At 32.5% G+C, this 144179-nt stretch overlaps 2 protein-coding genes across 2 annotated transcripts in view; one reads left to right on the top strand and one right to left on the bottom strand.

Moving 5' to 3' along the window:
• LOC127738207 (uncharacterized) overlaps window positions 1–1845 on the bottom strand; it is a 2022-nt gene extending 177 nt beyond the window's left edge. The window contains exons 1-2 of the mRNA XM_052249376.1: window positions 1249–1845; window positions 1–689 (exon numbers count right to left, since the gene is read on the bottom strand). The exon at window positions 1–689 is cut by the window's left edge and continues 177 nt beyond it. Of these exons, the coding sequence (XP_052105336.1) occupies window positions 175–689; window positions 1249–1333 (600 nt within the window). The 5' untranslated portion in view covers window positions 1334–1845 and the 3' untranslated portion in view covers window positions 1–174. The remainder of the gene's footprint in view (window positions 690–1248) is intronic.
• An 81677-nt stretch (window positions 1846–83522) lies between these two features.
• Window positions 83523–131275, top strand: LOC127738201 (uncharacterized). Its single transcript, XM_052249356.1, has 3 exons — window positions 83523–84037; window positions 128636–128861; window positions 130590–131275. The coding sequence occupies exons 1-3, from the start codon at window positions 83796–83798 to the stop codon at window positions 130719–130721; spliced, it is 600 nt and encodes a 199-aa protein (XP_052105316.1). The 5' UTR covers window positions 83523–83795; the 3' UTR covers window positions 130722–131275.
• Window positions 131276–144179: the final 12904 nt, after the last annotated feature.

Here is a 144179-nt window from a genome sequence, read left to right as displayed (position 1 = left end):
GCTGTCAATAATAATCCAAGTCGTAGGAAACTTTAATTTGAAGTTGGATGGCGAAAAATGCCTGACTAAACCACTAGATGGCCAAGTGTTAGCCTCACACCACTGTTTAGGCATAAAAACAATCCATGTATCACAACATTCTTAACACTAGATTCAATCTAGAATCTAGAAAGTTCAAAGTTGGTTGTATAATGCCTCAATTTCATCAAAGTCATAAAAAAACTGATTTTCAACTGACACCCTATCAATTTGAAAATATATGTATCTCAAACAATGTGCTGTTGGACAAAGTGTGGTCAAAACAAATAAAAATTTAGTATACAACTCTAAACCGGTATAAAAATGCATGGCTGTGTCACGTGTCTTCATTTCAAAATTCTCTGCTGAAAACATAGACATTGATAGTGTTTGAGTAATTCCATCTTGGAAGCTCAACATTAGCTCGGCAGTTGGTGGTGGACAGTCATAAATCCTTTCTGCAGTATGAATGACTTCTTCAGGAAAACCAACTTTACAATCAAAACTTTCCTCTAGATTTCTACTACAATATTCATCAAGTTTAGTTCTTTTGTTTTCACAGGAAACTGCCCTGATTTTTCTTTTTGCGGACGATTCAGTCTCTTGCTTGGTCCAGGAAAATAGGCTGGGAATGGCAGTAGACTTAAGTCTCTGTATGGTGGGTTTGCGCCCTGAAAAAGGTTATAAAACATTAGTTTTTTGATAATTAAATGAACTTCCATTAGCAATGTATACTTTGTATTACCTGGCGAAATATTAACTAGATTTATTCATTACAATCTGGATAAAACTATGTTTGCCTGATTCAATGTATGTTATGTAAATCCAATGAGAGACTTATGCAACAAACGTACATTGTCTGTACCTAAATAACTATAATATAGATGAAAGCATGTCACTGTTTTGTTCCTGTTAACATTGTCATTGATATTTTTCAAGAAAGTCTATGAGGCATAGCTTATGCATTCCTGTCATTACTACATTAGCATAATTACTGCTAAAATAATTCTCAGTATGATATACCTCTTGTAAGAAATCATTATAATTGTAGCAATCACCAAAAAATCTCACACAGATCACATTGAATCGTAATCCAAAAAATTATGACGTCTTGAATTAACCACCCCCTTTTATTCTAAAACAATAATTGCGGTTGTAAACATACTTTGGTTTATTCGCATGGCGATTACATATATAACTATATATTTCAAAAAGAAAATAGAGTTTTACCATGAATAGTTTCCTGCACGTAGTCTTTTTCAGTAAAATGTGCCTTGCAAACAACAGCTGATTGAGATGGACTCCACGATTTCATCGTGTTCTCGTCCAATCTGCGTTTGGGCCATGGCGTTGATCCAACTTTTCCTTCTTTTTAAGTCATTTGGAAATGCATGTCCTCCTCTTAAATGACATCCAGGTACACAACAACAAGTACTTGGCATCGTTAATTAAAAATGTAACTGAAATAGTTGCACAGTGCAGAAACCGGAAGTTGAGGTACAGGATCGGCTACCACGGCGCCACCTATTCAGGAACGATAATTTGCTACTTTATATAACTGCGAAATAACAATAACGTTAGACGGGTTCACGTGCATAGACAGAAATGCGCTTTAAATTGTATAATATAATTAATGTTCAGTCGACTCTTAATTATTATATCAACGACTGAAATGATTTATAAACATCTAGATTGCAGATAACACTCGAAATTAACCCGAGCTCTTTCCACACGGAATTCAAATAATTCTAGTTTGTCAATCGGTTGACTGCTTATAATGCAAAATACAAATATATCAAAAGTTTTTAAAACTAACAAAACACAATGATCGTTTCTCTATTTGTAAATGAAATGAAACAAAAAACATTTTATATCACAATAAGAAGAGGAGAGAATTCAACATTTCCGGATCTACTTGGAGCCTAATGACCCCCCACGTAGATAAGTTGGATATCGCGGAAGGAAGGATTAACCCGGCAACTAGAAAGGCATTAAAGCACTGCCTTTAAAAATGAGGTCAAGGACAATGGACATATGACAGATGGAAACTTCATAACATAAGGCATCTATATACAAAGTATGAAGCATCCAGGTCTTCCACCTTCTGAAATATTAAGCTTTTAAGTAATTAGTTAATGCTGCCCCCGGATCACTATCCCTATGTGTTGCTTTCTGCAACAGAAGTCGCAGGCGAGACAAAAACCTTTATCCAAATGGTAAAAATGAAGCAGTTTGCTTATACATAGTGTATAATTATAGATAAAATATGGGTTCTTACCAGTTCTATTCTGTTTTCTGTTTTGGGATTTATCTCTTTTCACCCCTTTTTTCTTCATTCTCTAAAAAAAAAATTTGAAAAACTAGATAAACATGCTGTTATGATCAGGAATTTTGTAAGTTAAATATTTGAATTTTTCAGGGGTTCAGTATACATCCTGTTCTCTTCTATTGCTTTAAAACTTTTAAACTATTAGCTTTGGTTTCAGAGATATAACCCAAAATCTACATTTTACCCCCATGTTCTATTTTTAGCCATGGTGGCCATGTTGGTTGGTAGGCTGGGTCGTCGGATACATTTTTTAAACTAGATACCCCAATAATGATTGTGGCCAAGATTGGTTAAATTTGGCCCAGTAGTTTCTGAGTAGAAGATTTTTGTAAAAGTTAACGGATGACGACGAGGGACGCCAAGTGATGAGAAAAGCTCACTTGGCCCATTAGGCCAGGTGAGATAAAAATGAACAGAATTTCAATTTCCCTGCGTTGCACATATCTTATCTATCCAAGGGCAATAATCTAAAAAAATATATTCTTAAGGTTCTTGAAAACTTTTTATATATATCTTAAAGAAATGAAGTCATGAGAGACCTTACAATGTAATTTTCCATATAAAATATATTTCCAAGGGACATATATCTATCTAAAATAGTTGATCAGCACTGGTTTTCAAATTTGTCCCAGTCATTGCTGATATAAACCTTTGATAAAAATTCAAAAAATAAAAGAATGTGTCTGAGGACACAAATGCCCCTGCTCAAGCTTTGCAATTTCCCCAAGTTGGAAAAGGGGCATAACTCTAGACCTGTAAAAGCCTCACAACTCAAATTCAGACTCTGTTTACGTTTTGTAGTTCTTAGCATTGTTTATGAGTTTCATAAAATTTGGATGAGTTTGGAAATGAAAAAAATTGGAATTTTCCAAGTTTATATAAAGGGGCACAAGTCTAAAACGGTAAGTGATATACATGTACTGCCTAAATTCAGACTCTGTCTGCAAGTTTTGGTTCTTAGCATTGTGTATCAGTTTCATAAGATTTGTTTTGGTTTTTAGCATGGTGTACTAGTTTCACAAGATTTGCATAAGGCAAACTTAAGGTAGAGTGCGGAAAAGAAAATGGGACGGTTCAGGGTAACACTTAATGCCCCTGTTGCCTACAGCAGGGGCATAAAAATCTGACAAAAATTGTACACAAGTTGCTAACAACTTGTACAATGCAATTTTTCATATAAAGAATATTTCCAAAGGGGCATAACTCTTTTTTTTTAAAGTTGATACATGCCAAAACTTGTCCGAAACATTGTCAATATACACTTTTGATCTAAATTTGATAAAAATCTGGCAAGTATTTCTATGTCCACTATTGTGCAGGGGACAATCTATTGGAGAAAATGTACATCAGTTAAAATTCAATATTGGAAAGAGATGGTTAAACAAGAGCATGCATTTGTTTATGTCTTAAGTTTTATTGTAAATCACTAATATGGGGTAAAAATCAGAACATGATTTGCATATTAATGCAAGTACAAAAATGTCCATAAATGACACTACTTACTCTAGTTCTGTCGTAAAAGTAACTTTTAGTATGACTACTGACCACATAACAGTCACTTTACTTAATGAACTGAATATGAACTTCACATGCCAAAAAAATTCAAACATTATTCTAGGATACTTGTTTATTTTTAATTGTTTTATTTTGGATAGGTGGAAAGGATATATTAGCGAAAGGTGTATAAAAATGTGAGATCAAATAAAAAATCGTAAATACTTACTTGTAATAACTTTACTTTGGACATGTTCAAAACATCAACATGTGGTATTTAATTGTCATTGTCACTAAGTTTAGCAGCTGACTATGACATCACCATGGCAAAAGCTACATACACTGAAAACTTAAGATGGTCAAAACATGATAAGAGGGGGATACCTGCCTAATGATGACTTTCACTTGTCCAAACAGGTTGCGAGTTCGAATCCCGCACTTGGCAGGTGCGCTTGACTCGACTCCAATCTTCATTTTCTAGGAATGTCAGTTTTCCTACTGAAGGTCTTGGTTCTCTAAGGGTACTCCGGCTTCCTCCACCAATACAAACTGATTGCCACGAAATAGCACAATAGTGCTGAAAGTGGCATTAAACTTCAATGGATCTCAAATATTGTTACTGGTATACAAGTAATAATTTGATTCTTTTATGTTGACAATGCACATTTTCATAGTACTTTTCAAAAGTAAATATTAAAATTCACTCTTTACAAAGAACGTCAAAATAACAAATTCACCATATTGCCGGCCCCGGTAAAATAGCCATTGCTTTAGAAATACATGAAATATATGCTATTTTACCGCCTTAATTTAGATATTTTGATCAAAGCCTACAAAATAGCATATTTTCTGCCTAATAAAAATTATTTCATATGGTTATGTTTATATCATGATCTTTTATTCTACAAATTTAGTAGTGATTCTAAAGAAAGATAAAGAGGCTGATCCAGGCAGACTACTATATTAACACCGCCCCCCCAAAAAAAACCCACTTTGTTTGAGGGAAAATGGGGGGGGGGGGGGGGGGTTTACAACAAGATTCTAAGGTGTGAACGTACATTCAGTGGGCGGCCAAATCAGATAATTGATCCGGACAACCGAATTCCAAAAGGGATCAATAAGGTTTTACGAATCCATATCTACTATTTTTGAAGTTCAAATAATTATGACGTGTAGAAACGCAATTTTTTATTTTTGTTCTTACGCCTTCCTACGACGTTGAAGGAAGGCGTCCAAAATAAAAAAAAATATCACAAAGCAGTACAAAAAGTCGTAATTATTTGGACTACTATTTTTGTATACCAATTCTCAAACATCACTAACAGAACCATTGACAATTTTGTTTTTCTTTCACTTCATCGGCTGTTCAAATATAATTTCATAAGAAGAGGTTCGAATGAGCTGTGATAACTAACCCTGTCTGAGCCTGTCGTAATGATGTGTTGATATTAGATTAAGGCGGGAAATTCCCACGTGTTGCTGATGAGGAAAAAATATTCACATTCTGTGTACACATACATGAGTGAACACGGTAGGTTTGCGACCGGTCTCAAGACTTAGTCATAGTTTTGGATGACATGAATAAACGCAAAATTAAATTTATTGAAAGTTGTCTCATTTGTTCCAATGAAATGCTTTCAGGCTTGACACATTTAAAATATATCTTTTTTTTTTCAGCTCATGTCAGTTATTCCAAATTTAATGGCATTTCAGTACTGTGTAAAGCATTGGCGATTGACCATTACAGATGGATTTCCACTGATTACTTGTATTATACAAATGCGCATCTCACTGAATTTTCAAAATGTCAAAGTTATCATCATATCACTCGGGTATTTGTTGTAAAATATTATATTATACAGATTTAATGAGAGTTTCACCTAAAAGGGTTAAAACCCATTTTTTTATTCATTATTTTACGCGAAACCCGAGGTATTAATTAAAGGAGGTCCAATTCCTTGACATGCATATGGAAATGCATATTCGGTTTCAGTTGCTTTGACTCTTTTTATGGTATTAAGGGACTGGCAGTCATTTGTAACCCGAGGGGTGGGCGGGGGGAAAATAAGGGGGCCTTGCAAATATTGGGGCAAGGAAAGGGGGTGTCCAATTTTTTAATACTTCAGAAAGGGGGCAATGAAAAATTTTGTTGACTAACACCCACCTCTTCCCCATACAATAAAAAGTATAATTTTTTGGCACAAAAGACATCAATTTTTTTTTTCGACTCGCTCCGCTCGGCTCAAATTTTAAGATTCAATTCCTAAATTTCAACTTCTTCCAAGAATGTATTTTTATCTAAGGTTAATTTACTAACTTCTTTAATAAAGGATATATATGAACACTGCGCTGAAATTGAATGAATTAAAGGTGTGGTAAATGTTCATGATACCATAACAGGCATATTCCTTTGACCTCTTCTGACGGTGTGATAATACATTCACAACTTGATCGCTATGCCCGTGTCTGCAGTTGGTTTTAGATTTCAATGAACATAATTCATGTATTACTGGTAAATTAAAAGGCACCCCTTATTAATTAAAACCTTAACCAATTTCTTTCATATATATAAAGATTTGGTCCGAAAGTTTAGCTGCACCTGTAGAATTCTTATTACATACGGGATATTCCATCCTAATTTTACGGTGATGTTGTTTATAAAGCTCGTAAATTTAGACACATTCCATGTAAACTAATTAATCCTTTGAGTAAACTTATTCTTAAAGCCATATTATCAATGTAACATAGTAGTTAAATCTTTTGAAAATTATTTTATAGGACTATAATCATTGTTTTTGTTTTGAAAAATTAAAACATAACTTACTATATGTTGCTTTATATGTACAGTTATAATAACTTATGATTTTACATCCTGTAGATACTGTTTACTTATTTTTTGGCATTGCACAAGGTTGTACGTTTCTCAGACTGTTTATAACGTCTTTACACTAAATCTGTTGGATGTGTAATGGTTGATACTTTAGTCTGGGAAAATATGATTTATTAGTTGTTATTGACATTGAACTAGCTTTCAGTAACTGCTAGTACTGTTTTTTTGGTGCTTTGTGTCTTTTGTTTTAGTGCATCTTACCGATCTTTTGAGTTGTAAATTGCAACTGAATTTTACAGTTTGTTTGTTTGTTGTGCTGTAACACCGCTGTCCCAGGTTAAGGGAGGGTTGAGCGCTCACAAACATGTTTAACCCTGTCACATTCTTTATGTGCCTGTCCCAAGTCAGGAACCTGTAGTACAGTGGTTGTCGTTGGTTCATGTCTGTCATATTTGTTTTAGTAAATTGTTTTGTTATAAATTAGGCCGTTGGTTTCTCAATTGAATTGTTTCATATTTTTCATGTCGGGGCCTTTAATAGCCGACCATACGGTATGGGGTTTTCTCATTGTTGAAGACCGTACGGTTGCCTATAATTGCTTACATTCACTTCATTTGAACGTTGATGGATAGTTGTCTCATTGGCAATCATACCTGTCATACATGCATTTGTTTTTCGTAAAATTGTTTTGTTAGAAATTAGGCCGTTAGTTTTCTCGTTTGAATTGTTTAACATTTTTCATGTCGGCCTATTTATAGCTGACAGTTTTTCTCATCGTTGAGGCCGTATGGAGGCCTATAATTGCTTACCCCTCTTCATTTTAACTCTGTTGAAGGCTGTACGGTGGCCTATAACTACTTCTACCACTTTATTTTAACTCTGTTGGATAGCTGTCTCATTGGCAATTATACCACATCTCCTCATTTTATATATATCCAAATAAAGTTCCTTGAAGTCACAATAAACTCATCATAGATACAAGGATTGAAATTGTGCACACCAGACGCGCATTTCGTCTACAAAAGACTCATCAATGACGGTCGAATAAAAAAAGTTAAGGCCAAATAAAGTACGAAATTGAAGAGCATTGAGGACCCAAAATTCTTAAAGTTTTGCCAAATACATCTTTCATCTTACTTTGAAAGGGGGTCTTGAAATTATTTTCTTTCTTCAAGGTGGGGACATGAACAAAATCAGAGAAATTCCACTGTTTCCTCCCATCCAATCAATGAAATAAAATGACCAGTCTCTAAGCAAATGGTTTTTATAGACAATAACTGCTTAGTCAAGTGTCTTTAAATATCAGTTGTATTTGTACGAGGCTAAGAAACAGGTGTAATGCGAGCTTGAGCGAGCTTTTACTCCTATTTCGAGCCGAGTACAAATACAGCTGATATTTAGACACTAAACATTTATTGTCTTTATCCTGCAATTAATTTTGTACATTGTTTTTGCTTTTTTTTTTTTTTATCTTTAATTGTTTTTGCTTTGAAAGACAGAAAAACTCACATCTATTGCATTTATTTTCGATTTTCGAATATATTAGTTTTTGTTTATTTTTACCTTTGAGGCCCGTGTAGTAATATTTAAAAACAAAATCACACAATCAGCTGATGACCAGTACGCCGAAAAAAATCTCGCATAGTCAACAATAATACATCGCTCAAAGTTAATAATTATTTATTATAACAAAACTACTAATTTCAACAGTACATGAAAAGGCGAAAAGGTGAAAAGGCGAAATCGCAAAAAACGCAAAAACGCGAAATTTGAAAGAAAAAATATTTCGCGTTTTCGCGTTTTCGACTTCGCGATTTCGCGTTTTCGTCCTATAGAATATGAAAGCAGAAAACGCAAAATGGCCTTAACCGGCCACCATAAAAAAATATAAATAAGAAGACGTGGTACGAGTGCCATTGAGACAAATCTTCATCCAAGTCACAATGCAAAGTTAACAATTATAGGTCAAAGTAGGGCCTTCAACATGTAGCCTTGGCTCACAGCGAATAGCAAGCTATAAAGGGCCACACAATTACTAGTGTAAAACAATTCAAACAGGAAAACCAACGGTCTAATCTATATAAAAAAAAGAAAAACGAGAAACACCTATGAACCACACCAACAAACGACAATCACTGAAAAAAAGACTCCTTACTTATGACAGATGCATAAAAATGCAGTGGGTTTAAACGTTTTAACAGGCGCCAACCTTCACCCTAACCTGAGACAGTAGCGTAACATTACAACATAAAAAGACACACTATGAAATACCAATTGAAATGGTTTAACTCGATCAAAAAGACATTTAAACAAAAACATGTAAACATACACTGAACGAATAAGTTTGATCTATGATACAATATAAATACAATATTAAAACGTAGGTGCTTATATAACATAGACGTTACAGGTAGTAATAAAAAAGATGTAGGAAGAGTGTCAATAAGACAACTCTTACCTGCATGGGTCAAAACGGCGTTAAGGTTCATGTGGACCCTTTGGCTAAAATGGCTGCGTTTTCACCTCAAAATTTACTCTGAGCACAGACAAACCTGTGCATCTGGAAAATTTTTAAGTTATAATTACAAATAAAGGGAAAACTGTTAAAGTAAATAAAATGATACACAACGTCAGCACATAGAATCTATAACTCAAAACCAATTTGTATTATTTGTGAATAAGACACTGTATATTTATCTAATTAGGTCTTAAAGTACTCTCCAATGACTTTTTTGAGAGAAAAAGACGAGACGTTCTTTAGCAAAACCCTGTTTAATTAATTTTTTTGCTCAGACACCGATGGCGTGTTACAAAGCCTATGTAAGAGCTGCATGCTCTTGAATATCGTATGAGTTGATACACGGTTAAAGTTGTAATATTGCTGCTAAGGTGAGGGAAATCGTCTCGTTTGTCATAGTTTCCGGTACTGGTATGACTGTTGTAGTCAAACTCGAGGTATATGTCTATAAATGAGACGGAGGAACTGTATCTGTGGTATGATATTGAACGTAAGAAAGAAATCGATAATAATGTGTCTCTCTGCATCGATTTCGAAAACATCCAGACTTTTCTACAATATTGACACATCGGAAAATATATAATCCCTTAAGAGTTTATGAATCCTCATTTAGTCTCATACTTAGAACAACATTACAAACCACGAACAAATTTATTTCAGACAATGGCCATTTTTGCCGGCGTCGGCAAAATAAAAAATATGATATTTTGCCGGCACCAATTTTTTGTATACTGCTAAATGTTGTGCATTATCAATATAAAAGAATTGAAATATTATCATTATTTCAGTTTGATATGAATACCATACATAGTACACAAAATACACACAACATTTTAAAGACATTGTCAAGCAAAAAAAAACATATTGAAACTGTAAAAAGAAATCACAATGAAAACGACAAATTGTGCCATTATAGACATGAGCTTCACATTACAGTATGTTCCTTAAAGTCCGCATCCTCATCACACATTTTGCAAATGTACATCGGATTCTTTTGTTTTTCCAAGTGACATTTTGGACAGATCGCCAGTCTCAGTATTTCTTTAATAGATCAAGGTTGACTAAATGATCCATACAATCTGAGGAGAAAAGTTCTGGTTTATTCTCAACAAGATCTTCTGTGATCAAGAAATCTCCCCTTACAGCTTTAGCATCAATCTCACTCCCTACAAATCATTTAAGCAAGAGTCTCTTGTCCCTTTGAACAATTCTTTTGCAAGGGTTAACACTTTACTTTCTTCTGCGCAAACGTTTTTTTTTTTTGGTAATCCAATTAGTTTTTTTTTTCATTCTGTTGGGCCTTCTACGATTTTTGATTGCTGATGAAAGTAAGATATAAAAATAAGGAAATGTTCAAATACATTTTTGTAAAAAACAATTATAGGCAACTGTACGGCCTTCAACAATGAGAAAAACCCATACCGCATAGTCGGCTATAAAAGGCCCCGACATGAAAAATATGAAACAATCCAATTGAGAAAACTAACGGCCTAATTTATAACAAAACAATTAACGAATAACAAATATAACAGACATGAACCAACGACAACCACTGAACTACAGGCTCCTGACTTGGGACAAAGAATGTGGCGGGGTTAATTATTGTGTTATACTTTTTTGCTCACCCATATACAACTTCTATTCACAACTAAATGGTTAAATTAACTTTTCCTAAACTTTCAAATATTCTTCAGTATCAGTTGACATCGTACTAAATCATGATATATTGTTTTTAATATCTAAAGGTTTTCTAATTGAAGAATGGAGTTTACCATTTTTTTGTAGCTTATTAAACGGCAGATATGACCATAGGTTTAGTTGAGCCAGATTCTGAACTTGCATCCATAAATCTTGAATACTGGTCAACCCTCAAGGACAGCATCAATAGATGTGTCCATTTTCGATTTCAAAACTTTTAAAACATAAGAGTTGAAATATAAGAATTAAATACGTCAAGAAGCGAATTGTTGAATCCGATTTGATTACGTACGTACATATTCGATTTTGATACACGCGTGATTAAAACAGCTTAATTGATAAGTCTAGGCAAAACGGTTTTCTTTTAGAAACCGTGTAATTATAAAACGTCCTAAAAGACATCCGAATAACGAATCTCACGGTGTAATCTAATAAACAACGAGACCATCAAATGATGCAAATGAAAAATCATGACATTTTTAATTCAATTTTGCAATTCTTATTAGTTGCAAACACGAAAAGTAGTAAAGTTCAGTTTTGCTGTATAAATGGATAGAAGATGATTTCAGATAACAAGAGAATATTTAGATGGCCTAGACTTTAGTACTTTGTAATGATTACCACTGCATTTAGTTACGTAACAGACTACGCTGTTGCAACTTTTAATGTCATATATAAATCAGTAATTACATAACGTTGTTCAATGCTGATATACACTGAGAATTGTATATGAACCGATAGATTAAAATTGTCCGTATTTACTTTAAGATATCGGAGTTGATAGTGCTCTACATATTGTCTGTATAATGTAAAGAACTAAACTATTGGTTGTCATTATTACATACAGAGACGCCACTGGTGAATGTCGAAATATAAAACAAACCGCGGTACAGTGACTTGGCTGAATTTACGCGAAAAAAAAAACAATTTGAAAGGCTGCACACCAGGATTGTAAGAAGTCTATAATCTTGCATACCCTGTCTGAAACCTGGCAATGTATAATGTGAGCCTTTCAAAGGGGTAAACGCATAAAAAGTGAAATGTAAGCGTGAATACACGATGAACGGAAAATAAAACTCACCAAAGATTCCAGGCCTATAATTTGGTATGCCAGATGCGCGTTTCGACTACATAAGACTCATCATTTGCGCTAGAACCAAAACAGTGTTTTATATTTTCAATAACAGTTGGAAAAGAACATAACACTTCTTCAAGTTTACATGAATCATGTTGATTTGGCATGGTGTTGATGGTCGGACAAAATTAAAGATTTGTCGTTCTTTGTACGATAAATATTACTATTCTAAGTTTTCGTAACTCGTCCTGTGTTATGTTTGTTGATTGTTGTTTTGTATATTCATGTTCGCTCCTGTTTACTGTACTTTTATGTGTCAACATCTGAAGCGTAAGATAAGGTCTTTATCAACACGTCTCGAGATCTAAAGCGTAAGATAAAGTCTATTACAACACATGTCGACATCTAAATCGTAAGATCAGGTCGAATACAACACATGTCGACATCTAAATCGAAAGATCAGGTCGAATACAACACGTGTCGACATCTATTGGATAAAATAAAATAAGGTCGACATCTAAGGCGTAAGATAGTGTATAATACAACACGTGTCGACATGTATTGAGTAAGATAAGGTCATAAACAACAAGTGTCGACATTTATTGAGAGAGATAAGATCTTATACAACACGAGTAGGTATCTTTTGAGTAAGATTATGTCTTTTACAGCATGTGTCGAAATCTATTGAGTATGATAAGTAAGGTCTTATAAAACACACGTCGACATATATTGAGTAAGATAAGGTCATAAACAACAAGTGTCGACATTTATTGAGAGAGATAAGATCTTATACAACACGTGTCGACATCTATTGAATAAGATAAGGTCTTATACAACGTGTGTCGACATCTATTGAGAAAGATAAGGTCTTGTACAACACGTGTCGAAATCTATCGAGTAAGATAAGGTCTATGGCAACACGTGTCGACATATTAAGTGTAAGATTAAGTCTTATACAATACGTTTCAACATCGATAGAGCAAGATCAGGTTTTATACAACACGTGTCGACATCGTTTTTGAAAGATAAGGTCTTATACGACATCTGTCGACATCTATTGTGTAAAATAAGGTTTTATACAACACGTGACGATATCTAAAGTTTAGATAAAGTCTAACACATTACGTGTCGACATCTTTAGAGTGAGATAAGGTCTTATACAACGAGTGTCGACATCTATTGAGTAAGATAAGGTCTTGTACAACATGTGTCGAAATCTATTGAGTAAGATAAAGGTCTATTACAACATGTGTCGACATGTTAAGCGTAAGATGAAGTGTTTTACAATACGTGTCAACATCTAAAGAGTAAGATCAGGTCATATACAACATGTGTCGACATCTAAAGCGTACGACAGTGTATAATACAACATGTGTCGAGTCTATTAATAAGGTTTTATACAACACGTGACGACATCTGATTAAGATTAGGTCATAAACAACAAGTGTCGACATTTATTGAGGAAGATAAGGTCTTATTCAACATGTGTCGACATCTTACGCTTCGACATATATTGAGTAAGATTAGGTCATAAACAACAAGTGTCGACATTTATTGAGGGAGATAAGGTCTTATTCATCATGTATCGACATCTATTGAGTAAGATAAGGTCTAATAATACACGTGTCGACATCTATTGAGTAAGACGAGGTTTTATACAACACGTGACGACATCTGAAGTTAAGATAAAGTCTAACACATTATGTGTCGACATCTTTAGAGTAAGATAGGGTTTTAAACAACATATGTCGACATCTATTGAGAAAGATAAGGTCTATTACAACATGTGTCGAAATTAATTGAGTAAGATAAGGTCTTTTACTACATGTGTCGAAATCTATTGAGTAAGATAAAGTTCTATTACAACACGTGTCGACATCTTAAGCGTAAGATGAAGTGTTTTACTATACGTGATACGTGTCAACATCTAAAGAGTAAGATCAGGTCTTATACAACATGTGTCGACATCTAAAGCGTATGATATTGTATAATACAACACTTGTCGACTCTATTGATAAGGTTTTATACAACACGTGACGACATCTGAAGTTAAGATAAAGTCTTACACATTGCGTGTCGACATCTTTAGAGTAAGATAGGGTTTTAAACAACATATGTTGAAATCTATTGAGTAAGATAAGGTTTTATACAACGAGTGTCGACATCTATTGAGTAAGATAAGGTCTTGTACAACATGTGTCGAAATCTATTGAGTAAGATGAAGTTCTATTACAACACGTGTCGACATCTTAAGCGTAAGATGAAGTGTTTTACTATACGTGATACGTGTCAACATCTAAAGAGTAAGATCAGGTCTTATACAACATGTGTCGACATCTAAAGCGTATGATATTGTGTAATACAACACTTGTCGACTCTATTGATTAGGTTTTATACAACTCGTGACGACATCTGAAGTTAAGATAAAGTCTAACACATTACGTGTCGACATCTTTAGAGTAAGATAAGGTTTTATACAACATATGTCGAAATCTATTGAGTAAGATAAGGTTTTATACAACGAGTGTCGACATCTATTGAGTAAGAAAAGGTCTTGTACAACATGTGTCCAAATCTATTGAGTAAGATACAGTTCTATTACAACACGTGTCGACATCTTAAGCGTAAGAGGAAGTGTTTTACAATACGTGTCAACATCTAAAGAGTAAGTTCAGGTCATATACAACATGTGTCGACATCTTAAGCGTACGACAGTGTATAATACAACACGTGTCGACATCTATTGAGTAAGATAAGGTCATATACAACACGAGTCGATATATATTGAGTGAGGTAAGGTCTTGTACAACATGTGTTGACATCTATTGACTAAGATAAGGTCATTTACAACAGGTGTCGACATTTATTTACTAAGATAAGGTCTTATACAACATGTGTCGACATCTTTTGAGTAAGATAAGGTCTTATAATACACGTGTCGACATCTATTGAGTAAGATTATGTCATAAACAACAAGTGTCGACATTTATTGAGGGACATAAGGTCTTATACAACATGTGTCGACATCTATTGAGTCAGATAAGGTCTAATAATACACGTGTCGACATCGTTTTTGTAAGGTTAGGTCTTATACAACATGTGTTGACATCTCTTGAGTAAGATAATGTCATTTACAACAGGTGTCGACATTTATTTACTAAGATAAGGTCTTATACAACATGTGTCGACATCTATTGAGTAAGATAAGGTCTTATAATACACGTGTCGACATCCATTGAGTAAGATAAGGTCTTATACAACATGTCTCGACATTTGTAAAGTAATATAAGGTCTTATACAACACGTGTCGGCATCTATTGAGAAAGATTATTTCTTTTACAGCATGTGTCGACATCTATTGAGTATGATAAAGTCTTATACAACACGCTTCGACATATATTGAGTAAAATTAGGTCATAAACAACAAGTGTCGACATTTAATGAGGGAGATAAGGTCTTATTCAACATGTGTCCACATCTTTTGAGTAAGATAAGGTCTAATAATATACGTGTCGACATCGTTTTTGTAAGATAAGGTCTTATACAACATCTGTCGACATCTATTGATTAAGATAAAGTTTTATACAACACGTGACGACATCTGAAGTTAAGATAAAGTCTAACACATTACGTGTCGACATCTTTAGAGTAAGATAATGTCTTATACAACGAGTGTCAACATCTATTGAGTAAGATAAGGTTTTATACAACATTAGTCGAAATCTATTGAGTAAGATAAGGTTCATTATACAACGAGTGCCGACATCTATTGAGTAAGATAAGGTCTTGTACAACATGTGTCGAAATCTATTGAGTAAGATAAAGTTCTATTACAACACGTGTCGACATCTTAAGCGTAAGAGGAAGTGTTTTACAAAACGTGTCAACATCTAAAGATGAATCAGGTCATATACAACATGTATCGACATCTAAAGCATACGACAGTGTATAATACAACACGTGTCGACATCTATTGAGTAAGATAAGGTCATATACAACACGAGTCGATATATATTGAGTGAGGTAAGGTCTTGTACAACATGTGTTGACATCTCTTGACTAAGATAAGGTCATTTACAACAGGTGTCGACATTTATTTACTAAGATAAGGTCTTATACAACATCTGTCGACATCTATTGAGAAAAATAAGGTTTTATACAACACGTGACGACATCTGAAGTTAAGATAAAGTCTAACATATTACGTGTCGACATCTTTAGAGTAAGATAAGGTCTTATACAACGAGTGTCGACATCAATTGAGAAAGATAAGGTCTTGTACAACATATGTCGAAATTTACTGAGTAAGATAATGTCTTTTACAACACGTGTCGACATCTTAAGCGTTACATTAAGTCTTATACAATACGTGTCAACATCTAAAGAGTAAGATCAGGTCTTATACAACATGTGTCGACATCTAAAGCGTATGATAGTGTATAATACAACACTTGTCGACTCTATTGATTAGGTTTTATACAACACGTGACGACATGTGAAGTTAAGATAAAATCTGACACATAACGTGTCGACATCTTTAGACTAAGATAAGGTTTTATACAACATAAGTCGAAATCTATTGAGTAAGATAAGGTTTTTTATACAACGAGTGTCGACATCTACTGAGTAAGATAAGGTCTTGTACAACATGTGTCGAAATCTATTGTGTAAGATAAAGTTCTATTACAACACGTGTCGACATCTTAAGCGTAAGAGGAAGTGTTTTACAATACGTGTCAACATCTAAAGAGTAAGATCAGGTCATATACAACATGTGTCGACATCTAAAGCGTACGACAGTGTATAATACAACACGTGTCGACATCTATTGGGTTAGATAAGGTCATATACAACACGAGTCGATATATATTGAGTGAGGTAAGGTCTTGTACAACATGTGTTGACATCTTTTGACTAAGATAAGGTCATTTACAACAGGTGTCGACATTTATTTACTAAAATAAGGTCTTATACAACATGTGTCGACATCTTTTGAGTAAGATCAGGCCTTATTATACACGTGTCGACATCTATTGAGTAAGATTATGTCATAAACAACAAGTGTCGACATTTATTGAGGGACATAAGGTCTTATACAACATGTGTCGACATCTATTGAGTCAGATAAGGTCTAATAATACATGTGTCGACATCGTTTTTGTAAGATAAGGTCTTATACAACATCTGTCGACATCTATTGAGTAAGATAAGGTTTTATACAACACTTGACGACATCTGAAGTTAAGATAAAGTCTAACACATAACGTGTCGATATCTTAAGAGTAAGATAAGGTCTTTACAACGAGTGTCGACATCTATTGGAAAAGATAAGGTCTTTTACAACATGTGTCGAAATTTATTGAGTAAGATAAGGTCTTTTACAACACGTGTCGACATCTATTGAGGAAGATAAGGTTGTATAAAAGACGTGACGACATCTGAAGTTAAGATAAAGTCTAACACATTACGTGTCGACACCTTTAGAGTAAGATAATGTTTTTTATACAACGATTGTCGACATCTATTGAGTAAGATAAGTTCTATTACAACATGTGTCGAAATCTATTGAGTAAGATAAGGTCTTTTACAACACGTGTCGACATCTTAAGCGTTCGTTAAGTCTTATACAATACGTGTCAACATTCAAAGAGTAAGATCAGGTCTTATACATCACGTGTCGACATCTTAAGCGTTACATTAAGTCTTATACAATACGTGTCAACATCTAAAGAGTAAGATCAGGTCTTATACAACACGTGTCGACATCTAAAGCGTATGATAGTGTATAATACAACACTTGTCGACTCTATTGATAAGGTTTTATACAACACGTGACGACATCTGATGTTAAGATAAAGTCTTACACATAACGTGTCGACATCTTTAGAGTAAGATAAGATTTTATGCAACATATGTCGAAATCTTTTGAGTAAGATAAGGTTTTATACAACGAGTGTCGACATTTTTTGAGTAAGATAAGGTCTTGTACAACATGTGTCAAAATCTATTGAGTAAGATAAAGTTCTATTACAACACGTGTCGACATCTTAAGCGTAAGATGACGTGTTTTACAATACGTGTCAACATCTAAAGAGTAAGATCAGGTCTTATACAACATGTGTCGACATCTAAAGCGTATGATATTGTATAATACAACACTTGTCGACTCTATTGATAAGGTTTTATACAACACGTGACGACATCTGAAGTTAAGATAAAGTCTAACACATTACGTGTCGACATCTTAAGACTAAGATAAGGTTTTATACATTATACGTCGAAATCTATTGAGTAAGATAAGGTTTTATACAACGAGTGTGGACATCTATTGAGTAAGATAAGGTCTTGTACAACATGTGTCGAAATCTATTGAGTAAGATACAGTTCTATTACAACACGTGTCGACATCTTAAGTGTAAGATGAAGTGTTTTACAATACGTGTCAACATCTAAAGAGTAAGATCAGGTCATATACAACATGTGTCGACATCTAAAGCGTACGACAGTGTATAATACAACACGTGTCGACATCTATTGAGTAAGATAAGGTCTTATACAACACGTGTTGACATATATTGAGTGAGATAAGGTCTTATACAACATGTGTCGACATCTTTGAACAAGATAAGGTTTAATACGACACTTGTCGACATCTAATGAGTAAGATAAGGTATTATACAACATGTGTCGACATCTATTGATCAAGACTAGGTTTTATACAACATGTGTCAACATCTATTTTGTAACATAAGGTATAATACAATACTTGTCGACATCTTTTGAGTAAGACAAGGTCTTGTATACAACAAGTGTCGACTCTGTTAAGTGAGATAAGATAAGATCTTATACAACATTTGTCAATATCTATTTTGTAAGATAAGGTCTTATACAATATTTGTCGACATTTTAAGCGTGTGAAAGTGTGTCGACATCTGAAGCGTAAGATGAGGTATAATATTACAAATGTTAACATCTATTGAGTAAGTTAAGGTCTTATACAATATGCATCGACATCTAAAAAGTAAGATAAGGTCTTATACACACTAGTCGGCATCTAAAGTGTAAGATAAGGTCTGAAACGACACTTGTCGACATCTAAAGCGTAAGATGTGGTATTTAATAACATGTGTTGTGATCTAAAGCTTAAGATAAAGTTTTATACAATACGTATCGACATCTAAAGGGTAAGATAAGGTCTTATACAACACGTGTTGACATCTAAAGCGTAAGATAACTTAAAGGTCTAATACAACACGTATTGACATCTTAAGAGCAAGATATGGTCTTATTAAACATGGGTTGATACCATATGTTAAAGCTCTTAATTGTTCCGAGTTTTGAAGCGTTGTGAATACTTTTAACATAGATCCAAGTATCCAAAGATATTTTGGTTAACATTAAAAATCATTTAAAAACAAAAAACTAAGACACAAATGAAGAAAATCCTTGACGAGGTTCCTGAATATGGACATTAACATGTGGGTAGCTTTTATTTAGACTGCTTTTAGAGTTCCCTTTTGATCAACGAATAACAGAGGGTGCATATATATAGAAAACGATCAATAAAAAGGATAAGACAAGGCTTTTATCTACGGCAAAACACAGATAACAGCAAATTTACAAAATAAACCAATATCGTATCCTAAAAAAGTTAACACTTACTGAAAACAAGTCATAAAAGTACTAAATCTGCTGATAAGAAATGTTGCTGTCTTGTTATCCCTCATTTTTTTATTATATTAAAACGGATGCAATGACTGTTTAATCATGAGAAAATACACGACGACTTAATGAAAACAGCTGGTTATATGCATTCTTTACAAAATGTTTATTCTATTAGAATATTTATATACCAAATGTTCAAATGACTACTTAAATTACTTAATTTTGTTAATAGCGCTTGAAATCTAATTAGAATCCAATTAAACTACTCTACTGTTGTTCATGCAACGATATTCAGAACATGAAAATTCATTTTAATGGACATAATTCAATTGTAAATTTCAAATGTGATTTAACAGTTAAACAAGTGCCAATAATTACCGTAATTACAATATCGTAATTAAAATTAATGAAGGTGGATGCTGTAACAAAGCCTGCAGTTATTTAAGTATATCTATAACCCTTCTGAATTGTTTAATGCAGAAATATAACAAAAAGTGTCGCGTTATTTTCCAGTAACTGCAAAGAATATGATCTGGATCAATAACATACTAACTATAAACTGTAATGAATAAGAAAATAAGAAATCCAAAAATGAAAAAAAAAATCTTGTGATAAGCAGAGACATATAAACAAACAGTAATTTTGCTATGCATGCGGTATCTGTTTACTTGTAATGATTCAAATCCGGGAATCTTTTACAGTGACTCAAGTATTTTGTGTCGCTGACTGAATGCAAATAAGTATTAATAAGTTAACTTAAAAAAGGTGAAAGTCAATAAAACCTGACAATATCAAACATTAGACCATATCAATCAACGGAAGGAATAGAAAAACACCTGCCATATTCCGGAATTGGTAAGGCATTTGTTTAAAAACAAATAGTGGGTTAAACCTGGTTTTATAGCTAGCTAAACATCCCACTTGTATGACAGTTGTTTTCCTTGTCACTATCAAAGGTCCCTTACTCCCTCAGGCAAAGCTGACTTCAGGTTGGTTTGGCTGATATTTCATAGGTTCCTTTTACACATGTAGTTCGATATGTTTTCAAGAATTCATAGATTCTTGGTTTTCAAATTCATGATTTTGAGCGTTTCTAATGACGGTTAATCCAGAAAAGCGCTTCGGACGCACCAAATTTATAAAGTGTTACTTCATAGTCAAACTATGCAAAGGTCAATGTGCGAACTCTTATAGTTCATGAATAACAAATGAGTAGTAATGTACAAAACACTCCTTTATTAACTATGACTGTTTCAATATTCTACTATTATAATGATAAGATGACATTATACAAAAAATGAAGCAATTTCCTATTTCTTACCTCAGTGATTAGTTAAACAAGCTTTACGGTATAACAAAAATCCTTTCGATTTATGATAGGCATAAAAAAATAACTGCATTCTCTTGAAATTTGAGAAACCCTAAGAAATCGTGTTCAAGAACGCTTATACAGTGACCCACACCGGGTACCCGATCCACAAACCGCGTAGGGATCCAAATCCCGAGGAGCAATGTTACACGAGACTGCACAACGGTGGGTAAATTAAATCTGCATAATCCTCCGTAGGAATCGGATCAAGATTTCACTCACGAATTGCACGAAACAAAGTGTAACTGATTCGGATCCCTGTAAAGAGAACCCTAAAGATAAGCAATGGCAAAGTCTTTGACTTGCTGAGTGACACCCCAAAATAATTCTGATAAAAAGCAAAAACGGTTCACAATGGCATTATATGGTTTAGACTCTGAGAATTTTTTCCAGAAATTTCCAAAAATGAATTTAGGAGAAGTTTCGGATATAAAATAGGTACACCTAAGATAAATCACTGGCAAAGTTCATTGGATCAAGAGCTAATTGTGAAGATTTTGAGGAATTACCCTGAAATTCTGACTAGTGGTTTATAAGAGGATGAAACAGATTTGCATTGTAGTGTTCGGATATGACAAAGTCCATTTCAGGTCAAAGTAAACCATAAAAAACGTTTGAATAAAAAAATGAAATAGAGGTGCAAAGGTACATCACGTGTATAAAGTTAAGAAAGTAGAACGGATGGACGGATTCTCCTATCAGTATATACTACTTGTTTCAGAAAGCAGAAGTATAACTAGTATTGGAGTCTAAGGATATGGTATAGAATTGCTCATTTAAATCTCGAGTAGCCGTGCTTTATGATTGTCGCTTTAAAAGAATTATTATGACAGTTTAATTTCCCGTGCAGTAAATATGTAAAAAAAATGACTTATAATGTCATTATTTTCAAAATTTTGTCAAATAATAACCGAAAACTATTAAATTATGATTCATATGGTACTGTAATTGAATTGCCGAATGTTTATAACATAAGAAATGATGCCATTAATGACGAAACTCAAGCTGGAATTAAAATAAAATGTCATTATGAAACAATGAATTTCTTAGATAAATTTATTTTTGAAAGAAACTCTAACGATTGCCGACATTCAATTTGTGCAGAAATGAATTACTGTAATAATTTCAAGTACTCATTTTGTTTCTCAAATACAATTTTTGTTGTCATTTTTCTCAATAAGATTTTTTGGGATAATATGGTTTTTTAGATGGCGAATTATGTATTATATGTTACTAAAATAATTTCATTGTGTACGTTAATGGTTGGATTAAAAACATAGAATTTGAGTAGCAAAGATCAGTTTTGATCAAAATTGGGATAAATAAATGACAATGATACATTTCGCTTCGTATTATCCATCTTTTTTTAATCGCAATGACGGTTCACAACATTATGCTACGATATTTAAATGATCAAAAGTCGACAGCTCAAAATTAAAATGTTAGATTCATCAATGCACTACCATTTTTATGTATTATTTTTCTTTTTTTGTTTTGGAAGTCTTTCTTCTATTTGAAGTACAATATTTTACTAAAAGTTTATCCAATCTTTAATTCTAATGAATGATGTGACAAGAAATAGACGAAGCGAAATGTCACGACTTGAAAGTTATACGTCAATTACAGTTAAAAGTGCTCTTTTTATATCCTTAAATTAAAGATTTCATTTAAAGTGACTTTGTTCTGCGTCATTTGAGTTAAGTAAAACAGATGGTATAACATAACGACACGAAAGCAGGACAATCTTGTGTTAATGAAAATTGATCAGCCATAGTGTAACGCTATGGAAACTGTTACTTTAATTTCACTGGTTCAATCTTTAATTTTTAACAGGTCTAATTTTGTCAGAAAATTTTCTCTAATTCTAAGTTAAATTATTCATTAAAATGCGACAATCCATTAGTTCAATTATCTTTTGAACAGCAAAATTACATGTCAAGTAAAAAAGAAAGTGAAAGAAAGACAGACAGAAGAAAGAGAGATACTTTTAATTAGAGAACAGAAAGGGAACGAACTATCAACTACGCCGCTAAGAAAACATATAAACGTCAAACATCTGGCATACTATTCAATAAGACCCAAAGGATTGACTGACTAGGGTATAGAAATATGGTCATACTTAGCCTGGACTTCTCCCACCCGGCAGTAAATCCCGTACTAAAGTAGATATCCGTTTGGTTGTGCTGTATGTATAAATACGCAGCTACCTCTTGTAGGAATGGGGACTTTAGATCAGATGTTTCGTGTAGGGTGAGTGCCACGCTTTCAGTGCGTTTAAGAACCCTTGCAACAACGCTCTAAGAGGTCCATTAATGGACTGTCGCAAATTAATACCAATATTCAAAATACCCTTATTTTCTAGTTGCAGTCCAAATTTCCCGCCCTCCATTCCCGATAACCCACAAAACACAGACAGTACCCTGGCCAACAGAAATTATAAATGAAATCCATTAAATAAACATAATTCCAACCATAAATATATGTGAAGGTGTTTAGCAACCAACTAACAAAAAGATACATGTATATAAAAGAAATTCTAAAGAGTCGACTTCTTTAGTACTCTATGATATCAATTGCAACACATGTCTCAGGATTTTACATACATTTATCGTCATCTGATATAACATTAAGACGATGTGGTATGATTGCTAATGAGACTGTTTTGTATTCCATCAATTATCTTTGCTTTATAACTTACCAATTATTTTATAGATATTGTTATTTTATTCAAACAATGTTAAGAGAGCATATAAATGTCTACGGAAGGCGGTTTTGTAAAGGAATATGGTCTGCTAACCATCTGCCATATTCCATAAATTCACTCTTAAGTAACTCCATTTGTTATATTATATATTATGTCTGCATGCATTACTGAAACGGAAAGTTCCATTTTGATTCTATACAAAAATACGTATTATACGTAAGCCATTAAGAAAAAGGCAATTTCTCTTAATAAGTTTTGTCTGACCATCACATATAGATATATATCAAACTGTGATATGTTGACCAAGCTGTCATCCTTGTTTAATGTAACACTCACAAAGATAATGTGTGTTAGAATATTCGGTATTAATTTTCCCTTAAAGGATGGACTTTCAACAACTGCGTGTAGTCTTATAGATAGGAACTTTGTGTTTCCTGTGTTTTTCATGTGTTTTTTTTTGCTGTTGCTAAGTTTTAATCTGATTTGCAACCTGTTTTTACAGTTTGTTCTTATACATGTTGTGTTGTTACACCACAGTCCAAGGTTAGAGGGGGGATGAGTTCTCACAAACAAGTTGAACCCTGCCACTCTATGTATACGCATGTCCCAAGCCAGGAACTTGTAATCTAATAATTTTCATTGATAACAGTCTATCATATTTGTTTGTGGTTCATTTTACATCGCGATGACCTTGAGGTCATTCCGATGTATTGCTATCGCCTAGATTTCCATTATGTCACTTGCATTGCACTATTATTAGAATAGTAGAATAGAATGATATACAAATGGATGCAAATCATCTATATATGTAACTGTTATTTTAATATAATATATAACAACAAATCAGTGTATACTGATTTGTATCACTACAATATAATAGTTATTACGTTGAAGTTGAATTTCCTGTCATTTATTCATCATCCACGCACGAACTTGTCTCAGAAAAAAATATATCTCTGTACATTAACCTCAGTTTCAGGTAAAGAGATATGTTGTTTTTTTCTGAGACAAGTGCTTTTGACCATCCTCAAGAACTTGTGGTCATCCGATGTTCAGTACTTCAGTACTTTTGATTATATTTTACAATTTGTCTTACCTTGGCCTTTTATAGCTCACTATACGGTTTGGATTTTGATTATATTTTAAGGTCGTTCGTTGACCTGTTACTGTTCAACATTTCTCCTTTAGTCAATAGACATCTGTCTCATTGGTAACCATACAATCTCCTTATCTTCATATAAATAGAGAAACATTTTACTAAAAATGAAAAAAAAGTTTTGTGTGCAACATTTTGTCGACTGTTATTTATAATTTTGACTTTTACTACTGACCACGGTGGTGTTTGTCTGTTTTTGACTCGTCAGTTATAATTGCCTTCTGTATGTCTTCTTTTTTATTTTATTTTTCTAAAGAGAGCAAGTCGTAGATGAGTATGTCTCTGCAATCTCTACAATTATATAACATAAATTTGCAAATGAGCAACACTTTAATAGCTGTTTTACTTGGCTTCTTAAATTACACACGAACGTCCATAAATGAAAAAAGGGAAAAAAGGATCACATGCATAATGGTATAGTATTATTTTCCCAAAATTTAATGCAAATCAAGTATGATTTTAAATTGACCGGTCTTAAATTGCCCCTAACATGACTCAGATCACATGTCTCTCAAAAATCAACTCCAATTTCACATTTCACCTTTCCTTTGCACTATCAACCATGCAAAGAGACGAAGTAACTAAAAAAATCTGTTCAATAAGGTGAATGCATTAGTATCGTATCAAGAAGATAGAAAAATCAGTTAAACCTGCATAAGAACCTAAATGTTATCCACCTTCAAAACAATTATTGACAGCACCTAAAGTTGTCGCACCTAATGAAAGACATAAAAACCTTGATGATGTATAATTTCTGTCCATACGAGGTTGTAAAATTCAGGGACTGTGGCACAATAGTCACTCCTTGTCTAGGATAGTTGAGTACAAAAACAAATAATTGCAAAAGACCAATCATTGGTTGGTATGGACTTAACTCATCAGGAAAACGTAAAACAAAATTAATACAAGAGCTAATGCATCACTAGTGCACTAGGATTTTTGAGGTTTTTTTTATCCAAACATTTTAATTAAAATACAGTGACAGGGCAACACAAATTGCACATATAGAAATGCCAAACGTGTGGACTTATAAGTCGAAACATACAGCAAGTACACTTAAAATTCATATTGACCTACCAAAAATCTTCAAGAAAAATACGTTAAGCCACTTACACAGTTTAAATAAAAAAAAGTTTTTTATCAAAAGTAAAGAGAATGTAGATGTCGACCTAGAATTTTGACTGTTTTCGAAGAAAAAAATACATAAATTCGCATGCGATTTCTGTGTCAGTATTAAAACGCAATGTTGACTACTAAAGACTTAGTCCATTATTATAAGTAAAATACGGGAAAATGAAAAATACAAACCTTTTCAGTTGCTATTTTATGATCACGAAGAATCTTCGGTCAGAGTTTTGCAACATTCCATGACCGAGTTATTGTCGAAAAAAATTATTTTTATTCAGACTATATGAAAATGTTAATAAACAGCTTCTGTTCAATTTCAATAAAATTCAATAAAGGTGTGACAAAATAATTGATGTTTAAAGAACTTTACCCTTAGACTGTATCTACAAAAGTATAACAAAAATACCGGTCTTCAAGGCAAATTCGAAAAGAAGAAGTCCATAAAAACTGACATAATCAAACCCTATCAATCAACGTAAATTTTTTTACTGCAAAATGAAGTTCATTTATGAGTTAAAGACGGAAATTTAAAAGAAGAACAATTTGCTCCAGAGTATATCTATTGATCACGAAGAGGCTTCAGTCCAAGTTTCATAAATTTTATGAAGTTTACATAAAAAATTGCAGCCTAAACATGTTAATCTTTGACTGTATCTAGATGTCAATTAATATAAACAAACAACAAACAAACAAACAATTTAAGTCAATAAAGTAGTTACATACGGATAAATAAAATAAAAAAAAATAAAATTTTTGCTCTTGATACTATCTTTTGATTATGGAGAAGCTTTTGTTTTAGTTTCGTAAAATTCCATGAAGGTTTGACAAAGTTATTGATGTTTTGAATGTCCTTATTAGTTTCTTCCGCATCTGTAAAAAAAAACTTAAATCACAGACTGAACCTAGATGCAAACGACGGAAACGGAACATCGCCATGGCCAGCTTCCGTGACTTTCATGAAAAAAAATCTCAGACACATATAATATGTAGGGATGGTGCATTGTGCAATTTAGCCAATTAAGTCTCGAAAATACCGGAAACCTTCCAATAAAGAATAGATTGTAAGATTGTATAAACTTGCCTACCGTGTCCGTTTTTTCCTGTAAAAAAAGAAAATGCACAACGATTACAGAAACATGCAAAAGGGAAAATATCATTCCCTTATCATAAAAGTCTAAATTTTTATGCATACAATTTGAATAAATGAAAATGGATGTGATTCTTATAAGCTATTGTTAGTGAAGTGACTGACAAGTTTGATCTGAAATCGATCACATTTTGATTAAAGCCCAAGTAGGTATATAATAACAAGCCTTGTTTGACCTTTAGAGCAAGTATTTAAGCTGACGAACTTTCAGACTTATTAATTCACAGATGTCATTGACAAATCGTTGAATTATTTCCCTAATTTTTGTTCTAACAATGCATTCATTGGATTAGTTATGAAATTTCCGTTATGTAATACAATTACTCTGCAACATGATACTTGTACAAAGGAAACGAATGGCTCCATTGCACCAATCTCTTGTTAATGTTCTTTTAATTATTTCTTTTCCTTTGACCATAAAAATCGATGGAACGTTATTTTAACAGATGCAAAATTTATCCTGTGTTAAGAATACCGACTTGGAACTTTATAGCAATAATTGGATGAAAATGTTGTCCTTTTCAATCCAGCTGCTTAACGGTTAGACTCTTCTTTTTGCTACTTTCTGTGATCACACGAAAATAACAACAAAAAGGAAGTTCAAAGGGTCAATAAACAAAGTTAGATAGATAATTCTACACCAAAAAAGAAAAAAACCAAGCGTGGCTGATGAAGGTTATTCCAGAAAAAAGTGCCTCGGACGAACGAGATTTATAAATTGTTATTTTTATTTATTAGCAAGATTCCAATTCTGTCAGTCAAAGTTGACATTGGCAACATCTGGCTATTCTTTTAGTTCCGTTTTGGTCATATAGTTCCTAACGTTTTGATCATATAGTTCCTAACGTTTTGATCATATAGTTCCTAACGTTTTGATCATATAGTTCCTTACGTTTTGGTCATATAGTTCCTAACGTTTTGATCATATAGTTCCTAACGTTTTGGTCATATAGTTCCTAATGTTTTGATCATATAGTTCCTAACGTTTTGGTCATATAGTTCCTAACGTTTTGATCATATAGTTCCTAACGTTTTGGTCATATAGTTCCTAACGTTTTGATCATATAGTTCCTAACGTTTTGGTCATATAGTTCCTAACATTTCTACCTATTTATACATCCCTGGCTTTCAAATGTTTAGGTTTGAGCGTTTCTGATGAAGGTTATTTAAAAAAAAAAAAAAAAAACAACAACAACAAAAAACAAAAAACAAAACAAAAAAACGCTTCGAACGCACGGATTTTATAAAGTGTTATTTTCATTTGCTAGCATTGGTTCGATACCAGTGCTGGTGTACTGTTTGTTCCTGATGGTATCACCAGCTCAGTAGTCAGTACTTCGATACTGAAATGATTAATAACAACTATTCTAAAATTACCCGCTGATGAATTAAGAAATTATTAAAAAACTAAGGTTCCTTCTCTCTCTGGCAAAGTTGACCATAGCTGAATTTGGCTATTCTTTATAAGTCCATTTTGGTCATAAAGCTCCTAACGTTTCTTCGTATTTATACACCCCTGGCTTTCATATTTAAGGTTTGAGTGTTCGTGATGTGTAAACTGGGTGCAGACTCACACTTCACAGTTCGGATTTTTATTCATTTTGTGAGTAATTTAGCATTGTTTAAACTTAGATAAATTCTTGAAAATATCTGTTTAATCCTGTAATAAATGAAGATGTGGGGTATACGTACACGATACAGCACCTATACGACACAATAAGAAAAGGTCATCTAGAGAACAACATAGTCTTTAACAATAGACGGGTGTCTATACAATCAAGATGTATCTGAAGGCATTGTATACCAGATTTTCAATCGCCTCCAGTCTAAAATAAGTAATAAAAAATGAACACTATAAATTTAAATTCTCTCCATATCTGTGGGGTTTGATAATGCTTGGGTCTTACAATACTTCATTTGTTCATCTTTGATTCATGTTTGGTCAACTTTTATGTAGTTTAATCATACCTCTCATGCAAAGAATGGTTAGATGATAGCATAATGCACGTATCGACATTTACTATTTTGCATAGATTTTAACTGCATACCTCTGAACCGTGAGAATAAATGGAATATCTTTGATTAACAATGCACTATAAATTGTCTTTATTCCAACATGTCTGTCTTAATTATTTAATACTGTATATAAAACCAACTCTCCTTGCATTGTTGTAAAATTTCTTAAACGTGCAATGAGTGTGGCTTTCACCCTTTACAAGGCGTAGGGGTTAACGTCCCCATTACGACCGGACATGACTGCGTATTTACACACAGCCAAAGAGACGACCAACTTCAGCAAAGGTTTAACAGCTGGACAGGAGAATTCCTTGGATGACAATATGCATATTTCTATGCCCCAATCAACCCTTGGAGTTAGGCTGGAATAAATGAAAGCATTTACATACGGATTTATTACCGACGCCATAATGTTTCAATCGAACTTAGAAAGTCTGCTTTATCCGGTTGATTTGTAAATCAAAGTAAAACGATTGTTTCGGTCACGAAACCGCACAGTAAAACCTGATATACCGATTATGATATTTTTCTGATATATATATATATATATATATATATATAGGTATTGTGAAATATAAGCCGCTCGCCGCAATATGAAGCATTTTACCTAGTTCGCCGGGCATACAATTCAAGAAAACTACATATTGTGACTCGAACATGATATTAAAAATGCACAAATCTTTATAATCGGTTCGTTTGTTCAGTAAACAGCCACACAAGCCTTTCAATAGTGATAGTGATGTTACAGTAAATTCGTAATTTTGTTGATTTTCATGGTATTAATACGAATATTCTTAAAAGGAAAAGTGGATTATACGCCAAAAGGACAGCAACCCAACGACACCAAAAAAACGTAAAAGACATTTTATGGCTAATATGCCTTCTTCATCAACAGGATAGTGTCATACCCAATTTCATTATAACGGAACTATAAACAACTGTCATACAAGTGGGAGGTTTAGCTAAGTACTATAAAACCAGTTTAACCCATTTTCTTTGGAAAATACCTGTACTAAGTCAGGAATATGGCAGATGTTTTTCATTTGTTCCGTTGATTGATAGCGTTTGATTATGTCAGTTTTATGGACTTTCCTTTTTGAATTTGCCTTGGAGTTCGGTAATTTTGTTATACTTTTTTATATCGCCCCGGGTTTGCATAAGATATGAATTTTAACCTTACCTCAACACAAAATCCTTGAATGACAAAAAAATAAGCTATAATACTAAACTATGACAACAACACCACCAATGAAGTTCCTGACTTGAAATACTGAGTAGTATAATGACGTTTTTAATACTTTTGCTTTTAACTGTTGATTTTTTATCTCTCGTTTCGAAATCAACTGTATTGGTAAACAGTCATTAGCAATTATCTACTTTCCCTATTACATTAAGTTCTTAAGTTCAGGACATCCCGACATAAATATTTCGAAAAATATACTTCAAACGCTTCTTAGGACTGTGCTATTTCCGCTATAGCACATGGCTGTAGCAGACCATAATTAAGAGGACGATCTTTAATGGCCAAGTTATTGTGGTAATAATTAGTCATTACAATTTAATTGAAGAAGTGCCATTTGGCGTTGACTTGTTTGATAACAAAAATCAACGAGGGGAAATGAGTTAATTGCTTAGTCCTTTACACCAAATTAGATTGATCAGATTCAGAACTGAAATGAAAATGAAATCAAGATCAACAATACTCTAGAGGATAGAACATCTCCAAAGATGAAAGCTAGATTTTAACAAATTATGTCACGTTATTTGCACAAACGCTTGCAAAGTTACCAAAGACAAGAAAGTTTGAAAAAATTGTTAACAAGATTACAGGTTGATAAAATTTCTAAAAGTACAGCAATAAAGATAATTCTTCGATTCCCAACATTAAAATCATGCATCAATTAGTTCTGATTATCCAAGTATATTCAATCGACGCCAAGATTTTCATGCTTAAATAGATTTTAGTTTTGCGTTTACCAATTACAAATCTCATGGCAACAATTCAAATGAAGTTGAAAATTTCATTTTGTTTTATGGTAAATCAATCCACGACCCACCAACCAAGTGACATCTAATACAGTCTTACATATTCCTACAGACAAGAAAAAAAACATAGGTTTATTATCATGTAGGAACTTTGCTGGTTGTAAACATCTTCTTATCTGTATATGTGCTTTGATAATTGTACAATCTTTTAAGACTAATATCCCAATCCTCGGCCTATAGATTCTATTAAATATCCATTTTTATGAAGTACCAGACGATAAAGCAAGAATACATTGTGATTGTTGGTATCAAACAGCCTGCATCAATAAGGGTAACAACACTTATGATATACTATCAAAATCAAACATTTTCGAGATTTGAAAAATGTTGCTCATCAATACATCTTCTCGTAGCTGGCCTGTAAAAACATTATTGCCTAACCATAATACTATGACACATTATTCAACAATGAATTGCTTACAACAGGAACATCAATATGCACATCAAATCTTATAAAGGATAAACAAAATAAACATTAGAAAAATGTTACCAAAACACAAAAGTTTATTGAAAAAGAGAGGCGAAAGATACCAATGGGACATTCAAACTCATAAGTCGAAAATAAACTGACAAAGCCATGGCTAAAAAAGAAAAAGACAAACAGACAAACAATAGTACACAAAACTAAAGACAGAGCAATACTAACCCCACCAAAAACTGAGGGTGTTCTCAGGTGCTCCGGAAGGGTATGCAGATCCTGCTCCACATATTGAGTGGAGTTAGCGAACATGAAGTTGTCTGAGAAGGATCACAGGTTAATACTAAATATCAGCGACCTATAAGTAATAAAATCCAACTATTGAAGACGGCTAACAAACCTGAATTGAAGAACCATATGCCTGAATTTTCAAACACCTTCTTTTAAAAGAAAACAACAAATGTACATATACAGTCATACAATGGAATTTGTATAAAGAAAATTTGTTAGAAAGACTTCAATAACCATGTACCATCTAGGACCACAACATCAAGACAGTTAATCATGGATCAATGCTGATATCAAACGTCAATCCAAGAACAAACACAATTTTTACCTTTTTGAAAAGGAACGGTGTGCTTCGCAATACCATAAATAACGTCAAGATGAAGAACGAATCTTGAATACCTGTACTGTAATTTCATTTCTTATCGTCAGTATTCAATGTCTTCTCCTGTTCCGTACATGCTCACAATTCTGTATCTTATTCTAGCCAATGGAACCATAGACACATCATTAGGCAACCAACCATTACCGATATTGGTGGAGTAATAATTTCAAGATGGCGTGAATATCAAATGAAACGTATAGGTTTGCACCGTGATGCGCAATAAAGATTACAACCAAGCTAAACAATAAAAATAAAAACCCAGATGATTGGGAATATTACAAAAGCTATCAAACCCAAATCCCAATTTTGATGTCGGAAAGCATACAATAGCTACGTCAGCAGTATGGTAAACATCGACATTACAAAAAAAAACCCCAAAAAACAACTTTTCTAGTCATTTTTCAAAAGCAAGCGAGGTGATGCCTTCGGTGTAGTATCACTTACTAAGGATGGAATAACACGTAGTGACAGTAAATAAAGCAAACAACATTAAAAGATTAATTCACTTCTGTCTTCACACATTGAGATTCAACGAACATATCAGCGCTTCACTCAACAACACATAAAAAGTGCACATGAAAAAGTACCTGATTTTTCTATACTTCAAAAAGGGGGTAGTCAAGCTTCTGTTGTCTTGAATCAACACAAACCCTCGGGGCCTGACGAAATAGCTGGTCTACTCTTAAAGGAACTTGCCAACGAGAAATAGTTCTTGAGTTTCTCTTGTTTCTTGTTGTCATTGAGTGTATCTTCAACTGCAGATAATTGGCTTTAACAAATGCAAAAAGAAACTACAAACAGATCTAGATACTCTGCAAAGATGGGGAACATCGGGCTTATGAAATTCAATACTAATAAATATAAGGTCATCAAAATCACAAACAAGAGATCACATATACATTTCGATTACAGCATCCATGGTAATACACTTAAAATGTAAAAGGCACAAGTGAAAATAACCTTCAGCAACAACCAATCATGGACCAAGTATATTGACAATAGCTCGTCGTAGACAACTCCCAACTGTGCTTTTCTTTGCAGAGATATCAGTAGCTGTAGTAAGAAGGCGAAAAACAAATGCTACGCTACCTTGGTCAGCCCAAATGTAGAATATGCAGCAACACATGGGACCCACACACCAAACAGATCATATACAAACTTGAACAGGTTCACCAAAGATCAGTTTGGTTCATAAATGGGGAGTTTCCAATAAGGTCCCAGAGCTCAAATTGCCGAAACTACAATGAAGACGAATCATCGTGAAAGCTGCTATGATGTACAGGATTGTGAGCCACCTAGATGCCATTCAATCGTAACAATACTTATCCCAGTGAAAGAATACCACAACTATAATCCACGGGATGAGATTCATCACTTTTCACTAAAGGATCAAGAAACACCAGTTTTGCATCTTCCTATCAGCTATCGGAATTTATAATACCCTACCTGATACCCTAGATCCCTTGTAATCACTCTTGAGGCATTTTAGGTTCAGACTTAAAGAAGATGCAGACGGCCTAGATTTTTTTATTGTAAATACAGATCCTTTTAGTGTAATATAGTCGTTAGTTACCCTTGTCGTCACATATGTACGTAGAAACTTCGAGAATACTCAGATATCATCGGAATGTTCAAACTAATTGGATAAAGACGAAGACATCAAGTGCAAAGCAAATATTTTGTTTTTATATAATTAATACGTAAGGGTATTATATAATTGATTTCATCTAACGATATTGTTACTTGAATGCAGTGAACTTGCTAATGTAATATTTCATCATCAATGTATTTCAGTTCCAAATATAACACCTTAAAATGGCATAAAAACAAGAATTTTATACAGACAATTTTTAGTTACCATTATATTTATGTAACGTGAGTTCTGTAAGTTTAAAGAAAAACGAATCCAAACATTTGACAATTTCAGTTTCAGAAACTAACTTATCCGGAAAGACTTCCATTTAAACTCCCCTCTGTTGATGAAATAAGCATAGGCATACATTAAAGGGGAGTTCACAAGGAAGTCTTATCCAGGCCTTAACATCGCTTCTGATGGCAAAACAAATATTCCAACCACACCTTTCTACAAAACTGTACATCGAAGCACATGTGGAACCAACAGGATTTTATTTGCTTCAAAAAGACAATTCACTTCTGAAAGAAGTTTAATTTAATAGTTTGGGAATTGAATCCCTATATGATCATCTATATATAAGAACCGAAATCATGGTTTAGACCAAACACTATTGAAAAACGATTATCTGTGAATAAGATTGCAATAATTGTAAAAATGGAGAATAGCAAAGAAGTACTCACTGATGATATCTTGGATATCATGACAACTTTTTAGTTTTACATTTCAATTTCATCGCATGGCCTTTGTTTTTCTTTTACTCATTCGGCATAGTCTCGAATCTAACCGGGTTATTTCGATTTTCTTCTGTTTTGCGCAAAGATTATCGAAAAATTCTGAAATTTGTAGAATTATACAAGAATTCAGTACAAAATTTGGTGGTTTGTAAAACTTCGGGATGTATACAAAAGTGGGAAATCACATAAGAACAATGTGTTAAGTTTAATTGTCTTATTTTCGAAAAGAAATTGATATCATTAAATACGGAAATTTAAAAAAAAAACAAATAAAGAAGTATAATTTCTAAAACAGAAATCACCAGTGACTGACACAGTTGACTATAAGACCTGTTTATAAGAATGTATTCATGAAGTGATTTTCCAATCCGGACACTGGATTTAAGTTCATGTCAGTTGCGAAGAACTGACTTCCGGTCAAAGCAAAATGACGATTAAAAAAAACTCAAAGGTATACTTTTCAAAGATATTTCTTAAAAATTTAAAATTATTGAAGAAAAATATCCATAAACCAGTTCATAACTTTTATTAAAAAAAGAAGTAAGCAAACTAGCAATTATAACAGGAAGGAATGGCAACACTACGAACAAAGTAAAATGCAATAATCATCAAATTGAAATATAACACATACCAGCTAAATGTTAAGTTAAAATAGGCTTTGATCCAGCTTCAAGTAATCGGGTGTACTCTTAGATATCTACTCTATGTCTGTTTTTTAGTTGTTTTTTGCGCTTCATTCCAATCTGATGAGTCAATTCCTTTCCAACTTATTTACTGTGAGTTCATGTGTTGTGCTATTGCACCACTAACAGTTAAGAGAGGGTCGAGCCTTATCAAATATTTCTAACCTTGCCACATTATTTATGTGCCTGACCCATATCGGAAGCCTGTAATTCAGAGATTTTTGTTTGGTTATTGTCTGTCATATTTGTTTTCGTATACATCATGGTGTTTAGCTCATGTTTCAGGCCTTCCAGTGACCTTTATATGTTGTTTACATCCTCGTCTTCTGTGGATAGTTGTCTCATTGGAAATCATACCACATCGCATTATTTTACCGTTCTAAAAATTGGGTAGTTCAGGTTTTTTGAAAGCTAAGCAGCTATATGACCGAAGTGGAAATCTAGACAGATGATTGGTTGTATAAGATTATAATTTTTATTGGGGAACAAGGTTTGAATTCTAGCTACAAAAAATAGACATATCCATTGCCATCTGTGACACATGCTTCATGACCTTTGATATATCTTGATATTTTTTGTCAGTAAGGGATCAAACTCACGACCTTCCGCACTGTAGGCTAGCACGCTTCTATAAGACCACTGATGCGACCCAAATCAATCAGAGTCGAGAATACATTTTTACAGAGACCATCAAATGCTAGTGAGCATTGTAGTTTCGGACGCATTAAATTTATAACGTATTGTTTTCATTTTTTTTTGTAATGTTTTTTTTTTTTGTAATGACATCCATCATCAAGATTTAGCATACAGTTTTGTGTTTCAAACTTTCTTTCACCGTCTATTATAAAATATGATCAGTGTATGTAGTATTATGAATAAATTGTTTTTCAACGCAGACTGTTCGGTATCTTCTGTCCTGTGAAACAGCTGATAGAGATTTGCAAAACGTTAAGCCGACATTATTCATGTAACTGTTCAATTATGTTCCCTGTCAGAAACTGAAATACCTCATTTATGATTTACATACCAACCATATGGTGTTTATGTTTTTTGTTAACTTTCCAAACGTTTTGTAAATTGGTACAAATGTTAACAGTAGAATATAACGTGAATCGTTCATCAGGAACGTCTTGGTCATGAGGCCTTAATCACCAAATGTTTATTGCAATAGTGACTTACAATAATACCTTCAAATCGGGCGTACCTGATGGTAGAAACACGCGTTATGTGCAAGAATATCGGTGATTATTTTAATATAAATTTTTAGTGCCTCTGATTTGGAACAGGTGCTTGTTTGACCACGAGTTCCCAAGGGTACCATCCATCTAATAGCAATTTCTTCTGAACTAGCAGTTCTTATAGGATACTTTTTGTATATAATTTTCAAGCGCAAAAGTATAAAAATGTACCACAACTGAAGTGTCAGATACAGATAGAAAGATTTAACCCTTAGACAGTAGTTGTTCTCAGTAGGCCCGTTTGCCTATTATGTTCTCAAATGTTCAGTATAACTTTTGCTTTCACGCTTTGGTCTCGAGAGTCTCAAGAGTACTGATGAAAGAATTCAAGAAAAACGTATGTTTGGCTCGAATATCAGTATATATTTTTGTTATCCATCGAACCGACGCCGTTGGAAATAGTATCGGTTATAGTTTTCGTCCAAAACACTTTATGAAGATTCTCCTCTGCTATGAGAGGGATCATTTGCCCAAAGGCCTTGATGATTGTTTGTTATAACGTGTAGTTAGTCGTATCATACAATCTCAATCGCAGAGCTCATATGCATTCCGTTCCATACTACGAAACACTACACAAATATGATATATTAATTAAGTAAAGCGGAGCATGTAAGGAACGAATATGAACTCTGCACCGGAGACTGCATACCATATCGCTATTTGGATTTGATAATTTTGGCCTATAGTATATGTTATATAGATACAATGGATAAGCGTGGATTCTTGAAAAAGAAACCATGATCCCGGAGGGCGAATGGTTTGTTTTTCATGAATCTACGCTTATCTATTGTATCTATAACTTAAACTATTGTGTTAATTTCTTTTCAAAATTAAAGCCTTTTCTTAATTAGAAGGTATTATTGTAAGTGAGTTTAAATAACCATGTTATCATGTCCAACGATGCATTGATAAATCTCAGATCACAATTAATTGGTTAACAAAATACAAATATAACACTTCTACCTTTACAGATCTTTATATTACCAGGTATATGAATATTATCTGTTTATACAAAATAAGACCTTTTCGAAATTATTTCTAATAAAATTCAAAATGGAAATAGGGAACGTGTCAAAGAGACAACAACCCGACCAAAAAGCATATATAAAGTATATATAATAAGTATGTTATCGAAATTTTTCTAGCACTCTAGGCACATCATGATTTTCTCGCATAGGAATTTGCGAACAAACCTTTGTAAAATTATGTAGTAAACCAGATGAAATCAAACTATATTTATAAAACAAAAATTGACAAATAGAATGTTATCATTTTTGTTTCAAACATGTGAAATAGCCAATAATAATATAAAAAAAACCGGTAAAACTCGCTATTATTACAAAAATATCCACTATAACATGCAAATTTAGAAAAAAAACAGGATAACTTAAGAATTGGAACAAAAAAGAGAATACAGGGATTCGAACCTAAACCGACAAAACCCTATCTTTAACTCATTAATTTTAACCATGCTATCCTCGCGGCTACCAACTCATACTATACGACTGCCTATTTTGTCTATATAAAGGTACAAGCCCTGTGTGTCCGATGAACCGATGTATATCAGATGTTCATTTAAATATATAAAATAGACATCTATAGTGTAACCCATTGTAGCCGAGAGGTTTCGTCGATCTGTTGATGTCAGTCACACATAACAGATTTCAAGGAAGGGTTCGATTCCCAGTGAAGGCATATAAAAATTTCAAAAATTAAAGGTAAGTTTTTAAATTAATTCCATTAGTGAACAGAAATCAGTAAATTAGCCAATTCAAACTTAATGAAATTAGGCACACAAAGGAAACAATTGAATATAATTTGGTGAGTCAATTTCAGCGGCAGATTTAGGAAGCGTTGATTCTAGAAAAAGAATCCACGGTAAATGAATAGGCTGACGTCACCACAATGGTTTAATGTGAATGCTTATCTACCGGGAACCAAATGAAAATTATGTTCGAAAGTTCAAATAATTGCTACGGCTATTTATCCGCATGTGACATTTTTTAAGGGAGCTTTGGGACGACGTAGACTATCTTGGGCCTATTGAAGCATCATGCCAATTTGTGAATTTCAATCATATGAGAACATGTGCCTTGATGTTTGTCATCAAGTTATGTATAATTGGCAATTGTTATATCGCAATGTTGATTAAGTGTTATACAATAGTTCACAAAAAGGCACCATTTCTTAGGGTATTTAAAAAAGCTGTAAACTGGGATGATAATGAAATGTGCGAAGTCTACTCTGATCATGATAGCGATGTATATAAGGAACAGGCTTTATTTCGCTACTGCGCAGCAAGTTCGTTAATTTTGAAAACGTTTTGCATCATTCAAGTATTAAAGTAAAGCTTATAAAGCCAATTAAAGTGTGAAAATGTTTCTACGATTTATTAGTTCTGTATACTGTTTGAGTTACATGTGGAAATAAATGCGTTTTACGGATTTGTCTCGATTCTTCAGATTTAAATTAATTTCATTTGAAGATTACACATTATTGGGTTTCTCGGAAAAATGGATCGTTCACTTAATGGCCATGGTGTTTGAAAGATAACATTTTTGATTCGATAAATCATACATATAAAATTATGCTGAACCTATAGGTTCTCAAATCGACATTATCAAAACAGCAATTTCTTTTGATATAAGTTATTAAATGATAAAAGGTAAACAACCATTTAAATAAATTGGTCAATTGCTTAGACAACTTTGAAAGGAACTTCCAGTATACTTGATGTTGTCCATTCTTTTACATGTTTGCGGGAATTCTGTGTATAATAAACGATATTATATAAATGTTACAGTGTTATCGCGTAAATTATGTAAGTGCATAGATTTGTTTTATTTATTGCATGAAATAATAGGAAACATCAGTGCAGATGCTTGACTTCATTATTAATGTATGACCATAAAGAATTCCACCTGTCGTCTATTAACTGCCGAAGAAGACCATAAAAAGCGAAATGTCATAGTTTGTCCTCTGAAATTTATATACTGTATCAGGCAAATATCCAATTGAAGTAAGAAACATAGAACTTGGTGTCGCTTTATTGTTTTCATCTGTTTCCATGTCATTCAAAGTTTTAAGCAGTGTAACGGGATTATTTTCATACTTTATTAATCACTTTCGGACTATTGGTCTGGGATCGTACAATCCATTTTATTCTTGTCTCGTATAATATTATTTTGTCAACATAGTCACCCAGATATAAATGTCTCTTGTACATTTCGCCACCTAAATCCAGTAGTCATTAAATGTAAAGACTTTTTAATTTTCACATCTTTAATATTCATATAACATGTATAATATAGAGTAAATGATCACAAATATAATCTCTGGATAATAGTTCGTACTATTCGATATTTGTCGACGAAACTGACCAGTCTTATCTGTCGTTTATTTTACTCAAACCTTGTTTTATGGTTATATGAATATTTTCATTAACTTATTTATGTAGTTGCAATTCTACAGTGCTTCCCATGTACCATATAAAATGCCAAATTAAAAAGATGAAAGATTGTTAAACTGATTTAAGTATTGACCATCAACTCTTTGATGTAATTGACCACGCCACATCAGTCTCAAAATCATAAATCCACACATTTTGGAAAATGTGTATAACTTTATATCTTTTAGTTGCATCCTCTTGATTCCTTTGACAAAAGTCTACGGAAAATTAATTACTATTAAATGCATTAACTTGCATGTTTGCCTCAGGTAATACTACTTTGAAATAAAATAATAATCCTGGAAAAATAAGTAATAGTTTTATCGTGAAGGAGTAAGTTGGATACATCTTTTACATTCAGGCTATATTTAGTCTACTGTTTATCCTTAAATGATATAATATTATATTCGGAATCGGTACTTTCTGTATCCGATTAACAAGTGTAAAAATAAACAAAAAAATAAGTATTATCTTCCTCCAGAATCTACTATAACTAATGAGGAGTTTTTGTGTGTCACTTCTCCATTCATCCACTACTACAACTGATCAGTGTGACTCTGTGTAAAGGAGCTAGCATGTATAGACGTTTTGCTTCATAGAGTTTAATATTTAGTTTGGATTATCTAGTGAATAGTTTGGGAAAGAAACTAATTTCCAAATGTCCATCCCTGTCATCCGATTCGGATTTGTGTCAATACTTGAGTTACCCATAGGGAGTCGACCGAGATGAAAGTCAGGAATTTCCACTGCTACTGGAAAATGAGGGTATGATGGATAGGAATGATGGATAGAGACAAACATGTTTCCTTGTAACACACCTTTTCTAGAATACTCATAGAGTTCTTTGATATGCAGAGAGCGTGGCAATTCTCCCAATGTCAAGTATCTTAAATATCTAATTCCGACTGGACATGTCGCACAGCTTATCGGATATGGTTGCCGATCCTACACCACTTGTCTCTAAAATGAACCAATAATAAAAGCTTTAATTGATCTTCTCATTGTAATAGAAATGATCATAAGTCTTGGATTCAATATACAGACTATAAACCAAATTAGTTAAGCATTAGCATAGACTGAACAGACTCATTTTTTTTATGCTGACTACTTCAACACGTATGCATGCAAGATTCTAGAAGCAAAATTTAGTGTACCTTTTATCATCGTCTGAAAAGCATAGAATTAAACAATTGTTATTATCTCATGTGTTTAGTAGCATAAAACATTGATTAGTAGAATAAGACGACCTCAGTTTGCATGGATGCTTACTTCATTAGTAGATGTACGTGTTATCAAGAAAGTTAAGTCGATGTTATTCGTGTAGCTTTAGATAAAACACTTTTGAAAACGCGAAATAATTAAAATATAAATTTCTCTCTAAATAGAAATAAAAAGATGTGGTATGAGTGCCAATGAGACAACTCTCCATCCAAGTCACAATATGTAAAATACTTGTTTTGAATGGCGAAAACGGTTAATTCATGGCAATATCGCATTATATGTTAAATTCTGCTATTGCAGACATTCGTTGCTCTTATATCTTCACCTAAAAAATGTGATAGTCGTTTCGTGTCAATACAATACATTGTACCTTATCGTGGCTTCCGAATCAAATAGCATATCTCTAATTGTATTTAAGATCACACTGATTTCCGGAAGTTCACAGTAAAAAAATAAGAAAACAAAACAAAAAACAGGAAAAGTGTACCCTCCTATTTCGTTTTCAGATTTTTTTTAACTTCCAACAAGTCTTCTTCAATTATCCTATTTAACATTCGTTTTATATTAAAATTGACCTAATATTTTGCTTAAAGTTGCAGCCAGCCTATACGCATAAATGTATCTAAATGTATCTTATTTCAAATATATACGATTTTCTTGTGTGCTCTTCATAACCAGGCCCCGAATAAGCAGTAATACCACTGAACCGTAAATATTGGTCAATCGAAAGTGATCACAACGTTATCCAAGTTCCGTAACTCAAAGTTTTGATGACCGGAAAGACCATAACCGGCCACAATTTAAGAAAGTATGGTTTCAATACTTTTTTCTTTACTATTTACCCTTTTTTTAAATTACTGTATAGCAATGATCCATCACTTGCTGATCGAATATGACATCTCCCTAATGATAGGCGATTGTATATATATTTCCTGAACTGTTTTCAATTTGTTTCTACATATATCAAGTAAAACGAGTGATGTCTAGACTTGTTGTGGGCTTCATGTGGCTCCTGTATTGTTCTTATCGATGGTTGCTACCACTCCTAAGGTAAATGTACGTACTACACCGGTTTACTTACAAGTGAGTAGTCAGTATGGTTATTTGCCCTCATTTGACTGTTGACTCATTTTACGGGATCTTCAGTAGAAACGGTCTGTCTGATGAAGTTCACAACCTTAAATACTTTTCATTGTCTATGGATGAAGCGTTCGTGGCAGGAAATGCTTAAACTGTCGACGCACAAAGTCTAACTACGTTTCAAATATTTTTTTTAATATTCACTCCATATGTTATACCTGGACTTTCACTCTATATTTGGTTGTTTTTACCTGGACTCTCACTCTATATTTGTTTGTTTTATACCTGGACTTATATTTATTTTACTCCATATTTGTCTGTTTTGACCTGGACTGGTGTTTATCTACACTCTAAATTCATGTGGCAGGAGATGTCGACGTACGAAGTCTAACTACTTTTCAAGTATTTTGTTTTAATTTTCACTCTATATTTGTTTGTTTTAAAGCTACATTTATGTTTATTTTGGTTCATTCTGGCTATTCCTACATTTTGAATTTCATAGGTAAAATAGTAAAATTTTATGTAGGAGTTCCCAGAATTTTTATGTAAACAATGGGATTATGTAGGATTATGTTGTAACAACACTAAACTAATGATTCAAGGTAAATCCAGGTAATTAGTAAATTTTGAGTTACACTAAACAAAGCACCGAAAAGTACACTAAATTGACATTAAACATAGCACTCACACAGTAATACATTGCACTTAATTGAACATACAAGATAATACAAAGTCTTAATCAATGTGCAGGAGATGAGAAGCAGCATCTCCATACTGGCATAAGTTCATCATTCTGTAACCTTGTTTTCAGTGTTTGCAGTCTGTCATCTATTTCCCTGTATTTTATCTTTCTTGGAATATGTTTCCCGCCGGCTCTGTATTGGATAAGTGTGAGAGCATGGAAGGCTTCTTCTTGTCTCAACAACTTGATCATGCTGAAGATGTTTGGGTGAGGTGCCTTTACTAACTTCTTTAGTTTACTATGTCAACCTTCTAAATGATTTGTTGTTCTAGGACCTTCTGTTGCGTAGTGATTCCATAGGCTTTGGTTGTTTTCTACCCAGTAGCTGGTTACATAGTCTGTAAAGTTAAGGGTTGGTGTGTTAGTATCTACATCATCGATGTCCTCCAGTGAGTTAAACCATGGAAGTATTATATTGACTTATAATACTTCCATGGTTAAACCAAACATCTGCAACTGTATTTGGTGGTAAAAGTGGCAGAACTGCAGCTCTTCGAACAAGTTGGTGAATGTCGCCTTTTTCCAGACTTTTAAATGCTTTTACTACTTTTTGTTTTTAATAATTTGATTTTCCAGAATACTTAATGCTTTTACTTCCTTTTCTTTCAAAATAATATTATTTTCTAGAAATTGCATAATATTAGAAACACTTAATTTTAATACTTGATGCATGTTTTCAACAAAAAAAACCCATTTTTTACTTATAAATAATAATTTTTATTTAATCTCTTCAGGTAAATTTACATTTGACCCAATTAGACACTAATGACTAAAACAACATATCTTGCAATAACAACATCTATTGTGCTTCCACTAATCTCCCATGTAGGAATAGCCAGAATAGTAAATTAAAAAATATAGGAATAGCCAGAAGACACCGTTTGTTTTCACTTCATATTTGTCTGCTTTTTACCCGAAATAATGATTGTTTTCTCTTCATATTTGTCTGTTTTATACCTGGACGTTTATTTTCACTTCTTTTTTGTCTGTTTAATAAATGGACTGATGTTTATCTTCACTAAAAATTTGACTGTTTTATACCTGAAATTATGTTTATTTTCATTCCATATTTGTCTGTTTTACACTTGGACTGATGTTCATTTTCACTCCATTTTTGTCTATTTTATACCTGGACTTATGTTTATTTTCACTCCATATTTGTCTACTTTATACCTGGACTTATGTTCATTTTCACTCCATATTTGTCTATTTTATATCTGGACTGATGTTTATTTTCACTTCATATTTGTCTCGTTTATACCTGGAATTATGTTTATTTTCACTCCATATATGTCTGTTTTATACCTGGACTGATGTTTATTTTCACTTTAAATTTTACTGTTATACACATGGACTGTTGTTAATTTTCACTCCAAATTTGTCTTTTGTTTACCTGGACTTACGTTTATTTTCACTCCATAGTTTTCTGTTTTATATATCATGGACTTATGTTCATTTTCAAGATAGGAACATGGAATATGCGATCTATGATTTTCCAGGAAAAGCACAAACCATTGCAAATGAGATGAAAGCATATGAAATAGGTATATTAGGAATAGCAGAAGCAAGATGGAATGATGCAGGACAAAACTATCACCAGGAGAAGTGATTATATACACTGGACACATGGAGGAGAACGCCCAACATTCTGAAGGAGTTGCCATTATGCTATCAAAAGAAGCTCAGAAAACATTAATTGGATGGGAACTAAAAAGTGCCAGAATCATCATGGCAAAATTCAAGACCACACTTAAAAGAATATTATTAAATATCATCCAATGCTATACTCCTACAAATAGACCATGTCTGCATCTCCAAGTAGTTTACAAGATGTCCGAGTTAAAAGAAGAGCAGACGCTGCCTCTTGATCATCACCTTATTGTGGCAAAAGTAAAACTGAAGTTAAAGAAACACCAAAACAAAACATCAACAGGTAAACGATTTAACACATCAATGTTGGCCAACAAAACAAAGAAATCAGAATTCCAAGTAGAATTAAAAAATCGCTTCTCAACATTTCAGAATGAAAAAAACAGGAAATAGTTACAATAGAAGATCACTGGCAAGAGATTAAAGAAGCTTTCACGACAGCATGCGAAACATCAGTTGTTTTGAAAAATAGGAAACCTTAGGAATGGATATCGCTAGAAACACTTGTAATAGTGGAAGAAAGGAAAAATATGAAAAATATCCTGATCAACAGTAAAACAAGATCAGCAAAACAAACAGCCTCAAGAGCGTACCCTATAGCTAACAAGGATGTCAGGAACAGTTCAAGGAAAGATAAGAGGGTCATTGTAGACAAACTAACAGCAGAAGCGAAAGAAGCAGCCAGAGCAAACAACATCAAAGCTCTGTATGACAACATAAAAATGTAACCGGGAAATATCAGAAAGGATGTAGACCGGTAAAAAGCAGAGGAGGGAAAACACTTAACACACATGAGGAGCAAATGAAACGATGGGTTGAGCATTTCAAGAAAGTACTTAAACAAGAGCCACCGGTAAATCAAGATGACATTCCACCCTCTGAATAGCTTTTAGCAGTTGACTGTAAAAGACCATCTAAAGGAGAAATTAAGAAAGCCGTAAAAATGCTGAACAACACAGCTCCAGGTCCTGACAACATACCTGCAGAAGCAGAAGGAGAGGTCCCTCTAGAATAGAAATAGGGACACATGGTGAAGCTTCCAAAGAAGAGCAATTTGAATATTTGTAACAACTGTAGAGGAATAATGATACTATCAGTTCCAGGGAGAGTTTTAAATAGATTTAAGAACCACAAATTAATTAATTTTTTAAAAAAGATTTCCGGACTCTTAACAACAAAATTGATATATTTAAACTTACCTGTGTACGTTATTTTATTCAACGCCATTTTGTCCCAGGTTAGAGTTGTCTTTTTGACATTGTTTTACATCCCGTTTTTTTAATTAATATTGTATTTATATTGTGTCATAGATCAAATATATTCGTTCAGTGTATGTTTACTTAAGCTTGTTTTTGTTAATATGTCTTTTTGATCGAGTTAAGCCATTTCAATTGATATTTTATAGTGTGTCTTTCTATGTTGTAATGTTACACTACTGTTTCAGGTTAGGGTGAAGATTGGCGCCTGTTAAAACGTTTAAACCCGCTGCATTTGTTTGCACCTGTCCTAAATCAGGAGCCTGTTGTTCAGTGGTTGTCGTTTGTTGATGTGGTTCATAAGTGTTTCTCGTTACTCGTTTTTTTTATATAGATTATACCGTTAGTTTTCCTGTTTGAGTTGTTTTACATTAATCATTGTGGGGCCCTTTATAGCTTGCTGTTCAGTGTGAGCCAAGGCTCCGTGTTGAAGGCCGTACTTTGGCCTATAATTGTTTACTTTTTACACATTGTGACTTGGATAGACAGTTGTCTCATTGGCACTCATACCACATCTTCTTATTTCTGTTGTGTTAAATCGACACAAAAATGTAATAGACGATAAGCTTCGTGACAACCAAGCTGGATTTAGACAAAACAAACCATGTGCAGACCAAATAGCAGCTTTACGCATCATCCTTCTCGAACAACCACAAGAGTTCAATTCATCGCTCTATTCTATTTTTGTAGAGTTTGCCAAAGCCTTTGCCAGCTTAGATAGATGTGTTATGGCAGTTGATGAGATACTATGGCATTCCAGAAAAATTTATTACCATCATCAGAAACACCTACACAGGAATGCAGAGCAAGATCATCCATGAAGGTCAACTAACAGAGGCCTTTGATATAACAACTGGGATAAGACAAGGCTGTCTCCTTTCAGCTGTCATCCTGGATCATTAATCAAGCCACAACCGGCAGAAGAAACGGTAACCAATGGACCATGTTCACCCAGCTGAATGACATAGACTTTGCCGATCACATTGCCTTGTTGTCCCACAACCACAAACAAATACAGTACAAACTAGCACAGGTTGAAAGGAGAGCTGCAGAAACAGGCTTATCTATCAACTACAACAAGTTTTAAAGTCAAACACAAGGACCCTAGCATGTCTGATGCTTAACACCCAAGCCTTAGAAGAAGTGGATTCCTTTACATATCTTGGAAGAGTAGTGACAATCTTGGTGGCTCAGATAAAGATGTAAAAACCAGAATTGGTAAAGGTAGAACTGCATTTAATATGATGGGAACAATTTGGAAAGCAAGTAACATTACTCTAAAGACCAAAGTACGCTTGTTTAATTCCAATGTAAAAACCATACTCTTATATGGAGATGAGACTTGGAAAACAACAAAAAACCTGCTTCAAAAACTCCAAGTCTTCATCAACAACTGTCTCAGGCGCATCCTTAACATCAAATGGCCTGGGAAGATATCAAACCAAGATAAGTAGGAAAAGACCAAGCAATCCCCAGTTGATGAAGAGTTGAAAAAGAGAAAGTGGGGATGGATAGGGCACACACTGATGAAGCCAAATAACAGCATTACAAGGCAAGCCTTACAGTGGAACCCATAAGGAAAGCGTGGCAGGGGCAGACCAAGATGCACCTGAAGACGAAACGTTGCAGCCGAGATGGAGAAAGTAGGGTACAAGTGGCATGATCTGGAGAGGCTGACAAAAAACAGAACAAGGTGGAGGAATATCGTTGGTGGCCTATGCTCCACCAAGGGGCTACAGGATTAAGCAATCAAGTATGTTCATTTTCACTCCATGTTTGTTTGTTCTATAGCTGGACGTTTATTTTCACTTCGTATTGGTCTGTTTTATACCAGAACTGGTGTTTATCTTCACTCTAATTTTTACTGTTTATACCTGCAATTATGTTAATTTTCACTCCATATATGTCTGTTTTACACCTGAACTGATGTTTATTTTCACTCTAAATTTGACTGTTTTAAACCTAGACTTATGTTCATTTTTACTCAATATTTTTGATTGTTTCATACCTGGACGTACGAGTTTCTTTTACTGTACATCAGTAAAGTACCTCTATTCTTAACTTTATCTTAACGAAATTCAAAGTTTTAAACTCTTTAATGATAATTTCAAGACGTCAATACTATCTAATGTTGTCCAGGGTTATATATTATTAATTACAAAGATGTTACAAAAAAAAAAAAAATCAGACAAATAGAAAGCACACGAAGAAGGACTATTTTTTTTTATAAAAACAAACTGAAAGAATAGGTGAGTAATATAAAACAAGAATGTGTCCATAGTACACGGATGCCCCACTCGCACTATCATATTCTATGTTTAGTGGATCATAAAATTGGGTTAAAATTAGAAAGATCAAATCATAGGGAACATGTGTACTAAGTTTCATGTTGATTGGACTTCAACTTCATCAAAAACTACCTTTCCCAAAAACTTTAACCGAAAACTTTAACCTGAAGCGGGACAGACGGACGGACGAACGAACGGACGCACAGATTGAAAAACATAATGGCCCTAGGTGGGGCATAAAATATGTCGCAATTAACTATACAAACCATGATAAAACAAAAACTCGAAATATAATTTATGACATGTCTAACCTATTTAACTAAATAGACTTAAAATGTTTCGTAATAATACCATTGCGTCTTGAATAATAAAAAAAACGATATCAGTTCGATTAATTACAGTCTGAAATACGACAAAAATGTTGTTTTTCCTGTATTGATGTTCTTCACGTCGGCATTGCACAAGATTGTATTATTCTTCATTATTCATGATGTTACTGTATGAAGAAAATCTGGAAGTATATCGTTCTATGATAGATTGTTGAATAGCACGATTCTATATTGCCAGATATTCTAATACTGTTATATGATACCGATTACTAGCATATAGATTTGATGTCTATTGTACATTCTTCTGTGCATCTTTGTTGTTCCACTGATCAACATTAAAAAGGGCCTGAATGACAGCTATAAAAATAGTCTAATCCTACCACATGTTTATGATCTTGTCCTTTATCAATTAATGTGTTGATGGCAGATCTTAATCCTACCACATGTTTATGTTCTTGTTCTTTATCAATTACTGTGTTGATGGCAGATCTTAATCCTACCACATGTTTATGTTCTTGTCCTTTATCAATTAATGTGTTGATGGCAGATCTTAATCCTACCACATGTTGATGTTCTTGTCCTTTATCAATTAATGTGTTGATGGCAGATCTTAATCCTACCACATGTTTATGTTCTTGTTCTTTATCAATTACTGTGTTGATGGCAGATCTAAATGCTACCACATGTTTATGTTCTTGTTCTTTATCAATTAATGTGTTGATGGCAGATCTTAATCCTACCACATGTTTATGTTCTTGTCCTTTATCAATTAATGTGTTGATGGCAGATCTTAATCCTACCACATGTTTCTCTTCTTGTTCTTTATCAATTACTGTGTTGATGGCAGATCTAAATGCTACCACATGTTTATGTTCTTGTTCTTTATCAATTAATGTGTTGATGGCAGATCTTAATCCTACCACATGTTTATGTTCTTGTCCTTTATCAATTAATGTGTTGATGGCAGATCTTAAGCAGTCTCCTTTACATTTATTTACAACTTATGTATCAATAAAGGGAGATGTGGGGTATACGTAATTGAGACAGCAACTAAACCAAAAAAAAATAACTAAAAAATAGCATCTACCATTAGACCCAATTCTCAAATAAGAAAAAAACATGTATGACATACTATAATTACTGACGGGGTTCCAGATCTTGGACAGGCATGTGAAAATGTGGTTATGAAACTAGTGTTTTTAGGTCTCTACTTTTCTTCCTTGTAAATCTCGACCAGTAGATAACTTAAACGTACCCAAGTGAAAAGGTATAAAAACCAATCACAAAACAAATAACAAATAATACCGGATTAAAGAATGCTTGCACTTACTGAAAGCAAGCTAAAGTACTTAACTCTCTGATTAAAATCTTGTCGTCCTAAATCTAATTGATATCGATTTCTGTACTTCATAGAACTTTTCGTATCGTGCAATTGGGACTGTCTACACATTTTTCTGTAGTTTGAAGACAGCTTGGCCTGTTGACCTCTACACTCCTGTCTTGTGTTGTTTCGGTGCTGTCTCGTAACGTATACACATAATAATAACAGACATCTCTTGTGCTTATATACCATCTTGAGCAGTAGTGACAATCACAACAATAACCACAAACAAATTACAGCAGCTACAATAACTGCATAGGGACCAACACAAGAACGAAACAAGAACCAATTATACCATTTTAGGAGGTAAAACAGAGGCTCCTGACTTAGGACAGGCGCAAATATGCGGCGGGGTTAAACATGTTTTGTGAGATCTCAACCCTCCCCCTATACCTCTAGCCAATGTAGAATAAAGAAACACATAGCAATACGCACAGTAAAACTCAGTTCAAAAGAAGTCCGAGTCCGATGTCCGAATATTTAACAAAAGAAACTAAGCAAAATGACAATGATACATAAATGAACAATGGACTACTAGCAGTTACTGACATGCCAGCTCCAGGCCTCAATTGAACTGATTAAAAGATTATAACTTCATCATATGAAAATCAAGTACAATCCCTCCCGTTAGGGGTTTAGTATCATACCATCATAAAATATATGAGAAGAACATAACCCGTACCATGCCAACAACTGGTTTTAGAATAAATGTGTTTATTTCCGATACAAAAACCCTATGAGTGAATCAATATTAATACCAAAATATGCAATCCTTAATGACTTGACAACAGTATCGTAACTATATCCTTTCCGAATAAGTCTGTCTAAAGGTTTGGTTAGCTTTTGAGGTGAATGCCGACATTTTTGTGGTTTGTAAAGAATATTACCATAAAATACTGGATGTGAAATACCTGAACGTATAAGATGTCTGCATGCTGATTTAGTAAATGTTTTGACCAGTTTGTGATATCGAAAACCCTGGTGTAATAACTTTTCATTAATGCAGAGATTTCTTTCGTTGAAATCAAATACTTTGTTACATACTCGAGCGAATCGAACAAGTTGAGATATATAAACACCATAAGATGGCGTCAAGGGAACGTCACCATCTAAAAATGGATAATTCACAATAGGAAATGAAAAATCATCTCTTTTATCATAAATTTTGGTATTAAGCTTCCCGTTAAAGATATATATATATATATATATATATATATATATATATATAAAGAATATTTGCCATGTGTTGCAGAACCATTATGGCACAATTTGTAACTAAACGGCATATTTATACTACTGGGATTATTTTTGGCATCTGATGGCAATGTTTAATGTTATCGATAACCTTCAAATGTAGTTGGACTTACACTTCGTATGTTCATGTCGCACGAAGCGTAATCATTTAAACCACTTTGCCCTCAGAGATAATAATGTGAATTTCATGACTATACAAATGCAAACCTGAGCTCAAGATATACCATAAATCATTTCTATATTGATAGTTTTACCAATCCCCCGGGTACAATTAACACGGATTATCTTTGATAATGAACAAAGTTTCATCATTAAGAGCTATCTGTAATATCACAGAAAAGCACTTAATACTAAAGAGAAAAGAGATTAAATATCGTTGTTGAAATTTCATGGGATTTAGCAAGTGATTAGGTATTTTTAGAGGTCTTTATTTCTAAGCCAAATATCGTTGATTGTATGCACTATAATGTATCTATTAAAGTTTGTTTTTCTTCTAATGTAGAAGTTTATTTCATGATACAAATTACGAGAAACGTTTCGTTCATTCATTATTTTTGATTTTGATTGCAGGTTGCTTTAAATCAAAATACAAAACACAATCCAAAAAATTAAATATTGAGCAACAGGAACCCCACTAAAACCTGGGGTGAACTGGGGTGCTCTGGAAGGGTCAATAGACTCTGCTTATCTATTGTCGTGCTACAACGCTTGTTAAAATTTGATGATAAATCATAACTGGCTGTAAGGCTTCACAAAAGAGAGTTTTGCAAAATGCCTCTTATACCTAACCCTGAAAATTAATAATTTGGAATCGCAATATAGCGCTGGAAGAACAAATAAAATGAATGTATTCACAACTATTGGTAATAATGTTAGAAAAGTATGGAATTCAGAAGTAGAGCCGCAATTGGTTTTTTTTGCATTGACTCTAGCCAATATGCAAAATCCTTTGCGATTGGCTTCTCGGAGATTAGTATCTTTGTGATTTTACTTTTTTCCAAAGTAATTTTCAGCCACATCGTCATCGTAACCACAAACCCGTCCTCTTTTCTTCGATTTTGACCTCATCATATGAGACTTATTAGATTTGTACTTATATCAGCAACACGGCTGGTGACACATGTGGAGAGGAGCAGGAACTGCTTACCCATCTTGAGCACATGCGTTAACTCCCCTTCCTTCTGTTTTTTGGTGGAGTTCGTGTTTCTCAGTCTTTGATATTCGATGTACTGTTTTGTGGATTAGTTCGTGTATTCATTGTTTTTCGCTTATTGCCATTGCGCTGTCAGTTTTTCTTCGACTTTTGAGTTTTGAATGTCCGTTTAATATCTTCTGTCTCTTTTTTGTCAAGTCTTCAAATACGGAATTAAAAGTTGAATGCCAAACTTTATTTCACCGTGACGGTTTTAACACGAATACGTATTTTCTCTTAAATAGTATATTTAAATTCATTCTTTATTTTCATGTAAACTCTGCTAAATAAGTTTGCGACAAATACAAAAACCTTGGCATGAAATATATTTCAAGAAATCTTGTAAATAAATCAAACATAAGTTCATGTTTAAAGTATATGCTATTGTTTACATGTAATTATTTAATAGATCAATACAATCTGGTTAAAATTTTGTATAGGTTAAAAAGAACTATTTCTTAAGTTTTTATTAATTTTTTCAATCTAATATATAAAAAAAAACCAGAAAATTGGTATTTGCTGTAAGCATATTAGCTTTTGGAGTAACATTCTTTTGAAATATTTTCATTGTACAAGATAAATTCATTTTACAGATTAGAATAATGAATGTTCATTCAAATTTTATTAACAAGAAAGAATTCTTGAAACATGCAGCCTTTCCTGTAATAAGTCACTTTGACAACTTGTTTTCTTACAACATTTTTTGATCACTATGAATTAATCCCCCACAATCGGAATAAATTACTATTATAATGTTCTCATATTAAATCCAGAAAAGCGCTTCGGACGCATGAAATTTATATCGTGTTGCTTTCATTTTTTACTGCCAATAGCCAGAAGTAGGATATAATTCACTCGAAAAATACCTGACAATATTATCGCATTGAAATTCATATTGCAAAAACTAAACTTGATATAAGTATTCCCCGTATTGGATTTAATTTCTATGTTTTGACCAGCCTTCTGAATTTCTAATATTTCTTTTAGTTTATTGGCTTCGGTTAATTCGTAGTGTAAACATTAACATTGCTTCGGTCTAGATGTAGGTTTTATTCACTATCCTTTAGTCATTTAATAACATACAAACAAGCTTATTCAACAACGAATTAGGATTTAATCATAGCCTTTATTGAGATAGCAGTCGTTAATTAAGTTTATATTTCGGTTAATATTTTCCGTCTGTTTATATAAAATACATAAGTAATATGGACAGAACCCAATGTTAATGTTTACACTACGAATTAACAAAAAAATACTGAAGCTTCCATTTGTCAAGACATATTTTCTGAATTTCATGGTAGATTCATTATGGTTTCTAAACAATGCACCTAAAAAGTATCAAGAGCTATGATTATCACTACAGGTCTGATTTCCAAAGAATAAGATTATAAACTTTTTAGATGCTATTCGTATAAACATTCATCATTCATAATAAATCACGACAGAATAGAGAACATTTCGGAAAAAAGTATAGAGCTCATCTGAATACGCCTGTTATTGATTTTACCAATCGTCTTTGTCGTGATTTTCATTGGCTATGGACAACAATGTTTTACGCATGAAACAAGTTGAGCACTTTACATGGGGTTGGGAAAGCACACATGTTCCCATTGATCAAATAAATCATCGGGAGTTAGTACACGAACTTTTGAGACAAGTCCTGATCCAATAATGTGGTTCCTTAAGAATTATCTTGCTTTTAGTTTGGAGAAGCCATTCCGATGTATTGCAGTATTTTACTACATTTTTTAGTATAAGTGGACAAAAATAGGCAAAATGAACACAATGGGATTGTATAACGCTGACTGTGACCACCAGCAACAATGAAAACAAAAACCAACACCATATAAAGATTTTGAAAAATCACGTTTTAACAGGGATATTGTTGTAATATGTTCATATTGTTGTAATATGTTCATGTCAGTTTATAAAAAAATATATCATGTTTTGTTATAGATCACAACTGTTAAACTTACAACATTTTAAAGTATTATCAAAAAAGCTAATGAACTAAATCATAACATAAACATGCTAGCCTGAAAAAAATGTTATCGACACATTTTGATTTTTCCTTCACGTACACAGGTATACATATAATGACGGACTTTGTTTAAAATAGTCTTGCTATTCACATATAAGTGTGATAAATAGAACTTGTGTCTTTGGACCCGATGATCTCGTTGCACTTAACAATTCAAATCGATTACGAACGGGTAACTTTTATTTAAACAAGATCCGATATTCAATTGCTTCCATATGGTGATGGTTGTCCGCTTAATAATAATTGCACCTATTATGCCTAGTATTTATCAATATAAGCCGACATACATTGTAAAAGAAAATTATTCTATAGCTATGATTTTATGGTTTTCAGCTTACTGAAAACACTGACAAGAAATTTCAAAACAGTGAACATATCTTTACAGAACTGTTTCGCTTATGTTCAGTACGATTAATATCAAAGCCTTAGTAAGTTCAGATTAAGCATATTTTTTATTTTCATATTTCTTGTTTGTTTACACTTACATTCTGCTAGTATGTAAACTATAGACATTTTGAGTCAAACAAGAATTTTCATAATTATTTATGAATGTTTGTTTATTCTACATTGGCTAGAGGTATAGGGAGAGGGTTGAGATTTCACAACATGTTTAACCCCGCCTCATTTTTGCGCCAGTCCCAAGTCAGGAGACTTTGGCTTTTGTTAGTCTTGTATGTTTTTTTAATTTTACTTTATTTATATGTTTCGGAGTTTAGTGTGACGTCAATTTTCACTGAACTAGTACACAGTTTTGTTTAGGGGCCAGCTGAAGCCCGCCTCCGGTAGCGGGATTTTCTCGCTGCGTTGAAGATCCATTGGTGGCCTTGGGCTGTTTTCTGCTCTTTGGTCGGGTTGTTGTCTCTTTGACACATTCCCCATTTCCATTCTCAATTTTATATTGTTAAAAGTAAAGTTATGTATATTTCATAACAGGAAATCCGGGATTCATCAAACTAATTAGTAAAATTTCAAGATGCATACGATAAAAACTACTGGAAATGTAAATTTCAAAATCTAAATGATCTAGAATAAATAAAATTCTAACAAAGGAATTTATAAAAAAACTTTTAGTAGAAACCATATAATTTCAACCGTCATCAAGTCTGCCTTAATATCTCTTTTGGGAAGACATAAAACTCTAGTCAATAGAAAATCTAATTAACAAAACACTTAAGAAAAATTGTTCAATTTGAAAAACTAACAATTTAAAATCAATTATTCCTTCTCCAACTGAAATCAAGGTTTAACGATAATCTACAAAATACATTTAATTGATCATTTTTTTATAATTGAATACGAAATAACATACAGCATTTGATTAGAAAAAAATAAATCGTTGGTTTTCTGTATATTAAGAGGTACAGTTTCAGGCAATTTTGATTTTGTAATTACTTGATAGTCGCAAAACAGTTTTACTTATATTTAAATCAAACTCTCACCTATCAATTTGTTCCAGTTTAATTTGTGATATACAGCTGTTTCTGATTTATTGGTCTTATCAAATTTCATTGCTTTTGAAAAAAAAGGGACATGTTGCAGTATTGAATTAAAAAAAAAGATGGAACAAAAATCTCCAGTCAACATTTGTAAAAATCATTCACATCATTTAAGGGAGCCATGATAGTATAGTTGGATATAAAACTAACAGTGGTAGCTTCCCCAGTAATCTTTGTGTAGTAGTTTGCTATCTAGACCACGTGTTATTCTTTTTTCTCTTTGTCTTTGTTTGTGCATCTGTTTTTTTTTGGAGGAGTCGGGTTTATGGTGGTCGAATAGGCATTTTGCGCCGTCAGTAGTTTGGTGATTCCAGTTATCTTTTTAATGTGTCATTAAATAAAAAGTAGTTCTTTATCTATGCGCAGAAATCGTATTTGAAATAATATAAATACAAAGTATAAATAAAACATTCTGCTCAAGAAGTATACATAAATTGGAAGCTCCGGTTATCAGATACGCGCTTTCTACACCGCATGTTTAGAGTTTTTGCAAAAACTTTTATAAAGGGTCTATTCTGAAATAATCTTTTTTTTCCCTTCATGTTTATATTGTTTTCAAATGATTTTAATTTCTCGTTTTCTGACCTAATAACTGGTTTATGTTATTAAATGGTTAACATTATGTAATAAATCATCAAAAAGTAAAATAACAAAAATACCGAACCCCAAGGAAAATTCAAATCGGAAAGTCCCTTATAAAAAAAAAACCAAAAGCTTAAACACATCAAACGAATGGAAAACAACTGTCATATTTCTGACTTGGTACAGGCATTTCCTTATGTGGAAAATAGTGGATTAAACCTGGTTTGATAGCTAGCTAAACCTCTCACTTGTATGGCGAATATACCAGGCTTATAATTTGGTAAAATAGACCATGTAACTTCCAATAGAACTTTTTAGATGAAAATTTATGAAAGTGGAAGGACGCTAACTATTATCCTTCTTAATGCAAGTTTCTTTTCGTTTTTCTGGTAATTTTATGTATGAAGATTGTCTCATAAAGAAACAAGTCGGTTAGTCGAGGAACACATTTGATTACCATACTACAGCGTGATTATGACTTTTATCAATAAGTCTATTAAACCAAAATAAAAGATAATATAATTGTTTGCTTTTTAAAATATGACCGTTGAAAACTCTTTTTAAATTTATTTTTATTATTATTTTTCTGTAGGTGCAATACATATCTTAAAAGATAAGAATAGAAAACAATTTAGAGATTAATACATGGTATAGATATCATTCTGCCTTTACAATAAAGAACCCTTGGTTCAAAGTCTTCCTATTAAGCAACAACCCTCTATTAAAGAAATCTTGACAGGAATCCCAAGCCATAGAATATGTTTCAAATACTCAATATGCAGTTGTTGTTGGGCCGTTTCTAATCAGAAATGGAAAATTATCTGCTATATGTCTTTTGGTTAAATTTGTTAAATATAAGTGATCCTAATCTTTGAGCGATCTCAAAATTTATTAAAACATTATTCCTTACCAATTGGAACTTGAGTTTGACTATCGTCAAGTGTATAAAAACTTCTAGTACATTCCGTTGGTTTTTTATATAATAAATGGTATCTTGAAGACTGTTTGCAAAAAAACCCAAAGAAGATCATGACCAAAAAAAAACCCAAAACAAATAAGGTGGAGAAATGCAGTCAACATCATGGCAAAAAAGCAAAGACAAACAGGAGAGGTGGAAGATACCAAAGATTTCAGACAGGTGCTCCGAAAGGATTAGCAGATCATGCTCCATATGTGGAACCTGGCACTATGTAAGTACAATTTTGGTGATAAGTCTAATTCAAAGATGTCACACACATACGAGGAAAAGAGGACGGGATTATGGTTACGACAGGTGGAATATATCCGTCGTCATCTGTGAAACAGATATGTCAAAAGGGGATTAAACCTTCTCGTGATAGTGTCCGTAAAATTTTAGAAGGGATGTGACTTCAACTTTACCACTTGGAATCCGTGGTTTGATAGCTATTGTAAGCTGTAGTTCTATATGAAGGATGTTGCTACATAGAAATGGAAGGTTCACAATTTGGAAGCCGAAATGATCTCTTTTTTCGTAAAGTTTTGTTCTTAACTGACCCTCGTTGTCAATTTCAAAATGTAAGTCAAGATATAATGAAGACATAACTGTATCTGTTGTATCCTTTATTTCAAGTTCGATAGAATAGATGCATTCAACATAGTCACTTAACTTGGACTTATTTAATGAGATGACATCATCTATATAGCGGAACGTGAAGTTGAAGGATAATGTTAGCTTCTTTTCATTCGTCCTGAAAGCTGCTGTATGAAGTCTGCATCATACGAATAAAGGAACAAGTCGGCACATTCAGGTATATAACATGTGCCATACAATAGCTGATTGAAAAGTAACTCTTTTGTAACCCTACAATATTCCTAATTAATTCACCACCGGTATTTGTAAATCGCCTAACCCATATGTACTAATTTGAATTTTTTAAAATTTTAAAAAAATCAATTGTACACAATTTGTTACGGGAGACGCGCAATTCGTCTACACATATATCATCAGAAAATCATAAAAATTAATGCATCAATGATATTGCATGTCAACATTGAAGTGCTGATAACTGAGATAGTGAAGTAATCAGGGACGAAGCGTTCACCAGCAATAAAATCGACCAAGTAGTTGTATAACTCATCAAATATGCCACGCTTAAAATACAACAGTTCATTAAACACTACACACAAAAATACAGATAAAGTAATACTAGGCGGTGAACTCTAGTACTCTGAAGAATGAGCAGTTCCTGCTCCATTAGTGAAATAGTGATCCGTTGATGATTTATATCGGGTTATAATGCATGTTACGGCTCACTTAATAAGGCATCAGAGAAAACAGGAAAACTAACAATAAAACAAAATTAATTTCATTTTTATAAATATGTAAAAAATTAACTCATTGTCAGGAATGATAACAAAATCCAAAAATTATATATACTGTAACGTTTGATTCAAGTCTCTGCGGAAGGATTTTTTAATCCAAGTATTTCCAATGGAAACAGAAATGAACTTTCTAAAATTCTAATTCTAATTCAAGATAATCTTGAAAGTTCATATATGATGAAAAAATATAATTCTAGAAACATCTTTTTTTCAGGATTTTTACACCATACAATCATACTATTTTTGCCAATAAGATTTGGTCAAGCTTGACATTATGTGACAAAATTACCATAGACAAAAACAATTCGTACTTTATTTTGCTTTTTTATTTGTTTTGATTCGATCGTCACTAATGAGTTTTTTGTAGACAAACGCGCGTTTGGCGTACAAATAAACTCATCATAGATATATGTACCAGGATTAAAACTGTGTACGCCAGACGCGCGTTTGATAAATGACTTTCCGTTCTGAAAGTTCGGTATTTTTGTTATTTTACTTTCCTCATCTACAAAAGACTCATCATTGACGCTCGAATCAAAGATAGGTTATGTAATATCCTTTTAGATTATGAAAAGAAAAAATGGTTTTACTGAACTTGTTTTCTTGCTACAAGTAAAAAATGAAAATGTCTTTACATTCCTTTATAAATGTGTTACTATAGGAGCTATCTCCTCATATATGGCTGGGTTGAACATTGAATCAAACAAACACAAATATTTGGTACTTGTAAGAACAGTCTGCATAATATAATAAATAAATTAAATTTATTTATTCAAATAAATAATATTATACATAACTTACATTCTGTCTCATAATTTGTTGTTTAAGCAAAGACGTAGACCGATTGTGTACTGCTATTTTACAATCCAAGATGGCGTTACATAGTAAATCTACCTTAGAAAAAAACACCAAGATGAACACAGGTTATTGATGTGACACTCTTCATGATGCTCATGACTGTTAAAAAGTCTGTGATGAGCCACAGTCGATTGTGTCATAAATATAGACAACAGTCGAAAAGTTTTAATATTACTGAAAAACTGTCACGAACGATTGTATACATATGATAGACACTGCTGGTTGAATGTACCTCATCACAAACTTTCTGAAGGCCATCTTTTATTGTAGAAAGAGTAGTGGTAAGAACTTTCGAACGTGTTTTGTAGAATGGCAATACATCGTTCACTATAAGGATTTTTGTTAAGTTTAAGTTTCCAGTATAAAAACGGCAGATTTCATTGTCCTTTTATGTAAATAACAAATGCTAGAATGACGGATTTGTGAATTTAAGAGGCTAAGAAGTTTTTAAAGGCCTTTGTCTGGCAACTCTCTAAGTTGTTCATTACTAACGAAGCCAAGATCTCCAGTATAAACATGGCTAGTGGGACTATAGTTGTATGGGGGCGGTGAACAAGATCAATCGGTAGGTTTGGATTTTACATCCTTGAGGGTAAAGTCCTCTAATACCATCTTGTGGTTAAAATTTGTGGATGCAATAGGTTTGACGTAGGTAGGTATAAATAGGTGTAGTTTTATTTTTTGAAATAATCAGCTTTGTTTTCTGTTGATACAAACTATTGATAATATTGATAGCACTCAACCCCTCATTAGCGAATACGTCTAAATTAAATCAACTACGTTTTTCTCATCTTCGGAAGTAGTTCTCAGTTTGAATATCCTGTGGATAGTAATGTCCTTTAATTATTGCTACCAATCTGTACTAAGGAGACTTTGAATCAATAACAGAAGTGTTTTGGGCCTCTGGAAAAAGAAAATTTACTTTGATTATGGTATGGAAAACAGTTTAGTTTGAATAAAGTGAATTCCCAATGGTTAATGATCAAAAGGGGAACAAACCATCCATAGACATGATGTGAACTGCAGGTGGTTTATATATCCGACGACCGTGACTCCTTCTGCATCGAACAAATAAGTTCAATAATTACAATTTGTTGATATCACTACACTGGGGACTAAAGAAGACACCTACATCAATTTTGTCGTTGCATCCGTAAGGTATCGCTATTCCAATTTCTAGAATCCAGAAATTTTCTCTTTGTAAGCCATATTGTATACTCAATATAGGGTCATTTTTTAATGATTTATTTTCTGTATAATCCTGACTTTCATAGAAACAATATTATCAGGATCATGAACTTAAACCGGTGATCGTTCTTTCTTTCGTTAAGTCTTTGTCGTGTATCACCGACATAAATCATTCCACAAAATGTACATTCAATACCGTATACAATATTTAAAAACTGTACAATCCAGATCAAATGATTACGTGTATTGAAATAGTTGGCGGTCAATCAAATTTGAAAAGAGGTATAAGTAATAAGTATACAACAGTTTTACATTTATAACGAATACATTTAGAAGTGAAAAAAAAAATGTTGCAAGTTGTCATTAATATCTAATTTATCTCATTCTGAAAGTTGTACAGTTCAGAGACCAATATACAAACTCGATTTTTGTAGTACAAAGAGGAATCTAAAGACGGAACAAAGGTCGTTTTCATGACCTCTTTTAAGGTAATCGTAGGGACACCTATTTCATTAGGAGTTGCTGGGTCCTTGGCGGCATCCGATAAATACCTTTTATCCTTGGCAATGTGTCATCAAGTATATTGGTTCTTTTTCTACTATTTAACATGCAGTTAAGGTACCGAGCTGATGGAATCCTCGGGGACAGTACTGTATACCAGCAGAGATGCCGACTCGGTGGTGATAAATATAGACAACAGTAGTTTACCGATGTTCAAATCTGGTAAATTCCATAAAAGATGAACTGATGAGTTGATAAGGTCTTATGGCATAGACAATTGTTTCAAAAGACAGTTTTCCCGCACTGATTAGATATTTGGTATAAATTCATATCATCACGATCATAAGAAGTTACAGATCCAGTTTGACCTTCGATCCGGATGAATGATATTTGCGGTGCGGCATTTTTACATGTATATAGAAACATTGAATGCAAATATCAGTTTTCCGAAGTTTATGCAAAGCCTGAAGCAATTAATTCTATATTTAGTATAAACTTTAAGTTATTTCACATGAAAAATACATATTAAAATTTTGAGTATTGTTCTGGATGGGTATTTTTATGTTTTTGACATAAAAAGTGGTAGGAAAATATCAGTGTTTTGAGAGCCTCAAGGATTAGGTTGAGTTGCGATTGTTGAAAATATCACATTGCATAAATATATCTTATGATCCAATTTTGATAAGATGAAAAGTTCCAACCATGTCATATATAACAACGCTTTTCCATTCCGAAATAAAAACTCTCCTAGCCTCCGCCATTGGATGCTTGTCTCATATGTGTAAATCTCTTCAATTGTTCCTGCCAGTTGGGGTATTGTATTGCAATAACATCAGAATGATTTCTTGTCGTAAAGAACAATTCACCAATAGCTTTCTTCTCAGCAAAATTTTTCTTTGGTGAGGTTCGTGTTGCTCATTCTTTAGTTTTCTATGTTGTGTTTTGTATACTATTGGTTGTCTTGTTGTTTTTAGGTGTTTGACCTAGGCATTATCAGTTCGTTTTCGACTTATGAGTTCCGTTACTGATTCTCGCTCTGTTTTGTATAGATTAGTTGCAATAATCATGGACATTGCTAACCATAGACTATTCAAACCAGTATCGACTACATACAAAAATGAGGAAAAACGTAATTTTTTTTAAGGTAGAATTCGCCAATAAAGGTTTAGATGCTGTAAATATTAGCAATATTTTCCATCAGAAATATGTACAAAAAACTATACCTGATTACTTCAAAAATAAAGCTACACCTGTTATTTCTTATACTTACACCAAGTCTATTGCATCCAAGATTTTCAACCACAAGAGAGTTTTGGAGGCCTTTAACCTCAAAGATGTGAAATCCTAGCCTCCGGATTGCTCATGTGCATCGTCACAATACAAGTATAGTCCAGCTGGTCATGTTATTACTGGTGACCTTGGCATCGTTACCAATGAACAACTAAGAGAGTTGTTAGCCAAGGGACCAAAATATAGAATTCCCCAGCCCATCAACTGGAAAAAGAATTTCAAGTTACTGATGGATGCAGTTGAGGACTATGCAAGAAAATGGGCAAAGCGCGAACCAGACGAACCAAAACTGGACACTTTGTCTGAATGGATCAAAGCTATTCGATCATGCATTCAGAAGCGCATTCAAAAACTACGATGCAATATGAGCACAAGAGTTACTAACCCTTTCAAATATCAGGATGTTGTGGATGCTTTATCCTCTTTGCATGACAAATATGTCGTTGTTCCAGCAGATAAAGCCTCCAATAATATTGTCTTCATATGTAAAAACCATTATTTGCAATGTCTCACAACAGAGCTTGGAATAAATAGAACTACTGGTAACCCTACATATTCTTTAACATCATTTACCAAGGACGAAATTTTACAAAATCACAAATCTGTCCTTCTTTCTTTTGGTATCAACATCACAGAAAACGAAGAAAATTTATCATCATTATACTGGATACCAAAACTACACAAAACTCCATATAAAGAACGATACATAGCTGGGTCATCAAAATGTTCGACTAAACATCTTTCTAAAGTACTGACTACTTTTCTTTCTACAGTTAAAGATGGGTTTCAAAAATATTGTGATGAGATATATTCTACCAGTGGTGTTAACCAGATGTGCATTCTCAAAAATTCGAAAGATCTACTGCTTAATCTTCGATCACAATCTTTGCAATTTTGCAGCAACATAAAGACTTTTGATTTTTCTACGCTTTACACTACTATTCCCCATGCTCAGTTGAAAGATCGACTTCACCATCTCATTAAACAGAGCTTTTTCTATAAAAATGGGAATCGTAGATACAAATTTCTTGTTTTGGGTTACAATAATTCATATTTTGTGAAAAACCACACTGAATCTACCATAAAATATACTGAAGATGATATTATCAAAATGCTGGACTTTTTGATCGACAATATATTTGTTGAGTTTGGAGGCTTTATATTTCAACAGACAGTCGGTATTCCAATGGGAACTAATTGTGCACCCCTACTGGCCGATTTGTTTTTGTACTCGTATGAAGCAGAATTCATTCAGAACCTTCTAAAAGACAAAAAGAAAAAGCACCTTGCGAAATTCTTTAATTTTACTTTCCGATATATTGATGATGTTCTATCATTGAATAACCCATATTTCAGCCAATACTTACATCTCATATATCCCAGTGAACTTGAAATTAAGGATACTACTGATACTAGAAGGACTGCTTCATACCTTGATCTTTTCCTCAATATTGACACAGATGGACGACTTCACACGAAAATCTATGATAAACGGGACGATTTCAACTTCCCAATTATCAATTTCCCATTTCTCAGCAGTAACATACCCTCTGCCCCTTCGTATGGTGTTTACATATCTCAACTGATACGTTATTCTCGTGCATGTTCACACTATACGGACTTCATATACAGGAGTGTGCTCCTTGCGCAGAAACTGCTCCAACAAAGTTATGAGGAGGACAGATTAAAAATGACACTCCGTAAATTTTACGGACACCATCACGAATTGGTTGATCCATACGATGTGTCTTTGTCCAAACTAACTAAGGACATTTTTACCACGTGTTAGATTGTGGTTTGTCATTACGTCGTCTTTGCTGAGTGTGAAACCGCATTGCTATAAGACGTGTCACGGTACTTTTCTATCCCAAATTCTATTTAATTTTGATGTTATATTTGTTATTCTCGTCGGATTTTGTCAAATGTCTTAACGTCTTTTCTGTTATATTCGTGTGTTATGGTAAAGATAATTAATCACCCCCTTCATTTATTAGATTTTAGTTTGGTTCAACGAAATTTATACGATTTATTTGGTTTACAGTTTGATTTAGAAGAAACACCGACATAGCTAGCTAATACAATTAATTATCTAATTACTACCACAATTTGATATTAATAAGTATTGTAATTTTCATTGTTATTAATAAATGTAATATCAGTATTACAAATCTAATCTTGAATCAATCCTAATCCTATCTTATTTTTGGGAAATATTTTTACAAATTCAAATGTGACGTCACTTTGTGTGTTTTTTTAGAATTTCAAATGTGACGTTACTTTGTGCGTTGAGGCTTTGGCTAACTCGGCTGTGTATTTTTATGTGCTGGATTAAGTTGTTTTATGTAATGTATCCGTTTTTATTCTGTAGTTAGTCCCCACTTCGGTTTTATCATGTATATCTATTATATAGTCATTTTATAAAATTTACTGTTTGCAAACTTATAAATTATTCTAAATAATAAGGATGTTCTTGTCCCAGGCAGAAAACCCTGGCCGTGTTAGGCGCAACTTTTTTGGAAGTTTTGGTCCTCGGTGCTCTTCAGCTTTGTACTTGTTTTGGCTTTCAAACTTTTTTCATCTGAGCGTCACTGGTTGGTCTTGTGTGGACGAGACGCACGTCTGGCGTATTGAATTTTAAGCCTAGTACCTTTTGTTAGCTATTATTCGTGTGTTTGTTTGTCCTATATGTTCTCACATTTATTTGTATTGTGGTCCTGTCATATGATGTTGTCGTTTTGGTGTTGTGTTTGACGTTGCCATAAAAGCGGGAGGTTTGGCATGCCACAAAACCAGGTTCAACCCACCATTTTTTTTTCTTAAAATGTCCTGTACCAAGTCAGGAAAATGGCCATTGTTATATTATAGTTCGTTTCTGTGTGTGTTACATTTTAATGTTGTGTTTTTGTTGTGTCGTTGTTCTCCTCTTATATTTGATGCGTTTCCCTCAGTTTTAGTTTGTAACCCGGATTTGTTTTTATCTCTATCGGTTTATGAGTTTCGAACAGCGGTATACTACTGTTGCCTTTATTTAAATATAAACTAGATGCTTTCAAAAATAATCTCATCGCCAATTTATAGATTCAAATTGTTATGAAGGAGAACTAACTTTCTGTGGTATCCTTTTTTTCAATTCGAGTACATAGAAATATAATCATCATTAGTTTGTACCATTTATATTGATGTTAATGAATTTGAATTAAAACTTTATATTATCGTTGTTGTACTTGTCTTATTAAATTGACTAATCACACAACATGTGGTCTAAACGGAACCTATGTGTAGTAAAACTGCACATATTGAAGGTGTGACTTTCCTGTCAGCATTTGAGATGAAGCATCGCCGATATTGACTGCCAAAAAAATATTGATGTAAAGGAACAGCTAGATTATTCTTGATGTAACGTCTATATCCATATGTACTGGAATATTTGTTGGTTTCGTAACCCAGTGGAATGTTTTAGTTGGGAAAGGTAGTTCCGTTTATTGCTTGTTTTATCAAAAATATAAGCTGTTTGAAGGCAAAAGCAGCTTTCTTATTTTTGGATAGTCTCGTCTTCTTACTTTTTAATTTGCATTTCGGTCAGGTCAGGAAGTATATAACTTATACTATAACTTCTTTAGGCATCTCGATCTATATATATTTTTGTGATCCTACAACACTTAAAATGTTACATGATTATTCCTTGTGCAGCAGTAAAACCGGTAAGAGTCCGTTTTGGCTATACGTATACGTATAATCGGAATAGGGACAATATATCGTATGTATTTATAGATATACTCGCTTCACAATAAAAAATCTTTGAAATAATTTTGAATAGACCGTAGTGACATTTAACAATACTAATTTTATTCATTCATTGCTTTTTTGGCATTACACTAAAGAATTCCCACCCAACATTGATACAAATTAGAATAAAAAAAAAATGGGTCTATGAATATACATGCTACATCAATCTTTACAGACCAAAATACCGCTTAGCACCTGCCTTACTACCTCCATGACAAATATGTTGTTTGTCCCGCAGATTAAGCCCAAAACACCGTCGTTTTTGTGTTTAAATCACATTACATAAACTGCTTGTTAAAGGAATTAGATATTGACAATTCACTTGGAAACTCAACTTTAACCCCACGTCACTACCTAAAGAGGAAATTATGAATAATCATAGGTCTGTTCTATGTTCTTTTGGAATTTCAACCAAAGATAAAGAACTAGATTTTCCTTCACTGTATATGGATACCCAAAATGCAAAATGTACTAGTGTCCTTACAAACAACGTTATATTGCTTGGTCTTCCAAGTACTCCACGAAATCTCTTTCTAAATTATTAACATCAATATTTTCAGCAAACAAAGCCAGGCTTCAGACTTATTGTTAAACTACCTACTCTAGGGGCGGATTGAATCAGATTTGGATACTTAAAAAGTAAGAAGAATTGTCAGCGTACACACAATCTAAGTATCTTTCTTCATGCAATAGTATTACACATTTGACTTTTCTACCCTTTGCACAAGTATTCAACACTCCAAAATAAAAGACGAATTGAAAAAATTGGTCTTCCTTTGTTTCGTAAACAAAAAAATTGGCCAACATATATATAACTATCTTGTTTTTGGGAGGAATAAATCGTACTTTGTTAAAATATCGATCTGATTCAAACAAAATTTGTTCTGAAAATGACATTATCAACGTGCTTGATATCTTGATTGAAAACATATTTGTTACGTTTGGAGGACGCGTTTCTTAATAAAAATTGGCATTCCTATGGGAACCAAATGTGTTCCTTTTCTTTCCGACTTGTTCTTTTATTTATATGAGACATACTTCTTACAGAAGCGTCTTAGAAAGAATGAAAAGAATCTAGGATTATCTTTTGACTTCAAGTTCCGCTATATAATAGTAGATGATGTTCCCTCACTTACTATTAAATGTTTTGTGACTATTTTGAACGCAGCTATCCCATCGAACTTGAAATAAAGGATACAAATGAGAGGCTGAAGATCCAAAGGGATGTTTACACTCATAAGTCGTTGATAAATTGACAACGCAATGGCAAAAAAAAGTAAAAAACGAGCAAAAGACAAAAAACAGTATACAAAATACAACATAGAAAACTATAGACTTAGCTACACAAATCCCACTAAAAAACCGGGGGTGACAGATACAATTAGGCCTACCTCATATCTTTACTAATATTTAAATACTGACAATGAGAGTCAGTTGAGAAATAAACTTTAAGTAAAAAAAGATAGTATTAGCTTCCCAATTGTAAACTGTTCATTTCCATGTAGCAACATTCCAGCAGCGCCTGCAGATGGTGTATATATCTCCCACTCAAAACGATATTCCAGTGCTTGCATTTACTATCATTATTTCCTTGATAGAGGATTGGTGTTTACAGGAACCTTTTGAACCAAGAGTACTAAGTTATGAAGTTGCAGTCATACCTTCAAAATTTTTCGAACCCGATGACGAGTTTGTTGACCTTTATGGAATATTTGTTTCACAGATGACTATTGTAATTACCACAATCCCGGCGTCCTTGTTTTCTCGAATGTGACCTATCAAATTAAGCTTATTACCAAATGTCTACGTACATGAGCAACACGACAGGTGCCAAAAGGGAGCAGGATCTTCTTACCCTTTCTTAGAACCTGAAATCACTTCGGTTTTTGGTGGGGTTCGTGTTGCTCAGTTTTTAGTTTTATGTGGGGTGTTTTTTGTAGACTGTTGATTATGTTGTAGTCGTTTTTCGTTTTCTGCCATGGCATTGCCAGTTGGTTTTCGACTCATGAGTTTGAATATCTCTTTTGTATATTTTGTCCATCTTAATCTCGGTCTACTTCGCAAAAACTACCTAGTTTATTTAGATTAATCTTTTTTTTTGTCCTAAAAACAGATGAAATACTTGTAAAATGACTTTATAAACAAACAACAATTTGTCGATCAATCAGTTCTACTTGGCAGTAATCAGAGATTATCTTGTGAGCACCAAGTATCTACATATGCTCTTAAGATTTTTTGTTTTTGTCTAGGAATTCTGTTACCGTCGTTAATTATGTGTAGAGAATCATTGTTGTCTGTGTCTTCATCTGAAAAAGATCTCATACCTTTACCACTAGTATAAATAAAACAAATTTAATTGATTTCGAAGATCAACTATTTATTTTCGTATTGAAATAAAACATATAAATATGTAATTAATGAAACTGAAGCTAGTGTGACTGTTTTTCTATTACATCATGCTACGTTCTGCAAAATCAGATTACAAAATAAGTACCACGTACACGGAACTGCAATAAACATAACGCTTCTTTAAGCTTGGTTAGTTAACTATGGTCATATTTCTGCACAACTAGCGCAAATCAAAACGGAACTGTATGCATATATATGATGGTGACCATACATTCAAATTTTATATCGGTATCTTTATGTATCTATTTGTTTTGATTTCCTGTAGGGCTCAATAATGTCCCATATATGAAACGATCATATTGATATAAATGAATAACAAATTCATAAAGGATAATCACCTATGCATAATACAGGCTCATAAAATTGTCTTAAAGATAAATCTATTTCCGTGTATTATAGTATCATAAATTCATTATCTGTGCAAGATATTGAATCACAATTTGTGAATTTATTTTCGAGAAGAGACAGGTTGCATGTATTTACAATATGGTCATTTGTTAAACATCATTTCCAATAAATTAAGATATAGCACATCTTGATATATTGAATGAATCTGTGCAACCATTCATAATACTAACTGAATTTGAAAACATAGAAGAAACATGTCTTCATATTTTAGATAACTCTTTCTTTGAAGTCCAGTCTCATGTTTGCAATGTTACACCACCGTCCCAGGCTCGAATATATATATGTTTAAACCCCCAACATTCGGAATTATATTTCCAATTCAGGAGCCTGTATTTCAGAGGTTGTCGTTGGTCGCTGTCTATCATTTTCGCTCTTCGATTTCTGTTTTGTACATTAATCAGGAGGGTTGTTTTTTGGGTCTTGGTGGATAGTTTTCTCAATGGAAAAGATACCAGAATCTGTTTATTCTTATATTCATTTGTTTCTTCATTGGTGGCCACTACAAGTACTCGTATGCTTTTGTTTCTAAAAAAATATTCATGGATAGTTTTGGTAAAGAAATGTGTATATCTTTCATTCTTTTCAACAGTTATAGCGGTATTGATGTGAATGGTCCGTTTGTTTGCCCCGGGCCTACATAAATATGTAGTCAACTATAGTATGAGATGCTTTTGGAAAATATATCTCCAGTAGATATGATATTCCTGAGCGTGCGTTTCCTATCATCCATTGGAATGTTGACGGATTCCATTATGACTTGGTTGGCCGTTAATTGCCACGAGCAGTACGATAGGTGCATGCCACTAGTGAAAAAAAACTGCTTACCCTTCCGGAGCACCTGCGATCAACTCTTGATTTTTGTGGGGTTCGTGTTCAGTCATTAATTTTCTGTATAGTATTTTGTAGACTTGTTTTTCTTTTTCCCGTTTTTCCTTTTGCAATTGTTGTCTGTTTTCTTCGACTTACCAAATTTGATTGTCCCTTTGATGTATTTTGCCCCTTTTTGAATGGGGAAAACAAAATAAAATTTAAATCTTTTGTTAAAGAATATTTTGAAAATATGTACAGTATAAAAATACGAACAGGAATTAAGATCGTTTTTTCTTTGTTGGGTTCATGAACAATGTAAAACATTTTTTTCATAGAAGAAATCGGAGTCGTGTAATCAAAACTCATGTCAGGACCTAACCAACTATAGTTATAAAGAGATAAAGTACTTCGCATAAATACAATTATTGCTACATTTATAAAGTAAATTAATATTGATGATGAACAATACCTTTGAGCATTGAAAGCGTCCATATTCAGCTATCGCTTACTGAGAAATAATAAAGTATCACTCTCTTTCGCTATTTTAATGAACAGTTTGATATAATATTAACCTATTTCTCAGTTTTATTAATTGTTATGCCTTGCAGTCTACTGTAAGTTGTACGATTAAATAACTTTGGAAAAGAGAAACAATTAAAAATGTAACAGGATCTTTCCCAACGGTCGGTTGTTGTAAGGAAATTCTTTAAGCAATTGTTCTTTGTTCTTGTATTTTATTCATTTTATTGGCGATAATGTTGATAAGTCGACAGTTAATATATATAGATATATATGTATCTATAAATAAATGGCCATGTAGGGTATAAAGTCAATGTGACAGTTACCCAACAGTATTGCATACAAAGGATTTTTGACTTATGCATTGATTTTTTGTTTGTTTGTTAGAACAGATTCCAAACAAGTTCTTTAAAAGTATTTGCATAGTGGAGTTTTAGTATTCCGATAATACATTTGAAAAATGCATCTATCGAAAGTAAAAATTGCGATTATTTTTTTTTATTAGAATCTTCAAAGAATAAAAGAAATAGCAGGCGTATGTGTCCCATTGTGATTCTACATGTGATAAAGACGATTAAAGTGGACTTCCAATTCAAAAGGACAAGAAACTGTATGTTGTAGATGTTAATATATGGCGACCACTACGATTTCAATTTAAGCATATTTGCCTTTTGGCGATGAAAATACGATGAAACAAGCAAACAATTAAACGATATTTACTTTTTATTTTTGTATAATTAGAAGCTTTATTGAGAAATGTACATAAAATTCATTCATTCTTACACTAAAACACATGAATAAAATAATACTACTGCACGATTGATAGGTGTATTTCTTAAGTTGAAATAACAAAATTTCAATGCTACCAATTATAAGACAACTTGATGTTTAAATGAGAAGCTCTGATAATTATAAATAGGTTTCATTTGACCCCTATATCTAAACTGTATACATATGTAGTCAAATAGCCAATAACATGAAGTTTAAACTCAATTAAAGGAAAAAAAATCTTTATCCAAAATTTGGGTCACACAAACAATAAAGAATTACTGAATAATGCACCTAATAAAACAGAGAAGTACTGAATAAATTCCTTTTATTAAATGGAAATATCTTTTACGTCGCCCACATTATACTATGAAATTGAACATGAAGCCCTAGTCAACTAATCAAGCACTACATTGTTGCCCTTGCTTATGGCATTACCCTAGGGACAGACATCAGATGCAAGACCAGCATGACACAATAGAAATAGTGTCAATACTTATTACGAGTACAATGTCAGATAGAATCATATTTTCTACAAAATAGTTCATCTTTTTGTAAAGTTAACATCGTGCATAAAACTAGAATTCCACGAGTAAACTTGTTTCCTGCAGTGATGGCAAAACTTGATCTTGATGTATGTTCATTGCTTTAAGCTAATGAGCTAACTCGAAGGTAACACTAATGTATATCATTGTCTCTATATAATGCCTGTTAGAAGATGAGAACGTTATCTGTAGGTCTTGCCAAGCATAAGATCAAGCTTAAAATGATTTTCTCTAAAAAAGTTTGTTGAAACTTGTTTTATCAAACTGATATCTTTGTCTAGGATAAACAGGTTTATTCATAAGACAAATGCTTAGGCTAAGGCACTCGTTTGATGTGTTTTCTCGTGAGTTAATACTGCCACTATCCCTATTACTAGTCTAATAAGACAAGCCTTTATAAAAGAGAGGCGAAAGATACCAAAGGGATACTCAAACTCGTAAGTCGAAAACAAATTGACAATGCCATGGCAAAAAAAAAACCCAAAAACGACAAAAAAACAAATAACAGCACACAAAACACAACATATAAACCCCAGGAACAGGAACCACACCAAAACCAGTGATGAATCATGTGCTCTTGGAAGGTAGGCAAATCCCGCTCCACATGTGTCACCCGTCGTGATGTTAATGTATGTACAAACCATGTGACAAGTTTAATTTGTAAGGTGACATTCGAGAAAAATTGTGGTTACGACAATTGGAACATATCAATCGTCATCTGTGAAACAGATATTCCATAACGGTCAATCGACTCGTGATGACATAAGTAAAGTTTTCGAAGTGATGATTTCAAATTCATTACTTGGAACTCTTTTTTAATAGCTTCCTTGAAAGCAGTAAACATCTATTAAGGAAATCATGATAGGAAATGCAAGCTCTGCAATGTCGTATCCACTGGGAATTCCTTAGCAGAAGCTGCTGGAAGGTTGCTACATATAAATGGAAAGTTCACAATTGGGAAGCTGAAATCAATTCTCAACCAACCCTCACTGTCAACTTCTGGATGTAAATCAATAAAGGAGGTATTATATGAATACAAGGGGATATTATATGTAAATGTTGTAAGGCTGCAATTTTCCGACACCGTATTTATGTTATGAATTGATACCTTTATAATTAATATTGTAACTATACTTGACAAGAGGACTGTTTAAGTGTTCACTTACTAGTTAAAACCTGATGCATACGTACAAGAAAACTCAATCCAGCATTTCGTTTGATATCCTGAAAATCCCAATAGTTAAATATGCTCTTGCCCAGTTTCCTTTAATAATTCGTACAGTGTATTATGAGCTTTCCCATCTTATCATAAGTAAACTGTGGGTTAACATTTGGTTTGGTTTTAATGTTCCGAACATCTGATGATAAACAGATAAAACAATCATTTTAGTGTACACATGAAACATATTATAAATGTGACATTGAATATATAACAAAATAAATAAATGTGTCTTTTTCTTTACCAAAGTGTGAAACACAGTACACGTTGAAATTTACAAGATTATGGTAAGGGAGTGTCAGAAATTGGTTAAACGTTGAGCTTTAGCCAGATATTGCAAATATACAAATAAAACAGATTGAAGCTTTTTGTTTTTAATGTTGAACTGTAAGTGTTTTTGAACAATTAATCTTATACATGGTTTATCTCTATGATAGCCTGTTCTCTTTTATCAATTTACTATTGGCAAATTAATGTTAAAAAGGCATTTAACTGAATTTTCGAAACGCTTTTTCTTAGTCTTATCAAGTGTGACTTAAAGGCAATGAAAGATAAGAAAATAATGATTTCTATTCTCGTTCGGATTCTCATATTTTAACAAAATCTGCAAGCATGAAAAATTTCAACTGATAATTCGTTTTGTTTTATTCTTGGCAAATTATACCTGTTAGTGAAGATTTATTGCCTTTAAAATAATGAGAAAAACCATATCAAACGATCTGTCAGAAAATGATAAGATTTATTCTTTTAGTTTTAAATCAACCATCTTTTGAATACGTCAGCATTTATATAGATTTATAGAAAAACTTAATGTCGAAATATAGCCAATGTGTGACCGAACGACACGTATCCGTGTTGCTCGATCAAAAGTTGCACATTTCCGATATGTGAAGCCTAGGAATAGTTATTATTTTAATAAATTGACTTGTAATGTATAAAAGTTAAATGCAAGGAGCTACAACCCTTTTCTACCAGTTCTAACTTAGTTTTGAATTTAGAAACAACGTAGATTATAATTGAACTTCTTTATTGTATGACACCAGAGGAGTGATTTCCCGTGCATGTGAAATTTCGGTATTTCATTGCAACCAATGTTATTATAATAGTTACGATTTTTTCTGTTAAAAGTAATATCAATATCTAATAAAATGATATACAAATGTATACAGCATTGAATGGGGTGATCCAAATTATAATAGTTCCCTCACACTTTGTGTGATTTTTGACGTGAATCGGTATTTTTACATCCAGCTATCGGAATTTTGCTTTTGACGTTCCTAATGGTTGGGTCCAGAGGTACGATTCGGACGCAAGAGGTTTTTACAGTGTTGTTTTCATTTTGTTTACTCTTGTATTTATATTTTACTTGATTTGTACTTTATCAGAAAGTGTATACCAGTACTTCATTATGTTTTGATAAACTGTATATACTATTGACTACAAAAAACATTTTGCTGGCGTCTTTGTCAGATTAATTATCAACTACAATAACGTTTTTGTTTGCGCTTTTGTCAAATTTATTGAATACTTGTTTGAATATTTGAGTCAGTGGTGTTTGGCTGCTGGGATCCCAATTATTGTCACAATAACTAATTTTGTCTGTTGGGGTTGCTAACCCAATTTGGTCAATTAAACGGAACTGTAAAAATCTGTCAATTGGAAGTTTTAGCTAGCTATAACACCAGGTTTTACCCTTCATTTTCTTCGGAAAATTCCTGTCCCAAGTCAGCAATATGACAGTTGTTTTGCATTCGTTCCGCTGGTTGATATAGTCTAACGTTTCATTTTGTCAGTATTTATGGACTAGCTTTTTTGAATTTACTATAAGAATTCGGTATTTTTGATACTAGTAATACTTTTTTAATTATTTAAAGACCACCAAAACAAACATGAATTTAGATAAGACGACACGTTAATTTAATATATATTTTACTCTGCTCATTTATTTTGATTTCCGTTTATTTAAAGCATTCCTATTTGTGGTATTTCATATCCAATTATGCATCATTACTGAAAGTATTATTGAATAGTTTTTGAAATTAAATTCGTTGTCTGATTACAATTTTTATTTACAATGAATCTACAATGTATTGGTTAAGCGAAAGACTCACAATACATCGAAAGCTAAAGTCTTGAGAGAACTGTTGGAGGTTGGTTAGTAGAAAAAAAACCCAAAGAGATCAATGGAAAAAAACCGTTGTAATTATCCATGATGATTAGAATGATGATCAAAACAGCTTACAGAGAACGACATTGAATGACGATTCCGTCAGCCAATAGACAACTTCAGTACATCATCATTCTAATCATCCTGGATAATTACATCGTTTTTTTTTTTCATTGTTCTCTTTGCTTTTTTCGACTAAGCTACCTCTAACAGTTCTCTCAAGACTTTAGCTTTCGATCAATGTTCCGCGTGAGAAGATTATATCTGGGTCCCTAAGAGAGTTGTCTAAAGTCTAAACACGTTCTCAGTCATTTTTTGTTTTTGCATGAGGACTATAGAAATTCAAATTGTACATTGCTTTAAACGTTAGATACACATGTACAACTGAAACCATTAAAAATACTCAAGTCAATATTTTTATGGGATAGATATTTTTTCAAAAAGTCAGCGACGGACGTTTAGCAAAATCTTGCTGTTAACATGGCCTATGATTAGAAGATAGCAGATGTTTTTTTCCTCTTGGCCTGAATATTTTTTTCACACCAAAGATCTCGATGATTACGCATACGCCATTTAATACGGTTTCCACATGTCTAGAGTTAAACCTTTATCGCTCACTGAAAATGAAGACAACATTGAGGGTTATTTTTAAAGTCTCGAACAGAAAGAAATCTGTTTGCTAAATAAATGTCAGTATAAATAAGAAGATGTGGTATGAATGCCAATGAGACAACTATCCATCCAAGTCACAGTGTGTAAAAAGTAAACAATTATAGGTCAAAGTAAGGCCTTCAACACGGAGCTTTGGCTCACACCGAACAGCAAGCTATAAAAGGCCCCAAAAAGACTAGTGTAAAACAATTCAAACAGAAAAACCAACGGTCTAATCTATATAAAAAACGAGAAACGAGAAACATGAACCACACCAACAAACGACAACCACTGAACAACATTATTTATGCACCTGACTTAGGACAGGTGCATTAAAATGCAGTGGGTTTAAACGTTTCAACAAGGCCAACCTTCACCCTAACCTGAAACAGTGGTATAATATTACAAAATAAAACAATAAAATATCAATTGAAATGGCTTAACTCGATCAAAAAGACAATACACAAAAACAAGTATATATACACTGAACGAATAAGTTTGATCTATGACACAATATAGTTAAAAAAGATGTATCAATGTCAAAAAGACAACTTTAGCCTAGGACAAAATGGCGTTAAATAAAGTAACTTATTTCTTATGCAACAAAAATACTGCAATCTGATTGGTTAATTACCCCGGTGTAAATAACACCCCACCCTTGTTCACCCCGGGATAAACAAAATGTTTGCCAAAAAATTCAAAAAAATAAAATGCCAAATTAAAAAAAAAAAAAAAAAAAAAATTAATTAGATTTGAGGACAAAAATTGAAAAAAATTAAAAAAAATATTTAAAAAAAAAAATTTTCCCCGAAAATTCAAAAGAACACAAAAATTTTCTGAATTTCCCAAAAATAAAGAAAAAAGTATTTGACAATTCGTAGCAACATCGACGTTGAAAAAAATGTTACACTGGAAATTTTTCATTACCATTTTTCAATTTTACATCCTGGTTTAAAAATGAGTAAAGGAATTGTTCGCAAGAAATAAATTCGTTATCTTGGCGTAATCAGAGGTGTACGGAATTTTACACCGTTGTTGCCTCAGGGTGTATGAATTTTCAACAACGGTGTAAAATTCTGTACACCCCTGATTACACCAAGATAACTAATAGTACACAGGTAAATTTAAATATAATAATTTTGTTGTTAGGAGTACAGAAACATTTTTTACAAAATAAATTTGTTATGCATAGTACGAGTACAGAAGTGAAAAGGTACGTTTTGAATCTTAACATCAATACCGATGTAACGCATTGGTTGTATAGGAATGACGCAAAAGATACAGAAATATTTATCAACCTTTTTTTACCTGTTTTGATGCCGAAGACTTTCGCAAAATTTCTCTGCTAAATGCACATATACAAAATGGAATTAACTTATTTCAAGAATAACTGTCTAAATCATTGCATATTGTAATTTTAATACCACATCGACATTTTCTGATATAAAACTCATCATACACAGTCTATGAAAAGTGTGAATCGAGAAAACCGTTTCTTATGTAAAGTCGCGATATTTTCTAATATGAAATTGTAAATATGCAAACATTCCATAAGGAAAAAGATGTTTTGTGCAATGAATGTTTTTTTTAATATTAAAATATATAAATACGTTCAGTCCGAAATTTATTCTCGCGACACACAGAAGAGTTTTATGTATTACCATTAATCAATAGAGGTGGAATCGATTATTATCAGCCTTTCGAGGTCGTTTTAAAGGAAAAAAGTCAAATGGACCACTTAAACGAGCAAAAAGGTAAGATTTCTTTATGGACATATAAACTGCTAACTATCATTTAAATATAAACGAAAATTAAGTCTTGAAATATGCTCAATATCAAAGTAAAATAAAAAATGTATGTCCTTGTAAAAATTGTACTGCTACGTTTTTCTTTTGTAAACAAGTAATTAAATGCTATGTATTTTATTGTAGATGCGATACTTTTTTAATGTATTTGCGGTATGTTTTTATTGAAACTATACGTTTCATTTTATATGAGGTAGCAGTCTTATCCAACTACTTACTTAAAATGAACTTTTGTGAAATCTTTAGAAATTCTTAATTGATCTTCAAAAATATTTGTATTAGATAAAAGTTATATGGCAGATGTTTTTCACTTGTTCCGTTGATTGATAGTGTTTTTGAATTTGCCTTCGAGTTCGGTATTTTTGTTATACTTTTTTATATGTGAAGGATAAAATCAAGTCATGTTGTATAGACCGACCTGAATTTTCGTTCAAATTGGTGTCATCGACATAACATCTATCAAATTTCTATATGAACACGTCCAACAAATGCATTTCCGATATCCTTACTACATGTAAACTGTATAAATGGTGTTTAAATCCTAAACACAAGTATAAATACATGTTCATTGTTTGCGCACTTTTTTAACATGTTTAGATTGAAGAAAGTGTGTAGGATTGTGTTTCTTATCATGTTAAGCTTAGAAATTAGTGTTTAAGTTTTAAAAACTTTTAGTTCTAAAACACATTTAAACGTGTTTATATTCAAGACATGTGTACATTTAATGTGTTTACTTAGAAATACGTTTATATAATATCATAATTCTAAACACGAGTTTTCCGGCATGTCAAATAAATCGTTCGAAAATAAAACTTACTTTAAGTAATGGAAAAGAAAAACGATTCCTAGTTAACAACTACAAAGTTATGTTGAACTTCTTACTTTCCACATTTTAACCTATCGAATGCAGTTATTGGCCTTTTTAATCTTCATGCATAATTCGATAAAATTGCAGTAACATTTCATCAAATATAGATTTTCCAGAAATAAGAGGACGTAAAAATGTCAGTCTAGATAGTTTTTGTCTCGCCTCTACGAAGTAATGGAGGCGTGCTGTTTTCGGTGGCGTCGGCGGCATCAACATTTTAAAGGGGGACCACTAACGATAAGTCAATGGATATTTGGTATGCATTTGTATAAGCATTGGCATATTTTTATGGAGGTAATAAGGCATCGCCCCCCTGACCGATGGTTCATTGACTGCGAAAGTTTTGCATCGCTTACAAAGTCAGGAATATGACAGCTGTTTTCCATTCGTTTGATATGTTTGAGTTTTTGATTTGGCCATTTGATAAGGGACATTCCGTTCTGAATTTTCCTTGGAGTTCGGTATTGTTGTTATTTTACTTTTTACAGTTAGAGTTTTTGATTAGGTCAGTTTAAGGAGAACCATATTTGACAATAGGTCAACGATATTTGGTATGCAGTTAAAACAGCATTATCATATCTCATTTCCGGGGAGATTATTTGGCCCTGCAACTTCAGCGATGTTTCATTGACTTTTAATGTTTTGTATAATAAATGCATGATAAAGTATTTTCCTTTTTATGGCCCCGAAACAAAAATGTGTACTAGTGTAAAAAACATACACGACTAACAAAGGCCAGAGGCTCTGACTTGGAACAGGCGCAAAAATGCGGCGGGGTTAAACATGTTTTGTGAGATCTCAACCCTCCCCCTATACATCTAGCCAATGTAGAATAAACAAACACACAGCAATACGTACAGTAAAACTCAGTTTAATAGAAGTCCGAGTCCGATGTCAGGAAAGGTAACAGGAGAAACTAAGCAAAATGACAATGATACATAAATTAACAAATGACTACTAGCAGTTTCTGACATGCCAGCTCCAGACCTCAATTAAACTGATTGAAAGATTATGTCTGCATCATATGAAAATCAAGTACTGTCCCTCCCGTTAGGGGTTTAGTATCATACCATCATAAAATATATGAGAAGAACATAACCCGTATCATGCCAACAACTGGTTTTAGAATAAATGTGTTATTTCCGATACAAAGACCATATGATCGTAACTACAGCCCTTCTGAATAAGTCTGTTTAACTATTAAAATTACATAAAGACATGACAGATGATACATATATCTGCGTCAACAATTTGTTGTTCTAGACTGACACTAGTCAGATATTGTTTTTCAGCGGAAGTTGAAAGGTGGTAAATACTGTGCAATATTGATTTTGTAAATCCAAAATTGATCGACGCGCAGGAATATTGAACATCGATACACGTATAATTGGTTTATTATGTGAGTACATCATCTATATATATGAAATTTCAGTGATATTTTGCCTGTACCATCGAACCTGTCGTGAATAATTGTCGGTGTTTCTATTTTGTTTAAATGTATTGTGACAAATTATCGTATTTTATCATATGAAAAAAGTATCGCATTTCTATTAGAAAAATATCGCATTGGAAACGTTTTTCATAATAAAATCATATCGCTTTTCTATTAGAAAAACGTCGCATTCATATGAGAAAAAATAGCATTAAGTGATTATGGCGTAGAATGCAATCGAATAAGTTCAATAGCCATTCCACTATCTTTGTAACATCATTGTCAGAGAATTTGGATGCCTCAAAATAATACATCGGGGAAATAGGTTTTATTTAAGGCAAATGCATATTCACTCGTATAAATACAACATACTTGGGATGAAATATTCAAAATACATGGCAAGTTGTATATACGTTTGTCCTGCTAAATATATCTATGTTTTAAAAAGAATGAACAAGTACTTTCCGATGAATTTTGTTTTATTCCTACAAATGGCAACATTCGTCTGAAAATTCCCCACAATACATCTCATTTACAAAAGAAAATATCGCTACTCCACATAAGAAACGGATTTCTCGATTCGCACTTTCAATAGACTGATACAAACACCGAGTCTTTTAGTTCACCTGACCCGAATGATCAATTGAGTTATTCTCATCACTTGGTGTCCGTCGTCCGTCATTCGCTAACTATAATTAAAATCTTCTTCTGAAACTACAGGGTGAATAGGAACCAAACTTGGCCACAATCGTCAGTGGCTATCTTCTTATAGGAGTTATTCTCTCTAAATGACAAGAATGTTACACTTGTTTTCATTTTAGTTTTTTTTTCTTGAAAACTATAATAGATATAGAGAGAAACTTTAAATAGCAAAAATGACCAACAAGACAAGATCCATAAATAAGTGAATATGGTCGTAATTGTCATATTTTTTTAGGAGTTATTGCCCTCAAAGGATGGTTTTTAACAATTTGTTGCGTTTTTAATTATAATTTAGATAGAGACAATTTTGTCTTGCTGAGCATTTTTACTGTTGATATTTTCTACATAAGTTTGTCTCGACTAGCAAGTTCAAAGCCAATAGCACCTAATAAAAAAATAATTTATCTTCGACTAATTTCATTGCCGTTTAAAGAGGATTTTATCAATTTTTACATTTTTTTGGAAACTTTGGCGGATAAAGAAAAACTATTAACAGCAAAACGATCAGCAAAGACAAGATCTACAAATAGGTGAACATAGCCAACATTGTCAGTTGACTCCTTATAGGAGCTTTTGCCCTTAAATGAGGATCATTACTATTGTTTTTGGATTTGAGTCAAAACCTTATGTAGAAAATATCAACAGTAAAAATGATCAACAAGAGATGGTAAAAAAGAGATTATAGTCATGAATCATATTCTAGTTTACAATATTAGAACGTTGCCATAGTTAAAGATGCGGGTGAGCGACATAGGCTCTTTAGAGCCTCTAGTTCAGGTGCTTGTCATTCAAACCATAGAAAATGTTTGATTTGTAAATTAGTAAGTCAATATATAACTGTCAAAGTTATCATTTTTTTTATTTGTAATTTTACATGTTTATTGAAGCTGTTTGAATAAAAAAATGAAAATCTCTGAAATCCATATTTGACCAAATTTTCATACCGGAGAGAAAAATCATACTTCAATGCCACAATCTCAACAAGATTAGGCACAAGCTTTCAAATTTTGAAACGTCAAGGGTTGAATTATGGTCACCTGGACTTATTCCGTCCCCACTGTAAACCCTTGCTAAAATTGAGCGTCCGTTAAGCTGTGCGGGATGTATAACATCACAGCCACGTCCGGTCGGATAGGGGACGTCAAATCCAATGCCTCGTGTTGGATGAGTACCACGTACGCTCTCTGCACATATAAGAACTCTTGCAACAAAACTCTGCGGGGTCCGTAAGTGGCCTTCTGTCACTATCTAACAAAACCTTTATTTTAAGTGGCAGTCGAAATTTACCGTCCTTTATCCCTGTCGTCCTACCTTCCAGGACCTACCTATGGCACTAATTGTTAATTTGTTCTCGTCGTGAATATATATGCTATAATTGCTACTGGACGTTAAGTAAGCAACAATCAATCAATTAAACAAATTATAAATGTACTTTGCTTTTATGTGTTTTTTGTTGTGCATGTACTGCTTTTGTGTCATGGATGGATACCCCATATCCTTTGTTTTTCAATTATGTAGTGACAAATATTACCTTGAAGGTCTGATTTACTTGTAGATATTAATTGCATTACCAGATTAAATGTATAAAATGTGCGAGCACACAAATGATTACAAAACTCCCACAACGCCTTTGGTTAAATATTGATTTCTCTTTTGGAAAACTTCATACTTAAAAAAATATTTCCATATTAAGAAATGTCCCTGACTTGAGTCTTTACACTTTACATTAAAAAAATCAAACTTTTTCTTGTAGAGAGTTTGTTTAGGAACGCGTATCGGTTGCCTCTAGGGAAGTTTTACTATGAAAGCAAAATAACTTGGAATGGATGAACGGTAATTAAACTATGTACTGAACAACAAGATTACCAACAGAGAAGACAAGTTATATGCCAATTGCTTTCTAATCATTCATGCCTCTTTTACTTTACCACACTGATGAATACAAAGTTTACTTTGATGTTAATATCTTATCTAAAGTTTACAGAAGATGAAACAAAGACTAGAAAAAAATTGTCATCTGGGAAAACTGTTTTGAAAATACAGATGCTTTACCCAACGTACATCTCTATCTCGGCATACAAAATCTCGTAAACATGATACAAAATGATATATGTGAAAGAAAAGTCTCCTTATCACATAAATCTTGTGTATTACTTTCCTTGTGGGGGTTGATCTTAATACTATAAAAGAAATGCAACATTAGCTTTTCAGGATTTAGACAACGATAACTCTCGTATATTGACTTATTTTATACGATATATATTACGTAACATCTAAAAGTGCGAATCCATCTCAAATTTATTTAAGTTATTGTAACAGTGAGCTTTTCTGTTACGAGAATCATTTGGTTTGGTATATAAATTCATTAAAAGAAGTAACTTACATATTTAGTTATTAATAACGAGTACATGTTTTAACATACACTTACTTGCTTCTTGTGGAAAAATTCATATTTATCTTTTCAGCAGTCAGATCAAAACCAATATATTTATTTTCCTACAATAACTTATTTCAGAAATTGTATATATAAACAACTTGATACAGAGTTCGCTGTTGATCCGTCAATCATAACCACAAGTTATTTAGTAACATCCCTATAATAAAGCGAATTAATTGTTTGCCAGTTTTTGAATGATTTCGATCTTCTTGGGGTTAATATTGAGATTCTTTACTTCAAATCAAAGGTTCAATAAGCCCGTGTAATCTATGTGATTTTGTATATCGACCAAGATCATTCGGCGTTCTGGCTGTTCCTATTGGATAATATTCCGTTATAATTCATTCTCGAGTAGATTGAATAGAGAAAATTGTAGGATATGATTACCACAAACGTTGTAATGATTTTAAAATCAGAGTTTATTCATTTAGGAATGTCTTGTCTTCGATAAGGAATTCAAATGAAGCTCTTATACTACTATTATTCCCAGTTACAATGGTTGAGATTTTTCAATACAACTGAACTATAGTAAACATAACATACAACTTTTCCGTATCATGGGATGTATTAATACAAAACGAAGGAAAGATGCTCTCCGCAAAGGAATCGACGTTACACCAACAAAGCGGACCAAAAATTATTTGAAACAAAACAATGAACAAAACGATTCGCCAAGTAATGGGAGGTGTCATTCCGAACCCTTTCCGGAATTTACAGATCGGCAAAAACAACTGGTGGTTGATTCATGGAAAATTATCCAAGAAGACATGTCCAAAGTTGGAGTTGTAATGTTTATGAAGTAAGTTAAGTTTTCATTTATAGTCTACACGATTGAAATTTTTACATCATAAGTGTGCTCAAATTAATAAACGATCATTGATATATATATATAGAAATAAAGGCGATATTATGTTCTTGTGACATTTGCAGTTCCATTTTAGTATCTTACATTACATTTACATATTAATAGCTTTGTCTTTGACTTGAACCCCATTTTTATTGTTAATATTGGCATTTTATCGTTCAGGTAATGCGACAATGATATATTTTTGTTTCAATAATACAAAGCATTTAAGTGATACATCTGCAGTCGATCGAACAGACCATTATTAAATTGCTTATTTCAGAGACTCTTCATATAGGCATAAATACCTGAAAAAAATATAACTGAATTTTTCAGTTTTAGTTATTATGAATAATATGTCAAACTTATAAAATATGAAGTAAATCGAATACATGCATAAACAGTCCCTATCGCACAACCTATCCTTTCTAAATTGATCTAGAGCCCATGCAGTTATGTTCATTGGTGTCAGTAATCCTAGTTTATCGTACAATCTATTGATGTCAGTAATCTTAGTTTATCGTACAATGACAATGTTTATAAAAATAAGAAGATGTGATATGATTGCCAATGAGACAGCTATCCACCAAAGTTCAAATGGCGTAGATGTAAGCAACCTATAATAGGTCACCGAATGATGGCCTGCAACAATGAAGAATACCCATTACGTATAGTCGGCTATAGAAGGCCCTGAAATGACAAAATGTAAAACAATATAAAAGAGAATCGATTGACAAACAGATATATAAAATCATCATTATACTATTGTTGTCTGTCTATCTATATTTATGTTTTTATTAGACAACAAGACCATCTTCTGAGGTCATCTCGATGGTTGATTAGTGTCTAGTCCTAAAAAAACGCACGAAATTCTGATACTTTATTACGATTTCTTGCCTTGTTCATTTTTTTCACTCGAACCTAGTAATTCTGGTAAATATTTTTGTACGTTATAAATCAAATTAAAGAGTTTGAGTCAATTCGATAATAATGAATTTAGCAATAAATGTCCTTTTAAGGTAAAGGAACAGTAAATGAGCTATGTCACAGATTTTACTAAAATTTTGCATACTACTTTGGGTCGTTGAACAATAACTGAAAATCGAAAAAATAATGTATTTATATATCTTTTTTTATCTGAAATATTACTGATTAAATTCTTTCAACAAAGCGAATATTTGTATAGAAAGCACATAAAACCGGCGAAATGTTTTCTTAAACTTGCCTTAAAATCATCAAATCTCCAATTTCTAATACATAGATTTTTTCTTAAAAATTAATATGTTGTTGATGCATAAATTTCCGTTTTAATGATGTAAAATAATAATAGGGTCATCGACTTCGTTTTTATGGTATACATCATTCAAAGTGGTGTTCTATGTGAAAAAAAAATACCACAAAACGGCGAAATAATCTTAACGTCATCGCGTTGCAGGCCGTAAAACGTAAGTTTTTGACGTTTTTCACTACCCATTAGGTAACAGATTGATTATTAGACTAAAAACGAAGGCGGTGACCATGTCATTATTTTATATCATTAAAACGGAAATTTATGTATCAACAACATATAGTTTTTTAAGAAAAATCTATGTAATAGAAATTGGAGAATTGATGATTTTAAGACAAATTTTAGACGATTTTATGTGCTTTCTATACAAATGTTCACCTATTTTGAAAAATTTCAATCAGTAATATTTCAGATAATAAAAGAGATAAATGGCATATTTTTTCGATTTTCAGTTAGTTTAACGAGCCAAAGTTGTATGCCTTTTTTTTTTTTTTTAGAAAAATCTGTGACATAGCCTATTTACTGTAACTTGACCTTAAGCAAACGAGTTCAAGTTTAAAAGAGTAATGAACTGTTTATTACAGTTTCAAACACGTCCACGGAGTTAATTGATTCCTCTTTAGTGGCTGGCATCACCATTTCGACTACTGATGATTTCGCAAAGTTCAAAATTGCCTAATTATTATTTAATAAAACATGGGTGCTTGAATAACCTGTACATGTATATATCCTTGTCCTTTGATCCTTGATAGATAATTGTTTCATTGGCAATCATACCATTATATCACCTTATTTTTATATTAAACTATTATTGTGGGTATCATCAGATGTATAAAATACTAGTCTGAAATTGTAATGATAGAAGCAATTATAAAAATGTTACAGATTATAAACAATTCTTTCAGAAGTTTTACTTTAAATTTGTATTAACATAATCAATTATAATATAATAATATTGTTTGGCACTTGTGTGTCCCCATTGTACACTGGGAGTCCACATGTTTCAGTTGATTAGCTTAGAATACTGCATGTATTTGGTCCCATTTGACATCGGAGGCTATATTTATTCTGTGGATATTAACTGTATACGCCAATTTAGAATGAATTCAGTTTAATTTTCTCATTAGAAATCTGTATACACGGTTGGTTTGATATAACTTATACTGTACTAGTTTTGAGCATTCTCTGACAAAAAATTACAGCAGCACTCGGGGATAACTGCTCCATTAAGGGAACATTGAAATGGAATATTGCAATGGTCAAACTATAACCCCTGTTAATACAAAATAGGGAATTTACATTTGACGGTGCATATATCTAGAGCTTATAATGTTGCCTTGGTTTTTTTATTTATCACTAGAATATTTAATAAAAACACTATAATTTATAATCTCATATAACACTGATTGTTATCTAGAAACGTTTTGAAACGATTTAATTTATTATAAGACGGATGTACAGAAAACAAACTTTGATTGACATTTAAAACATTTACTGGGAAAAAATAATGACGTTATATTTCAATTTTAGTTTTGAGTACTATCTATTCATGATACTATTTACAGATGGGTCAGGTTTTATGTATGCGATAATTTTTGGGAAAAACTATAACTGTATGACTGATGCATTTAAATAACATGAAAATGCTTTTACCAGTGCTGAATAAGGCAAAGGAAATGAATTATATTTTTGAAAAGCTCGATGTTTATTATTTTTTTAAACTTTTTTGAAGAATACGATTTCAAGTTATAAAAATTCTCAATACCAAACAATTGAGCACTGAGGATTTCCTTTCTTTCTTATTGTTTTATAGAGAATACTGTTGCTTTGTACATATACATTTGCCTCAGATTCGCCCTTTATATCGTCCTTAACGTAAAACGTACATTACCAATTTGATGCATACAACTACAATAATACTTGGATGTTTAAGAAATGATCAGCCAGCTATCACATTATCAGCCTTTGTTTACGTTTTAGCAAACTGCTTTGAAGTTGATGCAATAATCTACTGAGAAGAATGTACTTAATATATTTATATTGAATATGCACATGTGGTAAACAGAAAGAGAAAGTCATCTAAACAATTCATACTGCTCTGACGCCAAATAATTATAAAGAAGATTTTTTCTTTGAATTTGTATATATTCTAACCTGTATTATACATCGTATGTGTTTTAAGTTTCGTTGATAAACCCTCTTTGTTGCACACTATAAAGCTTCATTTATCAATATTTTCTTATGCATGGAAGCTGGTATTGCGAACGTAAAATTAAGATACAACTACAAAAATGTGTGGATTAAAGTATTGTAACAGATATTTATTCATTTAAGGAGCTGCAACATGTCCTGTAAAAGAGATGTGCACGTTTAAAAAAAAGGGATAATTTCATAAAGAATTCAAACGCTGTTCATGGTTTATCTAACAGCTAAGGGCTTAAATATACAAATATTGATATAAAAAAAAAAGAAATTCAGCAAGCCTCCCCCGACGGAGAGGACATTTTAGCGCATTAATAGGACATTTAAGCTACAAAAAATCGGACGTTTTAGCGCAAAAGTAAAAGTATCCTACGGTAGTTTCAAATTTTTCGCAAAAATGTCTTGCGCCCCCTCCTTTTTGTTTCACTTACAAAGTCAAAATTATAGAGTTTTAAGTTCCAACAACCAAAAATTTACAAAAACACAAAGTACCGATCTAACATTGTTCCCTCAGTTACTGAAAAGTTATTAATAAATAAAACATGTTCTCCCAGGCGGAAATGCGAAATTCCAAGCCCTTTGTTCCTATTTCATAGCTGGCATCACTATCTTTCATATATACCACAATTGATATAATGTTTTAATCTTTCCAATTTAATATAATAAGTATAAAAAGAACCTGTTACAGTTTGACCGTACTCTTATAGTGAAGGAGGATATCGCAAAATGTTTGGTCTAAACACAAATATCATTTAAAAATGCCGTTGAAAGTTTAATTAACTTAAAGTAGCATACCTTTACTTGGATTTCTGACCAGTTGTGTAATCAAATTATAAAACTTTACATGTAGCTCAAACCTGCAACTTCGAAATATTTTACGTCAATGAATCTTGTACATGCCATATATATATATATATATAAAACGTCTGAATAATAGTCAACGATTTTTCCCACGAGGGCGCTGGATCGTTACGAGTAACGATACATGTACACAATAAATAAATTATATAAACGCCTAAAAAGTGTACACAACAACACCAATAACAAAAACAGGAACTATAAATGTAATTATTTATAAATATTTCGGATAACAGATATCCTTCATCAGTAAATATGATTGTGATGTTGAATGAATCATATATCAGTCTACTTAAATTAAACTATAACAATCTTGAAATTTATACAATAAAAAAGTCAAACCGAACATCAGGTAAGACGCTTGCACAATTCTAAATATGTGTTAAACACGACATAGGTTATATGACTAATTACAGCAGAGAGTTCAAATATATGCTTTAAATAAAAATAATAATGTGCGATATGAACTAGCACAATTCTAAAGCTTTAACGGTGACGACAGTTATGATGTTACAAGGTTTGCGGGAACAAACGATGTCTGACTTGCAAACAAATACTGGTTACCCAGACTTTTAACAGTCACTCCACTGGTACAGAATACACCATATTTTGCAATGTTAATTGCAAGACTACAAATGTTGTGTATCTCCTACAGTGTAAATGTTATAAACAGTATGTTGGCGAGTCAGAACAGCCATTTCACAAACGAATGAACGGTCATCGTAGCGACTACCAATGCAAGCCAGACCTCCCTCTCAGTCGACATTTGAGATCCCCTGGCCACACTAAGGCAGATCTCAATCGACTGACCATTACAATCATTGACCACAACTCTGCTTGGTCTAGGGAGGAAAGAATCACTCGGGAAAGATTTTGGATAAGAAAATTAACAACTTTGGCACCAAATGGTATAAATGAAAAGATGTAGTTCGACTCCATGCAGTGCTTCACATTTGGGTTATATTACTTATTATTACAGTCTCTGTTTCTATTTCTTTACTTTACTCATCTCTAAAATCTGTTGAATATACCAATTTAAATTGCTTAATTTTTTGAGGGATGTAAAAGTGCCAAGCCACGTTCAACTAGTTAACCTTAGTCAAAATTTATTATCATATTTTAACGGCCGTTTGTTTGCGATGTTTAAATACACAGACTCTGTTGTAACTACTCTACCGTTGTCAAATTTGAAATATTTACAAATTTAGATCGTTCAGTGCTGTTTATTTGGAATTCTTATTGACGCAATCGTTCTTGTAACATCATAACTGTCGTCACCATTAAAGCTTTAGAATTGTGCTAGTTCATATCGCACATTATTATTTTTATTTAAAGCATATATTTGAACTCTCTGCTGTAATTAGTCATATAACCTATGTCGTGTTTAACACATATTTAGAATTGTGCAAGCGTCTTACCTGATGTTCGGATTGACTTTTTTATTGTATAAATTTCAAGATTGTTATAGTTTAATTTAAGTAGACTGAAATATGATTCATTCAACATCACAATCATATTTACTGATGAAGGATATCTGTTATCCGAAATATTTATAAATAATTACATTTATAGTTCCTTTTTTTGTTATTGGTGTTGTTGGGTACACTTTTTAGGCGTTTATATATATATATAAAAACATGCACATGCCATCTATAAAAACAAAACATGCACATACCATATTTAAAAAAAAACATGCACATGTCATATATAAAAACAAAAACAAACCAAGAACACGTCAAGAGGTCAACATACAATCTTCAACAATAGACAAGTGTTCATAAAATATTTGAAGCTCTAAATCGTCCTTAGTCTAAAAAAAAGTGAATAATGTATATATTATTTATTTCAATCATAAATCAATGATAAATTAATTTTACTGACAATGTAATGTTATTCTATATTTTGTTTATAACTCCTGGAGAAATTTCACAGCTTCACATGATTTTCAAATGATTGACATCATTTCTGTGCAATATGCCATTTTTAAATTATTAAAGAAATTAAACATGGGGAATTAATTAATCAAACAAAGAAATAAAAACAAGTAAGGCACTGTACTAGTATCAAACACTTCAATATTTATGATGTTATTCATTGTTTTTGAAGAAAAACAATCCGTAATTGTAGTAGAAGAAATGATTACCAATCTAGTTAAAACATAGATCTCTGATTCCGTTATGATCTTCGACGAGCACGCGAGTTACGATTGATCGGAATATTAAGCAGATCGAAGTATAAACCATCCTTTATACATTCTGCATATAAGAATATCTGGAACCAAAATAAGTTACCAGTTCTTCTTAAAATACAATCCATAGATTAAATCATAGTACAATTAAGGTTTTGTCTTGGCATGTCCTTCTAAATTGTTTTATGTTCAATAAAAACTCAAAAAATGTAACAACTATCGAAACTTTTAAGTTTGTACACCTTCAAACATCTAAAATTTGGTAACATGTTAAAAAACAACAAAATGTTTTTAAAACCTCAAAGTTTGTGATAATCTGAAATAAGTTGATGACTGGAAAACTTTTTGAAAGTTGCCACGAAATAAATTCAGTAGTAATTGGTCTTGCATCTCTTTAAACAACTCATATTTTGATATTTTCTACGCATTTCATTTTACATTTTTTTGCAAAAGTGAAAAAATGCAACCATACTGAGAACTCATGAAAATCGTTACCTTTATTAATATTGTATCATTTCGATCCTGAATTTAAAAGTTTGGAAGATAACATTAATGTTCTTTTACTAACAAAAGTGTATATTTTGAATGTGTGTGATAATATATCGCTAGTGTTTTATATACCTTGGTAAGTCATAGGAAAATCAGATCCACGGTTCACTCTTGTCACGTGGTCAACTGAGATTAACAGTTATTGATGTGTCAAGTTACAGAAAAAGGACTTTTTGGAATTAAGTTAACCAACTCAAATGTGTGGCTTCATTTTAGGTTAGAAATTATATTTAAAACCAAGGCTGCACCTTCAATGACTTTGTAAATATAGCTGTTCGAAAAACAACGCCTCTTATTAAGAGATACACTATATATTCATAAGATTTTTCGTTTGGTTTACCTACTGGTTCCCAGATATTCGCCTTGTTTTTAGACACAACTAGGGAATTTATATGTATCAATATGAATACAGTTGATAGCGCAATATATTCACAGGAAGATTGAGCTGTAGTAATTTGTTTTAGACTAAGCTTAAATTGAAAGGAATGTTGTAATGTTACACTATTGTTTCAGATAAGGGTGAAGGTTTGGAACCATTAAAACGTGTAAACCCGCTGCAATTGTTTGCACCTTTCCTGAGTCCGGAATCTGATGTTTAGTAGTTGTCGTTTGTTGATGTGGTTCATAAGTGTTTCTCTTTTTTTATATAGATTAGTTGGTTTTCCCGTTTGAATGGTTTTACACTAGTAATTTTTGGGGCCCTTTATAGCTTGCTGTTCGGTGTGAGCCAAGGCTCCGTGTTGAAGACCGTACTTTGATCTATAATGGTTTACTTTTATAAATTGTGACTTGGATGTAGAGTTGTCTCATTGACACTCATACCGCATCTTCTTATATCTATATAAAGTCATATTAATGATGAAAAATGCCGCATAGTTAAAGACGTTATATGAGTTCTTGTGGGAAATTGAATTGTCAATTTTACAACAGGACAACCTCAAAAGGTGGAGTGCCATCGTGTAAACCTCAAATCGGTAGCATTTTGATATTCTGAGGGTATATATTAACTGAAAAATCGACAAAAAGGAATTCTGTTAATACTCAAAATAAATGAATACTTGGAACTTGTATCAAAGACTCAAAATGTCAGAACGTAGTAGTATGATAAGGTAAAACAATATCATTATCAACTTCGAATTGTACACCTTCAAACTGTTATTCAATTGACATAATTAATTTTGTCACTTTTTCTGGGCTTTATAGGATGGTAACTGGAATTATGTTTCAAATAGAACAGAAACTGTTTATCTTTCTGATATACCTACGTTCATCTTGGCATTTTTTTTTTTTTTTTTTTGAGATATTCGTTTTTTGGGCTGTGACAAAAGTTTTTAAAAGGGAATTTGACCTTAAATGGTGACATTGGCCTTAAAATTAAAAAAAAATTTGGCTACCTTGCTGATGTAGAAGGAATATTGTCAATATCTCTTACCAGTAAAAAGTCAGATTTCTTAATTCCGAATTGGCAAATTAATTCTTATAACTATTTGTTTTTCACATATTTTCTTGGCACTGATATTTTTTTCTTTTTTAATGTACTTTTTGACTTCTCTATCAACTTCTGATTCTGTGTTCCGTAAGGTCAGTTTCCTACTTTTATTTAGCACATGGTTAACTTCATCATATATTCAGTCAGCGTTTAAATGATTTTACGTCCTGGTGGTCATTTCATCTGCTTGTTATACACTGCATGGACGATCCAGACAAAAACAATCTCTTAATTCAGATATCTTTAATCTATATAAGTAAAACAATGAAACTAGCATACATGGCCACATATAAATACACAGTTTATTCTATCTTATTGATAAGGTTTGTTGTATCGTGAACAATCAATAGAATACATATTAGGGCATAATTTTTGGTGAAATATTTTCGATATTACTTTATGTTTCCAGTCAGTAACCATTAAGAATATATTTGTCTCCTTCTTTACATGATAAAGCACGCTCGTAAGTGGTCTATCAAGCAAATAATGATTTATGACTTTGCACACTTCCTTCAATACCGTCTCCTTTCTGGTAAAACTCAAACAGATTACGCTTGTCTTACGTCGTTAAAGCAGTTGTAAGTAAACGTATAGGAATCATTAAGCAGGATTTATATACAAAAATCCCATTATGATAGAGCAGATAAATCTCCGGGGACATTGTTTTTGTATCAAATGCAAATAGAAGTCCTACAATACTACATTTAATATATTTTAATCACGCACTTTACTACATCTATTTAAAAAAACCTTAAAAGACTGACAGCAGGACTTAATTGAATCCAAAGAAAAGTTTCCTGTCGTAGTAATTTTAGTTTCGTAGAGATTACGTTGTTTATTATATTCTACATGCCTTTTTATCTTCATGCAGGCTAAAAGTTCGATGACTGTAAACAAATACATTTTTGGAAATGTTGGCGATCTACCATTGCGTGACCTCGATCTCATCCTGCACAGATATTTGAACTAAGTCCAATGAGTTGGCAGAAAATTCAAAATACACTAATGCATCGACATATAGGACAGTTAAAAACTGCGATTTTATTGAAAAATTCTTGTGTCTTCAGGTTTTTAAAAGACAATAATTAATGCTAGTACATTGTCCTATAAAAGGACTAATTGACAATACAAACATATTTAGATACGACGTGATAATTGGGCGTTTCAGACGAACGTTCTACTAATTTAACCCAGTCAATGGGAGACTTAAGCGCGCCAAAAAAAATGGTCTCGTCCACACTGTTATGAAAACGATACTATGTCGTACAACTAATTGGGAAACCCGAATAGAACGGCAAGTTGGAGACTCGAATAGAATAGAAAGTTGGTACAGTTAGTTGAAGTATCAAATGACGAAGTAAATTTAATATATAAACAAAGTAAAAGATATATACGCTTTTGGAAGATTGATTGTTGGTTGCTTAACGTCCAGCGGCAAATATCTCATGCATGTTCAGGACGACGCTTTTGGAAGAAAAAATCAATCAAAATTCAATATTAAATTAAGAACATACTTTGAATTTAAAAACGATTTCAAAATGAATATATATGTTATACATTCAAAGATAAAGACAAGAGTAGAAATGAAGGTGAATGTTACTCAGATTTGAATTAGTTATAATCATTTAGAATTACGAAAACACCAAAATTTAAATATGACGAAGGTTTAAGGAAGGAAATACACAGACATAATAAAATAATAAGTTAAAAGTGCCACCACCAGAAATATGTATTTGAAGTTAAAACGGACAGACCGTTTATCTAACTTAATTTCACATGTATGTGTACATATATTTTAAACAATTTGCATACTGTTATATTTAAAAAAAACAATCTCGTGTGAATAGCACATATTTCTCGAAAAAAACCATGGCAGGTATGAATAATGGAGACAAAATAAATGGAAAGCCAAAACTAAACATTTAAGAGCATAACAAACCATGGGAGTTTAAACAGAAAAAGCCAAAACAGCCCAAGGTCGATTTTTTAATTTTAGTATAATTATATAATCTATGAACTAAAAATGTAAAGAAATGTATTATTTAAATCATGCAAGTACTGAAGCATTGCAACTTTGGTGGATGGTACCCTCGGGTACTAATAGTCGACCATCAGCAATACCGACCTAGTATAAAACGATACCAATTACATGCACATGACGAGCTTTTTTTATGAATGTAATGATACGTTTGAGCAGGTATAATTGTTGAATTTTCCAGCTTATAATGTTTGATAGCATTAAAACCAAAATAGTCTGAAGAGGATAATAAAAAAAAAAGAACTAATGTCAACTTTGCATGAGGGAGTTGCAACCTAAGTTTTAGTATAATTCCTTAATTTCATATGATCATGAAATTTACATTCAAAAAGTTAAAAAATATTGTATGATTCTGGACAGACAGAACCCCTTGTGACTGATATAATTCCAGAAGTGATATCAGCGGTAGTAAAATTAACCCATAGTACCTTTTCTTTGAGTATAACAGGTGTTTTTGTAATACACTTTATGGGGTCCAATTTTAGGAATTTGACCCTATCTGAAAAAAGTGCATTTTCTTAAACCAGTCTGTGCGATGGGATCTTTCAACCAGCCTATAAAGTACAAAATTCTAGCTCAAATTGTTTGAGAATTTTCAAAAACAGTTCTGTTAAAGTATTTTGCACATGCTTGTAATTTAAATGAGCTATCAAAAGGGTGGTGTACGGTTGCCAGAAGCATCTGTTGCTACATGTTTTTACTTCTGGAAACCAGGACTCCTACATATGCATATGAAGTGTTTAGGGCCAGTTCAACAAGGTTTGAAGAAAAAAGACAAGTTTATCATAAATTTAGGAGACCATACGTGTATGAAATTGAAGAAACTAAAGACATTAAAATTACGAATTCGAGGTTTTTACATTTGGGTTCTTGAATCTTTGTATATTTGAAACATTTCAAAGACTGAACTAAAATTATGTTTGAAAAATAATGAAATATATGTATGACAACAGTATTATGAATAACTCCAAATACTCAAGGACAATTAGACAAAGAAAAAAAGACAATGTTCACAAAATTCCTGAACCCGAATGGTATGGTGAATATCTCGCCGCAGTCTGCAAAAACATTTTTATTTGATTGTTTAAAGCATAAGATAGGTTTTAAACATTGATCATAACATGTTTTAGTCACCGTTAAATATATAAAATTTCTGAATGTAAATAAGCAAAGTATATAATAAAACTTTACAACGGTACAAGCAACAAAATACACATCACTAACAGTTCTGTTATTCCTCTTTAATTGCAGTTCGTCTCGAAAATTCATGAAGTATTTGTAACTGGACTCTAAGCAAACAACTGCCTATCCAAAACATTTAGGCCTGTCTTATCTTCAAACGGCCTAAACTAAAAAATAAGAAGATACTGAAAAGGTCAAATACCTGGTAAAGTTTCTACGTATTTTTACATCCCTGACTTTCCAATGTTAAGGTCTAGGCATTTTGTGAAGGTAAATAGAGAAAAGCCTTCGGACACACTAAATGTAGAAAGTCTTATTTTGTTTAATAGTAAGTAGTCCTTAAAAATCACTCACAAATGGTAATATATATTTTATATATGTTTTTTAAATGTATTTTATGTTGTTTCCCTCTGTAGTTCCAAAATTTCATTTTCTTTGTTAATTTTTATAAAAACTTTCATAATCTGTCGATAATGGAGATTGGGATATCTTACAACTAAATGAATCCATCATATATCAACAATATTGTCATCGGTTATCACTTTCACTTTTATGTTAATGTTCATCTTTTGTCGGTTTTTTTATATTCATTCACAACTTTTGTAAGCCTTCAAGTGATATAAAGAGACTTTGATAATATTGTCCAACAGTTTCCATTGCCATTAACTCACATGTACGTATCAATTGTTGATGATAATGTGCTGTCCGGTTGCTTATATATTTTCACTCGTCTCATTATTCATACAAGTAAAGTCAAACCTTTCTATAAAGGTTACCCTAGAAACCAGACAGAAAAGGCCGACCCGATAACAGATGTTAATTTTTAGATATTTCTTTTGCGAGACAAGAAGAGTGTGAACTTATAACACAGGTTTTTGCTTAATAGAGGTGATTTTTATAGCAGGCTAGATTGTGTATAATCCCTCAGTTTATGCTCTTGCAAAGTAGACATTAAGCTGTAAGTAATTTTTCTTCAGAGTCTACCAACTCCAGCCATAAGGGAAGTTAGTCAGTGAAATTCAAACTCTTATAAAATTTCAATATAAAATTTTCTGGCGATTTGACAAAAAAAGCTTAAAGGGTCTAGCTTTTATGCACAAAGCTCTGTCTTAGAAGAAATATTTTCAGAAATTGAAGAAACACTTCAACAGTATTCTTTTATGATCACAATATGAAATGTGAGCGGTATGATATACCCTTATATTAATGTTCAGAATTCTTTGAATAAACTTTTTTAATCTCAATAAATACATTGCTTATCGCATGACATCTTCCTTCAAACAACATCAGAGGCAATCACTATACTGTTATTTTATTAAATATGTTTTGTTGAATGATGCTATTCTTCTGTTTTCAGGAGTATTATGTTACTATGTGTTTTTTGAAAGATAATAGATCTATTTAATGTCTTTCAGCAAATTTATAAAAGTTGATAGTCCAATTATAGAAGTTTTACATGGTGTTCCTGTTTTCTATAATTTTCAAAAAAATATAAAATCTTATAATCTACTCAATAAACTCGTCATAGATATACCAGGATTGAAATTTTGTATTTGCGCTAGACGCGCGTTTCGTCTACAAAAGACTCATCAGTGATGCTCGAATCAAAAAAAGTTAAAAAGGCCAAATAATGTACGAAGTTAAAGAGCATTGAGGACCAAAAATTTCTAAAAGTTTTGCCAAATACAGCTAATCTATTCCTGAGGTAGAAAAGCCTTAGTATTTCAAAAATGTAAAGTTTTGTAAACAGTTAATTTATAATTATGACCATATCAATGATAATGCATGTCAACACAGAAGTGCTGACTCAAGTTATCGTAAATTCAAAAAGCGTGACTGGGTAGGATAAACACGGATTATTTTGTTCTACGCAGATATGCAATGGCAGGAGATAAAACATAGTATTAAATCGGACCAAAGAAGCTTTAGTGATAGTTGAAAGCGGATAAAGCTATTCCCAAATTTCACGATATTACTACTTTATTAGTTTCTTATCTTTTTGCAAAAACAATTTCCTCCCCAGATATATGTTTTTTTTTTTACTATTTGATTTTCTAATTTTCGAATGAAACTGAATATTTGCTGGAGTATTCATGTTTAAGCACCGAACCCCATTAAAGTATATTGATCCTTAAGACATACACAGGAGATATAGCAATTATTCCGTAAAGTCATCCTCTGAATAAAAAGCCAACATCCATTTTAATCAGAAACTAAAGTACATTACAAACTTTTTAAATTTGAAAAATTGTCTCGGACTGCATAACATGCCAAGCTTTGAAAATAAAAGCATATTCTTAGAATCGATATGCAATAGCATGATTAAATTTTACCTGCGACAAGAAAAAATGTAAGTCGGGATAAAAAGATTGAAAACAACGATTTCATTTGAGAAGAAGCTTTTGTCCACAGTGACACTTTTGATGAATAATAGGATTACGACTTTGTACAGAAGACAAGATTCAATCACATAAGCGAATGACTAAATGATGTATTGCAGGTTCTTGGTGAATAGTTTTCATACCAGATAATAGAAATGTGATAATTTAATATGGTTCAATCGATGCCTTCTGTACTGCAGTTTCAATCAAAGAGTATAATCTATTCAAAATATGATTGACCGCCAATTCCTTTGGTCTTCATATTTTAGAATATGTTTTGTCAGATTGCCATGGTCTTTCATTGTACACTGCATTAAAACATGTACATTTATACAGCAGCCGGAAAGTCGTCACGTTTGCCGTTAATTTTGGTATGAAAACTTCCTCGAAAATATTAATATCAAAGTAGGATAACGGTCAACATTAATGATATTATAAATGTTTGACAATAGTTGAATGGTCACCATGTCTCGTTGTATGTTAATCATGCATTCATTTATCAACAAACTAGTCTGCTGTAAAAGTCGTATGAATACACGACTGAAAGTTATACATCTAAATTAAATATGCTGAGTACGGACCGTTACTACTATGAACTTCTCGCCACTAGTTAAATTTGCCAATACAATTGTTTAACCGTGAAAAGCGTTGTAACATCTGTCGGCCAGTGCTGACCTATAGGAACTTCGTTTATCAAAACCTGAGGTTTTGTATTTCTGCCATAATTACCGATATGCCGTTTATCTTCTCCTTAACAGATTGGAGGTACATAGTATACTGCATTGCCATCGTCCTTTAGTTCGTCAGACCTCCCGTTAGTCCATTCGAATTTACATTTTAGTCTCCTAATTTAATTTATGAATATAACATTCCAACATAAAGCTCATGTATAACTTTCATCCTAAATCATTCACACTTCTATATATCTAAGATATTTAGGGGTGATTTCTTCACTCATGACAAATTACATTTATGTTGGTTTTTTAAACGTGTTTATCTATTTGAAATATCAAATGTATAATATCATAATGTTGAATGGGTATAGCAATGTTGGGTGTCTCACTATGTCGATAGAGGTCGAAGTAAACTAATTATGCGACTCTCGAACGAAATTCAGAACTAACGTTGTTTTATAGCATACTACATGTAGTCAAAGAAGTTCAACGGATGGTTATAGAATAGAATAGTTGCTTAATCACATTACATTGCTTATCATGATAGTTATACATTTGATTATTGCATCAGTCCGGAAATTGAATTCAAGCTATCAAATAAAACGAACTTGGAATACTAAGAAAGTGCAGTAAAAGGTCTAGACACCACCATATATTAGTAATGACAGCTTCATTATGATATAAAATCCGGACTAAGCTTCGTCGCTTAGAAAACTTATATCGTCACAAAGAAATAATTGTGAAATTATCTCCAGTTCAACGGGTTATGTCGTTACCAATTTATAAGGTTTCTGTTTATAGCTGTATTAGTAAGAAAGTTAGTTAATTCGTCACCTTGAGGACCAAATGACAAAATGATTTTTTCCAATAAATGCCTCATAACTCTTTTGTTCATATATTTTATATCCTTGCAAATTGCAATATCAAATTCAAACCTTATAAGAGGCCATCATTTTTCAGCTGTTTTTTTTTTATTTATTACAATAATATTGTTTTAAGATTGAGTATAACAAAGTAAAAAAATGAAATATTAGGAATGTAACGAAAATTTTGATGAAAATATATATGATTTTTGTTAGATCTGATTAGCCACCCTGCTGGGTTATAAGTTGTTTACTAGTTACTATGATCTTTCATACCTTGTATTATCGTTGTTATTGTGTCTAGGAGCATCAACTAAATATTTCCTTTTAAAAGGCGTATTATATATTTTTAAAGCTTTGTTGAAAATAAATTGTATTAAAACTTCAGTATTCAATAGTTAAAATGTCTATAGCTTAGATCTCATAAACATTAGTGCATGCACACTTGTAATCAAATCATAAGTTGAAGAAAGGCAGACAACACATTTAAAAAAAGACAAAAGACAACTAATGGTCGTTAAAACAATACACCGCAAACACAAGATTGAGTAACACAAACCCTGTCCAATAAAATGAGGAAACTTAAGAATCTTGGATATATGGATGTATTTGTGTTTAATACCTATAGGTGTAAATATCACATGCATACATGTATCAGGACGAGAAAGTGGTATATTGAATAATTTGAACACGAACCCTGCTTTGCACTAGACAGGCACGGTGTGCTAGATTTTTAACCTGTTATTTCGTAAAATGTAAGTTTACTGAAAGCCATGCCACCCTACCGGACATATGATTATGACTCCGAACTGACCATTCTTTGCTTTTCCCCTAAATGACATGTACTTATCGTAGACGCAGCAAATACCAATTTTCAAGTTTGTGATTTGACATGGCTGAGGATCGATCCTTTGACCTCCTGCACTTGAAGAGAGCACGCTACCAATAGCCTTTAGATCTACTTTATACAAACATATCTTGACGAATTGAGTCCTCAATAAACCAAATGATACCCTTGTAATTTGATGTTATTTAAGTAAACCGAGTTAAGTCATTTGCAACTTATTTTTACAGTGTTCTTCTTATGTTGTGCTGTTACACCAATACCCACGGTTATGGGAGGGTTGAGCGCTTACAAACATGTTTAAACCCACCACATTCTTTACTTGTCTGTTCTAAATTAGTTATTCACTGGTTGTCGTTTCTTCCTGTCTGTCATTTATTCGTTGATAATTATGTACTTAAATCAGATTGTTTGTATTTTGGTTGGAATTGTTACACATTTGTCACGCCTCTTATATCTGACTATACGGTATGGGTTTTCTTCATTGTTGAAGGCCGTGCAGTGACGTATAGTTGCTTTCATCGGCGTGTATTGGACTTTGGTGGATAGTTGTCTCATTGGAAATTACACAACATCTCCTTATATTTTTTGATTTTTATATTATATACTTTAGAAATATATAATTGGACGAGAATTTTCCGAGCTGCTTTTATTTCATTATTATTGGAAAATATCATTTTTCTTTGTATAAAAATATAGTTTTCTCTCCATTTAAGAATGCACAATTTTCAAAATTTGCTTAAAATTTATTTCTGTAAAATACTATGAAGTTAAGATTTACAATTATCCGTTTACTTACTCCAAGGTGGATCTTACTACCATAATAGATTATAGATAAGTAACGAATTTACTCTCTTGACCAAAGGAGGGGACGGTTGTAATAACCAATGAAAGGTAATGACATTGATCTATAATTCATATTCTTTATCACATTTTGTCAGATATTAGGAAGAAAAAAATATTTGGACTGTAGCAATCCATTTCTAATTGAACTTCTAACTTTTTGAATAATTTATTTCAGCCCTTCATTTAAATTGCTATTAGTTCAAATTCTATTGCATCGCCATCTCTTTGGCTGTCGGATTAACTCGAAAGTGTCTGAGATCTACTTCAACAAATGTCTGTTATTTGAGTTTTAGTCGTTTCTAATAAATCATTTCTATAAATTTATTACAAATGCATAACATTGTGATATTTTTAATATGTTTGCAAGGTTATTTATTTCTTTAATCAACTCTTAAGTGTTCGATAGTGTACAATAGTTGGTTTTCTGTTTTCTTAGTATCAATTTGGTTCTCTAATAAAATTCTTAGACGATAGATTGTCAGTCATTATTAGATTGCGTCATTTTGCATTACCAAATATAACTGCATGGATTCGTAATGTATTTAATAATTTGTAACACTATAGATTGAAGTGTTTACAATTCACCAATAAAGACACATAAAACTTACCGAGAGCTGGACATAAGACAGGGATGTTTGAAAATACACAAAGAAACAATAATGTACATTTGAAATTTCTAGACGAATAAAAAGTCGTGGAGTATAATAAGCCAACGAGACAGGTAACCAACAACAAGAATTACTTACAGACATCTAGTGATCAACACACGGTCTTCAACAAAATATATCAAACACATTTAAATTGCCCCGAGTCTAAAATCGTTGTCAATTAATTCAACAGATCTATCAAAAACCTACCATCAACTCCAAATTCTGCAAATATCAATTTACATTATGATAATATATATTTTATTCAAAAGCAACACAGTTTATACAATTTTTAGCATTACAATAAATCTTAAAGATTTTACACACCACCAGCACCGACAAGATTCCTGACTTGGAGAATAACTAACAAAGCACAGAAAAAGAACCCTTTGATTGATAACAAAACCACAAGTACAAAAACAACATATAATACTAACTGTCTATCTTATTAAAAAGTAAATTCTTAAAAAATCACTTAGTAACATCAATATTAACGACGTCAAAATGATGTCGTATGTCGCAGTATGCCCATATAATTTATTAGAAACAATTCCAACTAGTTTAAGGAACAATACCTATAGTTGAAAATGTTTTGTTTGCGCTGTATGAAATCTTGTTACAGTATACTATAATTTTGTTATTTTGTATTAATCAACATAACTCCAAGTAATTGTTGTGGTAGAAATGACTATAGCATTGTTATCCGGTACATTCATTTAACACAGAAAGTAATCAAAAGATTAAAGTATGGCTGTAAGACCTACATCACTCACGGTATGAAATCACCATGTTCAGTCAAATGACGCGTTCACAGCATTTCTTCAGAGAATACCTTTTCAATACAACGTTTTCATGATTAATTTCATCTCCACCATTTTGTCTCGTTAGTAATCAAACAGAACGTCAAACACTGGTGAAGGCTGACTTAATATCTAGCAATTCAACAATTGCAAAAAAACCAATAAAACGAAATTAACAGTTGCTTATGGTTAAAGCTGATAATAAGATTATATTTATTAAGAAATAAGATAGACCGTTCGTTACAGTATTATAATTATGAGAATCAGATCATACTTAGCTACAATATTTATTCATCAAAAATTCTTTTTTTTTAGATAAACGCAATGCTTAGTTTCTATTACAAAAAGTAAAACAACAAAAATACCGAACTCCAAGGAAAATTCAAGACGGAAAGTCCCTTAACAATTGGCAAAATCAAAAGCTCAAACACATCAAACGAATGGAAAACAACTGTCATATTCCTGACTTGGTACAGGCATTTCCTTATGTAGAAAATGGTGGATTAAACCTGGTTTTAAAGCTAGCTAAACCTCTCAGTTGTATGACAGTCGCATAAAATTTCATTATATTGACAACAATGTGTGAACAAAACAAACAGACATAATAGGTAGAAATGTCAAAAATAGGGGTACAGCAATCAACATTGTGTTATAATCTCAATCACTATAAAAACAAACAAATATGTCAACAAAGAAAAACAAAATGGCATACAGACAAAGCACATACGCAAAAATGAAACACAAGAATACAAAAAATGACCACAGCACACCAACACAATGGCGGGATGTACAAGTACCGAGCCACACCTAAAGGATATTACCAAAAATGGACCAAACAGTAAACGTTAATAATTTACAAAGACATATAAAAGAACACTATAACAAGTAATTAAGATTATAAACAACGTCAGTACCTAGAATCTATACATTAAGACCATCATGTATTATATATGAAGTTGATACAAATGTAGAAAAGAATTCTTAGGCTAATTTAACAATTTAAGCTACTCGCTATACAATTGTCGGATGCATGCATACAATTTCCCCAGATCTTGCAAGTCTTAACTAGCCGTTGATATTCAGACTACAACAGGGTCGCTCCAATTTTTATTTGTCGATTGACAACCGAAATCGATTGAAATATCAACCTTGCAACAAATACAGTTTTCAAGTTGTGAATTTTCCTTTAAAAAAGTTGCGCTACATCAATACGGTAAATAAATGACATGTGGCGGTTCGATCTAACATAATTTAATAGGATTTGCACGCGACTTAGTTAATGTAAGGATTATTCATCGTTTAATAGTGTTAGTTAAACGTTCGACAAGACGAATTGTTTGGTAGTTCTTGAAGTGTTTTTTTTTATTTTGTTTTGTCTGGAAGTTTTTGACATATAAATGCCAATGAGACAACTATTCACCAGAGTTCAAATGATGTGGATGTAAGTAATTATAGGCAACCGTGCAGTATCAACAATGAGAAAACCCATACGGTATATTCGGCTATAAAGGGCCAGACATGAAAAATATGACATATTTTAAAAGGGAAAACTAACAGCCTAATTTAAAACAAAACAATTTACGAAAAACAAATATGACAGACATGAACCAACGACCACTACTGAACTACAGGCTCCTGACTTGGGACAGACACATAATGAATGTGGCAGGGTTAAACATGTTTATCATCCCTACCACTAACCTGGGATAATAGTGTAACAGCACAACATAAAAACAAATTGTAAAAATCAGTTGCATTTGTCTCAACTCAAAAGATCAGTACGAGGCACAAAAACAACTACATAAAAACAGTAGACACAAAGCATCGAAATAAGAGGAGTACTCGCAGTTATTAAAAGCTAGTTCAAAGCCAATTACAACTAATAGACAAATTATGTCCTCCCAAACTAAAGTATCAATCAGTACACATCCAACTTATTTATAGTAATGACGTGATAAGTAGTATAGCCTCTTTATTACAGTTGCAATTCTCATCCCATATCTCTTTGCTTGAGATAATTAACATTCAGTCGTTGCGCTATAGCCGTTCTGCGCCAACGCGATGAATGAAACCAATCAAGATATTTCTACTATGTTATTGAATATATTTAGAGCATTTCAAACTCATCCAATTGAGGCGACGTGTGTTAAGACTCTTTAGAGGACATTGTATCCATTTTAGATGTACGAAGTTTATTTAGCAGAACATTTTGTAGTCATGTCATTATTTTAGACTGTCTCAATATTTTGGTATCTTAATATGTTTCCCTGAAATTTCTGCCTTTGGTACTCTATATATGCAATTTAAATGTGCCTGACAATAAAAACTTTTCGTATATTCGTAAATTTCGAATTTTCTTTGTATTTGGGAAAACCTTTTGGATTTTTGAATCCTCAATGCTCTTCAACTTTGTACTTTATTTGCCCTTTTTAACTTTTTATTCGAGCGTCACCGGTGAGTCTTTTGTACAAGAAATGCGCGTCTGGTGTACTAAATTATAAGCCTGGTATTGTTGATGATTTTTTTTAACTTAACAGAAGAATTCTACCGAGCTTACTGTTTGTTTTCAAATTAACTGGCTGACTTTTAGTCTTTTAACCAATTTCATCAATACTTTTATAAATTATTCTAAAGTAATTCGACAGAAATGGCAGATGAAATATTGTCCATAGGATATTCAATTGACATAATAGATCAGAAGTATTTTGTCATCTGAAAGAACAGATTAAGTCAGATAGTTTTATATTTGTAATTTCTACAGTTTTCTCATTGGATCGATTCAATCTGAAGAATTTGTGTTAAGCAAGTCAGTAAGTTTTCTTTTTTTCTTTTATCAATGCACCGTTTATAAATTCAACAATATTTATATCCACAAATTCGAAAGACTAATAACATATTATTCCATTAAATTACAAGTTTTGAAAAATTCTGAGGGTTGGCGCTATAGTAGTATTAGAAGAGAAGCAAACGTATGTATCATACACATTAAAAATTATAAATCAATACAGGTTAAACTTATATGTTTGTTTTAATTTTTAATTTTAATTGTCAACTCAATAATCTCACGAGAAGTCCTTTCTCTGGACATAAAACAGCGTGTATGATTGACAAGTTTATCTTTTGTGTTCCGTAAATGACTTTAAAATGAATATCAGCTTCTGGTACTGATAAATAGAGACCTTCACTTATTTACTAGCTTTATGAATGAATACAGTTAACAGCGAATGCAATATTGCGGTTGAATGAAAAAAAGAACGTTTAATTTAGCTGACATTTTCTCGTTAGTCTTTACATAAATCATCAAAAATGTTATAGTCCAATATTACTGCGTCGTTGACTCTTGGTTTGTTTAACACGCATTGGTCAGTGTATCAGATATAATCGGGGGTTTGTTATGTTTTAAGCATATAAAATATTGAAAAAATACTACAAATAAGGAGTTAAAGGGTAGAGATCGGAAATTTAAATCTTTGGTTTTACACCGACGACCTTAATTTTTTGCACAATAAAACAGCACTAAGATAGTTTTAATAACTTATGTTTTAATCGAAACCCAACATGTTTGTTGTTTTATCTTTTGTTTTTTTCTGAGATACAAGTAATAGTATTCATATAAACCAAAACACCTTATTGAAGATTAAACATAAATCAAGCTATATAGCATTTGACTTGCATAACGATGATAATCATTATTGCTAACATGTCCAAATTTGATATATTTTCTTTATAGTAATGACTTCCATCCATCAGTAATATGTTGTCTATTTCGTTATAAGAATATATCTAATTTCTTTCTCGTTTTTCATCTGTTTTAATGAGACATTTTGCGTTTGTTTGTTGCATATAGAACATTACATCTTGTATCAATATGATCTTTTCATCGTTAAGCTGTCAAAATTGCTAAAAGGAACCAAGTTACAACAGTAATTTAGATACGTAAATTGCACATTTTCGCCAGGCTGCTTAATATACAAGAAAACGTCTTCCAGCATAAAGTTCCCAGAGAAGAATGAATTTAGATAGAGAAATATGAGTTTCCTTTCCGTATTCCTAGTATCAGATGTTCAAGGAAGGACCTCGAGGATTTTCATATTCTTATATCTTGAGATCTTGGAATTGTAAATAATACTGAAAATCATCTTCAAGCAGTGTATCTCAAATAAAATATGATACATATAGCTTCATCAGAATTTTAGATCGAAATTCATATACAAACGTTAAAGATTACTTACATTTCATATGACCCTTTAATCTTAACTAAATTCTATAACTTACATTTATTTTCTTTTATTGAAAGAACTTTTCACCACCGACTGAAAATCAACATGTTTATGCATAATACGAAGTGAGTTAAAGAAAGTAATTTCCAATAGGTCATATGTTATTACGCCAACCGTCCATCTGAATTTGCTATCAATATTAGCAAGATATTGTATCTACCATTCGTTGATTATATGAACTGGTATTCGGTTATTGGAATTGCTCTTAGGTTTGTACTTCATGCATAATGTTACCGCCCGTCAGCATGCATGAGGTCGGATCGAACTAAGCCTTCAAAACATGTGTTCGCTGTTTCACCGTAAATCCAAAAATGTAGGAAAAAGAGAAAAGACGGGTTCGCCCGCAGTGAGAATATTGTGTTCAGGTAGAGTTACCTATCTACCCGACCAATGTTACCTTGTAAGTGAGCACTTCAAAAATCAATATCAACCACTGGACGTCAAGCAGACGTTACAAATAACGTGAATATACAAATGACATGAATAAACCCAATGACACAGTAACCGAAATATAACATCTTTATATTTGTTTTCTTGACAGTACATTTGTTCGAATCTTGAATAGCTAACACATAAATATATCAGATGAACCTGTCATTGTTTGTAGATGAATATTTCTATATCTAGCACATTCTCTGATAGTAAATGTTTCGGCTCCTTTGTATATATGATTCAAATGACATCAACTATAATAATGTTAAAGATATGTCATGCTGATGAACTTTTTTTTTATTTTGTAATTTTACATTGTGAAATCATTTTGATAACGATGATCCATCTACAAATAAGTTATTGTAACCAAATACAAAGACACAATGACTTTTTATACGAACACACACCTATATAGGCATTTTTCTGTGGTGACGACTTGCCCTACTGGTAAACTAGCTTTTTGTATGTGTTTTGTGGCTCTAAAAAGATTTCCTTCAATGAAAAAACTTGAAAATAAGACAGAATAAAAAGTTAGTCATTTTCTATCAAAATTGTTTGTTTTCACATCAATATTTTGGCGATGAGCAGCGTTTCAGGAATCGACTTATTTATAGGCCAATATCACAATAGACAGGAGAGTGTCAGATACTTCATCGATCCGAGTCTAAAATAACAGACTATCAAAGATCTGTACTCCATACAAAAATCTCAAAGTGACAAGAAAAAAAAAAGGAAAGAATTTCTTGGCTTTGTACAGGAACATGTCCCGTTTAACCATTTTTGTTAAAGATCTGAGCCCTTCACTTTTTTAATCCCGATCAGTAGACAAAAGAGAGGTACATAGAAGAACATAAAACACCAGAAAAGGACAAACATTAAACTCTATCATAACAGTATAAACGATTAAAAAAAGCAGAAGAACAAACAATACAATAACAAATAATAACGTATAACAGACTGCTTTTAGTTACTGTAAGCAATCTCGTAAGTACCTAACTGAAATCATTACGCACTACACTCTATATCGGTTGCTGTACTTCTAATTAGATTTCATACAACAACGTCCAACAATACATAATACACGATTATATTCAATGCCTAGAATAATCTTGTACAGAGTTAAAAAAATCAAAAAAAACAAAACAGAAGCCATTCATTTTTGTTTTACCATAAACAAACGAATTCATTCCTAAAAGAACCAGACGTATTTTTAATCAAACACCAGTTATTAAACAGCGCAAGTAAAAGAAACTGTTCCGTCGACTTATTCTTGGAAGATCACATTTCTTTTTCTCGTTTGATTGAATGTTCATTTCAATTAGTGGTATAGCAAAATCATTCAATCAAGTCGTAGAGGTACAGTCTGTAATAAATGATTTTTTTTCCCTCAAGTATGCAGATATCAGGAAAAATGTTGAAGGCCGCAAGACTTCATTGTTCATACTTCTAATTGAAGAAAGGAGTGTGTTAATGGATGGCAAAACTTTATCTTGGCAGACGTTGAAGAACATTGACAACTATCTGGTTTATCAATACGATATTTTTGAATATATAGATTTTACTGCTTCTGCTTTTCCTACACAGTAATAACACTTCTTATAACAGATTATTTTTCGCATATATATTGAATGTTAAAAAATCCAATGCATTTTTGCAGATTTATTTTTCTTTATTTTGTTAGGGGGTTCTCTTTTGTTGACACAAAAACTTATTTCCAGGATCTGTTGTACTAATTTTAAGGTCATGATAAGAATCATTTAGGAAGTTATGAACTTGAAACCAGCTTTAACTTAACAAATATGGTTGAGGTTTTAAAACACTAGACTAAGTTTAAACCGTCAGAAATCTGCATGTTCACCCACCTGTCCCAAGCCAGGAACCACGAAGTGGTTGTCTTTTAATATATTTTGTTACTGCATCTGCTTATTGTTATTTTTGGGGATTTGTCATTTGATGACATATCTGTAAAGCTTGCTATAGTATACAATATAACCTGTTTATTGTTGAAGATCGTATGTTGACTTTTTGGATGTTTCTGGATAATTAAGGAATTCAATGTGCTGTCTTATTGCCATGTACCTCACTTCTTCTTTTACTTTTTTGAATAGAAATCTTCGAATCCTTGAAACGAAGATCCCTAATTTATCCTACTTTTTTTAAGGTCCGGTAAGGGCTAGTTTTGGCCTAAAATTCGAAGTACATCTGATGAAAGATTTTTGACATTTTTTAAACGCTCAAGTGTCTATTTCAGTCGATTCAATTAGTTTATGTAGAGAATTTGAACTGATTTGGTCATTTAAGACTTAAAATTAGCACAAATGCTAAAATTATGAAGATTTCAGTAATTTTGCATGAATTTATGATATGCTAATACTTGATGCATGTGCTTTGCATTGTAAAAAAATAGCCCATATTTATGGAACATAAGTATTCTACTTTCCAAAAAATAGCTAAAAGTTTACATTTCAACAAATTTGTAAAAATGCTATAATTTGGGGCCAAAAAGGGGTCTTACCGGGCCTACTCATTTCCTATGTATTGTTGTTTAATCTATCTCATAATGGAATTTACTGACCCCATATATATCGTATTAGGTCACTAGCACACTATGTAACGAATTTATCTTACCGACTATCTTAACATGTGGTATTTAGACTAGTGGCCTATCAAAGTGATCAAGTCTTCAATACAGTCAGTATTAAGAACCTACTTTCACTGGTCAATACAAAAACAAATACCAACAATAACAACTTGTTAGGTGTTTTATGAATTTATTTCAATCGTTCATCATCAATTTTTTCGTCTGTTGAAACCTTTTAGATTTTTCCTCAACACCGTTTTGTTTTTTTTATAAAGGGACGTAACACCACTACTAACCGTGTATTGAAATAAGCCCCGCCTACTAACCCAATCATGTTTACTATATAACGGGACGTAACTCCACTACTAACCGTGTATTGAAATAAGCCCCGCCCCCTACTAACCTAATAATGAATATACACGGTCTCCACGCGGACGCTTTTAACCAATCATATTCCTACAAATGTATAGGAGGTAAGATAAATATAATATCATTGTATACACAAAGTATAGTTGACATTTTGCTTATAGGATATGAGAAACGGACCTTAATACGAAAACTTAACGTTGATCAATATATAATAAATAGAGTTGTCCCATTACTCATAATAAGTGAGAAAATCCTGTGATAATGTCTTTTAAGCAGTCACTGAACCATATAAACGAGGACAACGGACATATGTCAGACGAAAACTTCAGAAATTAAGGCATCTGTATAACAAGATACATGTTTGGAGTTTAGTATCCATGTCTTCTCCCAAATTGTCTTTTAAGATAATTATTACATTCAACATTTGCATATGCCTTTTTTATTTTTTGTATGTAAATTACAGTTATGTTAAATGTATTTCATTTCTCTATTTAAACTTGTTTGCTCTTATTGGCATTCATTATCCATCGTTGGTTTTATTTAATTATTCTGTATCAACTACTACATTTGTGGAAATCGATTGTGAAAGTTTAATGAGCAAACTTTTTATAAGTAAGTTGTATCTTACTGTGTTCTGTCAATGCAATCACTGACTTGCTTCAATAAAGAAAATAACCCCCAAGTTAGAAAAAAAAATATCTGACAGTTTTGATATCAATATCGACTACAAATATACTATACTTGGCCTCGTCACTATTCTGAAAGTCGATCCTAACTTTGATAAATCTACACGACTTACGATAATATCAATCTTGAAAAAGAAATTACAATAGAAACTATTTAATTAGACAGAAAGCTATATTGTATTAAGGTTAAAGCGAAGTAAACTCAGATTGATACTTGTATATAGCAATTCTAGTCCTTCGTTTAGCTTGATCGATTTGTCCCAAACTTCGATCAGACGTGACATTTGGACAATAATTCTTATTTCTAGCGTAAATCCTCAATCATTGATAGAGAGTGCCAACATGTTGAATGATTTAAGCTTTTCGGTTAAAGCTAATGGAAAATTAAATTGGAGCGCTGTCGTCGTCAACCTCTTGAGACGAAAATTTATTTAATTACTTGTTCCTCGCTTCATAGTTTGTTAACAGTCCTATCATGGTATATTTGATAAAAAAAATCTTTTGATAAACTGCAATTTAAAATATTGAGAACTTAATTTACAATTCTAATACTGAGAACTAAAATGCTTTGGTATGATCGATTCATACATGTATAAGAGTTTTGTAACAAAGTTAAAATTGAGTTATTTAAACATAAAGGTTAGACCCTCCTTTTTACACGTAGAACTAGATTGAAGTTAGATCAGCAGATTAGCTCTACAACATTGTCACTTGAAATTAAAATAATGATTCTTTCGTTCCAACAACAGTCAAATATGACAAAGAATAGATATTGTGAACTGTGAGTCAACTGCATGTACATTTCAGTGTGTACACCCTGGACTGCAGCAGTGACATTAAAGCATGAACGATGGTTTGTTAATAAAAGGGAAATGATGTACAAAAAAAAAAAACGACAATAACAACCACAAGTCAAAAACAGACTACGTCAAGGCTAAAAGACATAAGAAATACAATAGTCTACAAAACATATATACAGAAAATTAAAGATTTAGAAACACGAGAAAGAAACATTTTCTTGATAAGAGACTTCGGGAAGAACAGAAAAGACTTCAACCCGACCTTCATTAATTATTGATTTGTTCTTGTACTCCGTTCGTTCGAGCACGTCCAGCGAAACGGGACTATTTTTACAAATCTTCATAGAATGTTTTTTTTTTGTGAAGATAAGCTTTCTTTATGTGCACCAATTGTCGATTTATGGGATTATTATCGCTAAACTGTCAATTTGTATATTTGATCACAAACCAGATTTTTGTATCATCAAAATTGACTTTACTTTTAAATTGAAGTGTTATCATTTATCTGCAAAAAGATCAGGTTTTGGCAATTAAACCAGAAAAAGACCAAATAGTACAGCGATTCATATTGTCATACAAAAGCAGTGATTAGGTATCAATTTGATGCCGAAAATAAAAATTAAAAAATAGACACAATTAACATTACATTCGTAATCCATAACAGAACAAACATCTTCTGAAAGTATTATTGCATCTGGAAAATTTGAGGTAATGACACTTTTCCTTTTTTATCAAAATTAATTGCTCTGTTAAGAACAAGAGAAAAGATAAGTTAAACATATTTATTTATTATTTCTATGTAAATTAGATATAGTCGTCTCATATCTTCGGGGCTGACGATCCTCGGATATGAGAAGCCTTCATCTAATACTTATAACATAATTATGATCTAAATATGTAAAAGAGGGTTGTATGCACGTGCATTTTTTTTAAAACCCCACCACATTTTGTCACGGCCTATACCAAGTCATACTCTCCGACCATAGATTGTTCGTTATTGTTTTCTTTTGTTTTTACGTCTTTACCCTGGAGAAATGTGGTGTTGATGGTTAGAGTGGTCTGCTGTACTGTCCAATAATTTTGGTAATATTTTTTATTCTTTTGTGTATCTTAACGGATTGAGAAAAACAATTGCTCCTTCGTAATGTAGCTGTACATGGCCCTATGCAGTAAGTTCAAAAGCAAATTATTCATAAGTTCCCTTTTTATATAGTGTATCGTTTCTTTTATTACCCGCCACAAAATTGATATTAGGCCGATATAAGTCGATAAAATGTTCAATATTCAACTTGACATACATTTCTGAGCAAACTGTTATATATGGTTTAAAGATTGCTGAAACTAAATAGTAATCATACTAAATTTGAATGGAGCTGACATTAAATTCCAAATATACCTTTTATATTGTTTTGCCAGACTAATATATCAACCATTGTTAAATAAATCTTAAATAAAGGATTTTAAAATTCTAGGATTACAGGACAATTATACTTAACACTGGCTGGCAGATTGAATTCATCTGATTTGAACATGTACAATCGACTACTTGTCGCATACATATCAATAAGATTAAACTAGATGCCTAGATTCCTCTAAGCCAGGAATGGTACTATAGTGCTTGTAAAATCATTTGTCATATGTGAAATTGCAATACACACGACAGCAATGCACCGCGTAAAGATCCTTTCAAATAATAAACAGAATCGCTATACAACTGATATGGATGACAAAATTCTGCCCTTTCCTGAATATATATATATTTATTGTTTTTTCGTCTGGTTAATGGCATAAAAGCCGTTAGCATGAATACATATTATTATGAAAAGTCCAAATGTCACGGTGGTTGTATGGCTGAAGACTTTGAGGACATAGAAGTAAATTTAATAGATATAAGAAGATGTGGTATGAGTGTAATCTTCTTTTATCAACAATTCATGTGAAAACCTTGAAGACTAAAAGAAATTTCTTTATCATATTAATAAACGAGAAACGTCATGTTTAGACTCTCAAGGCAAGTTGGAACTTAGTATATTATTTACATCATCAGTGTTTAGCACGGTAGCGCTTCCTCCTCGTTTAAAATGCTACGATGGCGTTTAAATAGTAATTGTTGGATACGGACTACCGTGTGCTGTTATGATTTTGTCTCATTGATGTTTCATTTTAATAATACATATTTAATACAAAGAAATGCAGATTCGAAATAGAGCAGAAAATTTGTCATGCTGAATGATGAAGAATTCCACATTTGTAGGTCATGATGTCACATCACCAGGTAGAATACAACTGACATCAATTATCCTTCGACTATTGTTTCGGTTTGATATTCTTTTTAGAAATAATAGTTTAATGCAAATAACATCGAACACTAAAAAAGTATGCATATTTATCAAATTGATCTATATGTATATAAATTAAACTAATACATTTAAAATATTGGCATACATTTTATTCTTTTTTAGCAGTTACTGTGCTTTTTATAATCAAGGATTATATGTCACGCAATTAATGACGAAGAAGATTCTAAAAACCTTACCAATTATTTTCGTAATTATCCTATCTCAAAAGTAAATTGGTCTATTTTGAAGAAAATCAGGCTAAAAACAACATGTGTCCAATACATGTTCGTGACAAAGGAAGAACCTATAAAGATAACACAGCATTTCAAGATAATTGAGGTTAATTTAATATTGAACGTCATATAACATACAAGTATTACCTGTTTAAAAAAGCTTCTCTGAATTCAGAATGTCATTGCGTGAACATCTGAGGGTTCACGCATATTTATTAGTTAGAAATATAGTCTATGGAGGAATATTCGGAGGCTAGATTATTGTTCATTCGGAACACCTATTTATATTATTTGTATTAGCTTCCTGCAATTAAGAGCACCTCCATACGGTGTGTCTAAGATATTTAAAACATGGCAATAAAGAATTTTCACAGATCGCTAATTCACTTTTCTGATATATGATAATAAACAATCTATAGATCCTTTTCAAACATGTATATTTATTGTAAAGCTACATTTTATGCATTGCAAGGGTTTACTGACATGAGCAAAGTTGACAGTTGTACCCTTTGATAAGCAAGTGAAAGTTAAATGGTCAAGATTTAATTATAACGACCTATGGTATCAAACATCTGTGTATAGATATTCACAGAGAGATATTTTAAAATAGTGCTGTGGTTTCCACATAATGAGTTATAGTGGGCTTTAGGATTTGATTGTAACAATAAAATCATTATGCACACTTGTCATTTTGACAAATCAGATAAAAAAATCTGTTACAAATGAAAATAAAACAAGTAAAATAAAGACTGTTCGTTAATATACATTTTTACAACTTTTGCTGTTTCCTTTTTGCAGTATTCTCTATCAATTAAGTTATCTTGTAAGTTAACTAAATGTTTATTTAATTCATTGATGTCACTATTATTTCAGTGATCGATGCAGAAAGTCTTGACTCGTTTAAGAGACTACTGCATGGACATTAAATATCAAGTCCCATGTTTTTATTTGCACCATGTATAAATGTTATGTACAGCACAAATTATTTCCTTTCTGTTAAAATTATTTTTGGACTTGTTAAGTATGCAAGCGCACACCAAACAGTGACAGGATAGTCAACTAGATGACGGTGGTCACTTAGTGGTAGAAGTAGAAATTTCTTATATTATTCACACACTGTAATGCTCTTAAATTTATGTGTGTTTTGGATGTGCACTAGTGATTGGTAAATATTGATACGTTTCTGTGTTTTTAATATATGTGACTTAACATCAAGAATTCCATTATTATGGAATCGTTCACTTTTGTACACTTCGGTATCTAAATAGAGAGTGGTAAAAGGGAGGGTCTGAACACGGTAATACGTGAAATAACAAATCGCAAAAACGTTGCACAGAAAAAAAAAACACTCTGGAAAAACGAAGCCAAGGAATAAAATCGTAAATATTAAGGAAAAAAGTACCAAAAGTTATTACTCAGCCGTTCTTGGAGATCATGCAGTCATTATAAATGGACATGGCGACCCTGCATGTGGTCACCTTTTAGCGTCCGTTAGTTGCATCCGATTTATCATAGGAATACAATAGGCTATTAATAAATATCTTGGGACCAGTTAATTAGTTTATAATTTAAAACAATATTTGGGCTGACTTTGAATTAGTCCCGGTTTACTTTTTAATCAAATGCGGGACAAGCACGAGAAAATAAGAGTACCGACACGAAACATGGAAAATAATTAAGGGAAAACAAGAAGCACGCACATCGAACCAAACACGAGAAAACGAGAAAGAAAACGTCGAAACACGGAAACACGTGAAATAAAAAGGCCGAAAACGTTGCACGAAAATAACACTTTACCATCCTCTAAATAGGCCATACTAGATGTCGACACCTCATATTAGAACTTAAGTAGATGGTCAATTTCGTTTGCAAGGTTAAAGAAATCTTCAACTTGCTCTAATTTGCCTGTGAAGACCATAAAACCGTCATCCCTATTGGCAGTGTAATTTGATGTTTTCTCTCCATTGGAACTTATCTAAGATTTTAATGAATAGGGCAGACAGATGCAGATCTGTGCATGTTGGTGACAATGGGCGCTCCCATTATGTGTTTGTATAACAGTCCATTAAACTCAAATTCATTGTTTCTAAGAATTAATTTAACAAATGCAGTTAAATCTATTTTGTTGAAAATCTTTAAAGTATATTCTCCTGTGTGTCAATAAATTCTAATGCATTGATAACATTTTTTTCTAAATTATCAATCATCATATTTGTGTACATTGACGTACATCATAGGCAATAAGAATGCATACTTTTTTTTTACCTCGGGTGACTCTATTTTATTAATGATTTTTTTTGTATCTTGAATGTAAAAGTTATGCCTCTTCAATAATTGGATGTTGGATGTGTACTAAATGATAATTTAGTCTTAGATGCATGACTTTTTTAATTAGTTGTTAGTGGCTTTGAACTAGCTGTCAGTAACTGCGAGTACTCTCAGATCTGTACTTAGTGTCTATTTGTTGTTGGGATATACAAGCACCCGGCCACATCCACTCTGTGTAGTATTTCTGTTGTATCCACACGAAAGAGAATACTTTTTCAACTGATTTTTATAGTTCGTTCTTATGTTGTACTGTTACACCACTGTCCCAGGTTAGGGGAGGGTTGGGATCCCGCTAACATGTTTAACCCCGCCACATTCTGTGCCTGTTCCAAATCAGGAGCCTGTAACTCAGTGGTTGTCGTTTGTTGATGTGTTACATATTTGTTTTTCGTTCATTTTTTGTACATAAATTACCTCGTTTGAATTGTTTTACATTTGTCATTTCGGGGTCTTTTATAGCTGACTATGCGGTATGGGCTTTGCTTATTGTCGAAGGCCATACGGTGACCTATAGTTGTTAATTTCTGTGTCATTTGGTCTCTTGTGGAGAGTTGTCTCATTGGCAATCATACCACATCTTCTTTTTTATATTTATAATTAGATCAAGTAAGTATCTCTCGCGGGAGAGTTACACTTATTGATGATTGGTCGGTAATGAACATTAATGTGTCCTGCTAGCTGACTGTGACCAGTTCGCAATGCCTCATTACTTATTTCTAGATTAATTTTATGAATTTTTGAAAGAAGGTACATGTGTCCTCCATGTTTTGAATTATTATTATTCTTTAAGAAATTATACGTCTGGGAATCTTTTTCTTGTCTCCTTGCTTTATATTTAACACTTATCTCAACATGCCAAAATTGTAATGATTTACAATAAAAAGAAAATATTATCCTCCACACACACATGGCCAAGATAACACTGATATATAATTTCTTATTCAGTTGAATTAATAATTAGAATAAAAAATTTCTAAGGTTCACGTATTGTCTTTTTTTTTTTAAAAAGCAACTTGTTTAAGATACGTTATACAAAAAGAACAAGGATACATATGTAGCACCGGTTGGATTAACATGCTGTACATGCACCTGTTCAATCTTGAGTACCGTATGTTGACTTTTTGGTGTATTTTCCGATTTTGTTTCGATTCGTTGAGCTGCTGTGTCATTGACGTATACTTCACATATCTTTTTATTCATACATTTATTGATTATGCATAATTCCTGAAAATTTAAGTGATTATATATAATAACTAAAGTTTCCAGTGATAATACAAAATCCCTGAAAATTCAGGAATTAAACACATTTACTGTAACATATATACAATATTTACTCATATATTCTGACAAAAATAAATGTTTAGAAGAGATGACCAGCATCAAATTGTGGATGTCTGTTAAAGGCACACATTTACCTTTTGTTAAAAGAGTAGCATTATACACGGGGGTCATACTTTAGATTAGCAAGTTCAGGATCAGTGAGACCAAAAAATAGGAATTTCTGTAAAAGTCCACTGTTATTTACAGATATAGAAGATACCGAATCATCTTTGTCAAAGCTTCAATTGTCTCTTTCTTTGTTAAAGTCACAGCTGTCTCTTTCATTGTTAAAGCTACAGCTGTCTCTCTCTCTTTGTTAAAGCTACAGTTTCTCTTTCTTTGTTCAAGTCAAAGCTGTCTCTTTCTTCATCAAACCAACAACTGTCTCTTTCTTTATTGAACTACAGCTGTTTCTTTCATTGTTAAAGTTTCAGTTGTCTCTTTCTTTGTTCAAGACACAGCTGTCTCTTTTTTTTCAAGCCAAAGCTGTCTCTTTCTTTATTAAACCAACAACTGTCTCTTTCTTTATTGAACTACAGCTGTTTCTCTCATTGTTAAAGCACAGTTGTCTCTTTCTTTGTTAAAACTACAGCTGCCTCTCTCTCTCTCTCTTTGTTAAAGCTACCATTTCCCTTTCTTTGTTCAAGCAAAAGCTGTCTCTTTCTTTATTGAACCACGACTGTCTCTTTCATTGTTAAAGCCAAAGCTGTCTCTTTCTTTATTTAATCCACAACTATTTCTTTCTTTGTTAAAGCTACAGTTGTCTCTTTCTTTGTAAAATCCACAGCTGTCTTTTACTTTGTTAAAGCTACAACTGTCTCTTACTTTGTTAAAGCCACAACTGTATCTTTCTTTGAATAAGCCAAAACTGTCCGTTTCTTGGTTCAATCCACAACTGTTTCTTTCTTCGATAGAGCCACAACTGTATCTTTCTTTGTATAAGCCAAATTTGTCTCTTTCTTGGTTAAATCCACAACTGTATCTTTCTTTGAATAAGCCAAAACTGTCTTTTTCTTGGTTAAATCCACAACGGTTTCTTTCTTCGATAAAGCCACAACTGTCTCTTTCATTGTTAAAGCCACCGCTGTCTGTTTCTTTGTTAAAGCATCAACTGACTCTATTCTTGGTAAAATCAAAACTATCACTATATTTGATTAAAAGTTAGTTGTTGGTGGCTTAAAGTTGTCATCTTAGGTCATTTGTAGTTTGGAGGCGGCTCAAGAGAGTCGTCTTTGACCATTTTAATCATGTGTATCATCATTCATATCATTATCTGTAAGAGTCATTTAAAATTTTTATCTAAACATTACCAGTTTCAAATGGTTTGTGTTGCTAATGTTTTAACGTTTAACTTTGAAAATATGATTCTCTTTCTAACAACAGACGGAGGGTTAAAAATTCTTTGAAAAATATCTGGCACAAGATAAAACTTTAAATGAAGTCATAAATTTTGAAGAAAATAACAATGATTAAAATTTTCACTGGTGATTTTAACCCTAATTTCTTTTCAGTCGATTTCTGTCAATTTTTCAGCAACCCTTAAAGACTATATAAACAAAAAAATAAATGGAAAGGCAATGTGCGGTGGTGCGTTTGTCATGTGAAATTTAAGAGTTGCACCCCGTTGTACAACTGCAGTTGGGAAATTTTGTAGTTATGTATAATCAGAACGGAAAGTTGCCTTCCCTATGGTGTTCTAAGAATCAAAAGAGAGGCGAAAGATAGCAAAGGTACATTCAAACTCATAAGTCGAAAATAAACTGCCAACGCCACGGCCAAAAAAGAAAAAAAGACAATTGACAATGTTATTGATATAAAGCCGCGTCTGTTGCTGAATTTGCTTTATCTACAGACTGTCTGACGAAGTAAATATTTTCAATTTGTTAAAGCTATGTGCATTCAAATTAATTAAATCTGTTAATAAGAAGACAAATCAAATAACGGTAGCCCAAAGCGTAAATAAGTAGGATTTGTTCAGTTTGAGATACGTCGATTTAAAAGTTTTCATAGAAAATACATCATATAATTCAAAAATATATAACCAGTATAATGTGACAAAAGGATGGTTCGAACGATTGTCCACAATCCTATGCAATGGATGCACTCTATATGATTGACACTGATGTACTTTTATTGAGTGTAATATCTGTCCACGATGGCAATAGATAATATTTGAGTTAACATACATAATACCTGTACAACTTGCAAGACAAAAAATAATTCATTGCTGTTAACGTAACGTCTAGCGGAAAATATTTGATGCATGCTAAGGACGACAAATAGAAAAAAAGAGAACTTATTTCCAACTAGAGTTGTTGTTTTGTACTTCAAATAAGATAAACAGATAGATCGGATAGTTTTATACAAAATAACGTGTGCATTAATTATTGAAATATTTTACATTCAGTTACGTTCATTTTGAGATGAGTTTCTGTTCATCGAAATTTGCGTCTAAATATATATATATATAATACTGCAAGCATGGGTCGTTTGTATCGTATACTAGTTATATGTTTGACATAAAGTTCTAGACATATAACTAGTGTGTTAGCGGACACGATTCAGTGTATTTTGCATTGTATTGATCAAAACTCCTCAAAAGCATTTCAAGAAAACAGGCAAAATACATTGTGTCATCTCACTACTTTATTCAGCATTTAGAATAACAAAGTACCGGATAGAAACATTTCCTGTGGGTTACGTAACAGCGAGAACACGATATCATATCTTTAATGTACTATCAATCATCTAGTTATATGTCGGTAATTGAGGCTTGTTAATGCATTAACTATTATAAATTAACCTGCTTACAATTGACTAATCATATTTGGCTGTACTTGTTTTTAATTTAATTATATTAAAGGGTCGGGATAATCTTATTTTGTGAGTTGCTGATTGTGGAAGTTTTGATTTATTTTTTTAAGCGTAATTGCAAAACATATTTTTTTAACTCATGTTGTTGGTTAACATTTTATATTCATCGCGATAACGAGAAAACCTTACATAAAAATACATATTTTGAGTTCGTTAAATTTTTTTCACTTAGGCAACGACAGTCTTGACATATAGTTTTTGTAATTTTTACTAATGAAGTGGCGTCAATGATTTTCACCAAAAAAAAACTAGTTACATAATTACTTAATTGGCATATGAGTTTAATCATCAAAACTGTCAATTATATCTTTTACAAGTAATGTAGCTGAACTTCAAAAATATGTAAAATCTGTTAGCAAATTCCATGTAAAGTTCATAATACTTCAATTTGTAAAAAAATCACCCAGTGATTTAAGGTGGTGCAAACCTTTTACTTGATTGTCTCAAAGTAATTCAGCAGTGTTTTCATTTTTGATTTTTCAATGAAATAACGCAGCACCAAGTACTGTTATTTCACAGAATTCCTTAAATAGATAACGCTCATGATATAGCATTATTAGTCATATACAACTAAAGGTTATTTCACTTAAGTTGAAATATCCAGACAAAAATAAGATTATACTTTATTGTTATTCCTCTCAATTGAAATATACAGACAAAGAAGTAAACATTTCCAAGTTATAAAATTGTGTTTTTCAAAGTAATCAAATCGAATGATTTAACCATAAAAGTTCCAGTTCAAGAAACATTCCCATGCATCAACATTTGTAATACTTGAATGACTGTCGTTCTATTTAACGTTCAATGGCAAATATTCCATGCAAAAGTAAAACAAATTGACAATACAGCCAATAGAAAGGTACTGGTCTGCTAAGTGTGACAAGTATGACAAAGGGTAGCAATTCCGTTTTCAGGTATGTAGGATGAGGCATTTTTAAAGCTTTATAAAATTACAATAAAGTGGCTATATTCTGTGTAACTTAACTAAGTCTTAGCAATTAAAACAAACCCTATATTTGTAATAGTCGTCACAATATCTTTTACAGTAATAAAACTTTTAATTTGCTAAAATAAAATGCAAAGAAATGATTAAACCGTTACGGGTGATAGATACGCTTATTTTGGCAGTAAATCTTTATCCATACTTGTGGTGAATAAGAGTTTATTTAATGGTGAACAGAAATAAAACTGCTTTCCTAAAATGTTGTCTATAAATCAGTAAAGGGAGATATTCGTGCGCCCACGTAAAACTGGTTAATTTGACTGAGTGTGATCTCGCATGGCGGGTGGTGCATGCATACCACGAGACGCTTACCTTGTCTGTCGACGAATCCGGTCTCGGTCCTTTTGAACTGCATGCAAATTCCTGAGTTTGTGTTTGTTACCTTGATTTGTTTCATAGACTTCCTTTTCGATTTACGAGATTTTAACATTGGTAAACAACTGTCGGCTTTTAATAAATCCCACTATAGTTTGCTCGCGTGCCAAAAGAGAGGCGAAGGATACCAAAGGGACACTCACAAGTCAAAAATAAACTGACAATACCATGGCTAAAAAGAAAAAGACAAACAAACAACAGTACACAAAACACAACATAGAAAACTAAAGACTGAGCAACACGAACCCTACCAAAAACTGAAGGATAAGCAGATCCTGCTCCACATGTGGTACCCGTCGTGTTGCTCATGTTAGTAAAAACCCGGTGATAAGTTTAATTCGGTAGGTCACATTCCGGGAAAAGGGGAAGGGATTGTATTTACGACAATTGTAACATATCCGTTGTCATCCGTGAAACGGATATTCCATAGCGGTCAACCAACTCGTGATGGCGTCCGTAAAATTTACGAAGAGACGATTTCAACTTCACCACTTGGAACTCTTGTTTTAATAGCGTCCTTGTGAGCAGCAACCCTCTATCAAGGAAATCATGATAGGAAATACAAGCCCGGTATTATCGTATCAACTGGGAGATATATACTCGGTATGCAGGTGCTGCTGGAATGTTGCTACATAGAAATGGGAAGTTCATAATTGGGAAGCTTAAATCATCTCTTTTGTCGTAAAGTTTTGTTTTCAACCGACCATCATTGTCAATTTCTACATGTAAGTCAAGATATGAGACCGACTTAAATGTATCTGTTGTATCCTTTATCTCAAGTTCGATGGGATAGATGCTTTCAACATAGTCACCAAATTTTGAATTATTTAGTGAGAGAACATCATCTATATAGCGGTAAGTGGGGTTAAATATACTGCCTACTTCTTTTCTTTCTTCCTAAGAAGTTCCAGCAAGAAGTCAGCCTCATATGAATAAAGGAACAAGTCATCAAGAAGAGGAGTACAGTTGGTTCCCATAGGAATGCCGATTATTTGTTGAAAAATGCGTCCTCCAAACGTGATAAATATTTTGTCATTCAAGAAATCAAGCATCTTGATAATGTCAGTTTCAGAGAATTTTTTGTTTGAATCAGAGTGATTTTTTACGAAGTACGATTTATCCAGACAAGAAACTTGTATCTCCGTAGGCCATCCTTTTTCATGAAACAAAGCATGACCAACTCTTTCAATTTTTCTTTTAGCTTGGAATGGGGAATACTTGTGTAAAGTGTAGAAAAGTAAATGTTTTAATATTATTGCAAGAGGAAAGTGTCTTAGATTGTATGTACTCTAAAAGATGTTTGGATTTTTTTAGTATCCACATCTGATTCACGCCACTTCTAGAAAAGGTAGTTTCACAATAACTTTGAAACCCGGCTTTGGATTGCTGATAAAATTGATGTTAATAATTTAGAAAGTTTCGTGGAGCATTTGGAAGACCCAACAATATAACGTTGTTTGTAAGGGCACTTATGTAGTTTAGGTATCCAATACAGTGAAGAAAGATCCAGTTCTTCATCTTTGGTTGAAATTCCAAAGGACCTATGATTATCCAGGATTTTCTCCTTGGTAAGTGTCGTTGGGGGTATATGTTGAGTTTCCAAGTGGATTGTCAATATTAGTACCTAATTCATGTATCAAGTAGTTTATGTAATGTGATTTACACACAAAAACGATGTTGTTTGGGGATTTATCTGCGGGGACAATAACACATTTGTCATATTTGTCATGGAAGTAGAACAGGTGTTTTGCCAAATTTGGGTCTTTAAAGATTGATGTAGCATAGGTATTCATAGACCCATTCAGTTTTTTAATTCTGATTTGTATCATTGCCTGGCATAATCATCGACTGAATCCATCAGTATTTTGAAGTTGTGTTTCCAATTGATGGATTTAGGCTCACGATATTTCGGGCCTTTGGTCAGGTTATCTGGACTATGTAATGTTTGTTGATGTTTTTGTGTCTTTTATTTCCAGAGGGATCAGGTGGTTGGTCTGTTCCAATTTTTTTTCTAATTCCTGTTATTCTTTATATGTATTATTCTTTAATTAATTTGTATTCCGATAGCTATCATTCAGATAAAAAAATAATTATCTTACCACTTTTGTCCATATCTGTTGTACGATATTGTTATTTCACTAGTAATGTTGCAATAAAGCCAAGATTTATTTATTGTGGAAATAGAGATCTATAGAAATAGGTCATAGCAATTACAGATTCATATTACGTCTCAAATTGGAGAAAAATATGATAAAAGGAATATGGCTAAATGTGATTGAAGTTCATTAGATAGTATATACACTGATGACAGATTTATTCAGCTTAGTTTACAAATCTTGTCCTGCAATCGACCAATTTAATATATATCAGATAGTCCAGTTATCGCTAGGGCGTGTGTGTTTACATATGCTTGACATGTCTGATTAAGATTCAGAAATATCTTAACTCGCGTGCTCGTATATTTAAGGATAACGAAATCAGTGATCCATATTTTAATTAGATTGATACTTGACTCGACGTCGTACTCCATCTCCATGTATCTACAAGTGGAATTATCGGTACTGAATCGGCTTTATAACAACCAACATACAATTTATTTTAACCTTTTTCGTAGAAAAAAAGATTTTTAGATGAAAAGATACAAAAATAATATCTGCTAAGAGTTAATGATCTCGACTTAAATTTGAAACTCTGTAGGAAATACGTAGAAATGTTTAGCAACTCTCAGATTTCATTCCAAGAAATTTAACAGATATTTTCTATACATTTATAGCATATACTAATCACAGCTGCAGATACTCCAATGATTTTTAAAGCTTTTTTATTCAGTGCTAAAAAGAATTCCTCAAGTCATAATTTAGAAACACAGTTCGAACGCAATAAACTATCCTAGTATTAACGCTACACCGGAAAGCGTAAAAAGAAAGTCAGTTATGATAAATGATTTATAACGAGTAACAGGAAGTCAGCAATCTTTTGCCGATATTGAACTGAAGACGTTTGCTTTATATGATTCAAATACACAGAAAAGCAATATGTCTATTTCTTATTACTTACAGGCAAATTGAACGATTTTTTATTTATTTATTTCAGCGTTAATTTAAAGAAGTTTTATTAACACTTAATAGTTTTAAACAAAACATGTATTTTTAATGTTTATGTTTTGAATGGGTTGGCCACAAAGCTTATGATAAATATTTCAGAGAAGTAAATCATATTCATGCAATGTTTATTGTTCCTTATTCTAATCATCTAGCCAAATAAAAAGACAATTATTTAATGCATATTCAGACGAACCAGTTTAAAAGCTACTAATCAGTCAAAAATCAATACGAATAAGGAAAACGATTTAACGAACTCTAAAGTTAATGCATATTTCTGAATTCACATTTATCAGGAACACTAGGAGAAACAGAAGTAAAAATACATCGGAGAGAATATACTCTAACTACGAGAAACAGACGTAAAAATACATCGGAGCGTATATAATCTAAGTTAACTACTAGAAACAGACGTAAAAATACATCGGAAAGTATATAATCTAACTACGAGAAACAGAAATAAAATACATCGGAGAGAATATAATCTAACTACGAGAAACAGAAGTAAAATACATCGGAGAGTATATAAACTTTCTACGGGAAACGGACGTAAAAATACATCGGAGAGTATATAATCTAACTACTAGAAACAGACGTAAAAATAAATCGGAGAGTAAATAATCTAACTACGAGAAACAGAAGTAAAATACATCGAAGTGTATATAAAATAACTACTAGAAACAGACGGAGAGTAAATAATCTAACTATGAGAAACAGAAGTAAAATACATCGGAGAGTTTATAATCTAACTACGAGAAAAAGAAGTAAAATACATCGCAGAGTATATCATTTAACTACGAGAAACAGAAGTAAAATACATCGGAGAGAATATAATCCAACTACGAGAAACAGACGTAAAAATACATCGGAAAGTATACAATCTAACTACGAGAACCAGACGTTAAATGCATCGGAGAGTATACAATCTAACTACGAGAAACAGAAGTAAAACACATCGGAGAATATATAATCTAACAACGAGAAACAGACGTAAAAATACATCGGAGAGTATATAATCTAACTACGATAAAAAGAAGTAAAATACATCGGAGAGTATATAATCTAACTACGAGAAACAGAAGTAAAATACATCGGAGAGAATATAATCTAACTACGAGAAACAGACGTAAAAATACATCGGAGAGTATATAATTTAACTACGAGAAACAGACGTAAAAATACATCGGAGAGTATATAATCTAACTACGAGAAACAGAAGTAAAATAAATCGGAGAGTATACAATCTAACTACGAGAAACAGAAGTAAAATACATCGGAGAGTATTTTATCTAACTACGAGAAACAGACGTTAAATAGGTCGGAGAGTATATAAACTATCTGCGAGAAACAGACGTAAAATACATCGGAGAGAATATAATCTAACTACAAGAAACAGAAGTAAATCACATCGGAGAGTATATAATCTAACTACGAGAAACAGACGTAAAAAACATCGGAGTATATAATCTAACTACGAGAAACAGACGTAAAAATACATCGGAGAGTATATAATCTAACTACGAGAAACAGAAGTTAAATACATCGGAGAGTATATAATATAACTACGAGAAACAGAAGTAAAATACATCGGAGAGTATATAATCTAACTACGAGAAACAGACGTTAAATAGGTCGGAGAGTACATAATCTAACTCCGAGAAATAGACGTAAATATACAGTATATGCAATAAAACCATTACTACATCATCCACTGAGTAAATTTTTAATGACAATTGACGTTCACCGCCCATGTTAGGACATAGTATTTATGGTCATGATTGCCTGAGATATATGTATCTTAATTGGGCATGTATATATGTATAATACTAATTGAATTTTAACTGTACACAAATGTGAACAAGTGTCAGAGCTGTTGTTTTGCAAAACCTTTCAAAACTGTTGGTCCTCAATGCTCTTCAATTTCGTACTTTATTTGGCCTTTTTAACTTTTTTGATTCGAGCGTCACTGATGAGTCTTATGTAGACGAAACGCGCGTCTGGCGTACAAAATTTTAATACTGGTATCTATGATGAGTTTACTAACTGAACTGTCTGCACCTATTTGTACAGATATTTATATTTTAGAATCGGCTCCCATATCTAGTTTAAGTAAAATGAAAAAAAAATTGTTATCAATTGCGCCTTATAAAACCGTGTTTATTCATCCTAAACAATTGTAATAAAATTAAGATAAAAAGGAAATTTGTATTAAACTGGCTAATGAATGTGTCGCCTTTATGAAATATTAGAACGGTCATGGTGTAATTAATTTGGGGTTGAATAGCATAGGATATTATTTTTCGTGCTTGGAATTTTACAACGCAAGATTGTTACAGGTTCAGTACAACAAAACTCGCGTGAAGCTTCAGTTCAGAAGTTCAATCTATATGTATAATGGCTAAATTTGCGGTTTCTCTTGATAGAAAATACAGGTTGTGCAGTATTGTAGAAACTATATTCTCCATATGTAGATTCTACTGGGATAATGATAAATTGGAAAAGAAAGTTCACATTAGGAAAATTGAATTCATATTGTAAAATATCAGCAGCGAGTCAATAAAAGGAAAATTTTTGGACAAGTGAAAAATGTGTGCATAGATTCACATGAAACAACTACCCTAAGAAATACTATCAATACGAATAACATTTTATTGATTCTCTTCATCTTAATATGATCAATTACTAAAGCTTTGCAAAATTGTTCTTTTTTTCTCAGTTTTCTGAATCGACACGTCCGCACTATCATGATTTAATTAAAACATATAACAGGTACTTTAAATCTAAATATACTGGGAAATTAAAAAAATATATATATCATATGAAAAAAATACCCTCAATGTAGGATCATCTCATAAATATAGAATATCATTACTTATGCATTGTATAATATGAGTTGTTGCTATGTCAATTTCAGGGTTGGTACAAAATAATCTTAATTTTAGATCAGGATTTGTTATATTATTTGCGTTACGTTTTTTTCCAGATTATTTGAAACCCACCCTGATGTACAGGAAGTTTTTATGCCTTTCAAAGGAATGACAAAGGAAGACTTGCAATACAGCAATCAACTGAAAACACATGCTTTACGGGTGATGGGGACTGTCGATAAATGCCTTGCTAGAATCGATGACAAAAAAAAAGTTCAAGAAATGCTCCATGATTTAGGCTCTAGACACGCTATGTACAATGCCAAAGTAGACTACATTGATGTAAGTATCTTAAAATGAGTAACAATTCTAGTTATTCTTGGAATACTTGACATATATGAGTAAATTTGAAATAAAAGAAAAAAAAATAAACTTATTTGCTATGCTGAGGAGGAAGTCCATAAAACATGACAAAATCAAACGCTCGAATATTTCAAACTCTCGACTATATCAACTAAACGGATCAAATGGACAACAACTGTCATATTCCTGACATGGTACCGTCATTTCCGAAGAAAATGACGAATTAAACCTGTTTTTATAGCTAGCTAAACCTCCACCTTGTATGACAGTTGTTTACAGTAATCTATTAAATTCAATACTGATGACTCACACTTCAAGTTATTACTGTATTTTTCTTAAGAATTGAAATTGCTTCAACTACTATTGACTTGTGTTAGATAAAATACAATAATTTATAATATTCAGATTAATGTAATATACCTGGACAAATTTTAATTGCACACTATAGTATTTCCGAGTTATAGGCTATAAACCGGTGTAGACTAGAATGTATACAAATAAAAATATGTGATATGACTGCCAACTCTCCACCAGAGACTAAATGACATACCCATGGCGGCTTTTAACAACTTTGCTGGCGCCAAACCCCTCTAGCCAGGGAAATATGTGAAACTGTACAACATTAGAACAAAGTTTACTATACAAAACCTCAGATCCAAAGAAAGAACAACAAAAAAACTAACAAAAACACGAAAAACACTAAGTATATATCTGGGAGTACTCGAGGTTACTGAAATCTAGTTCAAAGTCGATAACAACTATACAAAAATCATGTATCTTAGACTAAAAAATCAATCAGTACACATTCAACATCCAATGGATTTAGTGTGTTTATTGCTCTAATATTAGTAAAATACTTAACGCTAAGTTTTACCGCAAAAGGAACATACACAATTTGATTTGTCTACAGGTATTTATTTATCGTAATAATAATTATGATTACAAATTATTCTTGATATTATAGGTTTATTATATTTGATAGGATCATGAAACAAAACCCCTTTAAACATGTTGTATTAATATTTTGCTAGTGCATTTCCCACAACACGAGGCATCTGATCAATAAAGTGTTTCCTTTTGGACGGGACATGACGTATTTATACAACCAGTTCAGTCGAAATGACGCCCCAAGTATGGGTGCTACTGCCGGGACTGAGAATACCGAGTAACCATATTTATACGCCCTTACAAAATTTAGGTTAAGTCTAGGTTACATGTACATACATGTATATCAAGCGCAAAATAGTCCGTGTTAAGTCACTGACACGTTTTTTTATAAAGAGTTATATCGAAGTTCGGTTCGATTATTAGATAAATTTATTGTCTAAAGGCATGAATACGTTTTAACCAGTTTTGAAAACTCCAGTTTCGGTTTTTATGTCCCAAACACTGATACATATATGTATCAAATCTCAGTTGACGATGGCAACATTTTGAGTACAGTACTGCTATCCCATTTTTATTCAATGGTCGTTAAGTATTCAAAATTTAAACATTGAAATACTGCGAAAAGATTAACAAAGATTGCACAACGTTGTTGCCAATAATTCCGACCGTCACCTGTGGAATTGACGACAGACATCATCAAATCAAATTTGGCGTTACATATCCTATAAATGCAATTAGATTATTTTTTTAACAATTAGCGTATTAAAAAAAAAATAAAAAAATATTGTAATCTTGTTTATTGAAAATATTATTTTTCAGTTGATAGGCCCGCAGTTTATATGGGCAATACAACCAGCTTTGAAAGAACAATGGAATAGTGAAGTTGAAGAGGCGTGGTCAGATTTGTTTAAATTGATATCGCAGCTTATGAAAACAGCAATGACATTTTAGAAAGTTATATTTTATTTACAAAGACGTTCCGAAATATTTCAATGCGTTAATGTACTGGTCATAATCAGTTATTTTTTTAAAACACGAATTTCAAATTACTAAGTAAGGAAATTGACAATCATTGCCAGTTGACCTAATAACGTCAACAAACAATCGATTTTAATTTTGACGTCAATGTGTCATTTACCAGCTTCACACAATCGGATAACTTTAATATTTCCTGAAATGGCAGACGAATTTAAAATGCATTAAGATATTACACTGGATAACGTAGCATACACTCTATCAATAAAAGATACTTGGCTTAATGATTATAAAATTTGATCAACAACTTAAATGCTTATAATACCAAGATACTTGTGGTAGACATTAATTATCCATGAAATCTGCCGAAGAAATATGACTGATCATGATTAATATTTGATACAGTGAACATCTCACTACAAAATCATTCATACTCAATATCAAAATGTACCTCTATAATACGAGTTTGTGTTTAAGTATTTTGTTCGTACACATTTTACTATTAAAAATTAACTTTTGCATGATCTCAATTGTATATTAGTTTCAATTAGCCATGGTTATTACTTAGCTTCTATTGTCTTTCGTATTCTTCTACACATCTCCAAATTTCTACTTAAAGAAGTGCCTCTTTTACGGAAGGGTTTTTGATAAGGGCGTTCTTATTAATAAAGTGCGTTGACAAATAAAATGATTCCTGCTGTAAATGCGTCACTCGATTTATTAAACTAAAGAGGTCGTCTAGTTATCCCCCGATCGCAGCAATTGATAAATCATGATTTTGTTTAGTGGTCCAAAACATTCCATTCAAATTTCAATCAATTTCAAAGAGGGGTTGTATATTTATTATCCAGAAACTTTTTTAATTTTTCAAACAATCATGTACCATAACTCTAATGAAATAAAAACGACAAAAAATCAAGTTTAATCTGTGTAAAGAGGTCCAAAAATTTGCAGTAAAATTTCAAACAATTTCATATAAGGGTTCTCCATTTATTATCCAGAAACCACAAAATTTATGATTTTTCCAACAATCAAGTACTATAACTCTGGGACGGTAAAAAGCAATAATCAGGAATCAAACTGAACCTGTGATTTGTGGTCCAAAGCATTTCTATCATTATCCAATCAATTTAATATAGGTTTTCTCTATTTTGGATCAGGAAACCAAAACATTGGAATTTTTCCAACAATCAAGTGCCTTAACCCTGGAACAGTAACAGTAAAAACGACGTAAAATACAACTTCAACTGTTTTTAGTGGTTCAAAACATTACATCAAAATTTTAATCATTTTCATCAAAAATTGGTTTTCCTTTTACTATCTGAAAACCAAATTTTATTCCCAACAATCAAATACCATAAGTTTTGAACAGTAAAAGTCTAAAAAAAAATGAAATTCGAACAATTTCAATCAATTTGATAAATGAATTTTTGAACAGTCACGTAATATAAGTCTAGAACGGTAAAAGTGATAAAAATGAAAATCAAATTTAACCTGTCTTTGGTGGTCCAAAACATTCAATAAAAAGCTCAACCAATTTCAAAAAGGGGTTCTCCATTTATTATTGCCAAAAAAAAAGAAATTAAAAAAGTAACACAACTCTGGGATGGTTCAAAAGTGAAAACAACGAAAATCGAACTTAACATGTCTTTATAGCTCCAAAACATGCCATAAAAAGTTCAATCAATTTCAAACAGATGTTCACCTCTTTTTTTTATCCGGAAACCAAAACATTTAGAATTTTTCAAACAATCAAGTATCATAACTCTAGAACGATAAAAGAGAAAAAGACAAACATTGAAACTATACTATATTAAAATTTAAATTAATTTAAAAAAGCGGTTCTCTCTTTGTCATCTGAAAATCAAAAGTGTTACGGACGGACATGACGTTTAATATATATCCAGACTGTGTCCCGACAAGCAGGGGTATAAACATATCAAAATAGGGAAAAGGTTATGATCGGAAAAATTACAGATCAGAAGATTATTCTTGTGTTTAAGATCTCTCGAAAAACGTCTCTCATTAACAAACACATCGTATCAATTAACTAATCCGTGAAGGCGACCGTAAAACTTGCGTAGTATCCTTCTTCCCCATGACCAATTCCGATATAAGAGTGTATGCCGGAATGATTAACATCAGAAGGTTGAATTAAGAACTGGTTGTCAGATACATTGAGGATTCTTTTATACGGTATAATGTAATATTCCTTTGATCGAAGCTGTGTTATTGTTCCCTTATTGGAGTTTTCAAAGATCAAGTTTAGCCCGCAAACATGTTCATATACCGTTACTGATCAGCAGTCTCATCAGTTGTTGTATTTGTACTATCTTTTTACTTAAGCGTAAGAAAGTCTTGGGTTATCTATTACGATGTTATTTTCGTTGCGTATCAAGTAATATCCTGCAAATAGTGACCTGTAATAGCTTTTATCTTCGTCATTTGACTAGGTTACAGGCATTTCCTTATGTCAAAAATGGTGGATAAAACCTGGTTTTTGTAGCTAGCTAAAACTCTCACTTGTATGACAGTCGCATAGAATTCCATTATATCGACAACAATGTGCGTTCAAAATTACAATAGAGAATTGTAAGTACATTTTGAATGGTTAAGAAAAATTGGAACGAGCAAAGCAATTAAATCTTATTTTATATGCTATAGCTGGCTTAGAATGTTACCTGAACTTCTGTTAGTCGATTTTAGCGCGTAGATAACGAGTAACGTAAAGAGCACAGCTCAAGATATACAAGTTAGTGGTCATCCTGCTGGAAACTGGACTGTGCGAGATTTTTTTTTATTGTGTAGAGTGCTTTTCAGACTCATGATCTATATAGACAAAAGCGCAGGTTTGTGCGCATATAACACTGGTTTAACATGACTTCATTTTGTGTCTGTGCCAATTCAGGCTATCTGGACCATGTGCTGTTCGTTTTTGTTTGTCTTTGTAAGTCTATTTTCTCAGAGGAGTCGGTTGTGGTCTGGTGATCCTATTTTCCTTTTATGCATTACACTGAAGTAAGCATGTGTACACATGTGAATTAAAAGTAAGAAAAGTGGAAGGCCAGCTGTTAGGTAGTTTCTACACATGCATGCAATGTAAGAAATAGAGAAGTGCTGTACAGTTTTAACAACTCCACCTTTTGAACAATGATGTTTTAATTTCTGTAAAAACTTTTGACAACCACTTTCATCGTTTTACAGAAATGTTAGTGTAAACAATTCTCGATGCTTAAAGATCAAGACACTTAACTTCCGATGAAAACCGTATGTTGACCACTAGATGTATTTTGGTTTTTATGTATTATTGGGTTGCATTATGACTGAAGTGTACCGTAAATCTCCCTTCATTCATACATTTCATATGTGTTTTAATGATTTATAACATAACGTATGTTAGTTTAAGCCAACAAAAAGTCAAAGATAGTTGCCAGATACAGACCTCTTGTTGACGCGAAAAACATCCCAAGGAAAAATCCAATTTGATGTTCAAATATGATAAAAAAAAAAAGAGAAGCGAAAGATACCAAAGAGACATTCAAGCTCATAAGTCGAAAATAAACTGACAACGCCATTGGCAAAAAAAGAAAAAGACCAACCCAAAGACTGAAAAAAAACTCAGAGGTGATCTGGAATAGTAAGCAGATCATACTTCACATGTGGCACCCGTCGTTGTGTTGCTCATGTAAGTACAAACCCGGTGACAAGTCTAAATCGGTAAGTCACACTCGGGGAAATGAAAACGGGATTGAAGATTTGACCATTGGAACATATATAGCGTCATTTGTGAAACAGATATTCCATAACGGTCAATCAACTCGAGATGACATCCGTAAAATTTACGAAGGGATGATCTCAACTTCACCACTTGGAACTCTTGTTTTAATAGCTTTCTTGGGAGCAACAACCCTCTATCAAGAAAATCATGATAAGAAATACAAGAAATCATCTCTAATGTCGTAAAGTTTTGTTTTCAACCGACCCTGATTGTCAATTTCTAGATGTAAGTCAAGATATGAGGCAGACTTAATTGTATCTTTTATCTCAAGTTCGACGGGATAAATGTGTTCAACCTAGTCTGATAACTTTAAATCATTTAGTGAGTAGACATCATCTAAATAGCGGAATGTTAAGTTAAAGGTCTTAGGATAATGCGAAATTCTTTTCTTTCTTCCTACGAAGCTCCTGTATGAAGTAAACCTCATACGAATAAAGGAATAAGACGATAAGAAAAGGGGAACAGTTGGTTCCCTTGGAAATGTCGATTGTTTGTTGAAAAACACGTCCTCTAAACGTTTCAAATATGTTGTCAATCAAAAAATCAAGTATCTTGATAATGATTCAGAGTGATTTTTTACGATTTATCCCCCCTTAAGACAAGATACTTGTATATACGTTGGCTATTCTTTTTTTTTATGAAACACAGCTCTATGTTGGCCATTCTTTTTTTATGAAACAAAGCAGGACCAACTTTTCAATTTGTTTTTTTTTTATTTTGGATTGAGAAATATTTGTGTAGAGTGTTCAGAAGTCAATTGTTTTAATACTATTGCAAAATGAAAGAGTCTTAGATTTTATGTACTTTAATAGATCGTTGGAATGTTTTAGTATCCACATCTGATTCACGCCACCTCTAGAATAGGTAGTTTAACAATAACTTTGAAGCCCGGCTTTGATTGCGGATTAAATTAATGTTAATAATTTAGAAAGAGGTTTCATGGAGCACTTGGAAGACCCATCAATATAACGTTGTTTATAATAAAACTTATTTAATTTAAGTACCCAATACAATGAAGGAGGATCCAGTTCTCCACCTTTGCTTCAAATTCCAAAGGAACACAGAACAGACCTATGATTATTCAGGATTTCCTCCTTGGTAAGTGTCGTGGATTAATATGTTGAATTTTCAAGTGAAATATCAATACCTTATTCATTTATCAAGTAGGTTATGTAATGTGATTTACACACAAAAATGATGTTGTCTTGGGATTTATCTGCGGTGACAACAACATATTTGCAATAGAGGTAGGACAGCAGTTTTGTAACATTTTGGTCTTTAAATATTGATGTAGCATGTGTATTCACTGACCCATTTAGTTTTTTAATTCTGATTTGTATCAACGACCTCACAGCCTTAATTCATTCTAAAAGAGTTGCTACGTCTTCTTTCTTGCGTTTAACCCATTTCCTGGCATAATCCACGACTGAAGTTGTGTTTCCAATTGATGGATTTATGCTCACGATATGTCGGGCCTTTGGAGAACACATTTCGCAAAGAAGTGTTATTGACAATGTTTAGGTCACCTGTAGTAAAAGAGGGACGAAAGATACCAGAGGGATAGTCAAACTCACAGATCGAAAAAAAACTGACAACGCCATGGCCAAAAATAAAAAGACAAACAGACAAATAATAGTACAGATGACACAACATAGAAAACTAAAGACTAAGCAACACGAATCCAACCAAAAACTGGGGGTAATCTCAGGTGCTCCGGAAGGGTAAGCAGATCCTGCTCCACATGTGGCACCCGTCGTGTTGCTTATGTTATTACAAATCCGGTAAATAGTCTAATTCGGTAGGTCACATTCGTGAATAGGGAAGGGTATTGTAGTTATTGTAGTAATGTGGCCAGTCGAATTATATATGAACGGGGAACTAGGACAGGTGCTATCAGGAGGTTTAGACTTGGAGTCGTTAATATTAAGATCCTGCAACACATGATAAATCGTGTGTAAATATAATTTCAAATACTTAGCGCGAGCAGTAGTTAGACACCGTAACCGGGAAATTCCAAAGCGATAACGCTACACACATTAAGACAAATTCTAGTTTCAGAAACGTTGTCAATTACACTTCTAAATACGAAATGTGTTAGCTGAAAGTCCCGACATACATTGAGCTTGAAACTATAAAATGACAACACTACTTTAATATACTAGTGGTTTTAGTCGAGGAATATGACAGACATTGGGAAAAATGTTAAAAAAGAGAAAATGCTCATTCCAGATGTTTCGAGCTGTGAGTTGCTGATACAAATTAAACTTTAAAACTTCACTAGTCTTGGAACGCATATGCTACATCTATCTTCAAAAACCCGAATGCTGTAAAATCCTGACTTAATTTCCATACCAAATAAATTGCCACAGCAGATAAAGCAATGTTGTTTTGTGTTTGAAATCACATTATTAACATAAACTGTTTGATGTGGGAATACGGGTATTGATAATTCACATGGAAACTCAACTTATTCTCCAATGACATTTACTAAAGATAAAATCGTAACCAATCATTGGCAAACTTTATTTTCGTTTTAAAGTGCAATCAACGATGAAGAATTGAGTCTTGTTTTACTCCAATGGATGATCAAATTACATAAGTGTCCATACATACAATGCTAAATTACTGGGTCTGCCAAATGATTCATGAAACTTCTTTTCCAATTTCTGACATGAATTGAAGAAGATATTTGGTATGCATCGGCGAGACTCCAATATATAAACACAAAACAAAACAATAACATAAAGAAGTCAAGAGTCAATATACAGGCTTCAGTGACATACTTGTGTCTACAGAACTTGACAAACTCCAAATCGTTAAAAGGTTGAGAATAAATATAACAGAGACTTTAAGATATTTTGATCTCAATGGTACCTGTTAAAAATTATTCCAGAAACAGGAGCTATGCGCACGGGAATCTTGTCTTTTGTTTCACTTTCCCTTGGTTGATGCAGCTGTTGGATTATCAGTCCCTATCGTTGAAATAGTACATTCTGTCCGGAAATTTCCAGTTTATAAAACAATTTGATTGTGATACAGTTAAGGTTGGAACTCCTTCTTAGACATAATTTGCTGCTGTTTATGCTCTCCTGATTTACTCGTATAAATGGGCAGAAGATACGAGATAAGATAACGAGAAACCGCCAGTCGAAGAAAATCAGACGACAACATGGTCAGAAATACAAATGACGAAAAGACACAGATACAAAAACACTTCACAGAAAACTGCACAACTATTGGCATCCGTGGTGTTGCTCATATTCATAGCAAGTATAAATTCGACAACAGATAGCATCTAATAATGTCAGGCAAAGAAGGACGGAGTAGTTACTACGCAAGGGTGAACATAACAATGATTGCACCCATACAACTTTTGAAGGGATGACTTTAACTTTAGCAAAAGAACACTTGAACCAAAAGGTTTAATATCAGTAGCAACCAAAAGGGTAGAGTACTCATTAATATTTCAATGATAAGTATACATGATGTAAAAAAACATAGATTTTTTTCATAATATGAATAACATAGCTTTTTGTCTCTAAAAAACGACATTGATTGTTTTTGGTATAATGTTCAAACTTTAATCGTTTTGCAGTTGCTTATTCATATTGTTGACAAAAAGCGAAAAATAAAAATAACAACTCGTAAATAATGTGTGTTCCAAGCGCTTTTCTGGATTTATCTTCATTAGAAACGTTCAAAAGAAAAAGCCAATGATATATATAAATACTTGAATACTGACTTGCAGAACAGAGAGTATTCGCTAAGGTCAATTTTGCCTGAGGGAGTTGGAACCTGAGTTCCTAAATACTTTCTATATTTATCAACAGAGAATTTAAGAATAATACTAGTATGTTATAAATCACTTCAATACCGGAGCACAACTGGCTACTGAGCTGACAAGCAGTGGAATCAACCCAGTACCAGAAAATGAACATATCTTACACTTGATAAGTTTGGTGCATCCGAGGCTCTTTTCTGGATTTACTTTCAAAAGGAACGCTCAGACACAAAAAAAAGCCAAAGCTGCTATACTGATACCTGAAAACGTGAGGAGCTTTATGACCAAAAGAGACCCAAAAAGTATAGACAAATTCATGAAAGGTCAACTTTGCCTGCGGGAGTTGGAACCTTAGGTTCTTAATTATTACTAGTACTGAATTTATCAACGGATATTTGGAAGTTTGAGTCTGAAACCGTTGTTTGTGTTTTAGACATATCATTAAATTTGGCTGTCAGAAAAAGTGGCTGCTGGCTTTATTGGCTGCTAAAAGTAGCTACCAGCTTGATTCTGGTTATCAATTATACCAGTACCGACCATAGAATTGAAGATTGTCTCAGTCTCGACTTTTATGACTTATTTATCAACCGCTAACTTTGTTAGGGGACAGGGCTACAATGGTTCGATGGCTTTATTTTATTTGATAAATGTTAAAAACAACCCCATAAAACCAAGTTGACAAACTATGTCACTTGCGAGAAAATTTACAATAACAATGTCATTTATGTTAAACGGAAGACTCTTAAAACTTGCGGTGAAATAAGAATGATATTGTTAGTTAATCTAAAAGGAATTCGGAGTTCTTACCTGGCTTTTCTTTTCCCAAACCGTGATCTACTTGAATTTAACACGCATACTTGCGCATAGCTTATTGTGCATTCTCTTTTTTACATTTTGTATATCCCTATGGTTATGATCAGTCTGTTCCTATGGTTATGATCAGTCTGTTATTAAAGGAAAAACAGTACTGTATTTGAAGAGTTGCAACCGTCAAATCCAGAATTGACGGTGGCAACTTTTCATATACAGTACTGTTATTCCTATTCTAATGCAACACACTTAAGATGATCAAAATAAGCGGATCAGATCGTAACCCTTGGCTAGCGAAGGTGTGGCGTTACATGCCTAGTTAGAACTAATATTGAATATTATAATTTCCTGATTTTCATTGACAGTAATACATTGTTGTTTTTTTTCTCGAAAAATACTCACAAAAGCAAGTTTATTATGGTCTGCCTAGAATGAAAAGTATGCATACCATTATTCACAGGCACTTGTGTCTGAAATTTTGTTTTACCTATACAAATTAATATAACACAAGGTACCTTACTAGTATTTTTGAGAAATGATACCCGGTCGCGAACTTAGGTTATTTCCACTGCAGCAAAAGATTTTTATCACGGTATCTAAACAAAATGCTAAGATGTAATAAGTTCGCGACAGGGTGTCATTGGTCAAAAACACGAGTTAGGTACTTTGTGTTATATTAATGTATATAGGTAAAAAAATCAGAGACAAGTACCTGTGCTGTTTTTGCACCAATTCATCTTTTCGCGTACTTGGTTTTACTGTAGTGGACAGTAGTAACTGTGCACTCCAAAATACAAAAGGAAGATATACATTTAGATTATTAAACTGCAAGTTTTTGCATTGCATACATTAAGATAAACATGATTTTTAAATGTCTACTGGTTTTTATTTCGTTGGGTTGCTAAATTCATTACTGTATAAATCTTCTTTTTATGATCACCATTTACTTATTATATTTAGGTGTAGTATTTTCATATATTTTGGCTCCGAGATTCATTGAAAAGACAATAATTGTCGAAATGCGCATCTGATCCGTAAAATTGAAACCGATAATGTCATTTCTTAAACTGCGATTGTAATTCTTTGAGTTCCTGTCCATATTTTTACATAAATTATTATAAATGATGACACTTTTAACCCTGTCCAATTTTCTTCAGAAGGACAAATGACACAAAGCCCTAAACTAAGCATTGTATTTCAGGAGTTATGTTTATCATTATAATCGAAAATATAAAGTACCTTAGACAGGGTAGATATCTTCATGTAGTGTGTAACTACTATAACATTCTCCAGAATTATTCGCAAAAACCATACACATATGAAATAAGTTGAAAATAAAAAACAACACAATATGTAAAATAAAACTGATAATACAATTTAAAATAATGATAATAATGTACAAATATTTTTAAAAAGAATGAAATGACACCTTCTACTATAATAAATTTCCACCAGTTGTTGCAAAACGTAAAGTTCGGAAAGCTAAAGCCACATTATACATTAATATAGCGTAGTGAATAATGCATGACAGATGACATAACCCTCTGTATACATCTACATTTGAAAAAAAAGTAAGTAAATAGTGATTCTATTATGAATTCATAACCGATCTGTCATTAAACTCGTAAGCAGTTATCTAACTATACTTAATTTCCAAATGACATTAAAAAAGGCATAACAATGTGGTAAGTTGTAATAAGTGTGTGCTACAATCATTTATCAACCTCACATATATATATATATATAAATACAATGGAAAGTGTTTAAGCATTAGAATTAAAGGTATTTCTGTTTTCATGTTACTTAATATAGTACATTCATGTACTTGTACCTATGGTGATGTAAAAGATAAACTAATGGAAAAAAATATGTTGTTAATTATACCAGTTTAAAGCCTTATCACTATAAGTATCTTATATCATTCAATCATGTTAGATGCAACTGGAAAATAAAACAAGAACATTAAATTTCTTTGTTTGTTTTATAAAATGGAGTAAAAGAGGGACGAAAGATACCAGAGGGACAGTCAATCTGTCAATCTGTCGAGTAATCTGACAATTGATGTTCAAACATCAGATCACCGCATCGTACTGTCGTAAGTTAAATATTTACTTATTCATTAATTCAATATATGTGTATTGAACAAAAAAAACCCACATAATATAATCAAAGGAATTGTTTCTTTATACTTCAAAATATTTACCAGATATATAATGGGAGATAACTTCCAATGACGAGAGCTTTAGCTAGCTATAAAACCAGGTTCAATCCACCATTTTCTACATAAGAAAATGCCTGTACCAAGTCAGGAACATGACAGTTGTTATCCATTCGTTTGATGTGTTTGAGCTTTTGATTTTGCCATTTGATTAGGGACTTTCATTTTTGAATTTTCCTCGGAGTTCAGTATTTTTGTGATTTTACTTTTTCCAATTACGAGATGTCAAACACCATTGTAACATAATATAAAAAAGAAATATTATCTGCCTTTTGCATAGATTTTTTCTATTGAACTGAATGTAGACACACACATAACAAAACAGTGATTTTAGTGTAGGAATAGAGGAATTCATGTACAATATATGTGCCCATCCAATAACAATATTCGGTTACTGGAGTTTGGGGAAACTATATTTGTTATTATGAGTATTATAAAATAGCTACTTGATCTCAAATTGTATCTTCCTGACTTGAAGGGTTGACTGGAAAATATATATATGTATATATATATATAGTAAAATGGTCATCTGGTCAACCTCCGTCTGCTGGTAAGACATATGTTGATAGGGTATTCGTTTTTGCTTTGCAGGATGTGTATATACAATGTAAAATTTACATAAAAACAGCAACGAACGGCCGGAATGGGAATGTTATAGGCCTATTTCTCGTACTAGGAGAGTACCATATTCCTTCGAGATTAAAGAACTATTGCAACGGCTAATTTAGTCATTCACAGGTGGCCTTATTGAACATATCCTTTTTATAGTGACAATCCAAGTTTCTCGTATTGCTTTCCGGTCTAACCGCTTTGCTAAGTCTACTTGTTTATGTGTTGTTTAATTTGTCCTTGTCTTGAATATGTATGAAAATTTAAACAAACAACAATCAACCAATAAAAAAATATCATACCAGTTATAGACCATATGTATCGCTAAAGAGAGATGTGGTTTATACGGCAAGACACTGCAGCTTAACAACAAAAAATTCCAAAGACATCTAGGGAGGCCACACTCTAAAACTACTAAAATTTGCCATCAACGCCATATTCCCCTGTAAAATAACATAATAATATAATTAAAGACAACCACTGACAAGTTTCCTGGTGGGAACAAGCGATTTATTTTTGGGTAAAACAAGAAATCCCTCTCTTAATCTTGATCAGTGGAATAATTATAGATACATAAAAAACGTACTATATCAATCAGTTTAGAAAAAAATTATATCAAACGGTATTCGAAACAAAAATCCCAATGACAAATAAAACAATACATTGTTAAAAATGTTCCGTTTTACTTAAAGTCCTTAACGGTCTGCTGATAATGAAATGACATTCTTCACTCTACTATCGACAGCTGTATTTCGTAGTAAAATTATTACAACAACATCATTATGTTAGAATGATAGTAGACAACGTTGCATTTGAATATGGATAAGTCTTAGACCGTTCGTACCAAACTTTATAAAAAAAGAGATTATGGTGGCCTTTACTAGTTCATTTACCAACATGACCAATTGTTAAATCCTGTTTGTTTGTTCCGTCTGTCGTAAATTTGGTCAGTTTTTCTTTTCTTTTTTTAAAGATGAAAACAAATGATAAAACATTCCGGTGCGTCTACGTTCATAATCAGTTTTTTTTGGCTACATTACGACAAGAAGATAACAATCAGAATTCAAAATCTAGTTTTGAGGGAAAATTTTACAATTTGTTTACTTGTAAAAATTAACCTAATAAATCAAAGCTAATGCCATAAACAGTCTATATGTTCACATACCATAATGATGAAAAGTTATAATAATCATATAGATATAACGTTGAAAATCAATTTAGTTTGCTCGCATATTTATTTTATTCCAAACCTCTTTTCCTATAGCTTTCTATTCCGTATGTGTTTTGCTTATTACTAAAGACCTCATTGTTTTGCGGTGATCTGTAGTTGGTAAAATCCTTGTCCTATGGTCTTTATGGATACTATTTCTCCTTATTTTTATATTGACTACTGAGGTTAATAAAATTGGTCAAGTATTAGATACAATACAAAGGTAACAAAGAAACAGGCCGGTAACAACCGTTGCCGGATAGTTTTTCTGCACGAGTAGTCAGGTCAAAAATAAATTCAAAATAAACAATGTCTTGTTATTATATATATATAGGCATATGTTTTGGATTCAAAAATAATGTTCATGCTTATAGGTTTTTATATGTCTCTGATAGTGTTGATCAGGATTAAACACGTGTCACTATATGATCCAATCAGAGCTTACCGTCCAAAATTGATGACATAAGTTGAATGATTTTCTTCACGATTTGCTGCATATTTGAACATGTATTACACGGACACTTTTTATTTATAGGATCAATCGTGCATTGGTGAGTTGATAGGGATTTTATCTTTTGATTAGATTTGATTTATATATATATATTTCCTGTCTTTTTATTGATATAAACGTTGGTACCAGTATTTCTTTCAGCATTGTCCAGAATACTATTCATGTCCATATATTGAAAAAAAATAAATTTACGGACCGACCATTTAGCTTCAAAAGGGGGTGTGTTCTTTTCTGAGTAAGAAAATTATTTAGTTTTTCAACGCTATCGCCCAAATATTTTTTTCGAAATCAGCACTATTATATACGGTATTCGGAAAATCAGGAGTCAGAACATTATTTTCAGTGTTATCTGCTTGACCATAATATATTTTTTCTCATAAAATTGGGGATCAAAATGTTTTTTTTTTTTATGAAAAACCATAACCGGCCTTTTGAAGTTAGATGGTCAACCCCTTAGTGTACTAATATGAATAGTTACTGGAATTGTTTGAAAAAAATATAGTTATTGATGCTATCG

The sequence above is a fragment of the Mytilus californianus genome, unplaced genomic scaffold (genome assembly GCF_021869535.1).
Source record: "Mytilus californianus isolate M0D057914Y unplaced genomic scaffold, xbMytCali1.0.p SCAF_4, whole genome shotgun sequence".
NCBI lineage: Eukaryota > Metazoa > Mollusca > Bivalvia > Mytilida > Mytilidae > Mytilus > Mytilus californianus.
The sequence above is the reverse complement of the archived record's forward strand: the minus strand, read 5'-3'. Positions and strand labels throughout refer to the sequence as shown.

What these genes read in the sequence shown, in the direction of transcription:
- LOC127738201 (XM_052249356.1), top strand. Translation starts at nt 83,796, where the DNA reads ATGGGATGTATTAATACAAAACGAAGGAAAGATGCTCTCCGCAAAGGA. An exon ending in GGAGTTGTAATGTTTATGAA is followed by an intron (nt 84,038 to 128,635) that starts GTAAGTTAAGTT and finishes GTTTTTTTCCAG; the next exon opens with ATTATTTGAAACCCACCCTG. An exon ending in CCAAAGTAGACTACATTGAT is followed by an intron (nt 128,862 to 130,589) that starts GTAAGTATCTTA and finishes ATTATTTTTCAG; the next exon opens with TTGATAGGCCCGCAGTTTAT.